The sequence below is a fragment of the Mastigoproctus giganteus genome, chromosome 1, assembly GCF_048544385.1.
Source record: "Mastigoproctus giganteus isolate SK-2022 chromosome 1, ASM4854438v1, whole genome shotgun sequence".
NCBI lineage: Eukaryota > Metazoa > Arthropoda > Arachnida > Uropygi > Thelyphonidae > Mastigoproctus > Mastigoproctus giganteus.
The window spans coordinates 8603520-8747698 of record NC_143575.1 but is presented as its reverse complement, the minus strand read 5'-3'; the positions used below and the strand labels follow the sequence as shown (position 1 = coordinate 8747698).

At 39.2% G+C, this 144179-nt stretch overlaps 1 protein-coding gene and 1 non-coding gene across 2 annotated transcripts; one reads left to right on the top strand and one right to left on the bottom strand.

Annotated features, from left to right (window-relative positions):
* Nucleotides 1–41888: 41888 nt before the first annotated feature.
* Nucleotides 41889–126054, top strand: LOC150090533 (carbonic anhydrase-related protein 10-like). Its single transcript, XM_090378352.1, has 10 exons — nt 41889–42295; nt 86293–86340; nt 100506–100642; nt 101614–101808; nt 107509–107604; nt 108080–108146; nt 111309–111463; nt 116561–116692; nt 116806–116848; nt 125729–126054. The coding sequence occupies exons 1-10, from the start codon at nt 42232–42234 to the stop codon at nt 126052–126054; spliced, it is 1263 nt and encodes a 420-aa protein (XP_090234478.1). The 5' UTR covers nt 41889–42231.
* Nucleotides 60737–60844, bottom strand: LOC150090534 (U6 spliceosomal RNA). Its single transcript, XR_016547737.1, has one exon. It is a non-coding gene; the product is annotated as a U6 spliceosomal RNA (small nuclear RNA).
* Nucleotides 126055–144179: the final 18125 nt, after the last annotated feature.

The following is a 144179-nucleotide window of genomic DNA, read 5'->3' as shown; positions in this document are numbered from 1 at the left end:
AAGTTAAAAATACGTTAGCGAGAATAACCTTGCATCTGTACTGTAATTTTTTAGGACGGCTTTCCCCTAAATCTTCCTTTAATCCGTGTTACGTATTTCAGCTGAGTTTCAACTTCCATATTCAGCTTTTTTTAATACTGTACAATGACCATAAGTCTCGATTCAACCGTAGAAAGTGCTCTGCCTTATCTCCTTAGATGGTTCAGCAAAACTGTTAAGAAACAGAGGGAAGCTTAAATGGTTACCGATCCGTAAGAGGTGGGTATTCTATTATGTGTTTCTTCTCCACTTACGAAAGCCGTTAATAAAATCATACCCAACTCCCTTAACTATATTAGATGCAGGTGGATAACATCCCTATATTTTTTCTATCCTGTCATAGTGTGTATGAGTCGCATACTGTCATAGTGTGTATGAGTCGCAGTTATTTTCCTAAGGTGGGCTCTTCTTCTCCAACCCTATTTGTATGTGAGAGGAATCGATGACAAGTCTTCTTTGGAGTACATTAATTACGCAATCTCTTGAGAGGAAGCTAACATGTTAACTGAATTCATTAGTGAGCGACAGAATGAGAAATCCGGTAGAGGTCTCTGCGGACTGTGTATAATTAGGCTCAACACTTGCCTGGTTGTTCTTTACACTGGAGACGAGAACGGTTATTTCATTAGCATTATTTCTAAATTAATGTCGTATGCCATCTTGGTTAATTAATCACACTCTGGTCCTCAGTGTGCAGGTATATTGGCGTTGATGAATACCCCTCTCACGAAAAGTGGCTTCCTATTACTACGTACACTGTAAATGCCTGAAGAATAACCCATCCGTTCGTACAAAATTTCTGGATTTGTCCTCCTTTGTATTACGACAAGCAGAAGATGTAGAGATTTTTGGTTCAGAACTCAGAATATAATATTTGGAAAAAATGATTGAAACAACGCTAAAAAGAATTATGAAAGAATTTAAATTGAAAGTTTTCCACCAGATAGTATGTCTCATAATTTACGTATTCAACAGTTGTGGTATACATGGTGTGGTGTTATTGATATGCAAACATAATAATCTGTGAATATTTTCACAGTGGGCACGTTCCTTTATAAATAAGGAAAAACTAAAAGTTACATTGGTTCAAAGATTCGGCGAAGAAAAGAGTTGAAAAAGTTCATCCTATAACCATAGGTATCGGTAAATTTGTCCTTTAACAAGGACATGTTTACCGATGTGCGATAAATTTGGGTGTGACGATGTAAATTGAAATTGAAACTTGCATGTTCTCTAGAGGCTGACCTATAACCATGTTTGACGGGAAAGTTCTTAAGGGCTACACGGGAATTTTCTTTCGTGTACTTTGAATCAGTGGTCCCTCCAAATGAAGACGATCCTTGTGTTTTGGAAAGCTGTTGAAGCCTATACCATTTCCTTCCCATGATTTACAAATCTTAAACCAAACTGTTTAGTAACAGCTTGAATACGTTTCACAAAATTAAACAGATAAAATATATACAGGGTGTCTCAAAAATACACGGCATAACTTCAGGAATGAGTTCCTCATATGTAGACCGTAAAAATATTTTATATCAACATAGTTCCGAAAATGCTTTGTTCCCGAGTTATTAACCGGAATGTTTTATTTCCCGCAAGTGATTTCCTTCATCACAAGGTACTGACAGAATCTGGTGGTTTTCCATTCCGACCATGTACTCAAATCAGGAGCAAGCGGATATGCACTTTATGTACGGTTTGGAGGACGGCAATGCCTGGAGGGGCGTCCTTTGTACCATGATTTCTTGGACGACACACCACTGATCATTCGTCAATAAGCACACTTCATGCACGATGGCGCTCCCGCACATTTCAGTCACCTAGCCCGCAATTACCTGAATCGAAGGTTACCTGGTCGGTGGATAGGTAGAGGTGGAAACTCCTGGCCTCCACGCTCATCTCGTCCTCGCTGATGCCCACTGACTGGGAAACCTCTGCTGAATCTACCACGCTTCATCAAACCATCTGCAAGTTCCGCCTCGTACTTGTCTCCTATCTGAATAATGACACCAACCGGATTACCAAAACGGCTAGCACTTATGTACAGGAATTGTGGACTAAATTGGAATTGATAGCGACAGAATTAATAATAGATAACGAGAAACTCCGAGCAGTAAATGATGAGTTGAAGACAAGAACAACTATTTTCGAGAAGGTGGTGGATACCCTTTCCAAGCTCTCGCCTTCTCCTGACCAGACTTCCCCTCTTGGAATGAATGACCTGACTATGGCTACACCTGATCCCACTCCATTCTCTTATGCGGGAGCAGTGAAAGCTAGGAAAGTGACCCATGCTGAGGCTGCAAGGCAGCAACTACAACCCCCATCAACTTCTGATAGGAAGATGCAGCATGTGCTACTACTCCGTGCTAGTGAAGACTCGAACCTCAAGACCAGTACTGAGGTGCAGGAGATGGTTGCTAACACGCTAAAGAGTGATTATCGAAATGTCAAAGTCAAATCGCTTAGACCCATCAGGAACAGGGGAGTCATACTCGAAACTACCACTGAAGAGGACCTGAAAAGCATCTCCTCCAGCGGTTCCCTCTCATCTGTTGGTGTCCAGGCAGCACCACCAAAGAAAGCTAATCCATCGTTACTCATTTACGATACTCCCAAGGATTGGTCTAATGAAGAAATTTTAGACGACCTCTACTACAAAAATCTGGCCGACTATGGGTACACTAAAGAAGAAGTCAAAAGAGAAATTACATTCAGATTTCAAACAAAAACAAATTCCAATTCAACGGCGCACAGGGTCATTAGCCTTTCACCCAAAATCTACAAGAGAGTTCTCTCAGCTGATAGAATTTTCTTGGGTTGCAGCGCATACAGATTTCGACCTTTCACAATCGTCACAAAGTGCTTCTTGTGCCTAGGATATGGCCACACCTCCCAACACTGTACACATAACTCCCCCACGTGTGGCCACTGTGCACGTAGCGGGCATGTACATGTGGAGTGTCCCCATCAAGATGAGCAGCCTTGCTGTGCCAACTGCAAATGACGGAAGCGAGAGCATTCCCACTCAGTCCGTGATGTTACTTGCCCTGAGTACCAACGTGCACTAGAAATGGTACGACTGAGAACCTCTAATGAATAGTCCAAATACAGTCAAACCAAGCCGAGTCACTGCAAAAAACTTTGATTCTACTCCACAGGCTTCCACCAACTCAGTGTGGTCTAGGGCAAAGCTAAGAATTATGCAAATAAATGGACAGAGATCACGATCCGTCTCTGACGAAATTCGTGTCTCTGCTGAGGACCATGAGATCGATGTTATCGCCATCCAGGAACCCTACACCGCTAGAATACAATCTGGACCATCAACGAGGATTATGGGCTTTCCCATCACCACCAGAGTCATTCAGCCTGTCCCAGAGGACCCAAAATCCTGCATTGTCGTCTTCAACCATGAACTGGACATCTTGGTCGTGCATGGGCTCTGTAACAAATTTGCTACCTGTGTTCAAATCATTAGCCCAATACTGACCTTTTATCTTATTTCACTGTACTGCCCACCATCTGCAGACTTCAATGACTCACTGAATTACCTAGAATTTGCACTCAATTTCCTTGAAAACAAGTCAGTCCTTCTTGTCTCGGATGTCAATGCCAAATCCCATTTCTGGCATAGCAATACCACGGACCTTCGAGGAATAATGCTAGAGGATTTCATTGTCTCCCACAAACTCATAGTCCATAATCAGCCAAACCAGCACACCACCTACAGCAGTTCCACAGGCGAATCTAATATTGATGTCACTGTCACCACCAATAATTTAGGCCCGTGTATCCATGACTGGCAGACTATACCAGATTGGACCCTTAGCGATCATAGAGTTATCACATTCGATCTAACCCCAAATGCAACTAACACATCTAGGATGCCCAGACCACCTGCATTAGTGCAGTTCTCCATCAAGAGCATCGACTGGTCTTCGTTTGATGACTCCGTAGTCAAAGACTTTATTCCACATGAACCAAACTACCTGAACTCCTGCACAGCCACTGAAATAGCAGACATGATGCAGCAAGCATTGTTGAAGGCCTCCTACAGGTCGGCTAGGAAAAAATCTATCCGTCCCACAGCCTGCTCTTGGTGGTGTCAAGAGCTTACTGCACTCCGCAGAGAGGTCCATCGTGCCCGTCGACTTTATCAACGCCATCGCGACTGGCCTCCCTGTGAAGTAGCTAGATTCCACGGCAATTATATCGCTAAAAAGAACGAATATACCAAAGCTATAGCTGCCCAGAAGAAAACCACCTGGTCGGAGTTTGTCCGAGACTCAGGGAATTCCAACCCCTGGGGACTTCTATACAAAATAGCGAGGGAAAAGACTTTCAGGCCTGAAATCTTTGGCACTGTAACTACTGGGAACACCGAGACTTCTAACTGGACCGACTCCATCAACTCCACACTTGACAGACTGTTTCCTGAAGATAATCCAGCAGACGATCTACCTGAGCACAGAGCAATACGATTAGCTAATCACACCTATGCTTCTGAGGCTTCTGAGGAGGAAACAAATCCCTTTACAATGGAAGAGCTCACAGCCGTCCTTAACAGGATCAATCCCCAAAAATGTCCAGGAATGGACCTCATTGAGTACGTCTTTGTCCTTCGTTTGTTCAAGCTTAGACCCCTATATCTCCAATTGCTCTACAACAAATGTCTTCAAGAGGGAGTTTTTCCCAAGGCGTGGAAAGTGGCCCTGCTGCGACTCATAAGGAAGCCTGGAAAACCCCCAGGAGATCCGCGCTCCCTTAGACCAATTGCACTCTTGGCAAATCTAGGCAAAGTTCTAGAAAGGCTCATGGCTCTCCGAATCACCCAACTGTTCCAGGAAAAGAACCTATTCTCCCCAGCTCAGTATGGCTTCACACCAGGGCGATCTACAGAAGAGGCGCTATTTGACTTCATCCTCCATATTGAAAACTCCACATCTAAATATGAACTGGCCATCTTGGTGGATTTTGAAGGTGCCTTTGACACTGTCTGGTGGGACAGTGCATTGGCATGCCTCCGCCTAGCTAACTGTACCTCCCATCTCTACAAGCTCTTCCAGAACTATTTCACAGAGCGCACTATCGTGGTTAAATCCAATCTTCTGCAGATAACTAGACCAACCTCTCGGGGGTGCCCACAGGGTTCTGTCTTGGGGCCCTTTGTGTGGAACATGGTCCTGCACAGCTGGCTTTCTAAAACTTTTGAAGGATGCAAAATTGTGGCGTTTGCAGATGACCTGACTATGGTTGTTTCTGGAAAATCACGCTCCGACCTTGAAAACAAAGCAAATCTTGTCCTGGCAGATCTCTACTCCTGGACAGTTCTCAACAAGCTTCAAATCAGTACCAGCAAAACAAAAATGATGCTTTTTAAATCAAAGCTTGACCTACGTCGCCCACCACAAATCAAGATCTCCGGAAAACAGCTTCCTATTGTGACACAGGCTAAAGTCCTAGGGGTGATCATTGACCATAAGCTGAGCTTCCTTCCACATCTACAATACCTAGGGGTCAAAACGAAAAGATTTTCAGCTGCAATCATGAGGATCTCCAAGAGCAACTGGGGACTCTCCAACAAAACACTCTCTCTGTATTATAAAGCTGTTTTCATCCCCATTGTGACCTACGCAGCAGGAGCGTGGTTTCACCGGGTTCAACGAGTACATATGAAAGTCAAGGTCAACTCCATCCAACGTGCTATGCTCTTGGCCACGCACAGATTATGCCGAACAGTGTCTACAGCTGCCATCCAGGTGATAGCTGGCACTCTGCCGCTTGATCTATTTGTTATCTTCAGAGGGCTTAACTTCAGAATTAAAAAGAAAATACCAACGAAGATACAGGGCCTAGAACTAAATCTCAATACTGACCCCAAAGCAGAAAGAGCTCGCTGTTACAAGGAACTCATCAACATTTGGCAGTCTAGATGGAACACCTCACACACAGGCTCCGTTACCAGAAAATTCCTCCCTGATGTTACTTTCACAACCCTGAAAACGGTAAAGACCTGGCTTTCTCTCACCTTGGAATCCTCCTACTTGGTTACCGGACACGGGTCCCTCAACGAAAAGTTACATCAACTGGGTTTGCTACCAACAGATCGCTGTTTCTGCGGCAGTTCAGAGAATTGGAAACATCTTCTTTTCGAATGCAGGTTGTACGATGACTTAAGAAGGACCCTGCTGCAGGCTGTGCCAGGTATCTCAGAACAGCAACCAGAGCCTCTACTCCAAACACCTGACAATCTAAAGGCATTACAATCCTATGCATCCGAAGTCTTTAAGCGCAGGAAGCAGAGCTACATAGTTGTTACTGCACCTAACAATACCTCTTCAGTGACTTAAAGAGTTCTATATTCGCATGCCACCATCTTCTTCATTTTTTTTTTTTTTTTTCTTTTCCACGTGCTGTCTGGAGTTCACACTCTAGTGCAGCCAGTTTATTTATTCATTCATTTCATTTCATTTCATTTCATTCAATTATTTATTTATTTCATTTTATTTATTTTTCTCTTCTTTATTTTCTAAATCAAACTAGTCTTTTCTTTATTCTTATTAAATTATTATTTTTCTTATTTATTTAATTTGTTCTTCACGCGCTCTGCCTTGAGATCCCACTCTAGCGCAGCCAATTTATTTACTTATTTTATATCTATTTTTATTATTATTTATTTTTTTTTTTTCACGCGCTCTGCTTCGAGTTCCCACTCTAGTGCAGCCAATTTATTTATTTATTTTATTTTATTATTTTTATTTCTATTTTTATTTTTTATTTTATTATTTTTATTCCTTTTTTTATTATTATATTTATATATCTTTTTTTTTTTTTTTTTTTTAATTAATTTTTTTTTTCACGCGCTCTGCCTTGAGGTCTCACTCTAGTGCAGCCAATTTAATTAAATTGCTTTTTTTCTTCTTCTTCTTTTTATTTCTCTATTTTTATTATTGTTTTTTTTATCATTATTATTTAATATATATATTTTTTATTAATTAATTTATTATTATTATTTTACTCTTTTTTTTTCCCCTAACTGCACCACGGGTGGTTTTTTTTTTTTTTTTTATTATTATTTTTTTTTATTTATTTATTTTTTTTTTTTTTTGGGCTCTTCTGTCTTTATCTCCTCCCTCTGGAATGGGCCCCCAGAGGAATCTGTTCCACCTTCTGGCAACACTAGGTGGGTCAGAGTCTCTCTTGAGGCAGTACGTGTTTTTCTGGGACTGGCCCACCTTCCCGTGGTGTGGACGAGTACCCAGAATCATCTGTCCAGGCGACTGATGCTTCTGGGTAGCCAAGTGGCCAGAACATAACAACAGAACACACACATAATACACACAAATGTACGTCACACACATATCTGGCCCATTTGTAGTGATACTGTTCTTCACAGAGATACGAGGCGGAGTTGAACGAACGTTCTAGGTGCCGCCCTTACATATACACATGTCCACATGGCCTCCACGCTCAACTGATTTAAACCCACTAGATTTCTTCTTGTGGGCTATTTAAAGTCATTGGTATATTCGACTCCTGTAGGTGATGTGGAAACTCTCCGCAATTGTGGCAGGTTGTGAGACAATACGAAACATGCCAGGAATTTGGCATCGTCTTCGCGAGTCCATGAGACGTCGATGTGAGACCTGTATTCGGGCAGAAGGTAGACATTTTGAACAATTACTATAAGGTGATGTGAACAGTTAAGTGTCATAGACAGACCTTCAAAACTCGGAAACCAAGCATTTCTGGAACTATGTTGATATAAAATATTTTTACTGTCTACATATGAGGAACTCATTCCTGAAGTTATGCCGTGTATTTTTGAGACACCCTGTGTATATATATATATATTCTTGTCTTTCCCCTTTCCTTTCTCTGTTTCTGGTATTTATGATGCAAGTTGCTTTTAGTTTTCCAAACTTTTATCTTCCTTTCTGGTTTCTCTGTCAACACGTTTCTAAACAAGAAATTCTGTAGTAGACGTATCGATTCTGTAGTGGCCGATTCTGTAGTAGACGTATCGAAGGCAGCTCAACTTTATTTTGACTATCCAGTATGTTTCACCACCTCATGCTGACCCGTGCTATTCCTCTTAGTGGCATGCAGCACAGGCGTGATTTGCTGACAATGGCTGCAGCTGGTCTGGCCAGTGTGAGAATTTCCAAACAAACAAAAAAAAAAAGAAATCATGTGGTTAAAAGACCCCATGGTTTCTGATTTATTATAAATAGAAATAGAAATTTACTAGAAACAGAACTCTTAATACGAGTACTAATGTCTTTGGAATGGTTATTAGCAATACAGAGGAAACAACTGATTGGAATGACACAGTGAATCATATTTTGGACAAATTATTTCTCATAGATGAACCTGGCGCCTCCGTAGCCAGGTGGGCAGGATGTTTGTTATGTTTGTTTGTTATTTGGTTTTTAGGAGCATTAGCAACTAAGGCCATATTGCTCCGGGGATATGCGGTGGACATTCCCTGACCTTTCCGCATCATCCGTATTTGATGGTGACGGGCTCGAACCCCGGTCTAAATCAAGAAGCGTATGCTACGCACTGCTGCTCCTTCCCACCTGGCTACGGAGGCGCCAGGTGGGCAGGAGCAGCAGTGCGTATTAGACCGGGGTTCAATCCCGTGACTACCAAATACGGAGGATGTGGAAGGTCAAGGAATGACCACCGTAAATCCCCAGCCTGGATAAAGGGTGAGGGTTGGCGTCAGGAAGGGCATCCGGCCGTAAAAATTTCATGCCAAATCAATAAAAATGCTGACCCCATATATATATAATGGGGGAAAGGCGAGGGGAAAAAATTTCCCATAGATGATCCTGTAACTGACTCTGAGAAACATTCTACAATTCGGAATGCCAATTCGCAACGCATTTCTCATTCTTCGGATCGACCTTTCCCTCCTGATGAATTAAGTAATGTTGCAAGGAAAATTACCGTTAAGAAGAGTCTGATGGAGAATATTTTCATATTAAGATTAATGCATGTTCTCATGTTGTTGTACAACAAATGCTTAATGGAGGGTATTTTCCTGGTTGTTTGGAAAATGGGCTTATTAAAATTGATTCGTAAACCTAACAAATCAATAACAGAGCCCAGGTCATTTAAGCCGATCGCTTTATTAGCTAATCTTGGGAAACTATTGGAAATGGCACTTCGACTTTTAGAACTTTTACAGATTCAAAATTCTTCTTCATACTAATTTGGGTGTCTTCTTACTAATTTGGGTTTCGTAATGGCAAGTCCTGTGAGGACGCTTTGGTGGAATTCGTTTCTTATATTGAAATTCAGCATTCAAGTATACGTTAGCAATTTTTGTTGACTTTGAGGGCCATTTGACTGTCTATGGTGGGAGGCGCCCTCGAACATGTTGGTGCAGCTCATTTCCCGCAACAAATGTATTGCCTTTTTAGGAGCTATTTTTCCAATAGATCTGCTGTGGTCAAAACGAAGCAATTGCAGGTTACGCGGGAGATTTCTCGAGGCTGCCCTAGGCCCATTCATATGGATCTGGTTTTGAAGGATTGGATTTCAAGAAATTTTGATTATACTAAAATAATTGCATACGCAGATGACCTTACCGTATTAATAACTCGCCAACCTTTGGAAAGCACTGCAAATTTTCTTCTAGCTGATATCTTAGCATGGTCTGAGGATAATAAATCAACGATCAGTCCTCATAACACGAAAATTTTGGTTTTTTGGTTCTAAACGTGATATTATTCGGCCACCACAAATAAAAATTAATAATAAACAACTCCCTATAGTTACAGAATTAAAATGTTTAGGCAATATAATTGACTAAGCTTAATTTTCAGTCTCATTTATATAATATAGCTACGAAAATTTAAAAAAAAAAAAATTAAAAAAGCCATATTGCTTCCTGTATATTGTGTGTATTTTGCGTGTGTTCTGAGGTCGATTTCTGTTTGCTTGGAAAAAAAAAAAGTTTCCGGAAGAAAAACCATGCTACCCTCGCTGAAACCGGCTAATTGAGCCACGTTGTGAAAAAGGCTCATAAAAATTCCTCCAGTCATCGACGGGACTCGAACTCAGGTTTTCCACCCGGTGTGAGGAAGACGACGATCCTACCTAAGTGCTACCCCACGAAGGTGTAAGGTGGATACTTGTCAGGCTTAGTTTAAAACTGAATTCCATTCAGCAAACTATGCTTCTTGTTACATTGAAGGTATGCAGAACCGTATCTACATCTGCATTATCGGTTCTTGCTGGAACATTGCCTTTGATGTAACGTTTACATGATTATGCTGTTGTATTCGTAAAGAGACTAGCTGAAATTTTTGTGATAACTATTAACACCGAAGCTGACAAGGAAAAAAACCATATGTTTTAATGAATTGATTAATATCTGGGACACAACTGACAAAGGTCTGGTTACTACAGTCTTTTTCCCAGATGTCACTTTACTTTTGATTAACAAGAATCAGAGATGGGTTGGAATATATTGATCTTATATACTTACTGGACATGGTTCTTCAAACGAGAAGCTTTTACAATTTCGACTGTCATATACGGATCTCTGTCGATGTGGACTTCTAGAAGATTGGAAACACATTCTCTATGACTGTATACTTTATAGGAATATTAGTCCAGGACAGAAATCGAGGTTTGTTCAAGATAGACAAACTCTGAATGCAGTACAAGTATTTGCGAATGAAGGCTTTACGAGAAGAGCTTCAAATAGGTTGATTCCTTCTCTTAGAGATTAGTGGTAACTGCCTCTCTGACTGACTCGAAGATGTTGGTGGATTTTACTACTTGGTTTATATACAGATATGGTTTGGGTCTTTTGTATTTGTTTTACGTATTGGATATTTATGTTTTTGGTTGAAAGGCGGTCCAACACGCTATTAGGTAGGTGTTCAATGTGTTGACTCCTGAGTGTACGCAGTTGTGGCCCGCCTCCTCGGCATGGGAGGCAGCAGTCACCTTCTTGACGATTGCTGCCACTCAATAGCTAAGTGGCCAGAAATAACTGAACAACACAAACAGCAGAAACAACACTACACTACACTCATTCCACAGAGCTCTTTATCATATGATAAGTTGGTATAATCACGGTCCTCCTCACACCGGGTATAAATGGCTTGAATTCAAATCCGTCAATGACGCGAGGTATTTTTATACGTCTTTTTCGCAACGTGGCGGAGTTAGCCGGTCTCAGGAAAAGATAGAATGGTTTCTCCCTCGGGGAAACACGGGTTTTTCGTTCAGCAAATAGAAAATCGACCACAGAACACACGCAATTTACAGACATAATATATACGGCGCAATATGGCCTAAGCTGCTGATGCATCTAAAACCATACAACAACCAGCCAACGAGAGAACACAGCAGCATTGAACTAATGTCCAGAAGTTGCTTTTTCTTTTTTCTGTTAGTTGTTGGCGCATCGGCTTCTGTGGCCATATTGCACCTCCCAAAGTTTTTGTATTTTCAACTGTGATCCAAGCCCGAGGCGGGATTCGAACCCGCGACCTTTGGGTTGCCAGGCATTCACTTTACCCACCCGGCTAGCTCGGTCCGCCCAGAAGTTGCCCAGCATAAGCTACAATAAGTGTCCATACCTCATGCGAACATCTGCAATTTATAGGGACAGTTTCATTTCGCCGGAGTTTTGAAATCACGGTTCGTTCAGTGAGTTCAAATTACAAAGTTCATTTATAGTCTCTTAAAATTGTTCTTCTAGACAACACCCCAAATATTAAATGAGCAGACAGAGAAACGGCTTCTGGTTGTCTAGGGCTAGTAGGTTCTGTTGTATATTGGTGTTTGTTTGACAAGCATCTTGACTACCAGAAAGCCAGGGTCATTTGGAAGGCAGCCTCCTGGTACTCGATCCTGGCACATGCAACTAGGAATTTCTGTAAAATGAGGTCAATTTCAAAACAAGCTTCATTTTAATTTTTGGTATCATAACTGTTTCACAAAAACACATGTCCCGGTACTCAGCCAGGAATTTTAAACATCGATTCTCATGGAGGTTTCTATCTAGCAAGCAAAGGTTCAAAATTTCGAATATAGAAGAACTCTTTATTATATACAGAATATCTAGGATAAATCACTAGTTGCACTCGACATCTGTATGACACTCTTAGAAACCACATACGTTACCCTACCAACAGTATAGGTGTACACAAGTTTTACAAGTAAAGCCTAGTATACATATATTTTGGCATGGGAGTGTATAATTAGTTTAAGAATTAAAGTTTGATAATTTGTTTTTCAATAAGTACCTTAACTGATGCCAACCATCATAAAATGATGTGGGATTCCATTAATCAAAACTCTCGAAGATAATTATTAGTTATTAATTGAGAAAACTTTTGTTAATTATTGATAAATACTTTTGGGGTGATTATTTATTCGAAGTTATGCGTAAAAAAGTAGAGTTGTAAAGTACGCCCTCTAGTGTAAGTTTCGTCGTTAACTCTTGATCACAGTCTTCGAAGTCAACCCATTTTGCTGCGAAAAAAGAAAAGTAGCCATGAAGCTAAACATGCCCGGCTTAGTAAAAAGAATGTCGGCAAATATAAACTTTCCGAAAATTATCTTTCACGGGCGCTGTGAGAAATGAGAAAGTGAGCATTTTTTTACTTTCAAAAGTGTTCATAATTACTTTCGCTGTGACGCAAGGCACGAGAAATGGTTGCGTGCTTTGCTATTCTAACGAGAGAAGCTTTGACAGTGTTCTAGCGGAGGTGAGCAGAGCATCGAGGCATTTAATGCCCCGGATTCACGCGAAGGATGGGGCACACCACCTTCCTCTGTTGTTCATTACATTAAAGTGTATTTCTAGGAAAATATTTACCAAATAGAGTCATCATGTGATTGTTTTTCTCTTTTCCCAACAACACAAAAGAATTATTTATCCTCGAGATTCTTTGTTGGAGCAGGACGTAATGTATAATGCACGTTCAAGTCAAAAATAACTTGGAAGGTAACTTTCTTTTAGAAAAGAACAAATAACCAGGAAGAGGAAGATTTTCTAGTATACAATGAAACAAGTTCTGTTTGTTTCAATTTCTAATGGAACTTAATGAAACAGAAACATAACAAAAAGAGTTTTGAAATATGTTTTCCCTATTGATTTTTTTAAAAGATTTATTTTGTGGACACGTCCAGCTAGATTTTCGGTGGTCTCACACATTTAGTGTCTGTCGTGATAAATATGTCTTGAGCGGAATGCCTAGGTTTGCAATTCGTTGTTTAATCCCTTTGAATTTTTGGCATAATAAATTTTGTTTGAAGTTATGGATGGTGCATGCGCGATAGTCTGGATAGCAACGTGATCCCCAAAGTGGTTGGAGATGCCAAAGAGTGATGCCTTCCTCCTATGGGGCGAGGTTTGCGCAGGATCGCAGGGAAGATTAGACTAGTGAAAATGCAACTGAAGCATTTGAAGTTGGATCTCGATTCAATCAGACGAGGTTCGTCACCACGCGCCATCTGTCCAGTATCAATTTTCACGATCGTCCTAAGATCGATATAATTACGGGCACGTGTATAGTATATGTGTGCCAATCTTCTTCCTCACCACATACACAAACCAATGAAAGAGCAAGCCCCAGGCCAAACAACATTTTGTTGAAACTGCCATGTCCAGTAAGGAGGCAAGTGAAGCGCGGAAATAAATTTACAAGTCACTCATTTAAGAGAAGTATTAATCCACCAGGACTACGATATGCGTGAAAATTAACTGTCTAGTCTGACTTTTCATGAATTACAGGAGCGGGCAGGTCAAGTTCAAGATCATGTATTCTAGCTGCTAGATCTTACGATGGCTTGCAAGGCTGCGGTGGAATGAAGATACCTTTTCATCCAAGACAACACTGAAGTATTTGCAGTTTGACGTACACCTAATAGGTTTTTTTCATTATCATCAGGTGGTGTCAAACTTCCCTTTAGAGAGCATCTTGCAAGTCTTGTCAGTGGATAGCTTAAGTTTATGAGTGGAATACCACGACTGCTAGGAGAGCACTGGTGGCTACTTAGAATTAGCAACCAGTGCCCTTAGAGTTGGCGCTTAGCAACCAGGACCAGCATTCGCTGGTCTTTGTTGCTAGCAATCTAGTGATTTACGGTGATCTAACACCACACAGTACAGGTTTTCTATTCAAGATTACTAAATCATCGAAACGATCATTAAATCAAAACCTGCATTTGCCGTATGTGGTGTCCTTCCATCTTGCAGCAATTACAGACTGCAGTGCCTTGAAAACATTTGAAATAAAGTGGTCTTGAAGGAAACGTAGTAACGGTTGGCATTCACTGCACAATGCCTCTATGATTAGATGGGGATTTTTATGGCTTAGATATTATGCATATTCTGTTTACTGATGTACTTGTTCAGATGGAAGTATGCTTTTGCTTTAACTGCAATTCAATGTGATAAATAACTATTGGCTCTTCCAAAAATGATCGAAATGACCAAAAAATTCCACTCGGACACTTTTTTGATCATGACACAAAAGAGGCTCGTAACTACACTACTTTCATCATCCGCCAAAAAATGGTTTTCACCCTCACTGTTTACCTCCTACATACTAACTGAAAATGGTTCACTCAACGCAAAACTTTACCAATTTCGACTTTCTAATATGGCCTTCTGTCGATGTGCCCTACCGGAAGCCTCTTCTCACGCCCTTTTTGAATGCTCTATTTACAAGGACTTAAGATCGGCTCGTAAGGCAACAGTTCCAAAGTTGTCTCCAGGATGTGAGGAGCCACTCATATCTATCGATAATTTCCAGGCCTTTCAAACTTTCTACAATGCTGCTTTTAATCGTAGGAAGCTTTTCAACCTCAATGTTAATGCAAGCAACCAAATTGAAAACACATGATAAATGAAAATACAACCTGATGCCTCGTCTGTCGTCCTGATGATGTCATGTTCAGCATTTTGTTAGTTTTTCAAGAACTCCTGAAGAAAGTTTTAACAGATATTACATTTCTCTGGCTCATCCCTTATTAAGACTCTCCGTAAATCAATCCTTCCTCTGCACAGTGATACTGTCATCAACAAGTGACATGATATCACTCAAGATTAACAGATTTGCATCTAGAGATGCAGCACTGGATAAAGACATGGTTGAGCAGTATCCCTTGTCATACTATACTTTTTTTTTTTTTTCGTCCTTTATGCTATTTTCTTTATTTCTTCTTCAGCTGTCCTGTCCTGTCTCCTGTGTATGCGTGCGTGCTGATGCAGGCACGGGGTTCTTTTGAATGGTTCCAAACTCGCGTTGGACATTCAGTGCGTGACTGTTGAGGTTGGACAAGGTACATGCGCAGTTGTGGCCTTCCTCCCCGTGGTGTAGACGGACACTTCACAGGCCTTCTAGGGTATCGCCTTCCTGGTGACAAAATCGCCAGAAACAATTAAGCAACACACACACACACACACACACACACACACACACACACACACACACACACACACACACACACACACACACACACGGCGCCTGCGTAGCCAGGTGGGAAGGAGCAGCAGCAGTGCATAGCACACGCTTCTTGATTAGACCGGGGTTCGAGCCCGTCACCACCAAATACGGAGGATGCGGAAAGGTCAGGGAATGACCACCGCATATCCCGGAGCAATATGGCCTTAGTTGCTAATGCTCCTTAAAAAAAAACCAAACAAAAACCAAACACACACACACACACACACACACATATTGCATAACTGGAATACGACACATTTCAGGACTTTTACAGAATTCTGTATTCATCACAGTGCATCAAGGTCGAGTTGAACTGACGTTCAGGTGCCGTCCTACATAAGATACTATACATGTCTATATCAGACAGAGGCTGCTGTAACTGAATTTTGTAGGGAAACTTTTTTCCCCACATTGTAAAGCAGTGGTGACAACCTTCCCTATAGAGGGCGTCGTTTGTTGTAAAAGTGGTCGCTTGTTTTAAAGGTCTTCAAGCGTAGAGAGCATTTCACTAATTTCCCAATACGATTTAATTTCTTTCTGTAATGTTTTCAGGTATCCTTATAAACTTCATCCTTCACAACAAAAAAAAGAAATAAAAAGAAAACTTTCTTATTATCATACCCAGCAAAAATTTTCGACTTTTTAGACAACCTATTAATTGCCGATTTGCTTAGATACTCCCTGCTGTCTTATTTCTTTATCGTATGATGTGAGCAATACACGAAGGAACCAGTTTTTGCTTACTTCCTCCGTGTATCGTGGCCGAGGTCCAACCGGAGAGTACGGCACCATCATAATATCCAAGCCTAAGGCGGGATTCGTGCCCGCGACCTGTGGGTTGCCAGGCTGCCTCTTTGCCCACCCTGCTAGCCCGGTCGGCTCTGCTGTCAAATCACACTGAAATCTTGCACAGTACCTCATTCTTCATCAGTGCCAATCTGATAAAAAACATATTTCACGCAAAATACATGCTATTCAATAAGTACGCCTTTATTATTATTATTGTTTAATTAATACTTACAGAATTTCCCGTCGGGGTATCACGGACCAGTAATAAACTCCAAAATTTTCACACAGTGGCGCATCGTAGGGAAGTTCATAACCGGCTAGGTGTCCACTTTCTCTTCGTGAATCCTGATCTCACACTGTGCGATTGCTGTTTGGGAAGTATGCGGATACAAAAATGTATCCTACTCATTTGGACGAATAATTAACATCCTGTGAACGCTCCCAAGAGGTTTTCGGTCTCTCGAAACATAGACCTCAAAATCATAATCTAATACACACCTTGTAAAGTATCTGATGCGCTTACTGGTGTAAATTCACTGTGTAAGTTATATGCTGTAAATGAAATATACTTCAGGGTCGCCCAAAACCGGCTAGCTCCAACTAGCTTGGAAACCTCATATGCCCCCGCCCATGAATAAGAAAAGAATGAGCTCTTCCCAGTCCTGATTTAACTTTTTAATTTAAGAGATGTGACTCATTGAAATTTTGTTTAGTACACAAAATAATTTCAGTACTGACAAAACTATTAATCTTCGAATGTTACAGAACGTGTTCATCCATTTCCTCCACGACGGAGTGCTCATTTACATCCCATTTCACTTACATTTACAAGCTCCCCCCCCCCACTTACACTCACATAAAGCAAAATTTACTATTAAGTTTAATCAGGCTAGCTTAATTAAAGACATAGCCTTGGTCTGAAGATATGTTTAGCTCTGCTCTAGGCGAAGTCCCTACAAGTGCTGTACTGCCTTCATGATTTACAAACTGTAATTAAAAATGCTTCTTTTTATTTTCATATTTTCACCTAAAGATTAATTTGCAGACATAGAACGGAATTAATTTTTGAGTTTATAATGGAATTTTTAATACTTTTCTTTGCAGATTATGAAAGTAGGCTTGATTCTCTCATTGAAATATTAACATAATTTTGCTATGAATCACTGAAGGCCATTTTGTTCAAAGACAAAAAAAAAAAAAAAAAAAAAAAAACTTTGTGAATAATTTTTAAATTAAGGTTTATCAGTTCTTTCAATTACTCTTGGGGAATATGGCTGTAACGTACAGTAGAGATGAGATTTATGTGCCTCTCCGATTGCAAGGATTATGATGGATATCGCTGTGATAGAGGATTTTACAACTGTCACGTGCTATCCCCTCTCTATTTTTAAGCAGCCCACACGTAATCCGGAGAATTCAGTGCTATTTCCGAGGTGCAGGGATTACTAACTGCTTATCGAAGAATGTTAAATTTATTGATTAGATGCTGCTACTAGCGCCATCTAATTACAGCCTATACAACAATGGGAGGATTTTGGGCATAACTGTAAGGCCTATATACACCAAGTATCCGTTTTATTAGGTGCACATTCCTAATAGCGAGTAGGTCTTCCTTTAGCCTTCAAAATAAGCTGGATTCATCGTGGCATGGGCTCAACAAGGTGTTGAAAGGTGCCAGTGATGCCAGTCCATGCTGACCCAATTGCTTCCCACAATTGTTACAAATTCGATGGTTGCGCATCTCTACTCCGAAGAGCTTGTTTAACCTCATCCCACAGGTCTCAACTGGATTTAGTGACTGGGAAGGCCACCTAAACAGGCTGGATTTACTCTCTCATTCTGGAAACCAGTTCTGTACAATTCTAGCGTTGTGACATGGCGCATTATCCTGATGGAAGGACCTATTCGCAGATGGTTATACTGCATCCACAAAGATATGCGTCTGGTCGGAAATAATTTGAAAATAACCTGTGGCATCCAAATGGTATTAGACTGGTAACAAAGGGCCCAATATGCACGACGAAAACGCTCCCCATAACTGCCTTCAATGCTGCCACATGGCAGAATGAGTCCACGGACTTCTTTTGTTTGGCCACATTCTAGTCCTTCCATTAGCATGAATCAGAAGGGTTCCTGAGCCCGTTCCATTACTGTCAGCAGAAACAGGACGATACCGTTGTAACGGTATCGTCCTGTTTCTGCTGACAGTAATGGAATCCGGCTCTGATCTACGAGATCAGAGCCGGATTCGTAGAATGCAATACCCAACCTATGACAAGTATGACGAGTTGTGCATTCTAAAATGCCTCTTCGGTTACCGCTGTGGTACTGGGTAAAAATGTAGCCTTTCTAATGTAGAAAGGCTACATTTTTATATTAATGTAGCCTTTCTGTTATCCTCCACAACTTTTGTCAACCTCCTAACGGAGGCTGACAAGACGTACAGGATAACAGTACGGCTACATCATCGAGCTGTTTCCGACCAGAAGATCGCAGATGGCTGGATGTTATTTGGTTACTGGACCAATCTCGATATACCCGAGACACAGTCGTACGTGAAAACCCCAGGAGAGTTGCAGTTTCCAAGATACTTATACCGACACTTCTGGCGCCGATGAGCCATACTCAGTCACTCTAATCATCTTACTCATTGTACGCATACTGCCATAACAAAAGCCATAACATAATACATAAAAATCCCTACGTACATTCCCGCCTAAAAGTTTGGAATAAAGTTTCGTTTTTCTTAATTTTTAAGTTTTTATTAAAATCGGACCAATTTGTTTACCAATACAGTATTTCTTAAAATATTTTCAATTATATATAAAAATCAAAAAAACTGAAATTCAATTTTAGTTGTTTTGATTAAAATTTCTTAAAAATAATTAAGAATATTTTTTAATAAATATTTAATAAATTTCCAGAATATTCGAGAATATTCCAGAAAGCTGTAGAAGATTGAAAGTTGTGAAAAAACGTTACGGATGATCCCAGAATATTTTTTAGAAAGTGGGAGTATTGTTTCAACATTATAGAAGATTGTAGATTATTCTAGAGATTAATTTTGCAATAATATAAACTGAGGAGCTGTAACTTATAAAATCGAATACACGTCACTCAGAAAGAGTGTTTGTTGTAAATTTTGTGTATGTATTTCGTTATAAACATGGCAAGAAATAATGAAGTGAGTGTTGAAAAAAGAAGTGCTATTATAACTCTGTATAAAGAAAGTTAATCCATGAGAAGTATTAGCAAAATAACTTAAGTGTTTCATTTAAAGGAGTACAAACCACCATTCGATGATTCAAGGAGACTGGCAGTGTAACCGACAAACTATGATCAGAACGACTGCACGTAACAAGATAAGACCATAACACTAATTTTTAAAAGCTATCAATGACTTATTGCACCCAAAATCCGAGACGAGTTCAATAGGAAAAAAGAAAGTCCCATTTAGTATAATTCACTGTAAATAAGCAGGACTTCATATCATATAGCGTTCCGAAAACTTTATCGGAATTGGAACATCGAAATAAAAGGTTGTATTAGAGTAAGAGTAAGAGCCAGATGGATTGCAAAGTAGCAACACATACAACATACCCGATATTCTTCCTGATGAGGTAGAACATGCATTGAAGAAAATGAAGAATCGGAAAGCCCCGGGGGAAGATGAAGTTACTGTAGAGTTGTTAAAATTGGGAGGAAGAGACATAACACAAATACTGGCAAGGCTCTTCACAAAGTGCATTAGAAAAGGTGCGATGCCTAAGCAGTGGAATAATGCAATCATAGTTTTGCTGCATAAGAAAGGAGATAAATCAGAAATTGGAAATTATAGACCAATTAGCTTGTTATCCCATATCTACAAGTTGTTCACAAGGGTCATTACTAACAGATTAGAAAGAATACTTGATGAGAATCAACCGAAAGAGCAAGCTGGCTTTAGGACAGGATTCTCAACTATGGATCACCTTCACGTAATATCACAGCTAATGGAGAAAGCAAATGAATATAAAACACCATTATGCCTGGCATTTGTGGATTATGAAAAGGCATTTGACTCCATACAGCATAAGGCAATGTTTCGGGCACTGGAAAGACAAGGCATAGATACTCCATATATTATGATTTTGAAGAAAATATATGAGAGTGCTACATCCTTTATTAGACTAGACAAAGACAGTAGCAAATTTAAAATCGAGAAAGGAGTTCGACAAGGAGACACAATATCTCCGAAGCTGTTTACTGCTGCCCTTGAGGAAGCTTTCAGAAGATTAGACTGGTCGCAGAAAGGAGTCAATGTGAACGGAGAGTACCTAAACCATTTACGATTTGCAGATGACATTGTGGTCATAAGCCATGATCCCAAAGAATTAGAGGAAAATCTTAATCAGGTATGCACAGTTAGTAAGGATTTTGGACTAAAGATGAATATGGCTAAAACAAAAGTAATGATGAACAAGTATGCCACGGAAAGGGAAATAATGATTGAAGGAGCAGTAATTGAAAAGGTGGAGTCATATACTTATCTGGGACAAGTTATTAGCTGTAATAATGATAAATGGCTGGAAGTCAAGAGAAGAATAAATTTTGGATGGATAGCATTCAGGAAATATAGTCACATACTGAAGAGCAATATCCCAGTTTGTCTGAAACGTAAAATAATGAATCAATGTATACTCCCCACCATGACTTATGGAAGTGAAACTTGGGCACTCACCAAAAGAATGGAAGAGAAGCTAAGAACTACACAGCGAAGAATGGAACGAATTATATTGGGAATCAGACTGTTAGATAAGAAGAGAAACACATGGATTAGGCAGCAAACTCAAGTAAAGGACATTCTTATCAAAACTAAAGAACTAAAATGGTCTTGGGCAGGACACATAGCTCGAAGACATGATCACAGATGGACTAAGAAAATAACAGAATGGTACCCAAGAGGAGCTAGAAGAAAACCTGGAAGACAAAGGCGGAGATGGATAGATGAAATTCATGAGTTTTTGAGTAGTAAATGGATGACCAGTGCTCAAAACAGAAGGAACTGGAAAGTTGCTGGAGAGGCCTTCATCCTGCAGTGGATTGAAAATGGCTGATGATGATGATGATGATGAAGAGCCATCAACACTAAACAACTGAAGAGCAGAAAAACGTAGTGTACGGATGATTGATTTTGGATCCAAGCATAGAGATTATGTGAAGCGATCAACTGAAGAAAAAAGTGGTGCCACATTGTTTAGTGCCTACAGTGAAGCGCGGTGTCTACAGTGATATCAAGATCTGAGATTGCTTATGTTCTTCTGGAGTGAGTGACATGGTCAAAATTGAAAAAAAAAAAAAATTAAGAAAAGAAAGCAATAAAACATTCTTGAATGTAATGCAATATCCTCTGGACTTCGACTTTGTGGAAGAAATTGTATATTACAACAAAACAATGACCTAAAGCACAGCTCCAGGCTGTGCTGGGATCCCGCCTGTTGGTTAGTCAAAATACAGAGACTAACCAACAGGCGGGGGTATTACAAATTATGGTGCGGCCATCCCAATCGCTGAGTTAATCCCAATGGAGCTTTTATGGGATCATCTAGACCAGTGCTTCTCAAACTATCTGTGGTAAAGGACCAGTTTCTTTTATTTCCAATCCGTCGAGAACCGATACTCATAAAAGAAAATACAATAAAAATGAATTACTCTCAATTTCTGTACTTATCTCGTCGCGTACCGGTAACAAACAGTTCGCGGACCGGCACAGGCCACACTTTGGGTGGCACTGATCTAGATCGTCAAGTTCGTGAAGTCTGCCCTTCTTCAAAACATTTATGGGAGAACCTTGCAGACCCTTAAAATGGTCTGCGCGGTAACACAGTGGTATCGTCACCGGCCTCCCAACACTGGGTGGAAAAGGCCCGGGTTCGAATCCCGTCGATGACGCGAGGAACTTTAATGAGCTTTTTTCATTAAGTGGCTGAGTTAGTCAGTCTCAGACTTAGATAGCAAGGAGTTCCTCCCCAGAAAGTGGGATTTTTCGTCCAGCAAAACAGGCAAATCGACCAGAGAACACACGCAATTTACAGACAAAAAAAACAAAAAAAAACATGGGTAGATGTAATTATTTACGGGTGACCCTAAAATAATAATAAAATAGAACCTTGGAATAATCTTAGTCAAAACACTATCATAAAATTAATTTCCAGAATGCCACGTCTGTGAAAGGCAGTGATAAAACGTCGTGGAGGGTATTTTGATAAAAAATTAGTACAGTATAGTTGTTAATATTAATCATTTAAATATTTTTGTTGTAAATTTTTCAATGCTGATAACAAATCTTAAAATACTTTGTAGTGTGTTGTTTTTATATTAAACCCTATATTGTCATAGCTAATTTCAAAAAAATTTAGAAAACTGTTGTCATACGTTGTGATTTCAAACTTTTAGGCGGGAGTTTATATTGCTGTTACTGAAGGAGCGTTCCATTTCATAAGAAAGCCAGGCCAATCTAGCAAAATGGCCTCTCAGCGTATAATGGAGAAAAAAAAAAAAAAAAAAAATTCAATATCTAACGAAAGATTAAATGTAATTACAAACTTTATATAAATTTCTTTTGTAGCACCGTTTTATCGATGAACATAACGGTGTTGCATATTCAGAACGCTGCGCAGTCATAAAATGCTGATACTTTAATCCCGACCAACCTTATGCAAATGAATATTTCGTGTTATACTTTGTTATAGTTTCAGACTGTTTGCTATTCGTTGTCGGTGCAGAAACTAGTGCGTAATGTGTGCAAATTTTAATGTTATTCTGGTATTACCAAAACCGGACCGATAGGTGAGCTGGAGATGTGAGGGCCTCTGGTCACCACTTGCGAAAGGCATACAGGCCCTTAAGAGAACCAAAACACGACGCTTGTCGAAAAGTTTTGGTCTGCTTAAGGAGAGGAAATTACAGTGGATTTTAATAGTAAATTTTATTGCTCTTAAGCGGACCAAAACACGACGCTTGTTGAAAAGTTTTGCTCCGCTTAAGCGGAGGAAATTGCAGTGGATTTTAATAGTAAATTTTATCGCTCTTATGAATATTTTACTTCTATTTAGATTTGCGATTTTGATGGTTACATGGGGGTTTGATATTCCTGGGATCAAGTTAGGGTGTGCCGCGCCGATCCTGAGGGTGTTGGATTACTCGTGGACTGATAGTATGGAACATTATGTTATGAGTTTTTAATTATTTTTAGATTAATTTAACGACAATTTGTTTTATTATTTTATAATTCACAAAAAGGAGAGTTGATCAAGAAGAATTCCATCCGACGGAATAAAAGGTAACTCCTTGTTTATTCTTAAATATTTAATTATAAATAATATATATGTGGCACCACAAGAAACACCTCTCATAGTGCATCCTGCCTAAGAAGACAGAAAGACTACGCTAGGCCCTGGTCTGAGCCAGTGTTGCCATTTTAGCGGTTTTCCCGCTAGATTTAGCGGAATTGCTTCAGGTTTAGCGGATAAAAATATGAAATAGCGGATTGCGGATTTTTTAGCGGGAAGAGTATAAATATTTAGCATTTTATGTATTTTGGCAATGTAACATTTATATTAAGAAATATTAAATTAATTGTTCAATTATTTTTTAATTAACAATAAAAATAATTCATAATTGAAATAGTAGGGATATCATATTTCATAGTTTTTTTTTATAAAGCGAAGAATCGGTTTTATATTATTCTGGATTTCCCTGAGGAGAACCCCAACAATTTTACGTAGTTACGCTCGCGGTCAAACGACCTGATCATTGGGTCATAGCTTTAAATTGTTGAATCAAATCTAAAAATGTGGAAAAAATTCTAATGACGCTTTTTTTGAAACAGGGAAGGAATGGCATTGGATAATTTTTCTTCGTCGTATTTGTTTGGCTTCCAAGAAATGCGATCCGAATTACCGACATCTCTTTCAACGTTTCTAATAAACACAGAGCAATAAGTAATAAGTAATAATTATTTCTAATAACCACAGTGTAATAATATCTTAGTATAGTCAGTCCTCGTATAGCACGATAGTTGTATTCCTAGAACCCTCGTGCAATGCAAAATCGTGCGTTTAGTAAATCCACCAGCCGACAAAATCAATTCAAATATTTATACAGTGCCATAAACGATTGTGCAGATACGAAAAAGATAGTTCATTCGTGTCAAACAAGGTGGTTATCCATTGAAGTTGCTATAACAAGAATTTTAGAACAGCATATTGAATTAAAAGCCCATTTCGAAATAACTCGTTTGACTGACAAATGTTATACTGCAGAACTTCTTTATTCAATGTTCAAAGATGAAAGTAATTTAGCATATATTTTATTTTAAAACCTATCTTATCTAAAGTACAAAGAGTAAACAAATCTTTTGAATCAAATACTGCCGATCCTACATTATTACTACATGATTTAAACACGCTATTGTCGATGATTGCCAATAAAATGTTTTTACCAAATACACATATTATTATTAGCCATATGGTACAAGGAAGCCTGAGGCTTATGCTGCACCAGCCAAAAAAAAAAAAAAATTCCCGAGTTACCCCCTGTGTGTGTGAGAGAGAGAGAGAGAGAGAGAGAGAGAAGTGGAAAGACATCACCAAGAAAGAGAAGAATGATGATATCCAGCTCAGGACCCTGGGTTTGCCAAGCCCATACTCACCAGATGTGAGCCCCCGGGGTTACTGAAAGGATAGAAGAGGACATTAATAATTATTTAGACCCTAAGCCATATTTAGGTTACCAATTTGAAAGAAAAATAAATGAATTAATAATAAATAAACTTATCACAACAACAGATGAAATTTCAATAAGAGAGAGAGATGCCGTAATTTCTTGATTGATTTGTATCAATAATTAAAACAACGCCTTCCGGACAACATAAAAGAATTAGAAAAAATGTCATTAATCTCAGTTAACAATATATTAAAGCAACAAAAAGAACCACTGATAAATTTATTACAAAATTTAAAATTGTCTGAAGTAGAAATTGAAAAAATTGAGCAACAGTATATAAACATTACTCTCGTTAAATGGGAAAACATCAACAATACAATGAAGAGGTCAGAAGTTTCGAAATATCGAGATGCAAGCGGTAAAAATCCATTTAAAGAAATTAGCGATTTGCATTGGGTATTTTAATTTTGCCATTATCCAATGCAGATGTGGAAAGAATATTCAGCAACTTAAATCTAGTAAAAAACAAAACACGCAACAGAATGAGTGTTGGCACGGTTAATGCAATCTTATCAGTACGATACGGGCTCAAAAGAGTTGAAAAGTGTTGTAAAAATTATGTTTTACTTGAAGAAGTGCTTCGCAAAATAGGTACACATGAAGCATATGATGAGGAGGTATTGAATTTCGAAATTAATTTAGATTTTTAGATATTGATTTTATATTAAAAACAGAAAAATAAATAACTATTTATATATACTATTTGTTTGTTTGTTTTTATTCACTACAAAGTACAAACAAATGAAAATTTAAAAAATTTGGCGGGTCAAGTGCTAAAAATAGCGGATTTTGAGTATGCGGCTAGCGGGAAATATTATTAAGAGTTGGCAACACTGGTCTGAGCTCATGAAGGATGTTTCGTGCCCCATTTCATTTTCCATCATATCTTCTACAGAACGAAGGTTTGTTGAAAAAAAAGACATCTTCAGAAAAATATGAATATACACCGATGAATCAAAACATTATGACCACCTGCCTAATATGATGTTGGTCCTCCACGTACAGCCAAAACAATCTGTACCCGAAGAGGCATGGATGCTACACGATTTCTAAATGTGTCTTGTGGTATCTGGTACCAACACGTAACCAGTTCAGCCTTTAACTCCTGTAAGGTCCGTGCTTGAGACGCCGCAGATCGGAGCTGCTGTTCCAAAACAAACCACAGATGCTCGATGGGATTGATGTATGGCGAATTTGGAGTGCAGGGTAATACCTGGAAGTCTTCCTCATGTTCCGCGAACCATCCGGGCGGTGTGGCATCGCGCATTATCCTGCTGAAAGACGGCACCGCTAGATCGGGAAGACCGTTGCCATGAAAGGGTGTACCTGGTCAGCAATGATGTTTAGGTAAAGTGTAAAGTGTGTTTAGGGTCAAACGGCACCAGGGGGTTCCCCCATCTCCGCGTAGTTTACATTGTCGTGTGATACAGTTCGCTGTACAGGCCAGAGATTTAAAAGTATATGGATCTTGAGGTGTGTGATGTCATGTACCGTTGTTCCTATGGCCATTTAGCTGCCAGACCCCTGCTGAGGCCCGACGTTTTTTTTTTTCTTTTTTATGAAAACCCCAAACACGAAAGGTATCAAAACCTATAGTACTTAGTACCGTGCATGGGTTGAAGGAGACGTATGGGGGGGGGAGGGGGATACCGGAAACTTTGCTTTAGAGACTAAACATGGGTTTCACCACTTCAAGCCTCCAATAAGCAAAGTGGTGGTATTTCACCGGTTGATGAAAGTCATCTACCACCTAGTTGCCCACACTTCTCCCCGTGGAGGCAGACCAGGTACCCAGTAGTTTTAGTTTATTCTGTCAGGTCCTGCCACCTAGTTTCCTGAGGTTTCAGTGGTTAGGACCTTTAAAAAAAAAAAAAAAGTTTACGTTTGCGTGGGTTAAACGCTAGATTGAAAGACCGAAATGTGGGCGAATTTAATTTGGATGATATTAAATTTTTACATGGGGGGTACACGCTGGCGGGCAGATAGAGAGGGAAAGAAGACTGAAGACTGGGGGAAGAAAGACAGAAGAAATGGGGTCAATAGAGGAGACGACCCCATTATAAGTCATAGTGTGCATAGCGTTAGGGTCGGGCGCCATCTGTGGTTTCCCACATCTGTGCCACATGTACACTGTGAAGTAATACAGAACACTGTAAATGCCAGAAAAGTGTTGTGTGTTGAATGCGTAGTATTATGTTGGGTTCTGTTGTGTGTCCTGGCATTTGGCCGCAGGACCCCTGATGGGACCCCAGGTTGCCCGCACACACCACTAGGAGGTAGCCAGGCTGCCCATTATTCTCTGGCAGGTCTCCGTTCAGGAAGCTCAGGTGACCAATTAAAAAAATTATATATAATGAAATAAATAAATAAAAGTAAAAATAAAAAATAAATAAAAAATAAGGCAGAGTGCGGCAGTACATGGTGTACGAAAGAAGATGGGGGGGGTGAAAGTATAAGTAAGGGGATGTAGGTGAAGGCATGCTCTAAATTGACAGCGGAGCGTATGCCCCACCAGGAGAAAAGGGGGAGGAGATAACTCCAGAAAAGATACTCAGCTGCAGAGTGGTCAAGACCACTGGAGCCTACCCAACCATGTGGTGAGTTAGCAGGTAATCATCCTACCCTGGATGTTCCAGGGTTAGCAAGTCGATGCTGGTGAAACTGTCAAGTAGAGATTTTTTATTTCCGATTTCAGCAAGTCCCTCACAGGTTTGTATCCCTAATTTGAGTTGGTTGTAGAGTCCTGCGCCTAGCAAAGAGGTTCTGTGCGTACTCCGTTAGTAATTGTAGTGTTTTTCGTCAGAAATGAACAGGTGCTCCTGTCCTTGAGGTATGTGTTGGAGTCTGGTGTACAGTATTCCTCGAAGAGCGTCATAAATTGGGCAGTTATAAAGAAGATGGTCCCAATCTTCAATTTCTCCACATGTACAGTAGGAATTATTGATGATTCCCAAGGTGATCAACTTATGATTTATAGAGTCGTGTCTAGTTATAATATATGTTATAATATATGTATAATATACGAGGCCAGGAGAGAACCAACGCGGCGACTTTGGATAAAAAGTTTGACATCCGGGATGAATTTCTTAGTTATTAGGCCCTTGTCCGTCTCTTCCCATCTTGTCTGCCAGATTTGTAGTAATGGCATGGCAGCTAGTTTCTTCTTTTCTTGCTTACAGTCAGTGTGGTGTTGTAGTGGGTGTAATTCCACTAAAGGCATTTAGAATTCAACCTTCGTAACATCATCAGTTGATCCCACTGTACAGAATTTCAAAACTGTCTTATACCCCTGTATCACCTAATTTTGTATGTGCGAGGAGACGCTTGCACTTTGTGGTCGGTTTCAGGTTCCACGGTGAAAGTTCAGGTGGTTAGTCTCCCGTCCCTTGGAGAGTTGATATGTTAAGCAGCGGATGATGTTTAGGTATAGGTATATTTGGGTCTAATGGCTCCTGTGATTTCTCCCATCTCCGCGTATGTACACTGTATCGGACAAGCCAGGGATTTAAAAGTATATGGGTCATGTGGTATGTAGCATGTCGTGCCCTTGTTCATCTGGCCTATTAGCCGCCGGGCCCCCTAATGGGACCGAACGTTACCTTACAGTGCCACGTGTAGGCCGGCCGGGTGTTACCTGCAATATATAGTACTCTAGCGGGTCCTGCCACCTACTTTCCTGGGATTTCAGAGGTAGGACCTTAAAAAAAAAAAAAAAAAAAAAAAAAAAAATTGTCACGGTTTGTCATTAGCGTTCGTTAGAATAATTTAGAAGAAGCTTGCGGGGGCTATACGCTGAAATAATATTTTCTATATACCTAATGAGTTGGGCAAGAAATTCTGATGTAGTTAAATTTGAATGCGTAGGGCTGAAAATGCTGTGAAAGATGTTTAATTAAGACGTTAATGAGATTAGGAGTCCAAAAGAGTGATGCACAGCTAAGCAGTTTAATTTTGAATTTAAATTTTGGTTGTGTGGAGCATATGCTGTGGTGTTTAGAAGTAGTGGGGAGAGAGACTGAAGGCTGGGGAAAAAAACAGAAATATGAGGTCGATAGAGAACAAGAACCCAGGTATGTCAGTGGAGAATGCCGATGCCCCACCAGAAGGAAAATAGGGGGGAAGCGGAGAGGGGAGGAGAGGAGACGGATGGCTATACCCAGGGTATCCCAGCAGAACATCGCCCAAAGCATGACACCACCTCACATGAACCCGGCCGTCCACATGGTGCAACAGGAAACGTGATTCATCGGACCAGACGACCTTCTTCCAATCACTCAAGGTCCACTTTCCATGCTCGCGTGCCAATTGTAGGCGCTGTAGCCGGTGAAAACCATGGTTAGTGTGGGCACTCGGAGCGGCCTGCGGCTACGCAGCCCCATTTTCAGCAGAGTTCGATGTACTGCGTGTTGTGATACTCTCGTCACCAGCATTCCAATTACCGGCTAGTGTTTTTTTTTTTTTTTTTTTTTTTTAATGAAAACCCCAAACACGAAAGGTATCAAAACTTATAGTACTTAGTACCGTGCATGGGTTGAAGGAGAAGTATGGGGGGAGGGGGATGCCGGAAACTTTGCTCTAGAGACTAAACATTGGTTTCACCACTTCAAGCCTCCAATAAGCAAAGTGGTGGTATTTCACCGGTTGATGAAAGTCATCTACCACCTACTTGCGCCACAGTCGCTCTTCTCTTGCCACGTACCATCCGTGAGAGCCTTCGCTCACCTCGAGCATTGATGAGCCATGGTCGTCCAACACCTCGCCGGCGGTTCGTGGGTTTCCTTTCTTCGGAACAATTTTGGTAGGTACTAACCACGGCTGACCATGAGCATCCCACCAGCCGTGCCGTTTCGGATACGCTCTGACCCAGTCGTGTGGCCATTACAATTTGTCCTTTGTCAAACTCACTGAAGTCCGCTGCTTTTCCCATCTGAAGAAGAAGAGTAACACTGATTAACGCAGCTCAATATCAGGTGTTTTTTATACCGCGTCCCGACCCGCGCACGCGCCGTAGTTCAACTGCAGTTGCTTCGATTTGCATAACGACTCGCTGGTCATAATGTTTTGGCTCATTGGTGTATCTTTTAATTTTTTTCTTATTTCTTATATTTTGACTGAAAATATTATTTAACGTAAATGAACTTATATGAAACAAATACTGTACTGTAGATTTTTAATTATTTTTATTTAGACTTTTATTCTAATTTCAGGTGCAAATTTTGTAGCTTCAAATGAACAAATCAAAAAAACCTGTCCTCCTTTTGAGATTCATACATCCTTTTAAACTACTAACATCTAATAACCCAAGCACGAATGCAGTTTCAGATAGATTTAACTTTTGGACACCGTTGTATTCAAAGTGGTGTCCAAAAGCAATCGGTTGTGATATTCAAGCAAACAAATTGTTACTATTTTGATTTTTATCATGACTTGTACCGATATGATCAACTATTCTGATTTTTTTCTGAATAACTGCAGCATTATTACTTTATTTTAAAGATTTTGGTCATTTGTGCACTGTTGTATATTCTGATTAATGAAGATAATACCACTATTTATAAACCTTAACTAACCAAAACTATATACCGATATGTATTATAAGTAAGAACAAAATCAGAGTGACTTTTGAGAACATGTTTGCACACGAGACCAGTCTGCATTTTTTCAGACGCCATTATTTGTCACCACTTTAAGCATCCATCAGTCTTGGGGATATTACAGGGCACGCCTATTATTAGCAATTACATCATTACCATGACTAAGAAATCAGAGTTGGAGCGGTCGATTAAACTTCCCCCCCCCCTCCACCCGCTGCCGTCTAGATGAACTCTGTCCAAATGCTCTTCCATGCCTACCACCGATTAGTGATCAATCTCCTCCCCCAAACTCCGCCCTACACCCCTGCTGGTATAAGAAGCTAATAAATCTCCGCAGATAGCAGGGGATTATAAGGGGGTGTGATTTTTCTATCGCAGCTTAGTCCATTACTGGCGGGTGGGGCTAACTAAGCTAGGGTCAACAATCATAAGCTTGCTTTGGAAAGCATACGTACGTTAGGTCGGCACTGAAGGGGAGTCTCCCGGGTGCACCAAAGGATGCGCGCAATTTCCAAATACGACGTACTGATGCTTCACGGCCTCAACCTATCCCATTAAGAAAAAACATAAACGAAATCCAAATAATGTAAAGATGTTCCTGTTCAGACCAGTCAACGTGTGTCAGTTAAAAGAAAATTATTAAATTCATGAGAAAAGTGCCACCTACCAGAAATAATTGATTATTTTAATTAAATCTGTTTTTCAGGATAATTACCAATAGCCTTTTAAACTCCTCTAGCCTTTTGACAAATGGAATATGATGGAACGAAAAATTATTTTATAGATCAACAAAAAAGCACTGTAGAAAATCAATGCATTCAGAAACGTTATATTGATCAAGGTTATTTGATCAATCAACTTGGATTCCTAGCATACTACGATCTCTGCTAAATAGAAACAATCGAATTTTTCGTTTTATGCCGAGCGTAACACAATTGTTCAACTATAAGAAATAACTTATTTTAGAAAAATAAACTTTGGCAGAAGTAATCTAAAAATCTTACTGGTGCAGAAGTAGCGGAAAAAACAACTTACGATTTCATTGATTATATTACAGAAAATTACCGCCGAATAACGGTCATGTAAGGAGGAATAAAAGAAAACTGTCCAGAAGAAAACAATGTAGGAAACAGCTGCTGAACAAATGATGCAGTGAACAAAACTTCGCACAACTGTATATTTGTAACACAGAATAACTGCCTGATGATTATATTAAACAGTTTTTAAATAATTGCGAAAGGGGGATAGAGTTTTAAATGTTTATTGAAGTGATTTACATCAATTTACACTTTGGCGACGTTTCGAGGCTCAACCGAACCTCATCATTAGACCAACAGAGGAATTAAAAAAAAAAAAAATCAAATTAGTATAACAGGATTACATTACCAAGTTACATTAATGAATTTTAATCAATCTTGTGACTCTACAATTGCTAATTTGATTTCTTTCATGTTTTAACTTCCCCTATGGGCATGGTGGGATTCAGTTCAGCCTCGAAACATTGCCAAAGAATTAAGTGTAAATTAATTTAATCCACTTCAATAAAGATTTAAAACTCTATCACGTGGTGTAACTGTTTTTAATTTCGACTAAATAATAGTTTTTAAATGGTTATGTTACACACAAAATTCCTGTGCAGTGAAAGTCCTTATTGAAAATCCTTACTGTAATAATACTATAATGAACACCGATCAACAGGGGGTCATGCAATATACCACTGGCGACCAATAACTATCTAACAACGAACCCTCATGGATAGCACAATTGACAGGATTACCGTAATCCCCACACGAGTGGAAAAAAAACCGGAGTTCGAGTCCCGTCGATGACGGGAGGAATTTTTCTGGGGCTTTTTTTACAACGTGGCTGAGTTAGTCGGTCTCGAGTGAAGGTAGCATGATTTTTTCTCCTGGAAACTATAGGGTTTTTGTTCTGCAAACAGAAAATCGATCTCAGAACAATAAATATACACGGAGCAATATGCTTTAGTTGCTGATGCTCCTAAAACCAACATCAAATAATGATTATAATTATATTATTGCTTTCTACAATTTTGACATTGTGATTAGTCACCCAAAAGCTTCTACCCCTACCACCTTGCCGTGGTAATATAGATAACAATGTGGACAGTTTTACAACAACGTGGTTCGTCTAGCTTTCTTCGCTGTTATTTTAATTTTTATTTTAAGCGTTTCCAAGTAAGAACGTATTGAGCAACCTTTACAACTTCAGTGTTTCAATAAGATCATGGCTGGATATAATGATCTTGTGAACAAGTTAAAAAAAAAAAAAAAATCGGAATTAGAAACAAAAAACAGTGTGTTTGAGCAAAGTCCTTAACTGTAATAACACTACAATGAACACTGATCAACAGGGGGCCACGCAAATTTGAAAAACATCATGAAGATATAATTTTTGCATTTTATTTATGTGATATATAGTTCGCGTGTTGCCACAATGCTTTGTTACCTCCAGAACACGGAACTGGGAAGCAAGTAATACGAACGACTAATACTCTATTCATTCTAATAATTAAACAAACACTGTACTGTTGTGTATATTGTTAACTTCATTATCTAAAAATACATCCACGCAAACAGAGTCATGTGATATGTAATTTTTATCGAACTCGTATCACGTTATATAGTATATCAACGTGTTTTCGGTTAAATTCTCTTTCTAGGTGCGTTAGCATATATGAGCCTATTGTGTTCACCATGTCCGCAGGTAATAACTTTGCTTCTAATGGATGGAATTTCATGAAATTTTATATTTCGCTACAATGATTTGTCGACCCTTCTGAAATTTCATTAAAATAGGACCAATGAAAATCCGGCTTTGTGTGTGGGTTTGTTTGTTGTTTTTTTTTTTTAAATACATATCTCATCACATCGGATATCCATATATTGTACTTTATACTATAGCTCAAGCACCGAATATTGTTAGTCGACGTTCACTGGTTGTAAGAATTAATGAGCAATATGGGATGCTTAAAAGCGAAATGTTTTATGTTCGCGCATAAAAGTTAATTTGTCCTAATTTTTTGTTATACATCATGAATTGTTACTATTGCTAATGTATTAACTAAGTTAGTAAATATATCAACTAACTTGCTTTAAAGTGCCATGAGCAAATGAATCGCCCACGTTGTTGTTGTTGTTGTTTTTTTTTTTTTTTTTTGTTTTTTTCCCCACATACACTGGTGTGCAAAACATAAGGACCAACGCTATTTCTAAAGGTTACAACAACAAAATCAAACGAAATAGCCTGTGGCGATTTGCATAACTGTGGCCATTCAATAGAAAGCTGGTGCACATGCAAAAATTTGAATCGTATGACAGGGCTCACATAAACAAATAAAAGCAGCAGTTCAGCAGTTATGTGCAAATTACCGAAATGGGGAGCACGATTGTTACAGAGTTCGATTGGTTTCACATAGTGGTACAGACAACGAAATGCCCAGTAGACAGCATCTGGATGACTTTACCCGGGGTGAGTCGAATAATTGGGAAGCTCGAAGTGATAGGAGTATGGCTGCAGATTCGGTATTGCCCATGGCATCGTCTCACCTGCGTGGTCGGCCTTAAAAAAAGACAGGTACAGCTGTTCGAAAGACCAGTGGTGGTAATCCACGAAAACCAACGCCTAATGATGACCGCTATACTCCTACAGACCAAGAGGGACCGACACCAGACAGCGGGATCCATTGCAAACTAGCTGCACAGAACGCAGGATGTTGTGGTTTATTGTGGCCAGGCGACTCCACAAAAGTGGACTGTTTGCCCGACGGCCAGTACGCTGTGTCCCTTTAACACCTGCCCATCGAACACCGTTTACAGTGATGCATCGAACACAAGGACTGGACAGCAGCGCAATGGGGTAAGGTACTCTTTACCGATGAGAGTAGATTCAATCTCAGCAGCGATTCTGAACGTCAGCTAATCTGGCGAGAGGTTGGCACACGGTATCACCCCGCAAACATCACTGAAAGGGATCGATATGGCGGTCGAGGTGTTCTCGTCTGGGGAGGTGTTATCTCGGATGGACGTACACAACTCCATATACTGAAAGGCGGTACTGTAGTTTCTTGCATTCTCTCTACCTTGTGAACTCCTCTGACCGTGTGGTCGTCCCGGAGTATAAACAGAAAATTTATTTATTTATTTTAATCGGTGCATGCTACTGTACTGAGGTAATCCTTCCCCATGTGCATCTGTTCCGAGGTGCCATTGGCCCCGAGTACGTGTTTATGGATGATAATAACGCCACACCCCATCGCACTGCAGATGTTGATATGCTTTTGGAAAGTGAGGACATTGTTCGTATGGATTGGCCTGCCCGTTTCCTCCGTCGATCTAAATCCTATCGAACACATATGAAATGCTCTGGGGAGACGCCTAGCAGCACGTCCACACCCACCAGAAAATGTTCACCAGCTGAAGATGGCGCTGACAGAGGAATGGACTATATTACCGCAAAAACTTATCAACAAAGTTGTTCTAAGTATGGACAGGCGGTGCAAACTCTGCATCGACATTAGGGGTGGCCATATCTCCTACTGAGGATCACCTCTTCCCTTTGTTCCATCTTTGGCAGTGATGCATCTGTATCATGGCAGCTAGTGTTATGTTGCCATTTTTGAATAAAGTCCCTCTGTACCGTTTTGTTTCCGTTGTTGTTTCCTTCGTCATTTTCCTTCGTAATTGTCCAGAATAAGTTCTAATTTTGTCAAGTACTCTAGCTACTTCACATTGGGAAGTCAGTGGAATATACGACTCGTTCAACTGATATACCTGTGGTTATTTATTTTTAGAATCAGTTTATTGCTATAAATATTCACAAAATGTATGTACAACAGATACAAATTTAGCGATTTGTATCTGTTACGAAGTTAAATTGCTAAATATCCATCTGTCATTTCTTGTAAAACACCTGACCTCTTGGCCTTCACAGCCAAAAAACCAGAGATTTTACAAGAAATGACAAATGCATTAGTAAAGTGGAGCCTAATTATTGATGTATGATACATAATATAGGATAATAAATTTTATCCTAAACTAAAAATATGCTTGCAGAAAAACAATGAACTAAAACTTAAATTCTTCAATATTTTACGGAAGCCAAAAATCATCAAACTTTACCTATTTTACGGGAGATATCAAATTCTAAAACACTGGATTTTTTTTTTTTTTTTAATAACCGAGTTCGCCAATTTCGGGGGGGGGGGGTCGGAACGAACCCAGGGTTTCTTATAACTGATTCTGTCGAACCTCTGCGAACCCTGTAACTCAGAACTGATTTGATGTTGAAGAATTTAACATTTGCAATAATTAATAGTAGACGAATTCTGACTTTACTTAATGTCTTTTGTAAACAGTAATTAACAGAAGACATTTGCAATAACAGCAAACGAACTCAAAAGTACAATGAAAGACATTTATTTAGAAGTAGCAAAAGTCTAAAATCGCAGTGACATCTTTAAGAACTAATGAGTTTGAATTACTGCAAAAGATAGTTATATTAATAGCAGACGAACTCCAAAATTGGTGCAAGAAACGTTTATTTCTTGCAGTAACTCAAAACTATTGCAAAAAAAAAAAAAAAATTCTTTTTTGTTAAGTATCACATACATTTTGAGACAACACTTCTTTTCGATTTTTTTTTTTTTTTTTTTTCCCCTATAAGAATAAACTTTTTCAGTAATTCAGGACGTTGTCTAGCACCAATGATATCTATTATATCCTTTACGGACTTATAACTTTTATCTGTCGTTCTAATGACAATCGGCCGGTCAATGATCTTCAGACGAGGTATCTTTTGTCCAGAACCTGTACGAGATAAACCCATGATAAATAGAAAGGGCTCACACATTAAACATTGTGTAGTAGCCAAGACACGAAATGAATGAGCTGTCCTTATCCAAGTACTAGCCAACAATCGGGAACAATGAGGTGAGACCAATCAAAAATTGTACATCATGTCTCGCGACGGTTGGCGAACGCGCAACACTGTGACAGAACATTGCGCGCAAGAAGAAAAAATAAATAAATAAAAAATTTGTTTGGAAGAGCGCTTTTCCATTTCACGTGTTCCATAAAATAAGATAAAAGAGGTAGCGGATTGCAAAGAGGGCGCCCCCTAGAGAGATAATTAAAGCAATCTACAGATGAGGTGAAATGATATAACGAAGTAGTCTAAAAATAGATTCTAACTTACGGAGTGAAAAATTAAATAATTCATAAAGCTGTGCTCAAATGTCTTCTCGCAAATCCTCCAGAAATGCGAATAATTCTACACATTACTAGTAGAGGAAAGATAGCGCCACCTATTCGGCAGACTGGGGAATAACGGCGTTTAAATGGTGAGGAAAAAAAAGGTAAGAAAAGTATGGCGCAATCCTACCGTTAAGTTCTGGCTACGGGAACCAAAAATTCCAGCTATTTCTTCTTACACAGAGAAGTCAAAGGAATGCACTGAGACACACTCCAATGGCTAACCATTAATCACACAAAGGGTTGCTGGGATTGACCAGCCGGGAGAGAGAAAGAGAGAGATGCGCTACAGGAGATCTGAAAGGAGAATTTATCAACGCAACGAAGTTGCTTCCCTAGGATATTGCTATTGTGTCCTGCTGCCCTGTACGGAGAGAGTATACAAGTCAAGAGTGTCGGTATTGTCAAAGTATTTAGGGGGTCGTCAATTGCAGTAAGAGTACTTTAACCGTCTTTTCCCTCCTAATTGGATTTATCCTGCTGAAATAGCGGCATGTGATGTTGTTCGCAGATCAAAGCAGCTGGTTAAGATGTAATTACATTCACGTTGTCTGCATGCCTTCTGCTGCACAACACCGATATTCTACACAGAAAGTTGACAGCTATTAAACTATGGACTAACGCAAAGAGGTTACTGAAAAAAACGCTAATTTTGAACTATTCGAAACGCTAATTAACATCTGCTAATTCGAAATCTGTTTTATTTTTAAAATAAATTAAATCTTATCAGTTTATAAATTCGGTGTAGCAATATATCTTTGCAATTAACTTCCACTAATAGACAGTGAATATCTCTAACGCAGATGCTCATCAAAAATTGGAATAAAAGAAAACAGATTATTCCAATTGCCATTGATCATTTCAGATAATCAATGTTTCTAATAATTGGTGTTCGAATAAACGAAATGCCACTGTATTTTCTGTAATGAATCCACCATCCCGCAGTTTTCGGGACAACAGATTCATACATTCCAATGGCTAACCACTGGCGTGCGTGACCACATCATCGTACTATATAAATATCATGTATAAATTGTGCACGTGTCGCAAATATTTGAAAGGTGTCTGGAGAACGTAGTTTTAATTTCGGCAAAAAAACCCCAATAATCACGAAATATGATAAAGGTCAGAAAAAAACTGATGCGACAAAAGAATACGAAACTCAGCCCAGCTCCTTATCAACAATAATTAAAAACAAAGTTCAAACCTTAAGTAGGCAAGTCTAAATCTTCTTTCTCCACAAAGGGAAAGAAGATTCCCCCTCCCAGACTTGTATCATTATGTCGAGGAGGCTCTTACAGTGGTTCTTGGAAATTAGAAGTCAAACCTACAAATGAGAGGACAAATTGTTAGCCCCAGAACGTGAACACTTCGAACCAGAAACCAACTGGTTCCAGTGATTCAAAGGTCGCAACGCACACACATTGTAAAGCTAGGAGTGAGAGTCGTGGGGATTCACCATTGCTGCAGCTACTAATTAAGTAGATTTGGAACTGCGATCGAATCGTAAATAGACATCCTTTAACGGACAACACGGGAAAAAAGGTCTTCTTTTTATCACATTATCTTCCGAGACCGTTTCCTACGTAAGAGGGGTGAATGGGAGTAAAATAAAAACAACGCATTACAGTTCTTTTTAGGCGCTTTAGTATATATGCATAAAGCGCCTGTTATCTTCTCCATCCATTAATTGGTACTCATGTAACAAATCGACTCCTAATGGATGGATTTTCATGTTATTTTATGTTTTTATTTTATTTAATTTTTATTTTGCAATTAAGTTCCACTAATAGACAATGAATATTTCTACCGCAGACACTCATCGAAAATTTATCCAAATCCTAAATTTCATCAAAATTAAACCAACAGAAATCCAGCAATTATTATTTATTTTTCCATTCTTCCGTATGTAATAACTCGAATGTCAGCTGATGGATTTCATGAAATTTTATATTTCACTCTTTGGAAAGATTTTTCGAACCATCCCGAATTTAACTGAAATTGTACTAATAGAGATCTGCAATTATTATTTCTTTGTCCGTATTATTTCTTAACAACACAACTCCAAGCGGAAGGATTGTCGCGAAACCTACCGGTAGGAGGACGAGAGGCAGACCACGGAAAAGATGGATGGATGACGTAGAAGAGGACTTAAAGATCATGAGAATAAGAAGTTGGAGAAGTTTCACTTCTGGGAGAGCTTACTGGTGGAACATCGTTGAGAAGGCTAATTTCCAAACTGGGTTATAACGCCAGAAGAAGAAAAAGAATGATTTCTCGAGATGTACCATTAAGATTAGACTGGAAGAAATCTGGCAATTATTTATATATACAGTACATATATTTTTTCATACATAGTACATACGCTGTCCATATACACATCATCCATATTGTAGATGATGTAATAGGGTTTTAGGAGCATCGGCATATTGCTCCGTATACTGTATACTGTCTGTAGCGTGTGTTCTGTAGTCGATTTTCTGTTGTTCTGGCTGAAAAACCCAAGTTTCCGAAAGAAAAACCAATCTACCCTCGCCTGAGATCGACTAAAACTAAGGATAGACAGTTCTAGAATAGATGTGTGGAAATTTTCCTTTAGCCAGTGGGTAGTTGATTGCTGTAACAGACTTCCATCTCTTGTTGTGGAAGCTGAAGAGCTTAAATAAATTTAAGGCTCAGCTGGACAAGCATATGGAGTGAATAGATGAGTGAAATGGGAGGTGTTTTTTTTTTTTTTTTTTTTTTTTTGGCTGATGCTGCATAAACTTGCTTCCTTGCATCGTATGCCTCTGCTAATGCTAACTCAGCCACACTGTGAAACAGGCCCATAAAAATTCCTCAAGTCACGACGAGACTCGAACCCAGGTCTTTTCCAACCGGTGTGCGAAGGGCGGCGATTTTCCAACTGATATTGTAGGTGAAGCACTGGATATTACTAAGAAGGGCTTGGATATACCAAGAAAAGCTTAAGTTCTGAAAATTACAGCAATGGAGAGTATGCACTTGCGAGGTGATCTGATTGAGGTTTATACACCTCAATCAGATCAACTGGCCTTGAATGGGTTGAGCAAGCTGAATGCTGATGGGATTCTTCCTCTTGCTCAGATTAAGAACCTGAGGGGGCATAGATTCAAATTGAGGAAAGACAGTTGTAGAATGGATGTGCAGAAATTTGTCTTTAGCCACCGGGTGGTTGATTGTTGGAACAGACTTCCATCTTTTGTTGTGGAAGTTGATAGCCTAAATAAATTTAAGGCTGAGCTGGACGGACATTTGGAATGAATGGAGGGGTGAAATGGGAGGGCTTTTTTCGTTTTTTATTTTTGGCTGATGCTGCATAAGCTTGCATCGTATGCTTCTACTAATGCTATTGTTTGTTGCTGTGCGCTGGTTGGAGAAATGAATGAGCAAAATGGTGCGTGCGTGCGCGCGCGCATTTACAATAGTTGTGAATTTGTCTGCTACAGAAGATAAGCGTCGACACTGAATGAAAAACAACTGAAAGAACGACGCATGCGCCTTAGAATTACGTTTTTTTTTTTTTTTTTTTTATGAAGAAAGAATTCAATTACATATATTTGAAAATTCTGCTGCTCTTTAATTTTGTTAATAACAAGCATATTAACTGCTAGCAATGTGTAATGTTTATTAATAATAATTAACTGTTCTCTAAAATGAATTATAAATGGGCCATTTATCGTTTTAATTTTCGCGTAGTATTTTCATATTCTGTCCGGTTTATTTTTACCACACATTTTTCATAATGTTAAGATGAAAGGTTAAAAAAACACCTAACGAACAGTAAATACTAACAAGAAAGACCGAGTTCTCATTAAACAGTATCTCATAAGGGAGCCCACTGTCTCTCTAAGTAAAATCCCACATTTTTATACGCTGTTACCAAAACGCATTACTAATTGGTAAGTTCCCACCACGCTGAAATATTCATACATTTTTTCCTTCTTTGCTCAAAGCTAAAAAGATAATTTTTTCCCGAGAGAGGGAGCTGCAGCCGTAAATCTTATTTGATCTTGTTAAGCACTGCGTTAAGAAGGATGTTCCCTGATTTGGTAAAATAAGATTTTCTTTAGTAGAAACTCCAGAGAAGGGAAGTGGACAGAGAGAAAAATTAGAGGTTAAAAAATTATACTTAAAAATATATAGTTTGTAAAGGTTATTGAGATAGACAAGAATGTTGTGTCGAACGTTCTACTAAAATATTATTGATCCGCTTGCTTAAATACAGGGCATATGTTTGTCCGGAACTTGACCCTGTTAGGTATGCCTCTTTAATAAATACCAAATAACAGAGAGTAAATTACAATCCAAAAGTCAATTTAAAATGATATTATCTAATAGTTCTAGAATAACAGACCGTGACAAGTTTGGGTTACTGTTGTTAAACTGCAAATTCAACACGAAATACCAAAAGTGCCTGATATTTCGGAACATTTTTTTTTTTTTTTGCAAGCCTTAACAATCCAGAGGTCGCCGAGAGTAAATGAAGAAGTAATTGATAGTCATTAGAGTCACTCTTTCAATGGTAATTAATAGCTAACTGGGACATAATAGGTAGCTACAACACGCGACTGCAGAAAGCCAATCGATCGCTAAAGAAACCAAAAGATTCTGAATCAAATTCATTAACGGGGAAAGGACCCGAGCTTTGTTGTTAGGAGTGCGATGAGTGCAGAGCGTAGAAACCTTTGCACTCTTACCAGGCACGTGCCAACAAACGCTAAAGAGTTGACCACACACAAAACCTAATCTGCTATTTGTGCTTGTCCGGGCCGAGTAAGGTGATTACCTGTCTGTCCGGCTCGAGTGCTGTATATCTCCGGTAGAGGGCACCACGGCCCCATGGAAATCGATCCTGAGAGAACGAACAAAAGCGGGTTGCCAACTTCCTATCTTATGTGACGGTATTCGGTGCAGTCCTTCGGGTGGACCGCGTGCGAATCTAAGTGGAGTGCATTACCTCCTACTACGCAACCCCCTTCCCTGAACTCGAAGTAACGCGCCGCTTACGGGGTTTTCTTTAATTAAGCTGGGTTCCACATGTAGTCGGTGTCGTAATTAGTGTCGCATCGTCTCCGGAAGGTCAAAGTTCGCCAGAAGTCTCGGAAAAACTGCGTCTCACCTCCCCGGAACATTTGCCGTCAATGCCATCTTTTGGAGCACCTTGTCGGATCGCTTTACGTCAAGGAATGACTCGTCACTGGGCGATGACATCATAGTCTTTGTCGTCTTTTAGGAACTGTCACAGCTCCCACCTTCCCTGATATGCAGGGGTGCATGCTGGACTTGGTGTGGCTGCTGACTGTCTCTACCCTTGTCATCACGCCAGGTAAGTGTACGTATTCAAATTGCTTTCCTGTTATTATTATTATTTTTATTATTTTTTATTTTTTGCCTTCTCTTGATAACTCATGTGACACAACCCAATATATCACTCCAAACCAGCCTTAAGTCGTGAAGTCTAATATTTACTGGTGAAATGCCGCATCCTGGGGGAAGAAATGACATTTAAAAAAATTAGTGATGAGTAGTCAATTGAAACTGTCAAGGTGGACGGCTAACACTGGGGATGGGGTGGTACTTAAAACACTAATTCATTGGAAACATTACTCAAACGTAAGTGAGGTAAATGCTCTAAGACAGCCAAGAAATGATTCATGTGAAATTGCAACTGTACTAAGCATAATTAGGTTTCATTATAAAACTATATTAATTATGTGCGTTGTTTGTACGCGCGCTATTCGGTACCATTAATGATTAATCTGTAACGTTAGTGAAACAGTTCCTCATTATGTGACAAAGTGCATTCGGCTTGGTGGGACGAGTTGTAGGGGGATTTAATTAGCTTCCAACTGTCATCCACACACAGGGTCGTTTCATTGTTCATTCGAAATTATAGATGACGATCTAATGAAGACAGATTAGCTTTCGATGGACCAATCAATAATGATAGATTCACTTAATGCCATCTCTGACGATGGCTGGTATTGTTAGTCATTAAAACTCCGACAGAAGGCAAATGTTGCATCAATCACAGGCTAATAGCCATCACAACGCGCGCGCACACATACGCACAGACAGTGTCATCGCACCCCAAATCAACGTCCCGTATTTGATTATTGCTCCATTATATTCGCATATTTCGCTGAGCGATGACAGATTGACTTCCCCAACAGGGAACCCGCTCACTGTATGGTCCTGGAATTAGAATACCAATCTGCTGTGGCGTCCAAGTCGCTGCGGATACTTGTGCCAAATAGTGTTCTAAACTCTACATATGACCCCGTAGGCTATGTGCGTCTTATATTAGCTGTGTGCGTCGGGGTATATTAGCTGCATGTCTCCAGTTGTGTTGTAAATAGTTGAGAAAGCGTGTGAAAATAAATGAGTTGGCTTCGTTCCAAATCATAGCCTTTGTCAAGTTATCTAAAATTTATGGTATTGGCAAAAGCAACACAAAGTTTACCAACCTTCCTTACTGTCATCCTGTTCCATTTCTCTCTTTGCTCACTCACTTTATTAAGATGTCTTTGTGCGTTCATCTCCAGTTTCTCGTGCTATTTTATATGCAAATTACATCTTCGTGCCCACCTAGATATTCATTCTTTAGGTCTAAAGCTGAATTGACCCACATTCCACACGTCTCGCTATCCATCTATGTACCCACCTATTTTGCTGTCTTATAAATCTCACTGATTATTTCATTCACCTCGCTATCTGTGAATTTGAAATTTCTAATTTTATCTGCCTGTCTTCTCTTGGTCCACTTTATCCTTCCACTTCTTTCTTCTTCTTATTATTTTTTATCAGTTATTCTTTCTTTTACTGGTATCGAGGATGGATTAGGGATTGTGAAATCGGAAGGTACTTTGTACAGATTGAAATTTGCAGGAAAATGAAAAGTTGTAAAGCAGGGTAAGTGTGTTTTTATCTCATCAGTTTTACACGGAATTTCTGCATAATTTAAATGGAAGTGGTGGAATTACAGGAATCAGTTCTGAACAGTCCATGGAAATGCACGTACTGGCCAAAAATTAGAAACCTTTATTTAATATCTATTAGGGCCACCTTTTGTCCGAATTACAGCCCTTACACGTCACGGCATGCTTTCCTCTGCTTGTCTGAGGGAATCTAGCTCCAAATTTGACCATTCTTCCGTAATTGGTCGGCAGAAAACTACAAAGCCGAACAGCCCTTTCAAACTTATCCTAGACATCCTCATTTGGATTCAGATCTGAAGAATTTGGCAACCAGAGTAGATGTTGGAAATCTTGGGAATGTTCCTCGATCTATTTAGATACGAGATATATTTTTTCAGGATGGATAGTTGCGTTGTCATCCCGTGGTGTGACGAGTACCCAGAGTCATCGATGCTTCTGGGTAGCCAAGTGGCCAGAACATAACAACAGAATACACACATAATATACACAAACCTATACTACCCACATTTCTGGCCTTCTTATAGTGGTACAGTCCTTCACAGAGATAAGAGGCGGAGATCAACTCACGTTCTAGGAGCCGTCCCCATACAAAAACACATATCCACATGTCATCTTGAAAACTCATCGTAATCCGGGTAAATATGAAGCATTCCAAGGTGAAGATATTCCATCATATTGGATATAACACGACCCTCTAACGATAAGAGCGGACCAAGTCCCTACGAATGGAACATACCCCACACCATGATACCACCTCCAACCATTTGAGTGGTGGACACGAAAAAGTCTAGATACAGTACTTGGCTTCACCAGGTTCACGCTACACTTTCACCCTATCGTTTGGTGCAAAAAAAAGTGTAAATTGAAATTTGTCAGACCACACGATATTTTTCCACTATTCCACAGCCTAGTATTGGCGTTATCAATCCAGTAGAATATTTCAACTTTTTTTACAGAAGGAAGTGGCTTTCGTATAAGCACACAACTGCTACATCCCAGATCCTTCAACTACCGCCGCATAGTTCATTCAGAAGTGGTTCTTTCTTTACCTACATTGAATTTTTCAGTCATTTCCTGTACACTGGATCTTCTCTTTTGACCCACAATTTAATTTAATTTCTTGCGACCTCGTTCTTTGAGTTCCGACATTCTGCTGCATTTCTTCCTTTTAGAGCTGCATTCTCTTTTCGTCTTCTGCTCATTCTATACTTTGAGATAGTTACTTCCGACATGTGATTTCTTTTGTTTTCTCAATTGCGTCTCCTACTAAACATGATCCAATAATAACACCTTTCTGAAAATCAGATAGAACACCTGTCTTTCTCAGGAACATATCAACCTAGAATACCCAGGAAAGAATACAGTATTTATGTAATACCAAGGAAATTATCATACCACGTGTCAATTTACATTCGCACGTTTATCTGTTAACGTCAATTGCAAAAGGTTTTTAATTTTTGCGTCAGTGAGTGTATATGGAAATGGCATCGAGAACCTATTTTTTATAGGGAGTGGACTGAGTTAACGAGAGAGAGAGAGAGATATTAGACTTCTAGGTCTCTCGAATGACTTGCAGATCGGCATTTAAGAACATGTTGATCGATTCTTGAGTAATTGTGGCTGCTGCACAGAATAAGACTAGTCAAACTAAAACGTGAAATGTAGAGTACCTTTATTAGCAAAAGACAGAAATTCCAATAATTAATATAGAGAAGAAAAAGACAATCTTAATGAGCAAAACCATGAGATATCCTGTGTTGGTTTAGAAGCCATGCCAGTGCTGCGTATGGTTCTGCGTTCAGAAAAATAATATCTAGTGTGGACATGTGTGTATATGTAAAGTAGCACCTGTAACATGAAAGGCTGTTCAACTTCGTCTCATGTCTCTGTGAAGAACAGAATTACTGTAAAAAGGGCCTGAAATGTGGTGCGTATGAGTAGTGTGCATATTCTATCGTTGTGTTCTGGCCACTTAACTACCCAGAAGCATCAGTCGCCTGGAGGATGATTCCTGGTCCACATCCCGTCCACACGACGGGAATGTGGACCAGTTCCGGTAGAGCACGTATCTCAAAAGAGACTCTAACACACCTGGTGTTGCCAGAAGAAACCCACGTTTCCGGGAGAAAAAAATACGCTACCCTCGCCTGACACCGACTAACTGTGAAAAAGTCCCATAAAAATTCCTCCCGTCATTGACGGGACTCGAACTCAGGTCTTTTCCACCCGGTGTGGGAAGGACGGTGATCCTACCAACTGTGCTACCTACGAGGGCAGTCATGCTTTAACTAAGTTCAATTTTTACCCAACACTCCAAAGATGTCCCTGGTAGTCTTTAATAAGTAATTGTTTTGCTATCCAGGATACCTGAGAGGAGGTCATACTGATGTCTTTTAAGTTCAGTCCAATGAGAAGTTTTGCATATACGAATCACATAAATAAATATAGTTGTTATTTTTGATACTGTAATGCTTAAACAAATTTATGAGCAACCTAACACCACATAGAAATCCCTGGGAGTCCCCTGAAATTACACGTTTTGCCATCCAAGATAACTGAGAGGAAAACTGATGTTCCACTCAAACATGTGCGTTTGGTGGACTAATTTGATTCGCCACTTCGGCGTTGATTCTCTTTCTGCAAGCAGAGACCTCGGAGGCAAAGTTCTGAACAGCTGAAAGATGGTTTTTATTCTGTAGGAGCAACTCCTCGCGCCCAGGATAGAGAAATGGAACGACAGTTTGGAGCTTCACCTAAAATCGTCGTAGATTGCGCAGTTAAACAGCAGGTGATTCCAATTTTCTGTATTTTCCCAGTTGCAGAGATCGGTATGATGCAAGCCAAGCTGATGAAATTCTTCACTGAACGAGCCATGTTTAGTTACCAGAAAGGAAATTTCCATAGTTAATGAGCATGAGATTTTGCGCGTTTTAGAACTGCAGGTGATAGTGGACCCAGACCAGCACATTAGGCTGACACACGAGCGCCAACCCTTCTTCGGGCATGCACCACCACAAATGAACAAGATGGAGATGGGCAAATGCCTAGAAACCACCAGCTATAACACACACACACACAGTTAACGAGCACCATCTGCGCGATAGCACAGTGATATCGTCACCGTCCTTCCCACATCACATCGCAACACACACACACACACACACACACAGTTAATGAGCACCGTCTGCACGGTAGCACAGTGGCATCGTGACCATTCTTCCCACACCGAGTAGAAAAGTCCCGTGTTCGAATCCCGTCGATGACGCCAGGGCACCCTTCTGGCACAGAGCCGTCCCGGGGTGATCCAAGGTTTTGGGAAATAAACTGATTTAATAACTTTAATGGGTTTTTTTCACTCTGTGGCTGAGTTAGAGGGTCTCAGGATACATAGCAAAGTTCCCCCCTCCCCCCAGAAACTGGGGTTTTTTTCTTCCAGAAAAACAGGCAAATCTACCAGAGATTACACGTAATTTACAGACACAAAACCGGGTATATGTAAGAAATTACCGGGTTACCCTAATATAACAGTTTGGTTTTAGTTTAATGAGCACAAGTCTGCACAGTGGTATTGTCATTGTCCTCCTCTTACCGGATGGAAAAGACCCGGGTTCGAATCCCGTCGATGAGCCGAGGAAATTTTACGGACTTTTTTTCACTCCGTGGCTGAGTCAGTCGGTCTCAGGCGTAGAGATAGCAAGGTTTTTCCTCCCGGAAACTCAGGTTTTTCATCAAGCAAAACAGACAAATCGACGAGAGAACATGCAATTGACAAACACAATACACATGGGTAGATGAAATAACTTTCCGGGTGATCCTAATGGAAAACAGTTAGTTAATGAGCATCAGGTTTAATTTATATTTAAAGTAAGGTCATATCAGACAAGAATTTTCTTGTGGCAGCTCCAAGTGTGCCATTTGGTGTGCCAGATACTAATCAGCTCGTTAATGAATCTAGATTTCTCTTTTTTAAGAGCATTTAAATTTAACTGGATACTAAGTAATTCTGAAGGTATTTGTTTTTGTGTCGAAAGCAGAGGACACGATACATGACAAAGAGATCCAAAGGGAGGGACCCCCCCGCAATAACTTGCACTGCTGCGGTGGAAATTGTTCTACACATTCTGAGAATAAGAGGAGCTCTTATTCTCAGAATGTGTAGAACAATTCCATCCAGCGGAGCAAATAGACACTTGCTCCGCTGAATTCCATCTAGCAGAACAAGTTATGGAGTGGATGGAATTCAGTTTTAACCTCACTTTTGATTGGCGGTCCGATGAACCTAAGCTCCTGTTGAATAGGTGACTATGAGTAGGAAAATAGCATTATAACAGAGAGTGACTTCCTAGAGATAATCCCTCCCCGGAAATTCTAATAATTGACCATGTGATTTTTTTTGATTTAAGTACTTATATGGATCAGATAAGGACAGATGGAAAGCTTATGGTCAATAATCACCCCAAGGAGATTAGCCTGAGTGACTATATATACATATATTAGGCCTGACGTAGCCGAGTGGTGAGAGAGAGAGAGTGCATAGCACGCGTTCCTTGAGTGGACCGGGCTTCAAGTCCGTGACTACTAAATACGATAAATATTTGTATTGGCGATTTATTGTAAACTCTACTGACTTGGTTGTCGTGCCGGAGTATAAACAGAAAATTAATTTTATAGGAAGCCGATTGCAAAACATTTTGACTTGTGAAGGCCGCCTGACATCCAGCTGGATTTAAAAAGCATCACTTTTGTTTTCACTGGATTAATTTTAAGTTTGTTAGCCAATGACAAGGCGGAAAGGTCAGATAAAATCCGGTTTGCATTCACCTCCAACACCGCATGAGAACTACCCGAAACCACAATTATCAGATCATCGGCAAAAGCAATAATTTTACAATTCTGTTGAGAGCGGCCCAGCCAGTCTTGAAGCACAATATTCCAGATAAGGAAGCCCAGGACTGAACCCTGTGGGCACTGCGAAAGACCTTCCCAGAGACTTCAAGAAATCTCTACATACGAAAGGAGCATCGGGCAGACCGGAGGCGTTCAACGAAGCTGCCCTACAAAGACCGTCCAAGAGACTTGAAAAAATTTTGATTTGACAATTATTGAGCGGTCAAACAAGTCAAACTTTGAAATAATTTGTACATATGAAAGCAGCATCTGGCAGACAGGGGACGTTCACGGGCTCTATCCCGCCGAATAGTGTCGAAGGCGCCCTCGAAGTCGTTCATAATAATTAGTTCAAATTTGGACTTAGAATTTTCAATGTGCCAGATGAAGACAGACAAGATCTCCTCACAAGAATGACATGGAGTGAAGGTCATTCAACTCTGTTTCAGCAGATTTTGCTGTTGAAACAAGGTTGTTAGTCGAAGAGCCATAAGAAGCTCCAAGATCTTCCCAAGGTTGGCTAGCAGTGCAATTGTTCTGTAGGAACGCGGATTTGAGGCATGTTTATCCAGCTTTTTGATAAGACGGAGCAAAGCAACCTACAAAACAGAGGAAAAGAGCCCTCAAGGAGACATTTATTAAAGGGCAAAGTAGAGAGGTCTTAATTTTAACAGCCAGAGAATGAACACATATTCAATCATGTCCATACCCGGATACTTCTTCACGTTAATGTTCTTGACCACCAAGGTCAGTTCTTCTAAAGTAAATGGCTTGGTACGTTCTTCAGTAGTATAATTGTTATTTGCCTCCTGAATTGCTGTATGCTCTGGATAATCATCAGAAGGATTGTCCATGGGGAATAAGTTGACAAGAAGTTTCATGGGTCTCAGTGGTAACAGTGCCGAGGACATCAGAGGTGAATGTTCTCTACAGAGCTACCTTGTACATGAGGCCCCATGGCTTTTTGCAGTTGGACTCTTTTACAAAGACAGTCCCGGTTTCTCTTTCTCATTGAAATTGCTTTTTTAAAGGTGTTCTTTTTGACAATGTAGTCATTATATAGTCGCGCAACGTCAGCTGCAGGCCAGTCACGGTGTTGCTGATATAAACATCGAGCACAATGAACTGATTTGCAAAAGAACAGTGAGGTCGTACCATCAAGAGCAGACTTTAGAACGGTTGGTCTTCTTTTTTGCTGATTTATAACAGACACTTGAATAAGCTAGGCTAGATTTTTGCAGAAGTTAAACTGAAGCTGTTCGGGGTAGTTTAGTGGATAGCCGTTAGCGATGGAGGTACCATTGAGTCCCGGTCAACAGTTTTTATCAGAACCGGAAGAAGAAATCTAGTGTTCCAGGTGAATTGCAGTTGGTAAGTGCATCGACAGAGACATGCACCAACCAACTGCATGGAACACAATGGCTCTATGGATGCTGAATGTCCAATCCAGGATGCGTATCAGTAGCTGTTAACCCAGCCACTGATGTGCGAATTCACTGGTGGTGAGCATATCGTCAACGCTCGACTCGCCAGTTGAGTGCAATAGTTGGAGAGTTGGCCTGGTCGATTTTGATCTACAAGATTATGATTTAAAATAAAGTCTTCGAGAAGAAGGCCTCGGACGTCAGAAACAGCACTAAACAACAAATGGAACTTTGCATGGCAACAAAACCGAAACTAAACTATTATATTAAGGTCACCCGGTGAGTTATTACATACACCGATGTGTATTGTGTCTGTAAATTGCGTGTGTTCTCTGATCGATTTGCCTGTTTTGCTGGACAAAAAAACCCGGTTTCTGAGGGAAAAACCTTGCTATCTACGCCTGAGACCGACTAAAACTCAGCCACGGAGTGAAAAAAGCCCATAAAAGTTCCTCGCGTCATCAACAGGATTCGAATCAGGGCTTTTCCCACCCCGTGTGGGGAGGATGGTGACGATACCAGTGTGCTGCCCGCGCAGACTTTGCATGGAAACAAAAAAAAAAAAAAAAAAAAAAAAACAACAGGATTTAAAACGAGAGCTTACTCAGATGGCAACTATTTCGAAGCCAACGCAGGTTTGAAATATGAGCGTCGCTAGCAATAGAAAGATAACCAGATGGCAAAGACATACCCCACCCCTTTCTCGAAGAGGCTAGATACAGAGAAATTTCCATGCAAAGAGAAATACACAGTGGAATAAGAAAGTGTAAAAATGGGAAAAAAAACAGGAAACAACAAAAAAACTCCGAAGCACAGGTTTTTTTAAGAAATGGAGAAATGCCATCAGGATCTGAAGCCCTCTTGGCTGCGAGATTTCTGAGGATTCTTCTAATATCCTGCTGTTGGAAAACCATTAGGTATTAGTGTGTGGGAGAAAAATGTGCCAAGATGATAGATGTAAGAGTTAAAAGTAAGATGTGAATATTTCCTTTAGATGAAAATTCAACAGACCAGCGAAAACTGTTACATTTTTAAACAAAATATTATATATAAGAATTTTCGCGTGTCATAAAACAAAAAGAGTAAAATAAGTAGTCTTCATTGATATTATGAAAAGGTAACAGTTATTGAAATTTGTCTTTGTTACTGCATAATTTTGTGAACATTTATTTACGGTTTAAACTCCTGAATGTAGATGATCGACCATAAAATAAATTTGCCTTCAAATAAAAAATTATTTTTTGTTTAGCATAAACTGTTATGAGTGGCCAAATGTTCAGTATATTTTGGTCGGTTTGCTGTTTGTTGGACGAAAAAATCCAAGCCTCCACGGAGGGGGGTAAAATATGCAACCTGCGTCTGAAACCGAACTCAGCTACGTTGTGAGAAAAATCTATAAAAATTACCCGAATCTTAACGGGATTTGAACTCAAACCTTTTCCATCTAACGTGCGAAGGACGGTTTGTTGTTGTTTGGTTTTTTAGGAGTATTAGCAACTAAGGCCTTATTGCTCCGGGAATATGCGGTGGTCATTCCCTTGACCTTTCCGCATCCGGTGGTGACCGGCTCGAACCCCGGTCTAATCAAGAAGCGTGTGCTACGCACTGCTGCTCCTTCCCACCTGGCTACGGAGACGCCTGCGAAGGACGGTGATTATAACCACTGTACATACCACTCGCGAGGGAAGTTGCCTACTCTTAACCTTTTTAAAAATCGAGTTTCAGTTTATTAATAACTTGTTTACAGCTCATGAGAGTTTTAACGTAAGCAGAAAATGAAGCTGGAAATCGCTAATCACGACCTTCAAAGAGTCGTTTCCTGGATTTTACATTCTGATCATACTTATTTGTAATGTAATACAAAATAGGTAACACCCACTATAAATGTATGGTGAACAATTAGTAAAAATTTATACAAAAAAGGTAATTATTCTGTTTCTTCAGTGAACAGGCACTGATCACTGATAAGTATAAAACTAACTGTTGTTGAATTCGACTTCGCTGTCGACCTTAAGTGAGGATTTCAATACTTTTAAGGATTAAGTGAAGTAAGTTGAGATTAATGTTAATTTTGGGATACCACGCAGGTATGCTGAAATTGAGAATACAAAGAACTGGGGTTTTAAAAATATGAAGGAGAAAGTGACGAATGCAAAATGAATAACTCATATGTCGAATAAAACCAAGTTACAAGGGCGGTTCAATAAGTAATGCGCACTTTTATTTTGTTTGGACCTATCACCAAAAAGATCTAGCATGTAGAGATGACTGAAAAAATGGTCTTGCCATCATTGGCATATAGCAGAAAACAGGAATTAGGGAATTCTACGAAAGGAAGAAGATCGTTACATAAAGCATGAAATGAACTCCAAGAGAGATCTTTAAGGGATTCCACTGAAAGCTACGTAGGAGTGAGGAATTATTTCCCTTACTAATAATATCACTATATTTGGAAAAACAAACTAACACAGGGCCATAAACACTATAGTCACAAGTCACAATTTACTGGTCAGCAGTTTGTGATGAATAAAGTCAAGGGCCCTGAAAATATTGGTGCAAATAATATCCAGCTTGATGTGGCTGATCGAAAGAGGAGGAAAATTTGCAGAGGACAACAGCTGATCAAGTGCCATGCCAAAGCAAACACGTGCTGTTTAGTAAAACTGCATTTTATGATGAATAATAAAAACAAAAAGTTTGGCTAACGAATTCAAAAGCTGTACACAGAGAATCTGGATTGACTACTTTAAAATTACTGCGATAACGACCAAACATTTCAGGTATTTTTAGTAAGTAAATGAACAAGCTGGTAAGATCCCTGGTATAACAAAAGCGTCAGCATATCTATCAAGCTTCATTTCCATCCTGGACAGCCATTGCACATTTGTTGGAAAATATCGTTTTAGATAAAACTCGAAAGTTTGCTGTTTATTAACTTTTATTACTCAATGGTTAATCCTTTAAGAAGAACAAAGGATTTCGTCCCTACAAAACGCGTCAGCATATCTTTTCAGGAGAAAAAACCATGCTGCCCTCATCTGAGACCGGTAACTCAGCCACATTCTGAAAAAGATCCATAAAAATTTCTTGCGTCATTGACGGGATTCGAACTCAGATCATTTCTACCCGGTGTTGGGAGGATGGTAATTATACCAAATTTGCTACCCACGAGGGCGATCCTGAGAGCACAATTGGCATTAAACGTACATTTTCATGGACAGGCTTCGCTGCTGACAGTGTAGCTAGGATTCTGTTTTTTTCACGCCATGTGGATAAAATCTGGATTAGATTCCCGTTGAGATGGAAGGAAGTTTTATGAACTTTTTCGCATTACGACCGTTAGCCAATCTCGGAAAGTGTTCTAAGGGTCATTCTTCCTGGGAACTCTGGATTTTCATGCCGAAACATGCAATTAACAGACGACACGCTGATATTTAATGGTCTCAGCAGGTGAACGAATTATGTAACGGCATTAGTAATAGCAAAGCCTCGACATCTCTATCAGCTAGGGCCATACAACTGTAAAATTGATGCAAGCAAACTGTAGTCATGAACATTAAAATTATCAAGAAAAATTACCTCACTTATAAAAGGTAGACAGAGAAACTTGAGCTTCAAAGAAGTCGAAAATTTCTAAGCCATTCGGAGAGTTGGGTTGACGACAGAGTCAACAAATGAATTTGAGAGCATGAGGTAAAGATATCTTAGCCAAGGAGAACACAAAAATGGGAAACGCCAGATTAGGAAGTCTCTGACAAGGAATATCAGAACGGAATTATGTATATCAGTTTTTAAGTAGCAGGAATCAAAAACGATATGCCTGTGGTTATTACTAGACAATTCTTGATTCTCCTTCAGCAATATCATCTAATACTTATGATTGTCTTTATCAACAGCAATCTCACTGAAGGTTTCCGAAAGAGATGTACCAGAGTAGAAATACTAAGAGAATTATCAACGGTAACATCCATTTATGTTTGTTTGGTGGTTTTTTTCTCGAAAACCCATGAGACAAGGGTTAAACTGCCAGGAACCGATAAGTGAATTTGAAGGTGGTTGCAGCTAGAGCATCTTAGTCGAGATAAACAAAAGTGTTCTCAAGTACCTTAAGATGGCAGAAATCGGATGAGATCTGTTTAAATTGGCTGAGTGGCAAAAGAGAATTTTAGGAAGGAATCTTATGAGGTACACACATATATACTATTTTACCAAAAGTCATGGAACATTTATAGATATCAACAACATGTATTTTTTCAAAGAAACAAATAGTGTGTTTTCCCACTCATGGCCATAGGCTCTGTATAGTTGGTTGACAGACATCTGGTCCAAGGCCAATTGGTCAACAACGTTATGCGTGTCGGAAAAGTGAAAAGTGAATTTAAGCTCTAAACCAACTAAAATAACAAGGCGTTATTATAGTGTGTCAATTGGATGCATTCTTTAGTCGGTTTGCATGTTTGCTGGACGAAAAACGCGAAATTTCTGGCTTATAAAACCATTCCACCTTTCGCCCTACTTCAGTCATTCTCCAATGACAACCAAAAACTGGAATTTCTGTCCCCCACTAGAAACTGGACCTGCTGACCAGGGCATTTCAAGTTGGGGTCGCAAACGTTGACATCATCTTGATAGGATATGCATATACTGCTAGCACAGGATACGATAATATGCTAACACCTTTGTCCAACCTGCTAACTCAGCCACTTGACTGGGTAAGATTCCTAAGACCAATGCTACCAGAGAATATTCAGGATAGGATCATCATTTTGCTTGTGTTGAAGTATTTCCGTGGACTGACCTTCTTCTACGTTTACCCACATGGACTGCTAAACCTGGAACATCCAGGTTAGGAACACCCTTGCTAACCCAGCCACTTTACGGGGTAGAATTTCACCTGACCATGCTAACCTGGGTCTACCCTGGGCAGGATGCTGCTAATCCAGTCCTGTAATCGGGTAGGATCCAGTGGTTTAAGACTACACCCAGCACTCTTGCTGGGTTGCTTTTCTTCCCTCTCCCTGAGGTTACCCCTCCCGCCTTTTGCCTAGTGGACCCAATGTTCCACTGAAAACTAAGGGGATGCCATCAACTACGTCCGCTCACTCTTACTTTCACCCTTCCCTCCCTTTTTTTTTTTTTTTTTTTTTTTGAGTACACCCTCTACTCGCCCAGGGCTCTGTTCTTGTTGTTGTGGTAGAGTTTTAGGAGCATTAGCGGCCATATTGCTCCGTATATACTATCTGTAAATTGAGTGTGTTCTATGGTTGATTTTCTGTTTGCTGGGCGAAAAACCCGATTTTCCGGGAGAAAAAAAACCATGCTGCCCTCGCCTGAGACCGACTAATTCATCCAGGTTGTGATAAAGGCCCATAACCTGTCGAACCTGAATTTGACAGGTCATGACGGAGACCCAAGAATAACGGGCAGCCTGGTTTATCTCTTAACGGCGTGTACGGGTAACGCGGTAAAACCACCGGTGGCGCCCCCCTCCCCAAGCACTATGAACACTATGCACTCATGTAAAGTATTTACAAATTGAGTATCTTAAAAGTTTTCTGTTCAGCGTTCATGATAAACTGAATACAACGTGGCTTATAATGATGCAAAAGTTTTAAGTCGAGTAAAATCATTAATTTATTAATTCTTTTAGTATTAAGGCTATGTATATATCATGACATTATTTTTCATAACTAATTCACTGAATGTGTTAATCATCCGTTCGGACCAATTATTCGTGTACACAGACAGTCCTATCGACCAGCCCATGACCACAATGGCCGCAATGGCTGTTTCAATGCGTTAGAAGACGTCCTACTAATATCTGATACAAAGCTGATGGTTTTCTGCTTCACTCTTCCTTTAAGGCACTGCTGAAGAGCTTTCCAAACGAAGAGTCTTGGTCTTGCTATAAATTTGCATTCCAGTTCATCCCAAAGACCTACACTGGGCTGCGGTCGGCTATCTGTTGGCCATTACAATTTTAATTTTCAGATGTTCTTTTCATCAAACCAGCCATTCATAATCCAGGTTTTGTGACCCAGAGTGTTGTCGTGTTGGATAGTGAAAGGGACGCGTCCAAAAAAATTGCCACACGGAACTATTCGGTTGTTTGTTTGTTTATTTTGTTTTCAGGAGCATTAGCAACTAAGGCCATATTGCTCCGGGGATATGCGGTGGTCATTCTCCCTGACCTTTCCGCATCCTCCGTATTTGGTGATCACGGGCTCGAACCCCGGTCTAATCAAGAAGAGTGTGTTACGCACTGCTGCTCTTGCCCACCTGGCTACGGAGGCGCCAGAACTATTCGGGATATCAGCGTAACACGCAGAATTTATAGTTTCCTGCACTGCGACCAGCAGACTAGTCCATACTAAAAGAAACATCCCCAGACCGTGAATGTGGGGTGTGTTAAGTGCCAAAGCGACTACGGCTATGAGGCATCAGTATATTGTAACTGCTCTGTAACTGCGTGAATTTTATGTTTTCGATTCGAACTCAAGCCTATTCCACCTAGTGCGGGAAAACGATCATTATAACAAGCTACGTCAGTGCGCCTAGGTCGCATTCAGTATCTTATGCCGCTCGTTTCTTGTGCTAAATATCACCTAAGGAATTCTACGTATTCAGCACGTTGCCAACTGTCGACTTGGGAGGACTTTGGAACGGTTAATTCCTGAGAAGTAGCACGTAAAGACATTTTCTCTACCTGACATCCAGTCATCTTTCCGCTCTGAAACGCTGTTAGCTTTTTCCGTATTCTGTCTGCTCGGCAAATACGTCTGAAATGAATTCCAGACCAACGACTGATCACCTTCAGAGGCAAAAGATATTTATATTTCGTACTCACACAATTTTCTGCATTCGGAGGAGTGCCCCATTGAAGAGGAACTGGATGGTTAGACATTAAAGGAAACCCAAAATCCTTACAATTTTTTATCTTATTTTCATTTACTTCACTTTTTATCTAATCTGTCTTTCTTTCTGATATTTTTCTTTCTATATAAAAAAAAAACTATCAAAAGAAAAAATAAAGCCGCGGCTTTTTCCATAACGAGTGGGAAAAAAGCCAATGCTATCCAGTGTACTATCTGCTAGAGAATGATTAAATTCATAATTCGGCCCCGGCATCCTTAACCATGAAATAAATATTAATCTCTTTACACCTTTTTAAGACAGTCAATGCCATGGCAACTTCGATCATACAAGTGTGGGCCAATGAATAAGATGAATTTCAAACAGGTGCAAACTAGTTTATGCTGGGAATATAGCAATTCGCTTTTTTTAATCACGGCCATAACCTACAAATACATTCCAGAGACAAACAGGCTTTTTACATCAGAGATGAAAGGATACAGGCAGCTATACACAGCATTCTGAAAATCCCCACCATCCGGCTGGTGTCCAGAAGTGACATAAATATGCCAAAATCAGAGTATGCAAGATCAGAAGGATATGACAAAAGTGGCAGAGTTTAAAATTTCATCTTGATGCATTTCAGTTCGTTCGGTAGGATCATTGTCCTGCTGTAATATACCTGCTTGTAAAAGAACCATACCTTTTCAATTGAATTGCTAACTAACATTCAATTTATTCGAAACATCCTATTTACCAGGCTGATGTCATCTTGTGCGTATACTCTGTGATGGATTTCGCTTCATTTAGCTCCTTGAGACAAAAATCTAATTACATTTTGTTGTTCAATAACGATGAAACTAATAATCTCGGCTACCGTTTTAAAAAAGCGACTGTCCCGTCAATACTGCCAACTTTACACCGCAGAAAGGTACAAGATCATGTTAAGACAAGAATTAATAAGGGTATGATGGTACTTACACCCACCAAAAAAAATGAAAATTCCCTTTATTTATTTGACTAGTTGACTATAATATTTGTTCAAGCTAATAGCTGATCTTAAAAATCGAAGCGCGTATTTTTATGTTTTGGTCCCAATGGACATTTCCAGACACCACAACGTCGAATGACATGCGTGGTTGTATTTAAAAGTGAGTGTAGAGTTCGTGCGGGTGTGTGTGCTCGGTAAACACCGATGAGATGCAGATAAGGCAGGAGAAATGTGTCAACTAAATAATGCACAAACGTAATAGCTTTTTCCTGCTAGCACGAGTACGTAATCTCTCCCTCTCCCTCCGCCCGACCTTTGCTGGTACAAGTACGTTAATTAATATAATTAATTTTGTTGGCGGTAGGATCTGGTAATTATGCACGGAACGCTGACAGCCTTTACTCGTCTATTTAAAATTAACACGTAGTTTAGCAGTGAACGAGTGGTATTAATAGCCAGAGGTCGCCACGTGCGGAGACAAATGGAACCTCTGATGCATCAATGACTAGGATTAACTTTAAACGAATCAATTTTTTCCCCTTTTTTTTCTTAACACTGGAGAATTAGGATGAAAACCACATGCCATTCTACCGACATCTGATGGGAAGATCAAAGCAGGGTGATTTAATATTTCGTTAACTGGAGGCAGAGAACTTAATCCAACTAAATTTCCTTCTCAACTAACACAGCTATGTCTCCAATTTTTTCACGCCATCTGGAAAAAGGCGAGCTTTTATAAGCGCCAAGGAAAACAAGGTCATGGGCGTCAGTATACTGTGGGTGTTGTAGGTTGCAAGTATTCCTCAGTCAGTTTGCCTGCTTGCTCGACAAAAAACGCGAGATTTCCGGAGATAAAATCATGCAACTCTCGTTAAAGACCGACTAAGTAGACCATAGTATGAGAAGGAGGAAAAAACATAAAAATTCCTCTCGCATCTAGATGGGATTCGAACCTAGGGTGTTTCCATACAGCGTGTAAAAACAGCAATCATAACCAGTTTAGCAGGGTTTTTTTTTTTTTGTTTGTTTGTTTGTTCGCTGCTCGACAAAAAACACAAAAGCTCCTGCGGCCGTAAAGGGAATTGAATCTGGGCCTTTTCACCAGAGGTGGAAGGACAGATCATGCATACTGTGTTAGCCGCCTCAAAGAAGAGGGAAAAACATGCAGTTTACTGACGTAATACACTTTACGCCTCGTGCCCTTAGCTGCCTGCTGTAATCAATCAGATTACAGCAGATTACAGATTACAGTCAAGGGTGCGAAGTATTAGAGCCTAATCCTTAGATGATCAAGTCACCGTGGCAACTTTATCAGTTGTCATGACACTCTAACATCTTTGAATTCAACTTCTTATCCAACTTATGATTAAGCTACAGCGAGATAATTCCAGTTATCTGACGATTTTGTAGATGCATAAATCCCGTTAAGTTAAAGCGATAACAGTATGTTTAGTCCTCTGAGGAGTTAATAAATCCTGTAACCCATCTTTAAACCTCTTTAACCACATATGGACAAAATCTTCAGACCAACACACGTAACCTAATTGGTCTTTATTTTTCAATGGGTGTCCACTGGTACGTCAACTTCGGCTAGTTAAAATCGTAAACAAATGAAAGAATCGTACAGAATCTTGTTGTAGGGTTTTAGGAGCATTAGCAACTTAGACTATATATATGATATCTAAATAACGCTAATAAAACTTTCTTAAAGTCTAAATATCCATTAGAAAATTAGAACTTTCACAGCTCTTTGTTGAGTATTCCGAATCTCTTAAGAAAAATATAAGAAATAATTGTATTTCATATTTTCATGTGGGCTATATGAACAATATAATTACTGACTACTCAAGACTTAGGTAAAGCTATTAATCGCCTCCAATGATTTTGCTATGGAACTTGATAATATCTGATTAATTTTCTGGACGAGTTGCTTAGATTAACTTTACCACTCTTACATATTTTCAATAAATCGATTAAGGAATGCATTTATCCTATTAACTTTAAATCGCCCATATAACTCTTTTACCAATCTACAAAGTAAGCATCATGTACAAAATTGCAGGCCAATTGAACAGTGCAATGATCTTGCCAAAAAAATTCTTAATTCCAATAATATCATTTTGGTGTTTATCTGCACGGATTTTAATCTGGTCTCGTTCTGACAATTCGCATCATTTTAAATGCATGCAGGAGATCAAATCGATGTCATTTATACGGACTTATTCAGAACCTTAGGTTTAGGACACCATTCTTCACTAAGAACCAAAAGCAACCAAGTTGGCATACAACTGCCTCTTCTAAATGGTATGCATGATTATTTTTTTATCTGAACTCTCCTACAGAACAGTTTTAATGGTTTATTTTATTGAAAGATATTTCTTTCAACACTAGTAGTTATTTAATACTTATATTATGTTTTAGCTCCGACTCCTGATACAAATAAAGTTACGATGCATTTTATACGCCGATGATGCCACCTTTCTTGCACTGAGTTAAAATTAATGACTGATCGATTAAAGAATTGGATTTATAAATAAATAAATTTTCTGTTTATACTCCGGGACTGTTTATAGACCGTATTCAGCAGTCACGGGCTTGAACCCCGGTCACTCAAGGCACGTGTACTTATGCACCCGCGCTCCTGACCACTAGGCTACGGCGGCCTTTAAAAAAAAAAAAATGTGGAACGCTTCACGATTTTGCGTGTCATCCTTGCGCAGGGGCCATGCTAATCTTCTCTGTATCGTTCCAATTTTAGTATATGTACTGCCGTGACGGACTACAGCTTCAATATTGATAAATGCACCGTTAACTTTTAAAGTTGCCAAGAAAAATGCTGTACACTTCCTGCTTATACGTTTCACTTTCAGACCATCAAAAAAGTTAACTTCATAAGAGATTTAGGAACTACCTTCAATCATCATTTTACTTCCACTTTACACGCCGATGCCATTATACAGACTGCCTTTAAAAACTTGGTTTATTTAAACCACTGGCGTCTCAGTTTCGAAATAATCTTTTGGATAAAACTCGTTCTTCTATACAGATACAAATATTAAAATACATTCAAAAAAGAATAATAATTGTTGCGTTTTTCAGGCAACGATGTTTATTGCATATTAAATTACAATACTTGACCTTCCATCAGTTTCAGTCACAATACCTGGCGTCCCACTGATGAGGTGCCAATTAGTCCCAAACGGCGGCATGGGAAGTTTCCACAATTGGTTAATAGTTATTTTCCGACAGCCTAGATAACCAATTATTTTTACTATCGAATAGTTCAATATAGCATTATACAGAAATTCAGTTCAGTTCAATAAAGAACAGTTCAATACATCATTGTGTCCTCTACCAATATGTTCGTCTAGAAATATCAATGTTAACACACGATTTCTCTCCTGGAAATGAACATGCTCTTAATCGAACAAAGTTTCATTATATTTGATATCTTTGCCAAGAAATTGTTTGAAAGATGCCACCACAAAATCGTTGGCCCAATCCTTCTTGAACTGCGAATTCTGGAGCTTTGACTATTTAACCAGACCAACAATTCCACCCAACAAAATCACCATAACCTACTGAGTCTATATTCCTTCAAAGTCTTTGATCCTCTTCTGATAAACTGAAGATCCATCACTCTGATACTCTTCAAGCATATAACTAAGGAGCATATCGTCAAAACTTTATGGTAGAATGCTTTTAGACAACATATGCACCTGCTAGTACCACATCGGTGCAATACTGCTGGCACCAAACATCAATTTGGCGTGTGTTCATTTATATTGTATTGTCCCTCTTTACACTTTTATTTCTTATTTTTTCAATTTCTTCTCTATTTGTATTTATGAAGGAGTGTGATTCTGTGTGTGCATAAATTTACTGCCAAACTCCGATGAGGTGGGACGCTCGCATCTCTGGACTAAGCCCTTCTTTGCTCCTAGTGATGTGGAATTTGCTGGAACCCGTAGGATTTGCACTAACTGCCCGTGGATGCGATATTTTTTTCTATTTTAAAGAGTACGTGTATAGTTGTGGCCCACTTCACCGTGGTGTGGACGGGCACTGAGCAGGCTTTCCAACACACACACACACACACACACTGCACAAACATAGCACTACACGAATTTCTGGCCATTTTCACAGAGTTTCTGTATCTTGACAGGATGCCATGGCGGAGTGGAACTGGCGTTCAGAAGCCGCCCTACATAAGATACATCACATGTCCATATAGCATATATTAATAAACAATACAGGGATTACCTTGGTCTCTTTATAGGAAGGCTTCTTTTCTAACTCTCCTAGTCCATCACGTAAAACAATTAAAATACAATAAAATAAAATAAGGAGGAAGAAATCTGTCTTCACGTATTTCTTGTTGGTTTTCAAACTATTTGTAATTTTGACATAATGTTTTCCTATGCTGATAGTTGCGTCACGGTTGATATTTTTTGGAGTCGGGGTGAATCTCAACGGTGATTCCAGGTTATTAAATCGCTGTCGTACTGTCGGTATGGAACACATTAAAATGAAGTATTTGAATTGTTTTACGTGATGGACTAGGAGAGCTGGAAGTATTACGTAACCCCTGTATTATTTATTGATGGTTACAAAGAATATAGGAGATATTGAGCATATAATAGCTCTTATTACACTAAATATAGCATATATAAACACTCATCAGTCCTATCTATTTTAAGCACGCGTCGTAACTGACTTTTTATAATACTGAAGAAAACAATAAACAATTATAGTTTGCAGTTAAACAGTACTTTCATTTAATTCAACCTCGTGTCTTCATATTTAAGCTTTCCTTAACTAGAAGCGTCCAGGATAGGCATATTTCGTTTACAATGTAACCCCCCCCCCTCTCTCTGTCTCTCTCTTTTTTTTGCACCACCGAACCAACACACAACAAGGAGATGGATCGTTGATATTAACAACTGGCGAGTGTAGAAACTAGGTTAAATCAGAAAATACTAATCATATTATAATATGACTAGTATTTACTGATTAGATCCTGTCTTAGGCACTAATAATTACAGAGTAGACAGAAATCGTGGGATACCAACCTAGTAACGGGTAGGCCCACCTTTCGTCCGGATAAGGGCAGTCACGCGGCGAGACATTGAGTCTACTAGTTCACCAAAGCTTTCCACAAATATTTCCATCCATGCTTGCTGCACCGTTGTCCATAATTCCGTCGCATTCCTAGGTGGAGAATCCAAAGCTCGAACGGACCTTTCCACAGCATCCCAAAGATGCTCCACAGGGTTCACGTCCGGTGAACGGAGAGGCCTGTAAGACACAAAGTCTTACAAGTTAAATTTAAATATAATTTAAGAAAGAACGCTAGATAGTGATATTGTAAACCACAAAAGAAACACTTAAAGTCACTAATATTGTTTAAGATAATGGGTCTCGCGCTAATGGAATTAATTTAAGAGAAGGTTAAATTTAATGTACAAGCAAATATACCTTGAAGAAAAACATTAGAAACAGATATACGATCAGTGCCCACACCGGAAACAGCAAGCAAAGATAGCAAGACGGAACAGTGGGGGGTCAACTGATAGTACGCAAGGGACGGTTTGGTCCAGAGATGACAATAGGGGTACCAGCGGGGGCGCTCTTGTTTACTGCAAACAGAGCAGGTGTGGTCATTTTATAATAAGGCGAGACGAATCAAGAAAATGGATGCAGATGATTTCCGGATGGAGTCTGAGCTCCGAAATTCTGGTCTTTTCCAGAATATTCGAGAATTCTATAGAAACGGAAGTTCTCTCTACACCGGAAGGGGACGATGATGGTCAGATAGAAATGATTGGTCGAGGAAAGGAGGGGCGTTACTAGGTTTTGGGAAATAAAAGGGGTAGAGCGCGTGCAAAAGGGGGAAAATGTGATAAGATGTTTTAGATATGTGATGAAGTTTTTCGGAGATGATTTTTCGAGATGTGATAAAGTTTTTTTGGAGATAATAAAGTTTTTCAGAAGATGATAAAGTTTTCTTCGAGAGTGATTTTTTGGAAAGATAGGCCCAGGAAACAGTCCCCGGAAGCGATCCACCAGTAGAACCAGTTATGGTGAGTTCACTAAATTCTGATAGTTTTAATGAAGTATAGATGAGTTACAGAAAGGGGAACTTTCTCGAGATGAAACATAGAAGTCCGAAAGCGTCCACCGAGAGATATATTTGAAAGGAGGGCAGCGAGAAGAACACCGTACCGTCCTGTGGAAATAAAGCGATGGGAAGCGACCCCTACTGAATGATCCGGCACAGCAAAGAAAGATACGAGACCAGGATGATCGGCAAAGCGAAAAGTGTTCCTGGCAGAGTTTAGCGCATTCCAGATGAACGTTCCCAAACCAATGGAGGACCCGATGCAGAGCAGAAAGTCACAGGCCATACGTTGTATCAGCGGTAAGATCCAAATCCCCAGAAGTAAGTGGTTAAACAACGAATTTACCTCTATGTAATTGCAAAGGACTGCAGGGAAGATAGATAAATATTAAGTGAGATTTGGGGAAGCATACAGTTAAGAGTTAAGTTAAGGTATAGATAAGTAAGGAAATATCATAGAAATAGTTAATGAAGGATGGTTTACAGTTATGATTTATTTACTGATTAATCAATGGAGTAAAAGTAATAATTTTGGACGGGTTAGCCTATAGAGCAGGTACAGTTGTATGTTATTTATATAATGTTACTGAAGTAGAGAAGTTAGTCGCTATATGCTGAAGTTTACCTGAGGGAATGAAGAAATAAATAATCCCATGTACATTTCATTAACATGTAACTTTAAAGTGCTGGGGAGAGAATAGAATAGAATAGAATAGAATAGAATAGAATAGTTTGTAGAGTGGACATAATTCCAGAAGAAGAATTGTATCAAACATGAAGAAGAATGTAGGATTGTGCTAGATAGGTATGAAAAAGAAAGATATAAATAGACAAATAATAAATGTCAATTGTAATTAAGAAAGAGTTAAATTACACTGATTGTACGAGATGTTAGTGGGCCTATAGTAAGAAGAAGATGATGGATGGGGGAGCCTAATGACCAGGAACGTGATCCATGCCCTGTACCTATATATGAAGTGAATAATGTGTAATGATTTGTCTTATCTTTTGTTTGTAAGTATGTATAATAAACTGATTGTATTTCACTTAATGAAAATGGAGTTTGGTCATTTCTGAACACACAGCAAAACCCAAAGGAGGAGTGCTCTAATATAGAAACTCCCTCAGAACCGGAATTCTTCTGTGAGATAACAAGTCAGATGCAAAGTGGGGAATATAAATAATAAATATAAATAACAAAATAAAAAGTAATATAAATATATATAGCATAGACAACCCCACCCCCACAGGCCATTCCATAGTGGTAAAATCTGCAGAACGCTCTTCTAACCATGTTCTAGTCACCACGACTCTGTGATGAGGAGCACTGTCCTGCTGGAAGAGTCTATTGCCTTGTGGGGGCACGATAACCATGAAGGGATGCAGATGGTCTACAAGGATGGACACGTAACCTGTACCGTTCAGATATGTGTCTAGACGTACCAGTGGTCTCAACGTATAACAGCTGAACACGCCCCCCAGACCATTACGGAGCATAGCTTTGTGCAGTTTCCGCTAAATACGCACTCTCCCGTCCGCTCGAAATAACTGGAAACGGGACTCATCGGACCAGGAGACCAGTCTCCAATCATCCAAGGTCCAGTGCCGATGTTCTTTCGTCCAGCTGAATCGTAGAGTCCTGTGTCGTGGTGTTAACAATGGGACTCTGGTGTGTCGGCAGCTCACATAACCTACTGCGGCTAATGATCGCCTGATGGTCTTGGTGGAGTCGTTTCAGGCACCTCCCTCGTTGAAGTCGGCGGTAATTTGTGCCACTGTCGCCCTCCGGTTGGCTGAAACAATGCGAGACAGACGTCGACGGCCACGTTTATCTACCACAGCGCTGCCCACAATGAGATGTTATTCCGAAAATGGCATAGTTCATATTCCCGATACACTCTTGATACTGTCGAACGGGGATAGCGCAATTTCTGTACCACCTCCGTGATAGAGCGACCCATGCGTCGGGCACCCACTATCATTCCTCTTTCAAAGTCTGTTAACTCACGACGTTTATAATCGACTACATGAATGAAGTGACAGAGTGTACCTATATACCTGAAATGCGGTGATTCGTCCACTAGAGAGAGTGGGTGACAGAGTTGCGTTGCCCAGGAACCAGGTATCCCATGAATTCTGTACTTTCAGTGTATTAGTGCCTAAGACCGACGAACTCAGTTCCTGTAATGTACAATGTTCCTGTAAGACCAGTACTGGAATGGAGCTACGATTACTGTTTCCCCAGAAATTACAACCTTTATCGAACCAATATAATAAGGGTTGTAGTTTCTACAACCCTTATTATATTGGTTGGGTCAGTTTGTTCTTATCCACCACGTGACGATAGAAATCACGCGAAGAAGGTGATGTACCCTGTCAGGCAGTTAAAAAGTGAAACCATCTACCTGCTGTGACTGTGGCATGTCTGCTGTCAAGGAAACGCATGCAATAGGTGTCAGTGCGCTGCACGCGGACTTAACGCCCTTACAAGCTGTTCATCCTGCACGCAGATGGACACCGCTATATATATAGTTCAGCGAATGTATTTTTATTCAGCGTACGGTATATTCGACTGGGAAGTCTTAATTCGACATGCTCAGCTCCACCTTTTACGACGACATCCTTTGTATGCGAAATATACTACCAAAATAGCAGAGAATGCAATTAACAGTTTAGTTTTCCTGCTATGACAAACAGCAATTCTTTTTGACTCTGTTCCTACACTATGTGTACAGATACTCCTGGTCTCGTTCTTGAACTAGTTCTTTTAAGAATTCTTCAGATTTGGCATAGATAAATAACATATTACACGACATCGACCCACTCTCCAACGACCACTGTCGTACCCACTGCTTTTATTCATGGCATGTTCTACTATTTTCAAACTGACAATTCAGTATACGAATTCACATCAATCATGCCAAGGCCTGTTAGTTGACATGGGTACTCTGGTTCAGCACTGAAGGTGGTCGTGAGCTTTCGAAGTGTTGCTTTCCGATTTTTGTGTGTATCACATAAAAGGTCTTCAATCCTGATTATGGAGTATATTTACTTCATGCTTTATGGTTTTCGCTACGGGATTTTCTACTCCATAGGATTATGCTTTTCACACAGCCCACAAAAAACAAGAAAAACAGATGCTTGGGCATGAAAAATACAGCCCCACCGTAAGAATCGTGTCATTCTATTCTTCGGTTCGAAGAAACTGACAAACCAAAATACCCAACTCTGGATGATAGACATGCCAATGGCTCCTTCGTCAGTCAAGTGAACAATTGAGGAACAGTGCGTAAAATAAATCCACTCTCTACCTAACAAGTTCACCACGAGTGTAGATCACTCCAGTTTAAAAATTGCGTCTTAGTCAGTTGTTCACAGACAACTAATGGGCTCGCACCGTTCATCAGAAAGTGGAATCTCCAGCTGGGTTGGTATCACCGTTGTTCTAACAGCCAAATTCTTCAGGATAAGAAGTGACGTTTTCGCTTTTCTGCACTCGCTCCTCTGGAATAGAACACTGTACCTCACTCATCGCAACCTCTCCTATACCCAATCCATCAATGCAGGTGTGCCGCAAGGTGGCGTTTTATCGGGGCTACTTTTTACCGTCCTCCTTATTCCGTTTATGTGTAACAGAGACGATGTTATTACCTACGCCGACGGTATAAAGTTCCTAACCGAAATACCACCATCAGCCGACAGAGGATGATCACATCGGAAATCTGTAACAAGATCATAGCTCTTTCTAAGCATCTCAACCAGTTCGGTCTTAAACTGAACCCCCAAAAATCCGTTATTATGGTTTTCTCTCTGAAGAAGTGTCCCACATTCATACAACCCTCACTGGAGGGCGCAATTATTCCAAGTGTAACTAAACACAAAGACCTCGGTGTAACCTTCGACCCAAACCTTAGGTTCAACGGTCAAATCGAATGTGTTCTACGCAAGATCAGCCGAATGCGCTGGATTGCCTGTCAACATCTTCTTCATAACACAGATGCAAGAACTACAATCAGTTATCTGCAAACCGTTGTATAACCTACCTTTCTATATGCCTCTGATATATGGGCCTCCACGGTGCCGTCTCTCATGAAGCCCATCCTCGCCAGTGAATACTGGATACTGAAGTGGGCAACCCACAAACATCGACTTACCCCCCCCCCCCAACAGAGGACCACCAGCATGGCCGACCAACTTCGAATCCCACGGCTGTCTCAAATAATCCACATGAGGAGAACGGTGACCGGTATCAAAATGCTGGTTGGCAAGATCAACTCCCCTGACTTCTGGGATATATGCCAGTGGCATGTTCCACTTCCTTCCCTAAGAGCCACCCGTCTTCTTCCGCTACAGTGGAACAGGCTGAAGATAAGTGACAGATTTCTACCTGGGCAAGTATTTCCTGCAATACAAGCTCTGCTAATGATCGGAGTAGACCTCCAAAAATTCGCTTCGGATAGCAGTTACAGGCGCTCGTTGGCCGAACTTGTTTCGTTTTTGTTTGGCCCCTGATGTCGACTCATACCGATATCTCCACCTGCTATCTGCTATGAGGCGCAGAATGGCACGTCGCAGGTACACCGACGAATTGTTTTACAAGAAAATGCGAAACCGTATACCGAACAACTTAATGCACGCCTGTGAAATATTCTGACTTCTGTGAATATTCTGAAATAGGTGCTTTGTACATATGAACGTGTACATACCTTGGTGTACTGTCTGCCTCACAACTATGTATATACTCATATCTATAGCATGGTTAATGCCACGTTTTTAAGTTAATTTCATGTTATGTTATCTTTTTGTTATACTGTACATGTTTTTATATTACCTCATAACTTTTTTAAGCCCCTGGCCTCCTGGCTGTGGCGGGAAAATTATTGTATCTTTACTGTACAGTAAAGATTTCTTCTTCTTCAAAGTGCCCTCTCCGAAGTCGGTATCCTCTGTGGTAGCTAAGTCGGCAACACACATCGCCTTCTGCCACTCGGAGAGGACCGAGTTCGATTCCCGTCACTGACCGGAGGAATTTCTAAAATTATCTTCAATCGAGGGTGTAGTTAATCGAGCTCGGGCACAGTGAATAACGTTTTCTTAAACTAAACCCCCAAAAATCCGTTATTATGAAGAAGTGTCCCGCATTCATATAACCCTCACTGGAGAGCCCTGAGTTATTCTGTATTTTTCAGCCCACATAACATGAAAATCGGCCTTTGAACACACACTCCTACAGGCAAAATAAAATAAAAAAATTGAAAAAACACAAAAAATTCACAAAAAAAAAAATAATAATAACTATGTTATAATTATTTGATTAATTATATCTTAATTGCATCGCCATTACGCAAATACTTTGAAAAATCTATCAAATCCATAAAGAACGCAATGGAAAAAACAGGTTTATAATCACGTGTCTAACCTTACCGACTCGAAAAATCTCACACTTCTGGAACTGCAACCAAGCTTTGCACATAGTGGCCGCAGACCTCACTTCCTTTGATTCCGTAGAAATGGAATCCCTTTCGCAGCTACTACAAAAACGGTTTGGTACCTCGAGATCATATATCAGCTTCCCATCATAAATGCTCATCAGTTACGTCCTGCTTTGACACTGTTCTATTACATGCTGAAGAATTTTGAACAGATGAACAACACAGCTCTCTCAAAAAATTATGGGACTGCAATTTTCGTGCGCTCAAGTGAGCCAACCGATGTGTGTACCTGCCACATGCTACTTCCAAAACATCACGATCAAAGTCTTACCCTGTCCCACGGGACACTGTCGGTTCGAAAATACGAACAGGAGATCTCAAGAAGCCGCCGTCGCTTTGCTCAAGCCTTAACAAGGTTAGATTATTCAACAGCAATTTCTATTGTCCATCTTAGAAACTTACCAAATGAACCTCAATCTCTGGGTCACGATTACCGTCTTGCCTCTCTGAATAAACTTAATTGCAAAGGCGCGCAGCATCTGCAGAACCAATTCAATGCCATCAATAACCACCTATCGAAGCTGAAGTTGTAATTTGGTTATGTACTTCGTTCAATAACATCTTTGTGCCCATTTTTACAGTTTGTAAAATTACACTGATACGAGATGGATTTGAACTAACACTCTAGGAGCCTCCCTTAATAATAACAAATGTCCACATGCCATCTTTTTTTTTTTTCATGGATCTTTTCGAGCAGTTTCAATTTAAAAAAGGTTAAAATAATTTAAATTTTTATTTTCTGAGCGCTACTCACTGATACAAAGAAATTACTCAATTTTTCTGAAATGTGTTTTTACGACGATAGTTGTTATAAAGTGGGTCACTACAGCGAACAAATTGGGGAATATCTTTATTGGTACTAAAACAATGTTAGCTGCATTAAAACATAATAAATACCACAGTTGTGCTTAAGATTTATGTCATTTCTCTGCTCGTACAATAAATATGAGTGGCCAGACATTTAAACCAATTAAAATTTATTTATGTGCCCGCATACTTTGCACCAACTATTTTTCGGGTTCGTAGGGAGACTACGTGCAATATTTCTTCTGGGTTACGGAGGTAAAAATCTGGATTTAATATACCATTACCTCTGGCATATTACGGGGACACCAGAAAAGACTCTGCAGTGGGAAAGAGAGGGATTGGATGTGCATATTTGTAACCATGACAACATCCATGTCCTTTATGACTAATAAGAGATAAAGCGAATTAAGGGGACACACACACTACATAATAGATGTCTTTTTGGCTAATGGATTATTCATAAATGTCATAAATAAACAACGGAAATAAACAGATATATGAGACGCGAAAATTAAATTCCAGATGAGTAATTGGTACCTCATAGAAAATTTTCAACAGCACATTCAAGTACATCAACCATCATTGGCAAAGGCTTTTGATATTGTAGAGCACATCCCTCAAACCACTGTACACTTCTGATAAAAAGCTATGGAACAAACAAAAAAAGGTAAAAAATCAAAAAACTTTTTATTTGATTACGACAAACACTACTGAATCGTTTGCTTTAAGGTCGTACTAATGACGAAGATGGGACACATTTCGATCTGAAATAACAAAACTGTGCACATGAGTTCATGACGGCCAAAATGGTGTTCTGATAATCCACGGAAACATATTCTGATAATGCATGCGATCTCCATGGGTAGCATTACAGGAGGGATATCGATTCCTCGTGCTGAGAATGCAACTTTTAAACACGAAATACACAAAAGCCCCTATTTGTGCAATAAATTCCCTCTCGTGCAGTCTTCTACAAACGGCAAGTCTGGATACGAGCTCGCCCACAGATTCAACAAGTTGTAGTGCTATGGAGGCTGACGCTTGGAGTGTCTTCCTGCATTAATGACAGATAATAATCGTCTTGCATGGAGGTAACAAGAGGATGACCTCCAACTGGTCTCGAAAGATACACTGTTTTCATGTTCTCATTAATGCTTCTTAAAGCAATCATTCAAACTGTATTCCATTTCCTAATGAATGCTCGATAGTACGAGCGATAAATTTATCTGGTTACTCGTATTGCATGTCGTAACAGGTTTGTTTCATAAATGCTGAAAAATGGTTTATGTTTGTTCCTTACCTTTTGGGTATTAGTGTATTTTAGAGTCATCTGTCCCCAAACTTAGTCAAGATGTTCTTTAGTGCGTGAGTGACGTTACTGTAGATACAGCAACCTGGTCACTAATGAAGTGGTACAGCATACGAAACGTCTAAGCAATTATAAAAATAAGTAAATAATAAAAAAAAAACGTTCAGTGGAGTTTACAATAAATTATCAATACAAACATTAGTCGTATTTAGCAGTCACGGGCTTCAACCCCAGTACACTCAAAGAGCGCGTGCTCCTGCACTCTTTCTATTGACCACTCGGCTACGTTATATGTAACTAATCCTAGAAAAACATAAAAAGAGATTTTGATTCAAAGTAGGGTTCAGTAATCCAATTCCTCATAAATTTCCAGTCAATGACTATAAGCCTGACCATCATCTGGTATAATTCTAATCAATGAATAAAGGAGATGGGGGTTAGGTGAATATCTGTGCAAACGTAGTCACACAGGCATCATCCAGAGGTTGGATACGGACCTCATAGAAGATAGTGTTGTGAACTAAGACAGTAAGGAGTGGGTGATTCGCCAGCGTTCTTGGTTGTAAATTCTGTATATCGTTACTTAGCAATCGACAGGCAGCGCCTCTAGTGGCGTATAGTGGAAAAACGCAGTAATGCAATTGGCCCGGATACAACCTTTTCCTTTTTTCACCTTTTCACCTTTTCCTTTTTTCTTATGGGGAAATATTTTTCATTCATACGGTAATTTTGAGGAAAGCATGCATCGCATAACACAGCGACTCACTTTACACTTAACTAACCTGCCATCTAATTACCTTGGCATTATGTTATTCTTCAAGACGCTGATGGATATGCATATTATTATTATTATTTTAAATTACCTTTGCCCTGGACACAGCCTGACTAGCTAGCACGATTACGAATATATTTGACTGAAACTAATACATTTCATTTAATCCATATAAAGGCATATTATACACATTCTGCAAACTCTGAAAATAAAAATATAGCTGAACCTCCAAAATATGGCAGTCTCGGGACCTGATCCTTGCTGGGTCTTGCAATTTTCTGGATTTCGGATGGTCATATCATACTTATTAAAAGAAGGCTACAAAAAAAGATTGCATTTCTTGCAACTTTTGTGCAGAGTATTGTAATAATGTAGCCTTTTCTTTTATTTTATTCGAGGTAGAAAAAGAAAGAGATTATCCAGTAATTATACAGTGGAGTAATCCGAAATAAACTTTCCATAGTACGGTATATTTTGGAAGGAGAAAGGTGAAAGGTCGCTTTACCGATGTCCCACTATCGCACATCTTTGACAATTAAACCTTTATGACCATAAATATGAATCTGCATATGCGCTTTGAAAGGCCACAATCCTCTGGGCTATTTAATTTTCATGCAGACAGCATTTGTACATACACAACTGAATGAAATATTGCTGCGCTGTTGTTGTTTACAACGAGGAAAGCATGCATGTTTACTAACGATAATCTAAAATTTCTAAAACCATTGATTATACAGTAAACATGTTTAATGAATCATTAGTCTAATGCTTCATATAAGAATCATGAATTTCCGAAACTGTAATCCAACGCCTGTTATATGAGTCGCTCATCTTGTTCACGAACAGCGATTATTAAGACAATTTCATGACTTTAACAAATTTATGGAGGTGGCTAAGTTCACACACGCAAAGCTGAAGTGGAGTTTAATCCAAAACAGCGTTGGAGCATATTTGTACAGGACTAAAGGGGCCCAACGACTAATAGGCCAGATGAACAACGGTACAAAACATTACACATCACAATATCCATACACTTTTATATCTCGGACCTTTACAGTGTACTGTATCACACGACAATGCATACTACGCGGAGATGGGAAAAACCCCTGGTGCCGTTTGATCCGAAAATATTTTACACTAACCCGCTATTAAGGTTAATTTATAATAAATCCTAGCAAACCCAGCCTACTACTTAGGTGGAAAGTTCGGTTTCCTTCTATACGATTCCTAGAGCATTGATTCAGAGCATGATATAGAAAAGGACTGCCCACCCACGCAATTTGATATCTGTAAATACTGTTTTGCATATACTGCTTATAAATGTTCTTTTTTATCACGGTGGGTATCCCATGATCCCTACCTATGGGAAATAAACAGTAATAATAAAAAAAAACTACCTGTTTCACCAACATTTTGACATCACCATTGATAAACACACTAACATCATCCCAATGTTTCTTACTCGGGGAAGGTCACTTGCTATCTCCGGTAGTTCACGTCTAAACGATTTGAACTGAGTGTTTCCGTCCGAAGTGGATGTCTGCTGTACTCCACCATCATTTATTTCGGAGATAGGTACGGATTTCCAACTCAAAAAAAAAACCTTTGCATCATCAGGCAAAGTTTTTTTTTTTTTTTTTCCCATTGAGTTGGGGAAATAATGCTTGTTCCTAAGTGTTCACTCTCAAAAATGCAGCATAGTCACTTATACTAAACCAAGAAAAAAATTCCGCCCAGGGAAGGGGATTTTCTTTCAGCGCATACGTTTCACTGACGTCAAGTAATACTCTCACCGTAATTTTTATTATATATAACTCACTACGTAAGAGGAAACTTAAGGTTTATATTTAAGTTACTAAATATGGACAAGTCTCATGTAGCGACTGCAATAAGCATCGTCTTTCCGTGATTATAAAAACTGAGGTACACTTCATGAATGTTCATCGTATAATGAAAGCCGCAAAGAATTACCTGCGCGCAAATTATGTAAACTACTTATATTACGCACTGACGAGATTTTAAAAAAAGTTTGTATTGTTTAAGTTAATTGTAAGCAGTGATATGCCAAATTATTTTCTTAGTTTTAATAGTTATTAACCTCATTTTGTCCAGACACCTTTTTTTTTTTTTTTCTAAGTTATTCTAAGGTGTAACTGCAAGCCGTTCTGTAATTAACTTAGGTTGGTCAGTTTTACTCTAATTTACATTCCCGAATTTTATCAAAAATAAACAGGGTTGTTAAAATTAAAGTATCCCTATGTAGCGGGCTCTGGGGCGAGTTCTAAGGCTCGTACTGAAGAGAAATTTGTACAACAGGTACAATAAAAAATGCGCTCGCCATTTATTGGGGGAAAAAAATTAGTTGCAAAATTTGTCACTGTATGGCGCGTAACTATCTTAGTTGCGATTATGCAAATAACTTACGTTATTTGCATAATCGTAAGTTATTGCCACAGCGCCACTACTCAGCTCTACTGTAGTGTGAACCTCATCAGTCCCTCTGTGAATCTCATCAGTCCAAAGCCTCCTCCCTGGTACTCACCAGGCCTCCATACTACATTTCTATTTACAGGCCACGGACCCTTTAAAGCGAAGCTAACATCCCTAGGCATAGAAGAAGATCCGCTGTGTCACTGCGGGGCTGAAGAAACGTGGGATCACGTGATGTATGATTGCCATGAATATGACGAGTTCCGGCTAAGGTTTACCACTAAAATGCAAGAAAATCCCCGGAATTGTGAGCACCTGATTATAATGGACGAGCAGCGCTATGCCGCCTTTACAGAGTTTGCGCAGTCTGTCTTCACTGCTAGACGGGTTAGGCACCCAAACACCACCCATTGAAGATCAAAGTAAGAAACTTCCTGGATATGACAGTCCTCTCAGGAGAAGGGGGGAAAAAACCACTCCTTCCTTCCTTCCTTCGTCCCAGGAGTGACAGACCCACACCAGCACAGCTCAGCTGCTGCCTTTAGGCCTCCCTAGCCACGCTCCCTTGCGTGGTCCTTTGCCTCCACTCCCTGGCGGGAGGGGGGAGTTCATCCCTGGTGTCCCCCCTCGCCACCCCTCTTTTTCACTCTGGTGGGGCATGGGCCTGCTCCACTGACTCGGGGTCATCTTCCCTATGGACCCAGTATCTCTGTCTTTTCCCCCCAGTCTTCAGTCTCCCTCCCCTTCTCTAACTTACAACTAGTGTCTGAATCAACTCCAAATTGTTTGAGCCCTACATCCAAAAACTTAACAACATCAAATCGCCCAACTAGTACTCCCTTTGTTTTTGGATTAGGGGCCCAGAGGCTAAATGACCAGATGAACAACGGTACACGGCACTACTCAAATACAAAATCCATATACTTTTAAACCTCTGGCATTGACAGTGTTCTGTTTCACACCCACAATGTATAGCACGCGGAGATGGGGGAAACCCCTGGTGCCGTTTGACACTAAACACACTCTACACTCTACTGTACTGTACAAAAGAAAGCAGTCTCTTCAAAATCATACAGTAGATGTTTGCCTGCACTACAGCAGCAATGCCAACAACGTTACAAGAAAAAGCGCTATTAATGAAGCTGTACTATCAGAACAGCAACAGTGCAGGTGTACTATCAGAACAGCAACAGTGCAGCTGCGACTACCAGACCGGCGTCAGAAGCGCATAAGGCCCACGTGGGCCTATGACTGTTTGTGCTGTCCGCAAAATGATTGCGAAATTTGAAGCGACAGGACATCTTGGTGTTCAACCAGGTAGAGGTCGAAAACGAGTGGACTTCTCTCGTGTTGAAGATGTGGCTATGGCTGTTGTGGATTTATCAGGTCAATCTCCATGCGGTGGCGCAAGTGTTTCTCGTGAAGTGGACAAGTCGTATTCCACTGTAAGGTTATTAATGCGTCAGGTGTTGCGGTACTATCCTTACAAGATGCACATGCTACAGCAGCTAAAGCATGGTGATGCAGATATTCGTTTCACATACGCACTTCAGTTTCTGGCGCGAATGGCAGTGGATATCACTTGGCCATGGAACATCCTTTGGAGCGATGAAGCCCACTTCTGCTTAAATGGACAAGTGAATACGCATAACTGTCGCATTTGGGCAACAGAAAACCCTCGAGTTATCCAAGAGGTCCTGTTCATTGCATTCTCCAAAAGTGATAGTGTGCTGGGGATTTACGTCACCTGGGCCAATTTTTTTGAACAGGACACCGACTGGACCCCGCACCTGCTCCGTCACTGGACAGCGATATTATGAAATGTTGGCAAATTTCGCAATATCAGAAACAACGTCAAGATACCATATTTATGCAAGATGGTGCGCCACCCCACATGCACCGTTGTGTCCAAAGATTGCTAGGGCAACACTTTACAGACGAACGGGTCATCAGCCGTTGTTTCCAGACATCTTGGCCACCCCGATCACCGGACCTCACACCATGCAACTTCTGGTTGTGGGTTTTTTTAAGAACCAGGTGTATCGGGAAGGATGTCAAACTCTGGCAGATCTGAAGGACAGCATTAGACGTCATGTGCTGGCTATTCCAGTTGACATGTTACGTTCTGCTGTAGAAAATGCTGTTCTTCAAATGGAAACTGTTGTTGACTAAAATGGAGGACACATTGAACAATTGTAGCGCTGTTCAAGTGATTTGTATTGCCACAGCGCCATATAGTGACAAATTTCGTAACCAATTTTTTCCCAATAAATGGCGAGCGCATTCTTTATTGTACCTGTTGTCCAAATTTCTCTCCAGTACGAGCTTTAGAACTCGCTCCAGAGCCCTCTACATAGGGATACTTTGATTTTAACAACCCTGTATGTATAAATAACATGGCGCGAAGAAGCTTTATAAATATTATCATAATCTTGCATGCACTGTAATTGGAATTTGACCGCGGTATATGATTTAACATATATTTTTGCCCTTGTAATAACGGCTCTCCAGATTGAAACTACTAAGATTCCTGTGTGACGTCACGCGTTAGCTTTCCTCAGAAAAATGGCCATGACGTCGTCTTTCTCCCACCAATACATAAAAACAACATTGGAAGTTTGAACTTTCCCACCGTGCGCTCTTAAGCGAGCTGAATTATTAAAAACACCATCCAAGGGTAGGCATCGTAGATGAGAGAATCTGATAAGCGCTGCCGTACATCGGAATTCGGTTGTATCGACTAATATACGAAAGTTGCAACTGCTGACCGATATTGGAGATTATTACATTTCTAGAAAGATAATAGCTACAGGTGAGGGCATCTGCGGGTAGTGGCCAGCTTCCATCTATTCTCGATCAGCGTTTATTCTATCTATAACGTTACGCAAATACTTGAAGAGGTCACATTATCCATAACAGTATTCATCTCGTAAAGATTAAAATGCAATCTGGTACTTCAGATCCAATATTTAAAATCAAACATTTTAAAACAATACGAATAACCTTAATACAATCTGTGAAGATCACCTTCAGAGAACTCGTCCATACGTAGTCGCATACCATTAATACATAAACGAAATCGCTACGCATAAGCGAACAAAAACAAGCTACTATTTGGAAAATGACGAAGATTAGAAGCCCTGACTGTGAATGCGCACACGTAGCCAGTTGAGCTTTCTCTACTGAACAGTAAACATGGGAGGAGGCAACAAACAGAAACGTATTATCGTCGGTGATCTGCATAAAATTGTGAAGAGAGTTTTAAAACGTCACAGAAGTTCAGTATTTGTCACCAGTTTGTTCCACTATTACTAAAAATACGGTCATAGGTTTTTATGGAAAGATTAGGCACATGAACACAAAATGATAGTTGTCAAAGACAACACCAGCGAACAGAAGCCCAAGATCTACAAGGACCGTACTTGCAATTACAGGAGATAATTGGAAGCACGGTACGTGACATTTTAGAGAAAAGCAGTTGGAGACATGATATCAGTTCAATCTTAGACGGACGATATTTGACGATCATGGTGTTGATAACGCTTTTCCACAAAAAACTTTCAACTTATAACCTACGTTGTTAAATGAGTATAACCTAACATAATAATTAGATATTCTAGTTTCTTAAATAGTGGCACAACTATTTCAATCATGCCGTAGACTAGAATGGAGTGAAACTCAAAATTGATGAATTATAAAATAATGTTTACTGCACTGTATTGCACACATGGGATGCGGAAGCTACATATACACTGAGTAGTCGCTTTATTAGGCACACCTACCCTTTTCATAAAATTACACGCTCCTTCAGTAAAAGCAACACATGTTCGCACCATGCCATATATACGAGCAAAGTAGGTGGGCAGATACGTACGCAGACTAGATTTGCGCAATTCAGTGCTGTAATGGGCAATACGAAAGATTTAAGTTTGAATGTGGAATGGTAGTCGTTGCCAAAAGCCTGGTCTGAGTATCTTGGAAATTAAACCCCTGCTGAGATTTTCAAATACAACTGTATCTCAGGTGTACCCAGATTGGTCCAATAGTCAAATAACAGCAGCCAACCGCAATCCTGTGGTCATAAAGCTCGTTGACTCCAGAAGCCAACGAAGGCTGATAGGACTCCAGCAGGATAAGAGAAAGGCTGCAGTCAGCCATATAACAACCCAGTACTACAGTGGTAACCGAAGAGACATTCAGAACGCACAATTCGTTGTAATTTGTTAAGGATGGGACACTGAAGCCAACAACCGAGGTGAGTTACACTTCTGTCAGCAAAAAACACGAAGGTAGGGTTAAAACGGGCTCATGAACACCAACTGCACAATGTAAGATTGGAAAAACGTTGCCTGTTCTGACGAATCCAGGCTTCTGCTGTTTTACGCTGTGGAATGATCTGAATATAGCGAAAACAAACAGTATGAGTCCATGGATCTATCCTACCAGGTGTCAACAATGCAGGCTGGAGGTGGCGGTGTAATGATGTAGAGTGTTTTCAAGGTGTGCACTGGCCCCTTAATACCAGTGGAACAACATTTGGTCGTCAAGTTTTCTGGAAATCGTTTCCGACCAGATGCATCCCTTCATGGCTAGAGAATATCAATCTGGTTTTTTCCAACAGGATCGTGCACCATATAAAGGCTCGAAGGCAAAACTGTAAAGAACTAGTTAGTGGAACATGGAAATGAATTCAGTCTACTGCGGTGGCCCTTCCCAGTCGCCATATGTCAATACAATTGAGAGTCTGTAAGATGAGGTGGAACAAGCGCTTCGGGGCAGAAATCTGTAACCATCCAATTTGTAACAACTTTGGGAAGCAATTGCGTCGAAAGCACATCGAGTCCGTACCACGACGAATGCAGCTGTTATGCGACTAAAGGAGGGTGGGGCTACTCGCTATAGTGGCATAGTGTTTATGGTAAGGCGCCACCTGTGGTATTAGGCAGAGGAACCTTTATTTGTAAACACATTATTGTTGATGTTGTTGTAGCGTTTTAGGCACATCAGCAACTTGGTCATACTGTGCCGTATATAATATGTGGATAAATGTGTGCGTGTTCTGTGCTCGATTTGCTGTTTGGTGGAAGAAAAATCCAAGTTTCCGGGAGGAAAAACCAGCTACCCTCGCCTGAGACCGACTAATTCAGCCACACTGAAAAATATTCATAAAAATTCCTCCCATCATTTACAGGATTCGAACGTAGCTCTTTTCCACCCGCTGTGGGGAGGACGGCGATTCTGCCAACTTTGCTACACACGAGGGTTACAGGTGGCAGATGAAGACATCATTTGGCGTGCTGACATCAAGAGCAACACAAGAGAAGAATTAGCTCAGCCAGCGAATGCCTGTACGTTTTAATTTTTGAGGTCTATTACGAGAATTTGTAGGGACTCACATTATAGGAAGTGCATAGGCTGAAGAAATCTGTCTTAAGCTCTTCAAGTGTGTTTTTAGCTAAATATGTGATTTAACAAACAAAACATTGAAAGAAGAAAAACACAGCTATTCACAGATCGGATTTTAATACAGTGTGGCACCTTCTTTGAGCCCTAATAGAATGGCTGCACATTAAGGATCATTACGTTCTTGCGCCATAAACTTGCATATACTGGGAAGAACGTCGTCAACTTTGCCCTCCGCAAAGTACCATTGACAAAAACCATCACCAAGTACAAAGGACTAAACCGTTCCAAATGCACAGCATTTGGAACGGTGGAGTCCTTTTTAAAAGTGTTTTCCAGGTTGAAACCACATTGAAGCTGTTCAATCTAGAGAATGCTGCGTATATCAACATTCGTCACTCCAGAGAACAGTTCCTCAGAGGATGATATCATTGTGCAGGTGGTGCATAACTTTCACAATGAAAGGTTTATTGTTAGCAGCTAGCCTCTCGAGCCTCTACAGATGTAACTGTCTGCATAAAGTATGTACACTGCAACTACAACTGCACGTTCCCAGACAGCTCGAATAATCCTCTTGTAAAGTAGGGCAGTTTTTCCCTTACAGCACGGCCAACTCTTCAGAGACCTCTTGTAAAAAGATACGATCTGGCTGCTCAACGTTCAACTTTGGCATGACCACGTGCCTCCATTTGCATTCGACATTCCAGACGGTCGAAAGAATCGTGAAAACTTTTGAATTCCATCGCGCTTAAGCTCTACCCACTGCCATCCTACACCTTTCATAAATCAGCTCCTTTACATTTTGCAAGCCGATTTACCTTTCACATTCATTCACTAAAAGGAATACACCAAATTCTAAATAGCAAAAACTCTCTGCAACGCCGAAACAGATATTATGTAAAGCTAATTCTCGAGGTGACCTATAGACTTGCCGCCCATTGCTATAAATGATTCTCAAAAACTTATTCACCGGACACGAGCCCTTGTGATGGATTTGTCCTCCAAAATGAAGGAACCACTCAGAGGTAAACGCTTTCTGCCAACACAAGACATACTGCAAACAGGATTATTCCCTCGTCACTCCAAAACTAAACCAGACTATTGATGATATCAGATGCCTCCCCCATATTTAAGGTGGAATTGTAAAGAGACCAGAAGCTACGTTGAGAGAATTTATCCAACAAATACTTTTAAAAAAATCTCTAATCATTTGGAAGGGGGGGGGGTGAATCTACAATTAATTAACATAAAAAACATCACTTTTTTCAAATCCTGTTGACGTTTTTTGCAACAGTCCTGTTTCCTACAATCCTGTTGATCGTAGGCACGAGACTTTGCCTGCAATCATTGCAGTAAAAAGTTCCAACGTTTTAAGGCAGATAAATATTCATTGCCCTCGCCGGTAGCACAGTGGATATAACCACTATCCATCCCATCCCGAGTGGAAGACGTCCCAGTTCGAATCCCATCAACGACGAGAAGAATTTAAGGTTTTCTTCACAACATGGATGAGTCAGTCGGTTTCAAGTGTGGGTTGCATGACTTTTTCTCCCGGAAACGTTTTCGTCCAGAAACAGCAAACCGACATACAAATACACACAATATACTGACGGTCTCTTATCCTTAGTTACTTTGGCGTATAACACATACCTAACTTAACCTAACAAATATTTACTAATATATATTAACTGGTTTAATTCTATATAGTTCATAAATTATTCTGTAAACTAGGTCAATGATTATACACACGAGCCAAAACATTATGAGCATCCCACACCTAGAAGTGAAATGACCGACCGGCGCAGCGTATATAGCGATAGCATGGATAGTGCCTGTCACTTCATCAGCACAAAACCCGTGGAATGGAGAAAAGGAATGGCCTGACGGAATCTGAACAGGGAATGATTTGGGTACTAGAAGGCGGGCCATCACCTCAGCAATCACAGGCATTGTTGGTTTTCGAGGGCCGCTGTAGTGAAGGTATGGCGGAATGGTCCAAAGAAGGACACACACAACAACTTAACGTGCTGGGACGGGGAGACCACCATTGGTTCACAGTAAAGTTGGAACAGTCCGGGGAAACAGACGGCTCACGATCCCTCAATTAACGGCAGATTACAACCGGGACGCACAGAAAAACGATTCTGAGTACATTACTCAACGAACGCTCTTGCGGATAGGCTGACGGAATAGACGAGCTGTTCATGTGCTCATTATAAGACTGACTTCCCTCCCAAAGAACTAGGAACATCCTCTCCTGGATAGTAACAAAGAATATAAAGTCTTCACGCACTTTGCCTAAGAGTTATTCAAGAGGATAAGATCTTTCCTCAAGACCATTGACTTCTTCATAAGGATTTCTAATCACATCATCCTAATGATGTGATTAGAAATTGGTAAAAGAAATTAGAAATTGCTCGACTGGTAAAAGGAAAGAGTCTCCTGGTCTGATGAATCAAGATTTGAGCTCCAATATACTGATGGACAGGTGAGTATTCGACAGCGAGCAGATGAACAGCTGCAAACAAGCGGCACGGTTGAACGAAAACAGACCGGCAGCGGTGGATCATGGTTTAGGAAACGTTTTCACAGACATCACTGGATTCCCTCGATCACACTGAACATATCCTCACCGCCAGATCTACCAAGAGACTGCATCTACAAACACGAAAAGCCCTACCAACCTCACTCCTTGGAACAGACTGCAATCCTGCTGCAAATATCAAATAGGAAAAAATAAACCTATGGAATAAACTCCTCTCTTTGGCAGGTTAGATGGGATGAAAGTCCGACTGGAGAGGTCACCAGACTTTTTATACCAGATGCCACCTTTGCCATGAATAAGCCGCATTTTAATGGGTTCTTCCCATCCATGAACACGTCCTACATCCTAACAGGACATGGTGCTCTTAAAATGAAACTGTTCCAATTCGGACTGGCGACAAATCCTCATTGCTCCTGTGGAGAAGAGGAATCCTGGAACCACATCATATTGTCCTGTCCCAACTACGAAGAACAACGGACAACACTTAAAAATAAATTTATAAACAGAGGTTGCCCACAGGGGTCAGTGTTAGGACCACTCCTTTGGAACTCCGTACTTGACCAGTGGCTCACCAGAAGCTTTGACAACTGCGTCAATTTCGCCTATGCAGACGACTTGGTTATTTGCATTGCACGAAGATCCAGGAGAACCCTTGAGGACCGTGCAAAGATTGTCCTGGATGACCTGGTAAACTGGACCCTCACATATAAATTAAAAATATCAAACACAAAAACAAAGCTAATGATCTTCAAAAACAGGTTGGATTACCGCAGACCCCCTAAAGTGCTTATTCACGGGAAGCAAATTCCATATGTTGCACAAACTAAACACCTTGGCATAATATTGGACGACAGGCTCAGATTCCAACCACACGTTTTTAAGCTTTCGCTATTCTTTTCTAGTCTATTAATTTTTTAATATTATTTTATTATTATTATTTATTTATTATTATTCCCCCCCCCTGCTGGTACTCAGGACTGGGCATCCTGAGTAAGGGATTGCTGGCATCCATTGGTATTGCACTACCTCCAGTGGATGCCGGATTTTAGCGCACTATCGAAGTGCAGATAGTTGATTATGTCCGGCTCCACGTGCCTTGGAACGGGCATCAGGCAGCAGTTGCTCAGGTGTTGGCTGCTCACATTTCATGCTCTGATTACACAATTCTGTAGTCAAAATAGAGACAATTTGCGGAGATGGACCCAGGTCCTAGAGCCGCTACAAACAGGCCACATACATACATACACTAATACATAAATGTCATTGAGTGTGCACACATGCATTTCTTTTACTTTTGAGTCTTGAGTTTTGTTATGTTTTACAATTTTGTAAGAGAAGCTCCACTTTCTGCTGGAGTTTCTTACACAGGTTCAAATGATTGTAAATAGAGAGTGTTATGTATTTATGTAATTAACACTTAAAAATAAGGTTCAGAACATCTCAGAAGTCAATCTTAAAGCCTTAATTGAAAATGAGACTAACTTTCAAGCCCTTCAAATCTTCACCAACGACGTCTTCAGCAAAAGAATGCAGATGCTTCACCACACTGGATAATTTAACAAGCTCTTGCTGAGCTGTTCCCTGTGTCACCTGCCAGTCATCCCTGACTTGAATCCTTTTGATCTCTGAGGTTGTTCAGAGATGTCAACCACTGGTGTTTTTTTATTATTATTATTAATTTATATATTTTATTTATTTATTATTATTAATTTATATATTTTATTTTAATTTTTATTTATTATTATTAATTTATATATTTTATTTATTTATTATTATTAATTTATATATTTTATTTATTTATTATTATTAATTTATATATTTTATTTATTTATTATTATTAATTTATATATTTTATTTTAATTTTTATTTATTTATTATTTATTTATTTATTTATTATTATTTTATTTTTTTTTTTTTTCTGCTGGTACTCAGGACTGGGCATCCTGCGGGATTTTGGCGCACTACTGAGGCGCAGATTATGCCCGGCTCCACGTGCCTTGGGACGGGCATCAGGCAGCAGTTTCTCAGGTGTTGGCTGCTCACATTTCAGCCCCTGTTTACACAGATTCTGTAGTCAAAGTACTCTCTGCAGACAGAGACAATTTGAGGAGATGGACCTAGGTCCTGGAACCCCTGCAGACAGGCCACATACATACACATACCAAGGTATTGTTTCGAATCAAGTTTCGCCCTACATGGTGACCATGTATCTAGATAGCACTGGACTCTTTCATCAAGACAACGCCCGTGTCACAAGGCCGCAGTGTGCAGGAATGGTTCGAGAATTATGCCCAAGCATTTCCTGTGCTCCCCTCGCCACCAAATTCTTCCGGCATCAATCCCATGCAACATTTGTGGGATACGGTGGAACGCAGCATTTGCCAATCCACGCCAGTGCCTCACTCCGTGACGTGTTCTGTCCAGTTGGCCGAGGATACCTTCCGGTCCCGTGGAGTGGATACCACGCTGGGTGCAAGCGATTAAAGCGGCCCAACGAGCTAGTAAGTAGGTGGTCCTAATGTTTTGGCTCATGAGTGTAAATAATAGTAAACGACATGTATTAATTGTACTAAAATGTAACAACAACTATCATTCTGGCCAGGTAGCGGGATCATGATGATATGTTCGTAAATAAACAGATAAGAGTAGAATACAGTTATCCGAAATTTCGATTATCTGAAAATCGTTTTCAAAGTTTTTTCTGCTTTATTTTCCCCCAAATTTCACTCAGCGAAATTAACGTATTTAACATTCAATTCAACTATGGGAAACCAAACTAGGCCATGTATATAATAAAATCACAATTCGGCTTATAAAAAGCATTATGAATTAAGCAAAGAAATAATTTCATCCACGTCACTTTAGTATAATACCAACCACATTAATATGACATATAAAAATTTCCCTGTAAAAAAAAACAGCTACATACTCGCCATCATATAAATAACCGCAAATAAAAATGTATGTAAATGTCAATTTGCAGACATTTTGTTTTATTTTTATCAATATTTTAAGCACCTGTTTGGAGTGGTCGGTGTATGGAGAAATGGCATAGAAATCTACCTATCCTGCTTTGCTTTATTCTACAAACACATCGATCACACTTCTTAGCTTTTTAAATACGCCTTGCTCTTTAAATTTTATGAGCATAAGGATGCTACTGCATTTCAGTTATTTATATCTGTTATTCCACTGCCCTCCACAATATTCGCTTAACCAACAGTTTGCAGAAAGAGTTTATATTCGTGACCCAATACTTCTGGCAATAGTGTATTATGTGATATGTAATGTGAACTTGATATTTTGCTCTGTTGTGAAATGAGCAGAAGCTTGAGCAGTTTTTATTTTTCAGGTGTCCGTGGCAGCTGGGAAGAATGGTGGACATACGAAGGCATATCAGGTAAGCGCAAAGGTCAATTTTATTTTTGGTAATGTTGAATCACCACATCCGTAGTGTGACGTAGGTGTTCCTGCGAACCACACTGGGTCTCTGTTCGCTCAGCCATACACACTGACAATTTCCGTCCCTGCGAAATTTCGCGTAGCACGTCTCGACGGACGACGGTCGCCGTCCGTGATCTACATCATAATTACTCTCGGTGCAAGTAGGCGTAGGAGGCTTACAGGGCAGGAAACTCCTTCGCCTTCTATCTGCCTTGAAACACTGATCTCACTACATTAGTCACCTGTGGGAGGAGGGAAGCGATATCGTGGCGATCCACTTGTGTGGGGAGATGACCAGTGTCGTGTCATTTCGCTATGCGTCGGTTTCATCAACTCACACTCTAGCAATAACCTTTAATGTCCACCCAGGCAAACACACGCTAACTGGTGACTGATGGACACCGCCACGCCTTCTGCTAGTCCATTAGGCCCACACACAAACTGCGCCAGATAATTTTATCTGCGAAGCTATCCTAACACATCATTAGAAGCACTAGCTTATTTATTTGGTTAAAGTGACTGACTCCGCTGGAGTACATATTAAAAACTGCTAACGAAACGGCGTTTCTGATTTCAGATACCTCAAATATTGGTTACTGCTCATTAGTACCTTTGGAGCTTCAATTGCGTGCACCTGTCTCTCTTCCGGGTGACTGTAGTACTGTAAAATACTATGAGAGCTAGGAGGAGTTGGTGGAGACATCTAGTGGAGAATTTCGAAGCTATTAAATATTCCAGGAAAAATATGCATATAATATATAAGGGGACCATAATTAAAATTATCATATACTGAGGCCTCTGTCGATTTACTAAATGGGTAGACGTCTTCAAATGTGAAATCTGCACGTTTCAAAGCTGGCACAAGAAGCTAAGGAAAAATATTTCCAAACCTCACCGCAAGAGGTCAATGGTGTTTCAATATTTTTTGAGAGATTTACAGTAATAAACGGTGAGTGCTCTCTTCATTCGGTTAGAATTATCGCTGACGACGCCATGTTTTCGAGCTGCTGTAAGACCGTGTTCGTTACAACACGAATGAAAGCCCAGAATGTATCGCCAGAATATCGCAGTGACACCAAATAGCAAAACTTAAAGAAATGAACGCTATGAACAATGGCTGCATCTTTTCTGAAGCCCTGGCACATAAAATATTACAAAAATATTAGGGAAAACTGTTTAATTTAATTACATATACATATCTTTTACGAAAAAGCACTGTCCCGACTTGGACAGCAGTTATCATTTAGTATGTAAAAAGTAAACTGACCAAATTTCGATCCAAAATTTTCTCTGTAAATAAGGTTAGTGATATGTTTTTGCCGGTTGATCCCAAAATTTAATAAGTCAAAACCTTGACTACCCATCATAAGTAAACAGTGTGCGTAACCACCAACAATCTGACAGGGGCATAAATTTGGGAAAGATTTTCGCGATTCTTATTTGTGGACAAGAAATTGATGCTAATACTGAACCCCTCCCCTCCACAAATACTGTGCGACTTATCCACCCACCAATTCTAATAAAATTTCTGGTCAGCATATGCCCCTTGTCCCTGGGATCTGAGCAACTATCCATCACTGAAAATATTAACTCCCCAAGCTCTCATGAAAAATTGTTCTGGAAACAGGAAAAAACAAGCAGCAGAGTAAGGTGATAGACAAAAGGGCCATTGTTTCAACTGAAGCTAATTTTTCTCTCGTTACCAGAAACTTCGGGACTGTCATTGAAAATTAAAATAATGTCTCACTTCTCAAGAGAAAATAACGCACAAGTCATTTGGCAAATGAGAAAAAACATCTTAGCTGAAAATCTTTTTGTAAACTCTCCGAGATGCCCAAAATACTTTTCATGAAGAGCAAAGTGAAAAAACATGCATCGCTAACGAAACGGCCATTAGAAAGTGAAATGACCTGGATAAAAGTAGATAAACGCAAGCAGTGCACTTTGCGGGAGGGGAGGGATCTGGGACTGAACCTCTAGATGTACGAAGAAAATGTATGCGAGTATTATAGAAAAATGTTTAATAGGATTCTGTGCCAGATCAAATAACGTACATGTGGGGTCTGTTGGAAATACGCAATGCCTCAAAACAGTGAACAGCGCTATGCTCAGGCTCGTCTATCACCACTTCAACGCGTATTTGTAGAGGAACAGTTTGTAGCCTACCAAACAGACAGCTTTATGTCGATAAAGAGGTTTAACTGATTTTCACTTCCATTTGAGGGCTCGACATCTCATTTGAACGTGTCAGAGCTGAAGTCATGCGTATTACTTTCACTGTTCCCTCACTGAACGCAGTTAATGTTATGTAAATAGCAATTTAAAGTGTTTGCATCGTGTCTGCCTCATTTAGACGGATTTCCGCTCTCTTTCGATATTCGACTTCTCCACCGCCTCTCCCATCATGGTCCATAAACTTCTTAATAAATCTTTCTATCCGGCCCGGCACGCTAAAAGTACCGCTAATCGAAGTTGTTTGTTCTCTCGCTGCTATCGATCGAATGGGGGAGGTATGGTTACAGGGCAGGCTGAAACTCTTACCCCCCAGGGGCTGTTGCTGCTTAGTATTCATCAATGCAACTTCTGTTTCCTTCCATCGGAGTTTGGACCTCTTATCGACCTCATACAGTTGGCACAATCCAACCAGGAAGGGATACTTGAGTACCCAGATGCACTTTTGCCGAGAAGAAAGATGCGGGGACTGAAAGAGGGGTCAGAGTTCAACTGAGAAAAAAAACAGAACCAAGCAGAATACGAGAAAGAAAAAAAGAGATCATAAACTGAGCCAGCGGTACCTAAGCCGGTAAATTGATTTGTATATCGCAAGACGTTTAGAAAATATTTCAGTGGCTTGAAATTTATTGCAAAGTCCTCCATAACTAAACAACTTCCGGTATATGTTATTTTCATAACTTTTGAAAGAATATGTCCACTTTATTTATTAAAAGAAAACACTAACGTTCGTTTTTATATGAAATGTGTGCAGATTAGACTACTGTAAAATAAACAAGTATTGCGTCTGATGAATATAAGCAATATGACTGATGCTGCCGAACATCCGGGACATCTGACAACAGAGCGCTGACGCCACGGTTTGAGTGAAAATAAAATGGCATCGATTGACACACGGACTTACAGAGATACATTACTGGGTGCGCACTTAACCTCGGATGGGGTAACAATTAATGCACGAGCACCGCGTCCTGAATGTTTATGGCACGGATAGCTGTGTGATTCATGCCCCTGGCACAACGCCGTATTGAGCCATAATAGCAGCCCACTAATATCTGTAATTATGCCGTAATTGCTGCCGAGTGAAATATGTTTTGTGCACTCCGAGAATGAGAGCGACCCGGGAAGACAGCGTCAATAGAAAATCTCATTATATTTCGCCATTAAATATTTATTGTTCAATAAAGGACTGTTTAGAATATTACACACACAAACTAAATATTAATTGTACGGACTGTCCATTAACTGCTCTGTTCGCTCGACTGATAGTTGTTATAGATTGGCACAAATTCTATTTACCCGTGTTTGCTCCTATTTCATGGTGGTTTCTCTCTTGATTCCTTCAACAAATATTGAGGCTAAGAACTCGGGTTGGGAAAAAAGTCTCTTAAATGATGTGAACAGATTTTAATCCACGAAGTGATCTGGTGGCAATTGGTGTCGCATTTTGCTGACAATACCAATGATGTATTACTGGATGCGCACAAGGAAAGAAATAGGCAGGAAAAGACTGAGATAGAAAAATAAAAATTGATGGGAAAAATACTTCTGATAATGCAATCAAGAAACAGAGACAGAGTGAGATAGACAAACAGAGAGAGAGAGAGAGAGAGAGAGAGAGAGACAAGAGTGAAATAGACAGAGAGAGAGAGAGGGGGGGTTTGAAAGAAAATTAGAAAAATATATAGGGCTTGAATGTGGCGAAGAAAGAGATAGAAAGGAGAAATAATAAAATAGTGAGTGGTGGAGACGAGAGAGAGAGAGAGGGGGGGGGGGAAATATAGGCAGATAAAAAAAAGATAGTGAGAAAAACAGAGGTAAAGAAAAAATATGCGCTGCCAGTGCAGGAAAACAGTTGTTGTCCGAAGGCTTCGTAGATAGCACAGTGGAAGAGAATATGGGTGGGGTCTTTACATGCTCCACAGAGACAGAGTTCAGTTATAAAGAGGTTGAAGTACACTGCTCGATAAAATTAGCAGAACATGTAGAAAACATGGTGTAACTCGTTCAATTTGCGAAAAAGCGGGACAAAATTGGGTACAATTCTGTTCTCTGATGAGTCCCATTTTAGCTTACAAACAGTTCCTAGACGTTATTTCATCTGGAGACAACGAGAAATGCGGTACCATCCCTCCACCATAAGAGAAAGGAGCACTTACGGTGGAGGCAGTATTCTCGTGTGGGGCGGAATTATGATCAACGATCGCATCCCTCCCTTTTCATGTTTTCGATATGGGTACCGTAACTGCGCAGAAGTACCGAAAACAGATCCCCGAACCCTATGTGCGACTTTTTTAAGATGCGATTGGTCCACATTTTCTTTTCATGCGTTCCAACACCTCTGCACACTGAGCTCAAGTGTTGGGGGAATATCTTGAAACTGAAGATATCTAACGACTGCCGTGGCCAGGACGATCATCGGGCTTAAATCTGATCGAACATGGGTGGGACGCCCTTGTGCGTCTCATTGCACGCCGACAGCCAACTCCTCGGTCATTTGGTGAGCGTATACACTGGTGGAAAAATGGGATTTGTTGCCACAGAATCTTATAGACACCCTTATATCGAGCACGGTTCACCGCTGTCAGGCCAGTTTAACCGTTGTAGGGGATCTTCCGCCGTACTCATGTCACATGTGACCATATTTTAGAGCATCTTCTATCGACTTCTCTAATGTGACCTTTTAGGTAATTCTTATACAGCCCCTATAAATGTCTCTTATACTTGTCCGAAGTTTCTCGCTGTCTCCTCATTTCATCGTTATTCTACGGTACACCATCACACCAAAATTTGTCCAGCTTCATCGCAAGCTATATCGCAAGTTAATTATGTCGAGCAGTGTATTAGGAGGTCCCCTGTAATCTTACTTGCTCTTAAAAACCATCAGTTTGTTTTTATGGGGGATATTTGTAATTTATTTATACTAGACCATTTGATTAACTCAGAAAGAGTTATACTGCCAGATTGTTCTAGTTGAAGACGTGATCGACCTGGAACCAAATCAAGGCCGAGATACTGTCAGGTCTTTTGCAAAAGCCAGCTATCCAAAACTATGTTACAGAAGAGGGGTCCCAGAACTGATCCCTGGGGACATCCTCTTAAGATGGTCCTTGAGAGAGAGACTGCTGTTTCGAGATTACTTGGATGAATCTATTTTGAAAATAGCTTCTGATAACTTGGAACAGCTGCCGAGAACACTTGACTTTGATAAGAAAATTGAGAGCGCTCTCCCACCAGAAGGAATCAAAAGCTCCCTCGAAGTCAATAAATATGGCCAGTTCGTATACAGCACTGCAAAGTGACATGGTTAACTAAAGAAACCAAGGCGTCCTCACAGGAATTTTCCTTCTTGAATCCAAATTGGGATGGGGACATTAAGTTTTGGTCTTCAATTAAATCTGTTATTCTGGGTGCTAACAGGCTTTCAAATAGTTTACTAAGTTTAGCCAAAAGAGAGATGGGTCTGTATGCTTTGGGATCAGATTTTTTTTGTCAGGCTTGTGAATAATTTTGATCAATGCTACCTTCCAGAGATTATGAAAAATTCCCTAAATATGACATTCGTTGTACATTGTTAAAAGTATTTCTGGAAAGATTTCAGCAAATTTGAGAATTACAGAGTCTTCCACAAGATCTAAACCTCTGCATTTATAGATATTTATTTTGATTAGAGCCAGCTTTAACTCAGGAAGAGTGAAGAGGTCCGTTTCATATGAGGAGTAAAAGAGACAGGAAGATGAACACAAAACTAGCGTCAGAAACAGGCAATATGGGTAGAAAATGAGAATGAAAATAGAAAGAAGAGGGTATTGTAGTGGAAAAAAAAGAAAAGGAAATCAGAAAAATAAAGAGGAAAAAAGAAACATGAAAAACGAACAGAGGAACAGAGGGAAAAAGAGAATAGAGGACAGAAAAAGAGAAAAACTGGGGAAATACAAAGCGAGAGAATAAATATGGATAGAAAGAAAGAAAGATAGAAGAACATGGTAGACAGAGAGAGAGAGAGGAGGGATGTAGAACGAGAGAGAAAGTGAGAATGATGAGCAGATGAAGAAATGAATACGGAGGTGGCAGATTGAGGGGGTTGAGATAAATACGAAGATGCAAACGAGGTGGAAGAGCAGGCACGTGCAAACAGAGCGATGTGCTATCAAAGAAATAAACGAAAATGATGCCGCCTCTCCTAACTCCGGACGGCAGTCATGAATGCTGTTGTTTGTGTTTCCGTAATATCTTCGCTTTCGATGTGTGTCGGAATGAAAGCGCAGATTAGAAAGGTTGCCGACTCCCGTCTGTTTGCAGGCCAGTGATTTTCTGGGCAAAAATCCATATTTCTGCGTTAAACTCGTTACGCAGCGTGTTATTTGCACATCCCACATCCATGCAAATTAGACTTCCTTATTTCAACTCCGAATGTTCATTTGAGATCGGAAGTTTGTCGTCGAAATATGCAAACGGATCCCTTTGGTATGTCTTTATCGACTACGAGCAGCTGCCAATGAATCTGGTCTGTGATATCTGAATAGAGCTGCGTTTTCTGTCCTCTGCGCTCTTTCTGCCTTCTTATTACTCGGTCGATGACCCTCCTGAGGGAACAACTGACTCAAGGCTTTGATTAGAATAAGAAACTTCTGGATATATTATGGGGCAACTTCCCCGAAAACTCCTATTTGTATGAGCTGCACAATATCTTTATTACGACTCTGAGTCGAACAACGGCTCTGCAGGAGCAAGCGATATTCGTCTACTGGACAGCATAAAGAGGACGATGTTGTTTTGGCATTCAGTTTGCCCGTCAACGAAGGCTCATCACCATTATATCATTCGAGGCATTCACGACGCATTTCCACGTATTGTAACGCGTCACCGTTTATTTTAAACATCTTCTTCCAAACACGTTTTGTTCGAAGTGCACAAAATTTCCACAAGACACGTTGAAGAAAAATATTCCGGCATTAGAAACCACGTGACTTGTTGCAGGCAAATATCTCAGAGAAAGATAAAGTGCCAAGTGTCTTCCGGTTGTTTCTTGGAGGTGGTAAATCTAAATTAAATTAAAGGGATGACATGACATACACCGAAGTGGTAATGCCGTTTCGCGGTAACTTTCAATACTCATGAGGTTTTTAATCAATTTATGTGTCACTTAGTCATTTCGAGAATACACGTTGGAGATGACGTTTTATTCTAAACAATATCTCAAGAGATGCGAGCAATGTTGAATAGCAGTAAAAAGTAAATAAAGAGTTAAAAGAGAAAAACAGAGGCAAAAAAAAAAAAAACCTAGCTGACAATAGCAGACACTCACAACATCAGTACTGTACAGCCTTCATTTTATTTGAGAGAGAAAGAGATGGAGAGAGAAAAAAAGGCGTAAAAGGGTAATCTTTTAATTTCAATACATAAGTCTTTTCCCAATTTAAAATATCTGTAAGTTTAAAATTATAGACCCCTATACTGAATATCCTTTTTTGCATTTTATTAGAACACAGGAATTTTTTTAGGCAAAAATAGTTTGAAAAAAAGCGAATAGGTGGCTATGAATAATGGGGATATTATTTCGTACAAGTCATTGCTACCATTAACTGTCAGTAAGCTGCTACCGAAAGATAAAGCCCTGTTAATCAAAATTTATCACAGAAATAAATGTAGGGTTCTGAAGCTCTGAGAGTATTTCGAACGCAAAGAATTGTAAGATTGTTATTCGTTTTGGGAGGGCTGAGTTCAAATCCCGTTGAAGACAGATGAATTCGATTTTTAACTTAGGAAGAAGGAAAAACCCGAAGGGTAAAAATCTTCCAGGTTTTCTAATTAAGAAGTTTTTTCATCGTGCAACTGATATTATGCAAATTGACTGACGAAAACACATACAGGCATAATACAAAACAAACCGTTCGAACAGGGTGGGGGATATCATGGTCTGAGTGATTTATAAGCCAAAAACTTTTTGGAAGGAGACGTAGATGGAGAAATAACTGTTAATAATGTATTGTATCTTTTTTGTAAAATGTCGTGTTATTAAACTGTTAAGAAACATTGTATATTCAGTGCCCTCTTTTTTTTTTGTTGCTCTTTTTTAGAGTTACTCCATTAGCCATTTTTGATTTTTTTTTTTTAAATAGTAAGTAGTAAAAGTATAACACATATAGCTATCCAATGTAAGCAATGCTGTAATGAATTCAGATTCTTTAGAACAAACTACAACACAAAAATAATAGCAGAGTAGATGTAAATATTTCTGGCAGTTGTACTCTTATTTATGCAATAAATAAGTACTTTATTTCGAGCCTATTGGGAGAAAATTGGTAAGGGCGTGCCCTAGATGAAAAAATAAGTATAAAATACAGATACTAACATCTTTTAAAACACATTGCGTAATATTTTAATGAATAAAGATTATTGTATCAAATTTATGTACTTTTTTTAGGCACGTTAGCATATATATACATAAAGTGGCTCACCATGTCCGTCCGTCCCCGCGCATGCGCAATAACTCACTCCTAGTGGATGGACTTTCAAGAAATTTTACATTTGGTTATTGTAGAAAGATTTGTCCAACCAACCCAAATTGCATTAAAATCAGATAAATAAAAATTCGACAATTATTTTCTGCTTTTTTCATACATTTCAAATATCTTGTGTATTGTAGCTGAAGCAGTGGATATTGTTTGTTACAGTAAACTCACTGGAGAAATGAATGGGCAACATGGAGGATGCGCAGAAAAAAAATGTTCTCGTTTCGTGCATATGAAAATAAACTTGAAGACCTTGCTTTTTTTGTTATCAGTTTATGAAATATATAAATCAAGAATTATTACTATTTTCTTATATTAATTACAGCAGAAATGAGTGTTATCTTTCAATTATTATTAAAATTCAGAATTAAATAAGTGAAGTATATTACAAAACTGTTGAATTCATACTATGATCTCATGTACGTGTCGCTATTTATTTGCTTTATTAAATCAAAGAGGATCCATTTCAATTTTTATTTAAAAAATCAAGGAGAAAATAAGTGTTACAGAACATTAAGTGAATTTATTACGTAGTGAAGTACGTACGGTGAAATGAAAAAAATTACTTTAATATATTATTAGTTAATTAATTAGTAATTAACTGATAAAGAAAATTTGTTATTTACTTTTTATTTCTATTAAAACAGAAAACGAAAAAATTCAATTAATTTTAGAAACAAAAATCAAACGCGCCTGAAATACAAAGCTACATTACTATAACTGGTTTTTATTCAGATACAATATATACAATAGAGTACTTAACATCAGATAGTGAACCCAAATGTAAAGTGTTTTAATCTCTACTAACTACATGGTCTTAAAACAATGATGCCTTAATTGAAAGGTCACGTGGATGTTATTTTTAAAACAAGTTAGTATCTGTTTTTGAAATATATTACGGAGGAAGTTGTGTTTACAATTTCCCTTGCTCCACTGTAACTTATTTATGGCGCTGCAAAGTGCTGATTACATCGGAAAATGCAGAGAAATTTTAAAGCATTTACTACGATCTGTTTTCGCTTTAAATACACTAACACTATTAAGTAGTACAATTGCACTTAACAAACAGCCCGTTTATTAAAAAAAATTAAATCAAACTCTATTCATATATAATAATAATTTATTTTGCTATTTTGTATCATTCCAATTTACGGGTAATATTTGTTTCCACATCGCACTAATTAGAAACCAGTTAAGAATCTTAAAACTGTGTACGTCATCAATATATATATATTGATGACGTACGTAATTCAATTTTTAAAAAGTAATTTTATATTAATCTGCCGGGATACATTGTTAATTATTCGTGTATATACACAGCCTGGAAAAATAAAAATGTACACTCTTAAATGGATAATACCCAATATTCTTAATTCTTTATATATATATAATTATTTATATAAAATTTATATTTTAAGTTATCAAAATAAAATTAAAATATATTTGTGATTAAATAAGCTTAAACATAATACTTTTATACGATAGACGCTAAAATGATACGATAGACATTTCTATCGGTGCTACGACCTGGCAAGAGTCGGTGTTGATTTATAAGGATAATCACTCATGTCCTATCTTTGGGAATATCACGGGTCACTGGTTTTGCACAGCCCCAGACATTCCATTTCCATAATGGGCTCTAAACAGATAATGATAATTCTGTGACCCTTACGAAAGATGTCAGACGCACTTGATAGCATCCGGGAGTAATTTCGCCTCTCATCAGAATCCATTATCGATGTAATTCCCCACTTGAGTTGAGTCTGCGCCATCATATTCCCCACTTTCGACCTGTGCGATCATTTAGGGCGCCGTATCTCCTACCAAATGGTAAATTTGTCGCCCAGAAGGCTTGTCACGTGGCCGACTGTCGAACATGATAATTTAGTGGGGGTGGAGAGAGACAATGATATTTCCATATCAATTAGCCCGCAGGTATTTAGAGGTTACACGGAACGACAGAAACATCGCCAAATAACTGTAAATAATCACTTTAATTTCCGAGGGCCGCTTGCAATTCGTTCTTTGGCCAGTGATTGCTTCAACTCATTGGCAGTTAAAAAGGATGAAACACTTGAATGAGTACGTGCAGTCTCCTTGGGAACCGAACACGTGCTGGTTGTAAGCAGCGGCGAGAAAGCATATTGTTTTTGCATTCTCAAGCTCCTCCATCACCGTGTGGAATAAATAGAGACACGGTAAGGTCGGCACAGTTTTGGCCAAAGCACGGTTTAACCAAGGTGAATATATATTGATGAATAATTTCGTACCTGAGGGGTTTGCACGCTCTGCAGCACTGAAATCGCGTGTACAAGAGGATTTTGCATACACTGCAGCCTCTTCGGTCACTCATATGCACATAATTTCTTCTCCATCTTCTAACTCCAAGCTAAATTTCCTCCCATTAAGAGAATACAAAAGATAAAGGGAAAAAAAAAAACATGGCGGCTTGAGTGCGCCTTAAAGGAACTATTTAAAACAAATCACATTTTTTCAGTGTTCTGTAAAAGAAAACACTTGATGACTGCATGTCTGGAAGTGATGCACAAAAGGCTACGCAGACGGAGAATTCCTATTTAAAAATTTTCATTAAAAAATTAATCTTTAATTTTCCGGAGGGCTTTTTCGAATGTACACAGCCACAACTATTTTTATTAATTCACTCAGTAAGAAGCAGTTGCATGGAAATGTAAGGTAGTGAGAGAGAGCGCGCAGAAAAGTCTTTAAAAATAAAAGAATCTAAAAATTATCCCGAATTCAACTAGAATGTTTTCCCAATTTTTCGTTGGCTTACATCAAAGAGAAGCGATCTGTCCACTCTACCTTAATTCATCACCAGAGATAACATTCATCAGTTTCTGGTCATTTGAAAAATTGAAAGGATTGAATGCGATAGTTGCGATGATAAAGTTTGAAAAACTAAGTAAATATGAGTTTCAATTTTATTGGTAATTCATCAGGAACTTTAACAGAACTTTTGTCAGTTTAAAATAGGATGATTAAACGAATTTTCCAAGGTATAATAGAAGTCGACTCTCCATGCATGACGCTGTTGCAGTGCAGGGATGCTACCTCTACAGGATGTATATAACAATATTTTACAACGGCAAGTCGCGAATCCCTAATGCAGGCATATGAAACTTAGAAGTGTTCGTGGGCCGCAGAGCAATTCTCAGGGGGGGGATTCAAGGGTCACTAAATATGCCCACAACACGCGGGTGTCGCTAGTAAAAGAAATACTGCGGAAAGGGAAAAATATTAAATATTTTTCCCTTTCCGCAAAAATATGCGATCTTATGATATTTATGAAGGTTCATGTTAAGGTATGGATTTTATTTAAATTTTATATTCGTGTATCTCGTTTAAACTTTAACCATTTATAGTTATTCTTGATAAAAGTTTAATAATGCTAACCCGTGAAAGTTTTCGACACTTGAGGAGGCGCACCACAAATGCCAAACGGTCCCGTTTGATATGCCAACCGTAAAGGGGTTGGAGGAAAAATTTGGGACTGACGATTTTTCCACTTTCTTATTTCTACAGTTCTTGATATTACCTTAGTTTACTTTTAATTTATTAAAACATTTAAAAGAATATTATACATATTTCGGCTGATTATGGGTTGAATACTTTGTTCTAGATGAATTTCTAATGAGCTTCTTTCAATTAAATTTATTTTTTGTTCTTCAACTACATGTGCGAGAAGGAATTTAACTTTCGCCTTAAAGTCAAATTCCCACCACACTTGACTGAAGAGAGATTAAATATATACAAGGTATGGCAATATAGGTACGGGCTGTTGCGGTCATCTTCGATGAGTGGAAATAATCGGAAGTGGTATGTTGTAGTTGAAACTTTCTCCAACAGATTATGATACAGAGGTTGTCCTGTAGGCTGGCAGCTTGTAAGTAACAACCAGTTTTGTTAGCATTAACTTCCCATGTCACGATTTTGCAATGGAATAACGAACGAATATCAAATTTTGCTTTAAACTGGGAAAATTTACAACAGAAACGTATGAAATGTTAAAACTGTTTATGGTGATGGCACATTAAGTCGTACCAGTGTGTGAATGGTATGAGCGGTTCAAACACGGACGTTAAGATGTTCGCAATGACCCAAAAAAGTGGGAGTCCGTCAACTCTCAAAATGAGGATATAGTTGCAAATGTTCGAGAAATTTTTGCAAGAGATCGTCGTTTGAACTTCAGAATGAGTCTTATGAGTTGGATATGAATAAGAAAACAATTCGTCAAATTCTGTATGAAGATTTAGGGGAAGATAACGAAAGGTCTGTGCAAAATTTGTGCCACACAGCCTCACGGATGAACAGAAGCAACGAAGAATGTCATCATGCAAACACTTCACTTCAACCAGACTTGTCAGAATCCTAATTTCCTCGACTGTATTGTCACTGGAGCTGGAGATGTGTGTTGGTGTTTCACTAGGTTCCAGAGATAAAGCATTAGCGAATGCAATGGACTTCAAAATCACCAACGGCCGAAAAATTTCTTTTACAGAAGCCCAAGATCAACTCGACGCTGGTCGATCATGTTTTTCGACAAACAGAGTGTGATTCACAAGGAAATTGTACTTGAAGGGGAAAGAGTCAATGCTGTGTTCTACTTACAAAGCCTACTGAAGTGCATTTTCCGACTAAGGCCGCAATTTCGAGAGATAGGAATCTGGTTCTTATTGCATGACAATGTTCACGCCCATTCTTCACTTTTGAAGCTATTTCGGACGAAACATGGCATTTTACAGATCAGCCATCCACCTTAATCTCCCGATCTGGCACTATCGGACTTCTGCTTTCCGAAGGTGAAAACTGCTCTCAAAGGAAAGAGATTTCAGGATGTAACTGCCGAACTGAACATAATATCTTTGGGCGCCTTCGTTGGCTCTTTTCAGAACTTTAAGAATGGTGTCATAAGTATATTCAGTCAGGTGGTGATTACTTTGAATAAAAATAAAACCATTGTTGAGCTCCTTCACTTTGTGTTCTTTTTATTGCACCAGTCCGGGAACTGTATTGATACACCTCGGTTTTTTTATTATTTTTTTTATTTTTGTAGTGCCGCACTTTAAATATATGTATATATATATAAAGTGCCGCACTTTAAATATATGTTTTTCAAAACAAATTCAGAAAAAAATGAGTTTTTTTTTCCAAAACAGACTAGTTTTAAAGTAGTTTGAGTTAAATGATTCTGTTTTTCATTTTATTATTTTTCTATTTTAAAATTACCCTCTTCCTACTAACTACAAGCAGAATTCAAATTTTGATGACAAAACAGAATCCAGAGTCGGAATCCCTAATACACGGCTATGAGTTCACATATTGTATAGAGCTTAGTGGTTATTTAATTTTTTAGGTCCCGACTTCTGGGGTTTGCTGAATCCAGAGTGGAAAATGTGTAGTAAAGGACGTCGTCAGTCTCCAGTGGATGTAGATCCAACTACACTGTTGTTTGATCCAAATCTAAGGTCGATGCATGTAGATAAGCAGCGGGTAAGATTTGTTTGTTTTTTTCCTTTAAATTAAAACAATCACAAAAATATCAGTTAATGAACATAACAAAGTAATGTCTTTTAAATAAATGGAGATTCTTCAATAAATTTCCGTGAGACGTCAGTCGAGTACGTTAATAATGAATTATTCAACTCAATCTTGTGAATGAATCATGTTGATGAGTAAATAAAGAATGAAAATTAATCCAAGCGTGTTCCTAATAGTCATGAGTTGCGAATAGCCACCATCTTACACAGCCACGGAATTTCCAGAGTTATGTTCAAAGTTTTCGTTCGAAGTAGTGGAAAACTAAAAATTTCTTTTAGTACAAATTACGTCCAGAATTAAATGGCATAATTTTAAACTGTATCCCGGTGTGATGTTTCCCAGCATTCCCGGTGAACCCAAGCAAACCTTTAAACACGCAACTGTGAGCTAATGCGAGAAATGAAGTTGAATTTAATTGGAATAATTCTCCAACAGCTTGCAGATGCTTTCCTCGGAAACTTTGGCTCGCTCCCGCAAAGAGGCCGTGACAGTTTCCACAAGACTACACAATGAAGCAGTCACACAATGGCTCAAGTTCAAAGAGAGCGTGCAGCTACAAGTATGGAATGCCAGGCCAGTTGTTTTCAGTTAACTTACGTACAATCGAGTGTGCATTCAAACTTCACCGACGTTTAAATTGGCTTTCATTCAACTTTACAAAATAAACGCGTGATTACAATTGGCTGATGCTTGCGTAGCAATAGGAACACTGAAAAGCTTTTTATTTCTTCATCTGTGTCTTTGTTGCGAAACTATGAAATTTCCAATTCTAATTAAAGTAGCTAATAATTTCGAATATCATTTTTCGTTGTATTCAGCTCTCTATTGCGAATTGTAACAGAACGGAAATTGCTTTGTAATTTGTCAAACAATTATTGCCTATTAATCGGTTTTATACAATTTCATTCATTTCTCAATTTCAGGTGAACGGAATCATCTATAACACGGGTCATAGTGTTGTATTCCGTGTTGACACAGAACCCACTACAGGGTACGTGAATATCAGTGGGGGTCCTCTGTCCTATACATATCGCTTCCATGAAATTCATCTGCATTACGGAAGGAAGGATTCGTACGGATCAGAACACACGGTAGCTGGCCATGCATTTCCGGCTGAGGTAAGATAATCTGTTTAAAAATGTGTCGATGTCTTGCTTACAACAGATGAGGATGGCTGATAGCGATATCCTCTGACTTTATTTATTTAATCAGTTTTTCACTCATAAGTTCACGCCCTGCGAAGCTCACAGGCTAGAAGGCTGTACATGCTACACTGAAGGTTACGGATTACAAAAGTATGATTAGAGGATTACTTACAATTCGGCTGTCACCAATATGCTATCGTAACATTTTATACATCGCAATATATTGCATATATTAGGGAAATTAGACATAATGTGGGGGTTGTTTCACTTAATACCCATTGAGGTCCATCTCGCTTAATTTTAAATTTAAGCTGTTTGTCGTCTGGGCTTTTTTTTTTTTTGTCGTATTTCGGCTGAAATTTTTGAATTTGATGTTAAAATCAGACTAAATACCACCGTTCGAGTTTTAAATTTAAAATTTGAATAAAAATCAGATGATTATAGTCAACCGATTTTTCCTTAATGGGAAAGGTGTTCCTCGTTCTTAGTTTAGTCTAAAAACGATCGTAAGCCGATGTTACTTGAAGAAAATAATAATAATACAATGGTTGCATCGTTAGGAGATATCACACAAACTAATCTCGTACAGATAAGCGCGTGTGTACTGAAGAGTAAACATCACATACAACCATTGTGGTCTATCTTTTTTTTTTTTTTTTTTTAAATCGGTTTACGTTGGTTCAGAAGTACCTCGATACTAACAACTTTCCCATTGAGTGAAGTAAACCCAGAAACAACTTTCCTATTGAGGAAAAAAAAAAAAAAAAAAAAGCAGTTGATTAGTGTATCTCCATTTTCACACACAGGTTTATTAATCCTGCTTAAGTGTGAAAGTTTAACACTCGGGGGGGGGGGGGGGGGTTGCACACAACAAACGTCAAAGGTTTTCGCCAATTTAGATATACCTGCCCTAAGGAGAATTTATGATTTAATTATAAATTCAGTATAATATTAATTTAATCATAAATTAAATATAATATTAATTTAATCATAAATTCAGTATAATATTAATTTAATTATAAATTCAAATAGTTATTAATTTAATCATAAATTCAGTATAATATTAATTTAATTATAAATTCAAATAATTATTAATTTAATCATAAATTCATATAAATCAATTTAACTTTATAAATCTTAAAATCTAAACGATACTATAGGTACTACAATTGAAAGCAGTCCAATTTTAGCATCAAATTCAAATACGACGAAATAGTTAAGAGACAAATAGCCCGAGAACAAAAATAAGCGAGATAAACTCTAGTGCCTTTTTAATTCAAACATCCAAATAGCATAATCATAAAACATGCTTAAGTCTGTGGTGCCACGCAATTCACCGGCACATAGGCATACTATGACCATTGAAATAAAATTCAGTTCCTCACGACTAATGATGAGTGGTCCACAAAACATACTACAGTTATAGTCCAAGTGACTATAAAAGTCAGATGTTCGCTAACTGATATTCATATCGAACCAGCAATCACTGAGCTTGATGCTATTAAAGACTTATAAGGGGATGCATGCCATCCAAAATTTATTCCTTGTAAGCATTATACTCTCATAGCACTTTTCGAAATCTACTTCCATTTTATTGAAGTACTTCTGTAAGTTTGCTGAGAAAATAGGGCCAAGAACGGTTTGGATTAGTCAAGGACTCCCACGCAAAATGGGAGTTTTGGATACATGGCTTCTCCCTGCAATCGTGGGGCCTGCAATTATGTCCGCTACCCGTGCAGCGGATCACAAGATGCTTCCAGGTAGTGCCAACGTTTGCACGGAAAAATGATTTGGAGATGGTGAGTGGGATTACCGAGATCCTATTGAAGCTTCTCATGATCCAGTATCCAATTTCGAAGAATTTATTGTGGTGAATGAATGAATAAATTCACTGGCCCGATTACCATATCTTAAGGGTGTAAAGGGGTATGGGAGTGAGATACTTTTGCACATACTGTGTTATTCATATAAATCACGCATGAACCAAACGAGTTACGGCTGATCTAGTAACGTGCTGTTACTCCCAGAGCATTATTGGGGGATGTTTAATAGATATGAGTAGCAGTCGTAGGGATGTTTTTACACCTGTTGCCACCGCACACATCCCCTACTATCCGGGTATCTCGGAACCCATCGCTCCTATATTGCGCTCGTGTCAGATACGCTGTGTGCAGCTTCAGGGCCGGAGACGACTGCGCACGGTAATGTCCGCAATTAAAGATCCTATTGCGACTAATGACACTAGTGGGGTTATATACGAAATTGAGTGTCCGGATTGTGTGGTATGTTATGTGGAGGAGACGAAACGTAGGCTGCGTGATTGCCTGGGGGAGCATGATAGGGCCCTCAAGACGGATAATTATGTAAGTTCTGCCGTAGATGAACATGCCTGGGAAACTGGGCATGGTATTACGACTAAAGAAGCCGTGATTGTGGATAAAGCGCATGGTTTTTGGAACCAGAAATGGTTAGAGTCTAAGAATATGTTCGTCTGGACACTATAGTCTTAATATGGATAAGGGCTGTCGTATTCATCCACTCTTTGAAGCCTAGGGAGAGACGAAGCTACGGTTTTAGTGGTTTTTAGTAATTTTAAACATCTTTTTAGCGCTTTTATTTTTCAGTCTTGTTATAATAACATCTTATTTTAATATACAGTTTATACAGTCAGTATATTTATTTAATAAAGGTATTTTATTGATTTTAGTCAGTGTTTTAGTAGCATTATACATGAATCACAGTATTTCTGACTCCAGAGGCCATTTCAATGAACATAATGTGTTATCAATGCGGAGTTGCGAATTCACACTGTGGTCACCAGTGTATGTATTAGTGGTCACCGAATTTCGAACTTAAACAAGTAATCACGCTGATTCTACTTAGGATAGTTCCCAATCTTTCAGAAGGCAGTGTATGTTTCGTTTTCCACTATATCTTACCAACATCATCATCTGAAAGGGCGTTAATGTATTCTCCTGCGTTCTCACACAGAGTGGGGATCTTTTGAGAGAGAGAGAGAGAGAGAGAGAGAGAGAAGAGAGAGAGAGAGAGAGAGAGAGAGAGAGAGAGTCGGGCTTCTCTATCACACGTGCATGTTCTGAGTCAATGGAAAACATCGGAGTGCGTCAAATAGGTTTCTATTGAAAGAGGGTTAAGGAGGCAGAAAGTCATCGGCGAAACAGCTACCCGGAAGATATTTATGGCTTCTGTGTACCTGTTTTCCATCTTTGGCGTATACTTTGTAGTCATCTCGTTACCTGGATATAGAGGTGTAATGTAAGCCTTTGGGGATGGACTGACACAAACAAAATCCTATCTGTTGCAAAAAAGATGACACCAAAAGTGGATGCGAACATGAAGGATATTAACTCGCTTGAATATCGTATGACTCTACAAGGGTGGGAAAATCCACGCTCGCGACATAAGACTAGAAGAGTGGTGGAGATCGCTTGTAACAGCATTCACTGTGCAGTACATCACCGAAAGAGAGATCGGACTTTTCTACTTCCTGCAGGCTTTCTTAACATCCATGACAAACACCTTTCTTGCAATAAAATTATAGAAACAGATTTCGTTTGTTCTCCAGGAAAAGCCTTTCTTGTTTCATGTTCTTCATGAGTGAAAGTACAGGAATCGATACATTTTAAATGAAACACATGCACGAAAAAAAAAAAAAAAAAAAAAAAAGAACAGTAAGACAGAGAGGCAGCAAAACAATGTGGATGGGGAAAAAAGGATACTTGGAGAGACATTTCACAAGCAAAATATAAAAATCAGCCACCAGTTTGTCTGTTGTTGCCCGAAGTTTCAGATTTGGCCAAGAATGCATCTGAATGTCGCGTAAGAGGTGCCATTTTTTTTCTTTTCTCTGGTCCATCTCTATCCGCAGCCAGGTAACTAGAAGACACCAAACGCTAACCTAATAGCGTTCGGCGCTTCAGTTTTGGCCCGCATGCTTCTCGCCTATCGAATAAGTACATCTTGGAGCGACATCCAGTGGGAGAGAGAGAGAGAGATGTACGAAGTTTTATGAATCTCAGTCCCGTGTGGTTATAAAGTAATAAACTTTTATTCTGCTCCCGGAACAGCAAGTGGGAAGTCTCGGCCGTAATTCCGTTAAACACTGTCTTTCGGGGTGGCCGCCACTTCGATTGCATTTTTATCTGAATACGTGTTGGAAGTACCCAACGAACGCGCGCTTCTGAGACATCATAAAACCAATAATATTCTAAGTAGGAAATTGACTGCCTGCTCTTCGTTTACGCTGGCTGTAATCCAGTTTCAACAGAAACATGATCATGTGAAACCGGATTACAACAGAAGCCCTATTGTAATTATCAACAGATTACAGCCTGTTTAAATAATTACAGCACAGAATTTCAAGAGATTACGGACTATTATAATCTGGTTTCAACACCAACCTTATCGTATTTCTCTGTACACCGGTCAGTGTGTTCATCATCACACTTATCATGAACGAAAATGTCAAGAAAAGCATTCCGTGTAACCTTTTTCCCTTGTGGGCATTTTGAACCCAGATTCTCTGAGTTTCATTGTTGGTGAGAGTTTAGTGTGAGTATAAACCAGCGGCAGTTATAAAGTGCCATTCGACTCGTTATCAGCCCTTCCATTTTACAGTAAACACTTGCTCCACGAAAGTATGTACACTGCCCTACTAAAAATATTCGAATACCGTAACGTTTGGCAAAAATACCAATTTTAATTAGCAAACTACTAACGTGTACATTCACCTTTTTGCTTCAATGAAAGCAACGATCCACCATGAAATATTCTCAGCTAGTTCCTTGTAGGAATCTATGGCCATTCCTCTTTCAGTGTAGTTCATCTTTCACCTAAAGAGAAATTACTGGTCACGCTCTGATCGTTCAAGTTTATCGTAAAAATGTTCGGTCAGATTCAAATCTGGACTCTAAATTGTCCGAGCAAGTAGATGGACTTCGTTTTACTCAAAGCAAGTTTTTTTCTTTTTGCTGCTCACTGTGTACGATGGAGCATTATCGTGCTGGAGCACACAGGTTCATTTTCATAGAACTGTCAGAGTGTGAGTATAGGAATTGTCCAAGATGTCCACGTACGACTCAGGTTTGGTTTTTGGTACTTCAACCGATGTCTGCTTGTATGGAAGTAGTCTCCATATCTGTTGTAGAAAAACTGAGAATGATTTTTATAAATTATATTTTATAAGCTGAAATTGGATCATGACATCTTGTTCACTCATCCATTTTTCAATCAGTTTTCTTAATTCATCGGTAAATCTTCGCGCACAACGTCTGCCGTGTTTATCATGGATAAATACTGAGTGGGTGTGCCTTGTAGGTGAGAAGTTTGTATATAAATAAATAAATAAGTCTTTTGAAATATTTTAACAGCATAGAGAACCACAGACCCTGTAGGTTTGTGTCTGAGTCCACCAAAACGATTCTAGGAAGCAATTTTAAAACAGGATTATTTCATGACTACGTCTGTACATGCACATACACAAGAACAGACTGCTGCTAACACTTTTCCTTGAGAGGAAAAAAATCTCAATGTATCCTGAAAAAATTTTCCCCTTATTGATTTTTAGCCTATTTTCTAAAAATTTTAACGAACAATAACAAACTCTTAATCTTTTATCCAATTAGTTTCTTTAAACGTTTTATGTCATTCCAGATCCAGATCCTATGCTACAATGCAGACTTATACAACAACATGTCCGAAGCAGTGAAGAAATCCCAAGGGCTCATTGCCATTTCCTTACTGATACAGGTTAGTACTATTTTGCAGCCCAACAGAGCACTACACATCCCTAACAATAATAGTTATTTAGGTAAAGATGGGCTGCAGAGGCGACCTCCAGTGGATCCACTGCTTAATTAGGTCTCAGAAGTCTAAATATACCTGGCGGAAGTAATCGATCAACATGGACATTGCTTGTTATCCCGTCTTACACTGGAATTAGTGGATCAATACCTATCAGACGTCATCATACCGTAACGGTACAATTGGGCCCGTTTATCGTATGACTGCACCATCCATCATCGGAACTTCCCGTACTCATGTCGTATATAAACACCACTCCACTTTAAGATGGATGACGTGTTCGCACATCTTGCTATATTGCAATCAGCTGTATAGTGCCTTGCAGCCCTGTCTTGCCAGTGTGACTCTATTCATTGCTATGATAAGTAGACCGTGTAGTGGTAGTACCACTCTGCATCCTCTCTTTTTACGTCTTTTTCAGGTAGGGGAGATGACCAACATAGAACTTCGCTTGCTCACCAGCCAATTACATCAAATCATGTTTAAAGGTAAGTTAAAGCAAACTTTTTCATCAATAGTATAGCTTTTGTAGACCTAAGTGCAACAAAATTAACCTTATATGGATTATTGCACATATTAAGAGACTAATGTGGTTAGGCAGTACTATGCTGGTCTGCTATCAATGAAGAATTTCGTATTAGATTTACCATAGTACTTCAGGTCACTTCTGAGTTAGTGAATGTCTTCAAAAGGCAATTATATGCTAAGCTTGTTTCAAAAAAGTGTTCGATTCGTCCGCAGTCAACACAGACAGTCGCCCATTAAAAATGCCAGTCATAACATGTTATGACTGTGGCAACATTAATGCCACATACATAACATGTTACCGCCGTGGTACCAAAAAAATAAATAAAGAATAAACATTGCAAAAGCAATTTAGACTATTTAAAAAAAACCGAATATCTGTTTATAAAATAAATAGAAATGCTGATTCTTTGGCGATATAAATCGCAAAATCATTACTGTATAAAAAACAGACATATACATACTATAAAAATTATAATGGCTAATCATTTTTACTGATAATAAGCAAATTAAAGTTGGAGTTTTATACGCCTCTGGGTCTTTGTCCTGTACACAATAGTACTGTGTGAAACAAAGACGTAAATGTTTTGACATAAACATTTTATTCTACATAAAGAAAACATAATAACCAAGTTTAACTGCGGGGAACCAAAGTAGATAAATGCAAATAAGGGACAACATGATCACTTTATGCAAATTAACTTGTACATAAATGACTAAAAACACTTCGTCAAAGGTAAACATCCTATCCCATTATTCTTGTATAAAGCAATGAAAGATATAGAGTGCCGTAATTCGTACAAATCAAAGTGGTGCTCTCTTTGGAAAATGTATTTCTCTTGTCAGCTGTTATCAAAACTCAAATGACCTCCTCAAAGCTTATAGAAGAGAATAAAAAAATATTAAGAAAAGTTCTTGATCAATGCAATATTTGAAGACATTTGTAATGAAGTGGAATAATAGACTGAATTGGCTACTTATAACAACGAAAAGTGATTTGTTCACTTTTTGCGGCCAATTTGGATATACTGCTTGTTGGCTAAAAACTTCGGAACAACTTATGGAGGAAACCTACTACTTCGGCCTGAGATCGGCGAACTACAGCCTCAACTGAAGAGGATTTTAGAAATTCTTCCAAATGTCGATGGGAATCGAATCCATACCTCTCCAAAGAGTGATAAGTAGCGAAACTTTACAGGGGACACCGTTTTACAGATGCTTCATAACTTTAATGCTTAACATACACCTAAAAACCTAACTCTGACCTCAACTGCAATCTGAGCAGAGTGCAGTACAAAGGAAATATCCAGACGTTTACAAATAGTTGAGACATCTCTATTCAAAACAAAATCCGGAAACTGCACTCTTATAAGCGCAAAATAGTTAAGGAATTGTCGTCCTCCAATCCGAACATCTATCCCGTTTGAATTTCGTATACTCGTGTGTCACCCAACTTGAATACCACCAACAACGCAAAATTGCGTTCTATGGTTCGACGAAGCACACTTTAATCTTCGTGGTCTGCAGGCTGAAGAAATCCGACACTCAAAATTGGCCAACCATTACATAATGAGAATTAAACAGTAACGTGAGTAGAAGTTGGAGCGGCTGATCTTTCAACGGGATGAAGTGTTTCTACATATTCACCGGAAAGTTACTGCATTACTAAGAGAATATTTTGATGAAACGTTGGCAAAGTTTTTGAAGCAAATTGGCTGGACACTTTGGAATACAGATTTAAACCCTGCTGTTCGCTAGTTGTTTGGTTATCTAAAAAGATGTTTCACAACTAAAGAGAACGATCCAAATAAAAATAATGAATGAGTCCCAACATCAGCTTGTTTCAGTTGTTTATAATTCCGTTACTATAATTCAGCTGTTATTATTAACAGGGACGACATTTTCAGCAATATTTGTAGCCATATGAATTGACGGCATCTAACCCATAATGAAATTGTTTCGTTGCGTAGGAACAGGGAGTGAAATTTCACCCGCCCGTAAAATTCAATCCTATCGGAATGGGATCCCAACCCAGGCCTTTTGCAAACGGTATTGAAGGAAAACAGCAATTGCAGCAACTGTTGTCAACCGAGGTTCCACGTGCAGTCACACATACAGAGATTTTCCACAAACAGTCACACACATTGATACAAAAAATAATAATTTGATCCATTTCATCAGAAATAACCAGCAATTAACGCATTCACCTACAAAAAGGCAGTAGCTGAAACTCGGTTAAGGCCCGTCTCTTCTCATATTCCACTTTTTAAAATTATTCCTTAGTAAACATTGTGCTAAATTTTTCTGAACTGTTACGAATTACTCCATTCGTAATTCTACAAAATGGAGATTTAATCCACCTAGTGAATTAATTTCAATCGGAAAATTATATCAAACTACATCTAAAATTCTAACAAGAACAACTTTTCTCCTCTGGTCCACTTCATCCCTTCTATTTCACCAATTTTCAACGCTTGAAAAACTTAATAAGAAAAATTTATTTTAATGTAAAAAAAAATGGTCAAACATTTGGCACAATATTACCCGGAATACAACGGTTAATCCAGACATGACAATCCTGCCCTGGTCTGTTCAGTGACCAAGTGATCGCATTCCTGTTGGTGGAATACAACTGCGGATTCAAAAATTATCCGGATATGCTGCAGGAATTCTTCTATGCAGAACTTTTAATTCTTGATACTTAATTTATGTTAAATAAATTATATGAAATTTTATTTAAGTAATAAATCAAACTGAAAAGGGTTAAAATAAATTTGTCACAATGTCTTATAAATTAATTCAATTACATCTGAATTAATTTTCGAGAAAATGAAATAAATAGCAATTTAATAAGTTGGAAAAAAATATAATAGGCTGTCCAATCTACTAATCATTTCCCACTTTCCAAGCGGGTAAACGTAATAGCGAGGAACTTAAAAGCGAGACTCGTAATAGCGCGGAAGATAATAAGCGAGACTCGTAATAGCGAGGAAGATAATAAGCGAGAAAACGTAATGAGAGGGAGGGTACATACTAAAAGTGTTCTGCGATATTTAATAACTAGTTAAAATACAGATCACCTCAAATGATTCTGATATTTCCGCGCTGTTTTAATTCCTTTTTAGGTCAAAGGGCCTCGCTGAAATCTCTTTCCATCCGGGAGCTTCTACCTGATACGGATTACTTCCTGACGTATGAAGGCTCCACCACCACTCCGGGATGCCACGAGACGGTTACATGGATTATTATCAACAAACCTTTGTACATCACGCGACAGCAGGTACTCATTCTGTTACAGGTTTACTTAGTTGTTATATATGTGTTTAATAAGCTGCGGAATTAGCATTCTGTGCAGAAAGAGCGAATCGCTGCGGTGGCCCGAAGTGGAGATAAACTTCTGCGAAGTATTGTTAAGGCTCATTACTAGTAACGGTAGCCACAGATTCAGTGTTTCGCTTCCGATCCCTCTGGACTTTGCAGGATGTTGATGCGCGAAAAGCAATCGTAAAATTACAGTTAACTGTTCCAAGTGTAGATAATTGGTATGAGATTTTCACTTCTCTTCGGTGGGGAAACCAATGTGGATGTCTAGGAAACTGCGCAATGTTTTATGAAGCTCTGAAATTTGCATTAATAGACAATGCCAGGCTAATGAAAACGTAAAAGATATATCTCGCTGTCTCTCTGGATGTTCAAAACCATTAACTGTACTATATTCACAAGGAATTTTATTCTGTATAGGTCTAACTTAGCCATTCAAAAATATGGAGGATCTGTCAGGAACGTGGAAGATTATTAAAACTGTACAAAATGCCTTGTTGTTACTTGGATGTAAATATGTCCGCTTTTAATATGTTATCAACTAGATGACCGTGCCCTCTTCCTCAGTCAATATGAGCCTGAGTTTACAATTGCCTTCTATACTCGGATATGGAATTATCAGGACCACCTGAATGAGGCCTTGCGGGAGAGCGCCTCTCTCCTGAATGAAAACCTGAGTTTGAAAGAGAGAAAGGAACTTCAGCCTCAGTTTCTCTCACGATCTTCGATGTCCGCCTTTTTTTTTTTTTTTTTTTTTTTTTTTTTTTGGGTCAACTGCACTAACTGTGATTCCTAAAGCAAAAATGTATTCCCATTAAGAACATCGAATGTGAATTTCTTAAGACACGCTCTTCGCATTTTTGTGGGCCACGGGATAATACACCATTTTCAATAATCTATTTATTCCAAGATTATAAATGTTTTTTTAGAAAACTCCCGGTATTTTAATTTTTCTAAATCTACACTAAGCAGCCACTTTATTAGACACACTTGCCTAATAGGAGTAGATTCCCCGTTTAGTCCTTGGAGCAGATTAGATTCGTCGTGGCATGGGCTCAATAATACGGTGTCAAAAACGTGCTACAGGAATGCTAGTCTATGCTGATTCAATTGCTTCTCACATTGTTGCAAACTGAATGGCATCAACTCCGAAGAGCTCGTTCCACCTCAACCCACAGATACTCAATTGGCCTGAGATCTGATAACTCGGAAGGCCACTGTAGCAGATTGAATCCACTCTCGCGTTCATGGAACCAGTTTTCTACAATTCTGGTCTTGCAACGTGACGCATTATCCTGTTGGAAGAATTCATTCGCAAATAAATGCACTGCAGCCATGAAGGGTTGCGCCCGGTCGGAAACAAATTTCCTGATAACCTGTGATATCCAAATGTTGTCCTCTTGCAGTACAACGTGCCCGCGAAAACACTCTGCACACCATTACACCGCCATCACCAGCCAGCATTGTTGACACCTGGCAGAATAAGTCTATGGACTCATGCTATTTTTGCCATATGCTTGCCGTTCCATCAGTGTGAAACAGTATGATCCAGGATTCATCAGAGGAGGCAACATTCTTCTAATCCTACCATCTCCAGTGGCTGAAATTTTTGTGTAACAATATCGTCAAATCAAATCACTAAAGGCTGTGCAGTATAATATGGCACAATGACATCCTGAATTAGACAGTCTTCTCCATATTGCTGCCACAATGTGGTATAGGAAGAATGGAGTTGTCCAGAATGTCAATGTACAGCATGCCATTCATTGTTATAGGAACGATGACCAATGGTATGAGTCCAACCCACGAGAAATCAATTCCTGTGACCTCTCTGAACTCCTAACTTGCAATAATTCGATGAAGACTTATGGGGATCTACGTACTGCTCTTATCAATGCCTTCCGTTCTCTTTCCTTGTTTTTGCGGTGCTGCAGTTTTACTGTAATAATACGACCAAATTTACTGCTAATATGGCATCCTACGATGACTCCGCGTTGGAAGTCACTAAGCACCACACCTCGACCCATCTACTACATTTTACAGATCTGCTTACTTGTAGCGTGAACGCAGCTACCTGACATGAGGACGGGGGCAGACGAAACTCATTTTTCCAAAATTACAGTGGTGTTAGAATAATCCTGGCAATCTGGTACATATTTTATACACTGTATTGCCAAGATTATTTGTCGGTTTCCTTGTTTGCGAGAGGGATGTGAACGCCCCATACTAACTAACTAGACCTCATGTTATTCAAATTCAGAACTCCTCCGCACAGTGTGAAGGACAGCGTAACACTGTTCCAACAGCGAAGGCTTTAATCCCTCAATCATTCTATTTGAGTAACATCGGGGTTCTAGAGACTGTCCAATTTTGTATTCTCCCCAGAACAAGCCGTCATAAGCCGAGATCTGCAACAGTGGCTGGCCATGTCCTGTTGAAAGCGTAAGATCTTCAGAATAAAGTTGTATATCAGTAATGGAATAATGGCGTCATGAAAGATGTCACAATATCGCTCTTCCTGCAAGGTGTCCATAAACACAGACGGTTCAACACCCAGATACCTGCATTCAGCACTTCCAGTCTTATGTAGTCGAAGTTCCTATACATTCAACTATTTTAACATCTGCTCCCGGTACTTATGTTCAGTACTTCATTAATCTTGAACATTGGCTGGTGAGGTGGATGAACAGGGTTACAAGGAAAGCAATAACAATATAAGGGAGTTTGAAAAGTCCGCGTCCTAAGGTATGAAGGGCTACTGGTAGTGTTAAAATTTTCTGCCCTTAATATAAACACTTCAAATAGTAACCCACCAAGTTTCAAGCAGTTCCAATGACGTCCTTTTTTAAATTACAAATTGAAGGTTCTGAAGTCAACAAAGTTGTGTGATTGAGGAAAAACGGACAAAATCAGTCACCGTGTAGTCAACCAATATTTGGGAAAAAAGAGACTAATGTCAAAAGCAATTCATAAGGATAAGGTTACAACATTGGGGAGGATGTCCTTTCCTATTCCATAGTTAAGAAGTAGCCAACAGAATTTAAACAAGAGTCGGAAGCCTGGAATATGAACCGCTGCGGAAGACCTGCAACATCCATCACTCCAGAAGTTGTTGACAGTATGCACAATCTGGTGATGAGCGATCGACGAATGACAGTTCAGTACATTTCCAGCGTCTTGGCCATCTCAAATGAACGTGTGTACCACATAATAACAGAGATTCTCGTTATGAAAAAAGGTGTCAGCAGGATGGGTCCCAAAGTTGTTGAGAGCAGATCAAAAACGCACAACAATTATCAAGTCAAGTGAGCATCTGCATCATTTTCAAGCAGATGCAGCAAATTTCCTTGCAAGGTTTGTGACCATGGAAGAAACGTGGTTCCATCACTTTCAGTAGTCCAAACAGTGGAAATACATCTCTCTCTCTCTCTCTCTCTCTCTCTCTCTCTCTCTCTCTCTCTCTCTCTCTCTCTCTCTCTCTCTCTCTCTCTCTCTCTCTCTCTCTCTCTGCAAAAGAAAGCCGTCGATTCCTTGTGCTGCAGAGTGATGGCATCGATTTTTTGGAAGGCTAACGGGATGGTGCTAGTTGATTGTCTTCAGAAAGGCCGGACAGTCACATGGGCATATTACGTAGACCCTGTGAGACATTTGCGTGAAAAAATCAAAGACAAAACGCCAAAAGACACTGAGCAAAGAAGTCTGGTTCCACCAGGACAAAGCGCCTGTTCACAAGTCTGTCACTATTATGGCTGTATTGCATGAGTGGGGCTTTGAAATCTTGGACCATCCCTCATATTCAAGAGATCTAGCTCCATTGGACTTTCACCTATTTCTGAATTTGAAAATTACCTGGATGGCATCCATTTTCCACCAACAGTGACATCATTGTTGCAGTGGACAAATTTCTGGAGGCTGTTATTGTAATAGGATTTTAGGAGCATCAGCGACTAAATCCATATTGCTCCTTACATACTGTCTGTAAATTTCATGTGTTCTGAGATTGATTTTCTGTTTGCTGGACGAAAAACCCGAGTTTCCGGGAGAAAAAACCTCGCTACTCTCACTTGAATTCGTGGAGGCACAAGAGAAAACTTTCTTCGCAGCTCTAACCAATGCATTGCAGCATCGGTGGCAAAAGTGTATTAACTCCAAAGGGGACTATGTTAAAAGCAACATGTTACCAGCCTCTTCACATACCCTTCATACAAGCCAAGGATTTTTCAAATGCCTCTCGTAGGGCCGTCCTGTTCTCCAATCATAATCTTATCCCTTGGAGAGTGATACCATTTATATTATCTCAAATGATCACAAAGAGTATATATGCTCTAAGTCTGAACAACGAAATTCAATGTCCACGGAAAGGAATGAGAAAAAAAAGTTGAAAAGAAAAGGTTGCTTTGGAGGAGTTCCTTGACAAACATGGAATGCATCAACAGGACATTTCTGCTTAACACAATAGATAAGTTTAATAAGTTAATTATAATTCCAAAGAAATTCTGTAATGACAGCCTACAAGAAACAAATCATAGTGCACACTTGCCAGCTCATTCGCTATGATATCAACCACGAAGGAAAAATCGACTAATGACAAAATATCTGGTACGAAGTTTAGGCGCAGCCACGAATAGAAATGAATTTTTTGATGAAAGATAGGTGGGAAGATCATATGTGTCCACCCCCCAAGTTGATGCAACAAACCTAAAAAAAAGATCCCGTTGCCTTTTAATTGAAACGACCGTGTATAAGGACTGTGAGCAGATATTTAAGATAACGTCTAGAAACAAAATAGTGTAATGTGACTTAACTGGTTTGGAATGCCCGTCGAGTTTTTAAGATATGCACTAATGTAGCCTATGCCACGAGGTGTCCATATGTCCTCCCTGTAACTAGCGTAGCTAATAAATATTTCCCTGTCTATATACGTAAGCCACCATAATACAGTACATACATACGACACAGTACCGTGATCAAATAAAATATATTATATGTGTGTACGTTCTCTTTATTATACACTAGATTATATAAAAAAAACCGCCTTTTCTGTTATTATTTTCAGCTGTATGCACTACGAAAACTGATGCAGGGAGATCCCACAAGTCCAAAAGCTCCTCTAGCTAATAACTTCCGGCCTGTCCAGCCGAGGCATAGAAGAGTCATTCGTACAAATATTGACTTCTTCCGAAAAACGGCAAGTATTAGTCATTTCTTTCTTGCCGGTGTAGAGCTACATGCGAAAAATTCGATTTCAATTCGAAGAATCGATTAATTAATCAATTTATATGCTTTATTGTTTTTTAACAGGGTCGAAACTGTCCAACTATGAAAAGAAATATTTTATATGAAGGTAAATATATTTTTCAATGGTTTAATACAATCTAATGTGAACAGAAATATATGGTTAAACATCATAACATTGAGCTGGGGTTAAAAAATGAATAATATTTTTATACAAAGAAATAAGAACGGAATACGTGATGTGACCATATCAAACCATTTTTAATGAACATATCTTTATTCGCACACAATGAGCTTTCTCTTTCCAAATCGTGTCACTTTTATCAAAGATATTACTACTACTTCAAAAGTTGCACATTAACGTCATCAGTAACAAGGAGCTAAATATAATGAATAAAGGCAGGTCGCCAAACTACATAATCTCCTTTTATTTTTTGCTCAAAAACTGCCTTAAAGAAAGTGAGTTATGAGCAGGCGAACTGTCACAGAAGACGCCATTCAGTTAGCCTACAATCTTTCGTTTTGCCTGGAACAAAAATCCTTAATCGTTTCCAAATTTTGAAGCGCTGAGCTTGAGTAACTACTTCGATGATCACGCTATCTCACGACGCAGATAGCATACTCTCGGCTGACAACCAATATCAACAGTCTGCAGATGAATAAACGGAATCCCTGGCATAGGTGACATAAGTAGCCCATACTAAACTCTAATGACGAGAATATATCTACGTCATCTTCAGTGCTGTTCCTGAAATCAGCACGGTTGACAGTTCAGTTTGCCTGATACCACCATATCTCCATTGGCAATTAAAGTAGTTAACGATATCAACAAAAAGAGTACATAATTTTCGCAATAACAACTTGATATAGTGAATAGTGTTCGTGTCAACTCAGGTGATATTTCTTCCTTCCAACCGTAAGCAGACGCTCTCAAAACATGATTAAATGGTTACAATCTGAACCTTCCACATCAGGTTGCCTGGGGATGGCCTCAATATCAAATTAGCTGTGATACTATCAAATTTAAACCCCACAGGATAATACTACTCCTCGACATTCTATGAAATATAAGAGTGCGCTATCTTCCCTTCCAAAGATGATGAGTGGCACCAGACAGGCTTTCTTGCTGCAAGTGGCAGTTCGCAGACAGATCAGAATGAAATTATATAAAGCATTCTACTCAGCCCTTTTTAGGAATCTGAAAGTAATGACGACAATCTGAGAATTAGTCCTCCAATCCAGTCACAAGCCAAACCAACCAGTTGAATAATATTTTGGTGGTACTGCTGTGAACAGTAACGAACCCAAGTTGCTGCTAATTTTTACAGCGCATCAGCAACTTGACTATATTTAAATCGTAGGTTTTTCTCCTGTAATAACTCACAGGAGAAAACCATACGCCCTCAGTCGACTAACACAACCCCACACATGTACAAAATCCATACACTTTTAAATTTCTGGCATTGACAGTGTTCTGTTTCACACCCACAATGTATAGCACGCGGAGATGGGGGGAACCCCTGGTGCCGTTTGACACTAAACACATTCTACACTCTAACACAACCCCAACTGAAGATGTGTTTAATTATTCTTCACGCTTCCGTCAATGGGATTCGAATCAAGCCTTCTCCAAACGAGTGACAAATGGCAAAATCACTATACTGTCATAGAAATGACTAGTCGTTAAATAAAATGATGATGATCTTGATTGATCGAGATCTCGTCGAAATCATTTTCTGTTAGTGAATTCTTAGTCATACCATTATCCGCCTAGAGAGGAATTTAAGTAGTGGTAGGATAATCATTATTTACAGAGAGAAGCTGGAGTCTATAATAATTCAAACAGAGTAGCTACTGTAAGCCACTCATTGATACAAAAAAGAAACAGAATCCAAATGGTGCGATAGTCTTTTGGATCTCATTGACATTCCGATTTTTGAGCGGCCACTAGTTAGTTAGTTAATGTGTGTATTTGTGTATTTGTTGTAGGGTCTTCGGTGCATCAACTACTTAGACCATATATTTTATGTCTGTAAACTGCGTGTGTTCTGTGGTGGATTTGTCTGTTTTCTGGAAGAAAAACTCGAGGTTTTCGGGATAAAAAAAAAACGTGCTACTCTCTCATCTGAGACTAATTACCTCAGCTACGCTGTAAAAAAGACTTCAAAATTCCTCACGTTATCGATGGAATTCTATAACGTGAGGAATTTTGAGGAATTTTCCTACACAGTGTTGGAGAGGACGGCATTCGACTGTGTTACACGCGAGGGCAAGTTGTTGTGTGTGTGGGCACACTCGTGCGTGCGCTAACCACCAAAGTGAGTATGATCGTGAGGAGAAAAAGTTTCTGGCAACTAAGTTTTAATGCAGCCAAATGCAAGGTCTGGCATGGCAACCAGGCATTTCAGAGGTGACCTGATTAGTAAAATGAATGAAGGTGGAATTTTCACTGTTATAAATAATCCCAAAACTAGGATTATAGACAGCATCTCCATTGAAAACATGCTCTACTATAAATTCAAATTACAGTGAAAAGGTTCAGACTACATTGTAGTAAATTTTCTTTTAGCCAGCGAGTCATTGATTGTTGGAACAAGTTGCCCTCGCAAGTAGTGGAGGCTGACAGTTTGAATAAATTCAAAGGTCGACTGAATAGTTACCTGTGTGAGGAGGGAAACAAAATTTTTTCTTATCTACTTCGTGTTTTTTTTTATTTTCTAGTGCAGCAAAAGCCTATGGCTTCCTTGCAATATATGACGAATACTATAACTGAAAACCATGCAACCCTTGCCTGATACTGGCTAACTCGACCATGCTGTGAAAAATCTCATAAAATATCTCGCATCATTGACGGAATTCAAACTCAGGCCTTTTCCATCCGCTGTGGGAGGATAGCGAATACAACCACTGTCCCATTCGCGAGGACTCCTGCAGCCATTACTAGACAGCATCTCTATTGCCAGTGATTTCCAAAATGCCCTGTGTATCTCATGCCACTGGAGCTGAGGAAGATACTAGGGTTATTCAGTTATACTGCTCGGTACTTGATGAATTTAATGCCTGGACATAGCCTTCTCTAAAACATGTCCACCTTCTGTCGTGGATTGACCGTTTCATGTTGTTTTTACTGATCTGCCAATACACATAACTCATGCCGCACTGATTACGGACTGTACCGACAACACTAGCATATTCCCGAGAATTCCCACATTAATGATAACTCGTCATCCCATCTTAAAAAGGATGTTAATATATGCACATTATGATATTATCAAACTATTTTTAAAGGAAATGACTAATCAAAGATAATGAATAGCAATTATGCCCATGTTGCTGCTGCACAATACTTTAAATGTATGATATCTGCTGTAAAATATTACATTCCTTCATTGCCTAACTTTCCACCTTGGTTTAATAAAGAAACTACATTATATCATTAGCAAAAAGAAAACATGCTCTATTTTAAGTTAATGAGTCTGAATTGTTTACTGTCATACTGAATTGATGTGGATCGTTCTCCGCGTCCTGCAGAAACTGTAAACTTCTTATCCGTTCACTTTATGCAGCTATGTCAACTCAGTTCAATATAAATTGTTGCAAGATTGCATAGTTAAACCTTTCTGGAATCTTCTCAATAACAAGAAAGCCACACCGTTAATACCTGTTGTTCTATTAGGATTTTCTGAACAGCTGACTTTAAAACTAGCTGCCTTTCAAAACTATCATTTAAAAATAAATGAACATCATCTCACACAGTGAGTACACTAACTCCAGCCCTCGTGGGTAGCACAGTTCGTATTATTATTATTACTAGTAATAGTAACAGTGGCATATGATCTGAGTAGTCTGAGCAAGAAGTAGAATGCCATCAGCACTGAGCTTGCTCAATCCATTCAAAGCCTTAATACTTCAATCAGATCACCTCGCAGGTACCTAGTCTCCAGATGCACGCAGCAATTTGCAGAACTGAAGCCTTTCCTGGTAAGACCACCCATTCATTCTCTTCTCCAAAATCTTTGCCCTTCTCTGCACCTGTTCCAGCAGATCCACGTCCTTCCAAAAATGAGGCCTCCAGACTTGTATGCAATAAACAAGATGTGGCCTGTCCATTTCATTGTACAGTGGGACAATCACTTCCTTATCCCTGCTATCAAAGTTCCTATATATCATTGATAAACCCACATGAGCTGTCCTGGCAACCTGTCTGCATTGCTCAGAGAACCTCATATCTGACTGCACAATTACCTCCATGTTTTTTTCATTTTCCACTACCCTGGGTATAATCACCGTCCTTCCCACACCAGGTGGAAAAGACTCGATTTCGAATTACGTCGATGACACGAGGAATTTTATAGGCCTTTTTCACAAGCGGCTAAGCAATTTGGCTTAAGTTGCTAATGTGCGTTAAAAAAAATCACCCTATAACAACAACTCCACGCTGAATCATATTCTTGCCTCAAAATTTAACATAAAAATGGTAATCACACACTTAGAAACTAACTTCTCTTCTGGACTCCTCGATGCCATCACTCCTTAATTTTTAAGAAATGCTGGAATGAACTCTTACGGCCCCTTCAATTGCTTCAGCTTCAATTGCTTAAAGATTAAAAATTTCTTTATATAAAAAAAAACAACTGTACCACTCTAAAGGTGACATCCGGCGATACTCATAACTACTGACCGATCTCCATATTAAGTGTTTATACAAAAATACGTTTATGCATAAAAAATTATTCAATCATGGGCACTGAACAGAATGGGCTCGTTTGTGGACACATTACCACAATTAGATGGTTTTGTTGAAGTATATTTCTACAGCACCGGAAAAATTACTGAACATTGACGTCAACCATATAGACTTTCCCAAAGCCTTTGACTCTGTGATCATGTTGCATATAAATTAGGATCAAATAGTAGATGGATCTCAATTTTGCAGATTGCCTATTTTAAGGACAGACCACAAATATGTCAGTAGTTGTTGGGTTCTGACGCATCAACGACTTAGAACATATTGCGCTGCATATATTATGTCTGTAAATTGTGTGCGGTCGATTTTTTCTTTTTCTTCCGAGTTTCCGGGAAAAAAAAACCCTGTTACCCTCGCCTAAGACCGACTAATTCAGCAATGTTATGAAAATAGTTCATAAAAAATTCCTCATGTCATCGACGGGATTCGAACTCAGGTTTTTTTTCCACCTGGTGTGGGGAGAGCGCCCATTCAATCAACTGTGCTACCTACAAGGGTTATGTGGTAGTTAAAAATCAGCTAGTATGTCCATATATATCGCATTCTTGGGTCCCTTGGGGAACTAAACTGGTATTCCATTTTTCCCAGTTTACATTAATGATATTCCACTGACATATAATGAGAGGACGTGATTTTTGCTGTAAGCTAACAACACAAAACCGCAGTTAACACTGAACGTCGCCTCGATCTATAATTTACTATAAAATCCAACAAAGGTATGTAACCAGTGGATCCTCTAAAATGATGTGTCGATATCTATGCGGACAAGCATAAAAAACAAGTATATAAGTACAAGCTTGAACACTTTTCCATTTCCAAAACTGACAGTGACAAGGAACGTGGGATTGAATTATTCCATAAACATATCTACGGCATGACCATACAGTACATAGCATGAAAAACTATAAGTCATATTCGAACTCTCATATCAGATCATATATCCGAATTCATATCAGAAGGGCATCTATATTGGTCATCACTGGTAATGCCCACTCTAAATTACGCATCAGCTGACTGAACTCTTGAGCTCTCTACACTTAGTACTAGTAGTAGTTAGTAAGAAAAGATAAAAAGTCTTAAAGAAGATTCATCAAGCATCGTTGTTACAGGCGCAAGATCCTATACCACACCAGAAACTAGGCCGACAGGTGACGTCATTAAGCTTAACTCCTACAAAGACAGAAGTATTGTATATTTTTTGTATACCCCTCAACATTTCTTCACCCCTGTGAATATTTCTTATTATATTGCTACACACACATTACGTGCTTATCAATGTTATCTGCATTTTATTTACATGCAATTTGAAAATGAAACAACTTGTAAACATATGAAGTGCGGAAGTAATCAATTACCAGTATCTGACATAAGACAGTTCGCATTTTTTTACATGTTTAATTAGCATTTATAACTCAGGCAATCCGGCTTCCCCTCATGCTATCTTATACCCTACCTAACGAGAGACATGGACATTAAATTATGATCATGGGTGTCAATATCTATAAATTGGGTGAGGCACATAGGAAAATACCAATTTCAGAATCGCATTACATAATTCAAATCACCAATGTTCAGCACTGTTCTTATCTTTTATCCTCTCTCATCCAATAGATGCGTGGTTAATTAAAGAAACCATCTTACTGTGACGCGAATTAAGTATGAAATACAATAGTAATGTAAGAGAGCAGCTCCATCACTTACTATATAGATTAAATTATGGGGGGAGAGATGAAGAAGATGCCTCTCAAAGATGGAGAGTTTATCCAGAAAGGTATTCACGGCGTCTAGTCTAAGATTTATGCAGGTAAACAATCTTTTGTGTTATCTGCACGACATGCCAAACAATACCTCAGCCCTTCTATCAGTGCACTTACTTAAGCGTGTGAGTCGAACCAGCGCCCGCGCACACACGCACACACTTAAAATCTGACACGCACTATTGCATGAGGCAGCATGGAGAGCTCTCCAAGACACACAATAAGAGTAACGGAGGAAGCCTTCAAATTCATGAAACAGAGAACGCTCGGTCTGTAAACTGACACGTTATACACACTACCCTACCAAAATATTAAATAATGCAATTCATATGCCATAATAATACGTTATTAACATCTCTTGAAGTATGATCGTCCTCAAATAAAAACAGAATGTTTAGAGGTTAATAAAGCAGAAAAAATATTGTATTTCTGAGTATAAATAATATATGTAGTCTATATTAATTTTATTTTATCTAGAGAGGGGGTAAAAATAGAAATTGGTATCTAACAACTGAAACTGTTTCTAGAAGACAAGGAATTTATTATTATTTCTCCCCTTTTCTTGCAAGCGTTTCTTATACAAGGGGTTTCAAAAGTAGGTGAAAATAATTCTTCAACGTATTATAGTCCAAAATAAGAAAAAAGAAGTGATATAAACATATGTCCGATTCCGAATGTTTTTGAATTAAAAAAAAAAAGAATTAGCTATAGAGTTTTTAGTGGTAGTATATAGTAAATAAGAATAAGTAGACTGTTTAGGAATATGATCTGAATATTAAAAATATTGCTAAGAGAAATTATGGTTTAAAATAACGTAAAAATAATTATTTAAATATATATGCGGAATAACTGAGCATTACTACTATAACATAAATCAAGATAATCAAGATTCAAAACACTTATATTTTGTTTTGCAAATGTTTATTGAATTTCTTCCTGCTCTAAATATATTTTGATCATCTTAGAAAAATATTTACACGTTAAATTTATATTAAATTTACATCCAGACGGTTTCGTTCATCAGAATATTTCATTTCATTGACTGAACCAACGAGCATTTATTTCTGAGAATATTCTTCCGGAAGGGCAAACAAAATGCCAGATTTTTTTTTTTTCCAATTTCTGAGGTCTGCGATTGAAATACAAACTTCGAGAAAAAAATGACCATTGACTGTAACAAGATATATTAAATTAAGTCAGTCGTCATTCCACTCTTTCATCGTGAAATTACGCGCCTAAGCGGTTTTTTCCAACCCTAGAAATACAAATGTCTTTCATTAAGTCATGTTTGGTAGATCCGTCCTCCGTGACAGGTTTCGTCACTTGTTTGGAGAGATCTGGGTTTGAGTCCCGTTGAATACTGGAGAAATTCTAAAGGCTTCTTCAATCGGAGCTGTATTTAGCTGACCTCAGGTGAAGATATTAGGATTTTCCCTTGAGTTATTCCAAGTTTTTCACTCTGCAAAACATGCAAATTGGACCGTGAACACAACACACCTATGCATGTGTATTATGCCTGTACTTGTACAGCCATAATACTGTACACAATGGCGCAACATGGTCTAAGTCGCTGATGCGCTTAAAATCCAACAACAATGAAATACTGGTAGATCCGGTATGAGATTGAAATTGAATTCTTGCAAATGGAAAACCACTAGTGGAAGAATGGAGTACATAAAGATTAAAATCACGGAAAACTGCAACATCTATGTATCCGAAAAGAAAAAAAAATTTTGAGACACCACGATCTGTGGTCACCCTGTACAAGTTTACATAAACAAGAATAAACAGACACTTTAGCATGTGGCTGTTTATTTTTATTTATCATTTTATTACTTTTTACCATTCAAATCCCTATGGCTATTTTTTTAAAATTCAAACAGACACAACTCCATAATAGTTGAGAATCGGACAATGCTGATTTATTTATTTTCTTCATTTTGGACGTTACAATAAGTCTCTGAATTTTTGGCCAATGTACTTTGGACACACCCTGTATATTCAAACAACGAAAATCTGCCTATATGGATACATTTTCTTTCCATAATTTTGTTTCTTTTCCAGCCAATGTGGGACGCTGGAGATTTTAATCGCTACAGTAAATACCCTCTCACCACCCTTCCATTTATCTGGTGCCTTATGTAACAATGGTGTGACTAGAGACCTCTATCGGGAGGTTTAGTTTTTAATCCAAGTCAGCAGACGACCAACAGTCAGCAATTTTCTACTGAAATTGTAAGGTAAAAGTTGGTAAAAAAACTATGTTTAACTGATTTTGGTAAATTAAATTTAAAAATCTGTATGAATAATATATTTTACCTTATAGAATTAATCTAATTCTAAAATTAATGTAATTCTAAAAAGAATGGTTTTAATTGTAAGCATTATCTAATTAATACTATTAAGTATAAAATTAAATACTTGTTCCAATTCTATATTTTACTATTTTTGTTGCTGGGATTTAGTAGAATTTATGATATTTCAGGTGGAAGAAATGGCTACCATCTTCAGCGAAGGCACCAGCGGGTCAATGCATATCTTGCTCGGACTAGCAATTTATTTGTCCGTGACAATCTGCTCACTTCATGGGACTGTGTGAACAACACCCTCGTTTTCCGGATCATTTTATACGTAGACATTTCTTCATCCACAACAGTAGTGCCACCTAAGGACGATATGGGGGGAAAAGTTTTGTACTTTTTACCAAAGAGATTGCGGGACAGTTCGTTGCAATTTTTCCACGCTCTCGTACGAAGTCCAGTGCAAAAATCAACTGTTCTGAATTATGATAAACTGTTCATATGGAATTAAAATCTAGAAATTACTGCAAGCATGGTGTCTGTGTCTTTTTATTTCGAAATCAATGTAGAAGGAAATAAATCGCTTATGTCGCGTGCAATATGAAAAATACTGAATAAATTAAACTTACACGATTTTGTACTTCTGATAAATAGTGTTCAAATAAAGCATGCGCAGAAATTGAAGCAGTATTGGTATTATAGCTCGGTCAGCGCGGAATGATTCAGATGTTCTATGTAAAAAAATAACACAGATACGTTAGGCATGACGTGAATTCATGCATACTAAAATAATCAATACAAAACCTGGTGGAATTTCTAATAAATCTGTACTTAATAAAAAATAAAAATGTATAAATTCATTTTATTCACTTAATAAAAAATGAATATATAAAACTACTACTACAAAAATAAATTAATTTTTGTAGTAGTGCATAGAGAATCGAGGGCAGGTGCAAAAATATACAAAGCACATTTTAAGTTTATTAAGCAATTCGAACAGTGGATAAAAATAATGTATAAATAATCTCTTGCAACAGCCTAAATACTTCACGGTAAACTCCCATTATACCAGTTACGCTTGTAGCGCTATCTCCTATTTCAGGGGTGGCCAACAAGTCGATCGCGGCTTTAATTTCGGTCGATCACGACGAATTCTAAATATATATAAAAAATAAATTAGTCAAAATCTAAATGTTATTATTATTATGCGCCCCACTGCATAAGCGTATTACAAATCAGTCGAACCACGTGACTACTCTTGTCGCCGCGCAGCCTCTAGGGTTGTCTAGTGAAAATTCATTCAGTTACGTTTGGAGAGCACATTGTATGTATCGAATTATTATTTAACTTACTTAATAGTAATAACTGGACAGTTAGTTAGTTAGTTATTTTGGTTTTTAGGAGCATTAGCAACTAAGGCCATATTGCTCCGGGATATGCGGTGGTAATTCCCTGACCTTTCCACATCTTCCGTATTTGGTGGTGACGGGCTCGAACCCCGGTCTAATCAAGAAGCGTGTGCTATGAACTGCTGCTCCTTCCCACCTGGCTACGGAGGCGCCTAACTGGACAGTACTTATAGGTTAATTTAATACCCTTTGATTTAAAATGAATACTACGGAAAAGAGTAAAACGTATCATTTTCATCAAGAGTGGGAACTAGAATACTTTTTTGTAATGAGAAAAGAAAAATGTTTGATTTGCAATGCTTCCGTGGCTATACCCAAAAAAGGAAATTTAGAAAAGCACTTCAACGTACTCGTGGTAAATACCACTCGGATTTTCCACCTAATAGTGATCTTAGAAAAAATAAATTAAAATAACTTAAATCCAGATTATTCAAACAACAAAATTTCATCATGACACCTAATTTACAATCCAAAACAGTAACTGTAGCATCATTTAAAGTGAGTCATCTCCTTGCAAAAAAATGCAAACCATTTTCTGATGGTCAATTCATCAAAGACGCATTTTTAGAAATAACAGATTCTCTTTTTGAAAATTTTAAGATCAAAAATTAAATTAAAAGTGCTCTTCAAGGTCTGCAATTATCTCGAAATACTGTGATGCGACGCATCGAAAAAATGAGTAAAAATGTGAGCGAACAATTGCGTGCTCATATTGCTAATTGTTTGTCCTTTTCTTTACAACTGGATGAATCTACAGATGTCAGTGATACAGCTCAACTGCTCATTTATATTCGTATGGTTTTCGATGATTCTGCCACTAGAGAAGAACTGCTGGTTTCGTTAAAAAAACAGAACTAGAGGTCTTGAAATATTTAACGCATTCAAAAATTTTATCGAAAAAATTAAATTACTACTATTTAAGCTCGTATCGATAACAACAGATGGAGCTAAAACAATGACGGGCATCTTAACAGATTCCTCGCATCGTGCCAAAAGGATGATGAATTCCCATATTTTTTGAGTTACCACTGTATCATCCACCAACAAGTGTTATCCAGAAAAGATTAAATACTAAAAGTGTTATGGGCATAGTTTTCAAAATCGTGAATTCCATCAGAGGAAAATCTCTTCAAAGGAGACCTTTTCAAAATGCAACTCGATAAAAATGAACCAGATCGCATATTACACACAGATGTGAGGTGGCTGAGTCGGAGTAAGTTTCTATAGAGAATTCGAAGTTTGCTGAATGAAATTAAAAAATTTGTTGATCAAAGGGGAGATGATTATCAGCAGCTACAAGATACGGAGTGGCCTCCGTAGCCGAGTGGGCAGGAGCGGGAGTGCAGTAGCACACGCTCTTTGAGTAGACCGGGGTTCAAGCCCCTGACTGCTGAATACGGTCGATCTGCCAACCCGCACTGGACCAGCGTGGCAGATTATGGTCCATTTCCCTCAGCATGAATTGCTGAGGAGGCTTCCATCCTGCAGTGGGTTGATAATGGCTGCACTTTACTTTACTTTGTGTGATCTGGCTTTTTTGGCAGATTTTACCAGTAAATTAAGTTATCTGAATTTGAAATTACAAGAAAAAAATAAAAATATGGGTGACATGATTAGTAGAATTTCTGCATATAAATATCAATTTTTGGCAAAGGCTAAGGATCTCAAAGGGAAAAAAATTATCATGTTTCAAATATGCAGGGTCATTTGTAAAAATATCCTGATTTTGAATTTAATAGTGAGAAATATCTTTCTGAAATTGAGAAAGTAGTGGATGATTTTGAAAGAATTGAGGACATTGTTCAATATATTTCTTATCCATTTAATGTCGACTTAGATACGAAACAAATTGCATGCAGAAAAAATCGCTGAGATTTTTCACATGGAGAAAATTACTTGAAAATGAAATTATTACATTGCGAAACGATATCTTCCTAAAAGCTAGAAAAAGACTTTTGGAAATATGTTTGCCGAGAAAAATACCCAAAAGTAAAAAAATGCAATGAACTTTTCAATTCCTATTTTGGTTCCACATATCTATGTGAATCGGCCTTTTCGTATTTGAAAAAAACAAAGACGAAGAATCGCTCTACTCTTACGGACTTGCATACAGAAGACTCTTTACGGTTGGCCTTATCACAATATATCCCCGATTTTGAAAGCTTGGCAGTTGACACGAAGACACAAACTTCATATAAATTAAAAATTTAAATACGTATGAGTGTAAAATAAGAATTCTGAATTGTATTTAATTTTAAAATTTATAAACATTTTTCAATATGTGTTGATTAACTTTTTTAATTATGTGCAATGAAATTCTTGAGATGGTTGATCGCAGCATATTTGGAAGGAAAAAAGTAGATCGCATCACAAATTAAGTTAACCACCCCTGCCCTATTTCAATTCCCCTTTCAAATAGGTTTTAAGTAGTTCAAGAACAAGTACGTCTGTATTAAAAAAAAATTGTTATCGAAAAATGTGACTGAATTGAATCATTCATCCCAACAGAGGCATGTTGTGGTTTTTATATTTACAGTTTCTAGATAGTTTACGGATCGCACATGAGCCTCTTGAAAGGTATACTATTCTGCTCCCTGGGGGGAACTGAATGTCTTTTCTTATTGGAAGCGCATTTTTTTTTCTTGATAAGTATTTAAAAAACGAGAAACGTCAGATATCTGTACTGGCCCTCGGGCCTTACTTCTTTACAGTAGTGATTTGCGCCTGCTGAGATATAGCTGAATGGTTTAGTTACTTACTTACTTTATGGATTTTTGGTCCGGTTATACCAATTTTACAGAAATAGAGGGTGTATTTTGGCATTCTTTTGTCAGTGGGAACTACCTGAGTGAGCTGTCATGTCACGACTGACGCTAGTATAAGAAAATCTTTTCAGTTAGGAAATCACCAACCATCCGTTGGTTATTTCCTTGATAAAATCAAGTTTGCGAATTTGACATTTCTAGAAATTGCGAATTTTATTCGCCTAAGGAGGCCCAAAAACGTTTATTTAGTTCTCGAAGATCACCAGTTGACACCCTGTGCATTTGCTATTTATGGACACAGAAACTGAGATACACTGAACACAATCTGAAGTGATCGCTTCATAAGATCTTAAAAGGTAAGTTCTCCAACTTGTAATTTACAGTACTCCATAGTACACAATGTCCATATCAATTTGAACGCAGTAATAAATAAATAAAAATAAAATAGAAGCCCGTCATTCGCAAAGTTTACGCTCCAAATGTCTGCAAACTGAGGATAACATTATTCAATAAGTAAAAAGTGTACTCTAAGGGTGGTTTGTCTGATTGAGTGAAGAATAATTCCACGTGAGACCAAAAAACAGCCTCACGTGTAAAGGCAACAGAAAGTTCTCCGTCAGCGACGAAATTCAATGATGCAGAATTATGACGCCTTTGTCGAGTCTGCTGAAGGCTGGCATCATCTGCTTTGGCAAAAACCTATCGGATGCGGTTATTCCGTGATACTGCAACGAAGGAGGTCAGGTAACTAGATCTCAGCGACGATTGGAAGACTCCCACAGGATCATCTCGCAACCAGTTTTTTTCAGTAAATATCAATGTTCTTTCGGCAACGTAAAAGTACAGCCTGTACAGTTTCGCCAAATTCTCTAGTACGTATATTTGTTATTTTTATTTAATGATCAATTTTACACCACTGCAGGTTCCACCCCTGCACAGCCTTCTAGCTAGATGTGTACATTTGAGAAGGCCGAGATCAACCTAGCATGTGATTGCATGCCAATTGTTTGAATATTTTGATATACATATACAGGGTGATTCACTACCAGTGCGACAAACTTGCAGGAGGTGTAGGGGGCACAAAGACGAATCGGAATCACATAGCATTGCAGGGTCCGAAATGCCTTCGTCATGCGGTAGAGGACGTTGAATGGGAGGTCGCGTGAACAGTGATCCCGTTGGAAGTCAGCATTTACGAACCGGTTCCCGAGGCAGTAGGATGGACGCGTATTCAAACGTTGAACTGGCCAACATGCACCTCGCGTATGGAGCTGCGGACTGTAACGGGCGCGCCGCTCTGCGCTTGTACCAGGAACGTTTCACACACAGGCGTGCTCCTCATCATACGATTTTCGCACGTGTGCACAGAAGGTTACGTGAGACTGGTTATTTCACGAGAGGTACCATGAATCGAGAGCGAACGACGAGGACGCCAGATAATGAGAAGAATGTCCTACGTCTTGCAGAAGACAATCCGAGTACGAGTACTCGAGCGATAGGCCAACGATTGGGTATTTCCCAATCCACTGTATGGAGGATACTGTCAAGAAACCAAATGAGTTCATACCATCTGCAACGCGTCCAATCATTGGAGCCTGCGGATTATCCACTCCGGAGGACTTTTGCTACTTGGTTTCTTCAACAGAAACGGTTCGCAAAAATGACTTCCAGCGGGATCGCTGTTCACGCGACCTCCCGTTCAACGTCCTCTACCGCATGACGAAGGCATTTCGGACCCTGCAATGCTATGTGATTCCTATTCGTCTTTGTGTCCCCCCCCCTACACCTCCTGCAAGTTTGTCGCACTGGTAGTGAATCACCCTGTATATCCACACACTTCCCCTCCCTCCCCGTTAAGGGGAAAAGGTTCTTTTAGCCATATGAGAAGTTTCAAACGTGTGTTAAAAGAACGATTTCTGAAAATGCCAGTGTTAGTGGTAAATTCTTTGTGTTTTATGTAAAAGCCCTGTAAGGTAATAACAACAGCATAAGAGGTGCGAAATTTTACTAATTCTCTATATGTTATAAAGGTATACTATATTTCACAATGGCATTCCCTAATGTAGAATGTTATTTTAAAAGATGTCTTCCAAGTATAAGGTCAAGGGAAGCTTTACAATGTCTGTTAACACCATATAACATCTTGGGCACTCTTTTCGTCGATGTTTCCATAATTTGGGGTTTTCGTAAAAAAAAAAAAATTATTTTAACTCCAATATTCCCTTCGATATCGCACAGCTTCTCAAGCTCATTCCAAGATTTCTCTTCCAGGAGCTCCTAATTCTCGCAGCTAGTGTTTTTTTACCGCACAGAGTTGGCAAAGCTGTAGATTCCTCAAACTATATGGAGTCTTCGTTTAAATGGTACACTCAAGATAGCGTCGTTGACTATCTTCACTTGATGAATACTTTTTAAAGCTTGATTATGGCGTAAATGCGGTGGATCTGTACCCTTAGTTCCTCACTGTTTAGCTTCACAATGCCAATAGTTGATTGTTAAATAGCTCCGTGAGTTAAATGCATGTATTAGTAATTAGTATTAGTATTAGTAATGGCCGCATGGTGCAAGGACGCCTATGGCTTATGCTGCAAGAGCCAAAAAAAAAATAATAATAATAATAATTAATAAAAGAAAAGGAAATTAAACCTATCATCCTATGCGCTTCTCTGACCCGAATGACCTTTGAATTTCCCCAAACTGTCAGCCTCTACCACCCATGTAGGAATTTGTTCCAGTAATTTATAACTCACTGGCTAAAATAAAACTTCCTGCAGTCCAATCTAAACATTTCCCCCCGTAACTTGAATTTATGTCCCCTAGTTCTAGCATCATTTATAATCTTGAAAATTTCGTCCTCATTCATTTTACTGATGCCTCTCAGAGCCTTAAACACCTCAATCAAATCTCCTCTAAGGTGTCTAGTTTCCAAACTCTGCAACCCACATATTCGAAGTCTTTCTTCATAAGGACGCCCTTTTGCCGATTTCACCAGTCGAGTTACCCGTCTTTGCACTCTTTCAAGAAGCTCAATGTCTTTCTTTAGGTGCGGTCTCCATACTTGAACACAGTATTCCAAGTGTGGTCTAACAAAAGCCTTATATAATGGGATTATCACGTCCCTATCTCTACTTGCAAAAGTTCGATAGATCATCGATGGGACACTATGGGCCTTCCTTGCAACCTGTTTACAATGCTCAGAGAATTTCATGTCTGACCGTATCGAAACACCCAAATCCCTTTCCTCCAGTACTGGGTTTAGTTGAACTTCACCAAGTGAATAAGTTATTTTTGGATTACTGTTTCCCAGGTGTAATACCTTACACTTTCTTGGATTAAAGCATAGCTGCCATTTTTCTAACCATTCCTGAAGTCTATCTAGGTCTCTCTGAAGAAGCTCAGCTTGACAGTGATCATTAACTACTGTACCAATTTTAACATCATCTGCAAATTTAGACATCACGCCCTCTATCCCTCCATCGATGTCGTTTATGAAAATTAAAAACAACTGTGGTCCTAATACTGATCCTTGGGGAACCCCACTTCTTACATCAACCCAATCTGAGGAATAGCCATTTATCACAACCCTCTGCCTCCTGCCCTGAAGCCATCCTGCTATCCATCTAAGGATTTTCCCAGTGATTGCAACCTATTCCAGCTTATGTTGTTGTTTTGATTTTTAGGAGCATTAGCAACTAAGGCCATATTGCTCCGGGATATGCGGTGGTCAGTCCCTGACCTTTCCGCATCCTTCGTATTTGGTGGTGACGGGCTCGAACCCCGGTCTAATCAAGAAGCGTGTTCCAGCTTATAAAGCAACCGCTCAAGTGGGACTGAGTCAAAAGTTTTGCTGAAATCTAAATAAACAATGCGCAAATTATTCCCTAAATCCAGCTCGTGAATGACCCTTTCAAAATAGCGAACGAGATTTGTTAAACATGATTTTCCCTTTACAAAACCATGCTGAGTATCCTTGAGAATTTTAATTCGATCCAAATGATCCTGAATTCCACCCTTGATCATTGCCTTGATCATTCCACCCTTGCCTCCATGATTTTCTCTACCACTAAAGTCAGACTGACAGGTCGATAATTTCCCACTTCACTCTTAGAGCCACCCTTATGTATGGGAGATACATTGGCACTTTTCCAATCCAAGGGAATCTCCCCAGAGTCAAGTGATGCTCGCATAATTAGCCCCAATGGACCAATGCACTCACTTGCCGCCTCCCCTTAGATTATAGGGTATATTCCATCAACTCCAGGAGCCTTACTGGCATGTAGGCTCGAAAGTTTTTTCATTAAATAATCTTGCGAAATTTCAATATCATCAATTACATATTTTTCAACTTCAATCCCACAATTTCCCATTGCCACAAAAGGTTTTTCATTTGTAAATATCGATGCAAAATAACTGTTGAGTACATCTGCAACGGCAGCTGGAGTATTTAATACTATCCCCTTTCCCTTACGTAAAGTTTCGATCTGGTTTATCCTACTCTTCTTGGCATTAAATGGCTGGGTGAATTGTTAAAATGAATTGTTAAATCAGTGGCTGTGTGGTACTGCGGGGGCGATTATAGTTATTTCATTTTAAAATTGGTATTATCCAGCTCATCTGCCATTAGATGAGGCCCAAATATCGGATCCACTGGGGATCCGAAATGTGGCCTGCTGGGTATTAATGACATCAACTCTATGGATGCTAGTTTCTCCAAATTTATGGCATGTGAAGGTTGGAAATTTGTTGTGGCAAGTTCTCTGCTTGAATTACGGCGTCTTGTTCTGGCTCTCTTTGTGAACTCTCAACTGTGTCCTAGGCACACCTGGGAGTTGACAGAGAGTGGCTCCCCTGTCCCCCATAGCTGTATGCTTCAGCCGGTAGCAACAGTGTGAAGCGGGATTTCTCGATCCACCTCACACGTATCCATTGCTCCAACAAACGCTGATGCCTTTCATGATACTACCACAAACGGATCAGGCCTGTTCCACTCAGAAACAAGAAATTCCGTGTTTCGTGATTAAGTTATGTAGTAGTAATAGTGGCATGTGAAACAAGAAAGCAAGCATATGAGCTTAAGTAGCATCACAAAAAAAAAAAAAATTCACTCAACATTTCCCTCTAAAGCAGGGGTGGGCAACTTTTTTCGTCAGCGGGCCGAATGAAATTTTCGTATCATGATGCGGGGGCCGAATGAAATTTTTCGCATCATGATGCGGGCCGGAATAGATTGAACGATTTAATAAAAAAAATCAGAACCTAAAAAATGTTATATTACTTGAATTACCAAATTATTAATGTATTTTTTAAAAAAAATCTGAATGTCCAGTTATCATTGAAAATGCGGCATTCGGCATCAATTTTTCTCTTTTTTTTAATTGGCTCATTTTATGGGCTATAAATTAAATTAAATTAAAAATTGTAATAATTAGAAAAGGCATAAAACATAAAATATCTCGCACCAATATTATTTTTTTCAATAAGAAGTCAAACCCAAAGGAACTTCGTTCGATCGATGCTACAATAATAATTAGGAAATAACTCTTTGACGCTGCGTAGAATCACTTGGTTACTGTTGTACTGGCCGCGAATCCCAATTGAACCGAATTAAACCGAACGTTTCCGGCGAGTGTAGTCAGGTGTGGATTTTCTATAAAAATTTATGCATTTACCGAGGGGGCCGGATTCAACATCGTCGCGGGCCGGATGTGGCCAGCGGGCCGGCTGTTGCCCACCCCTGCTCTAAAGGTTTGTCCAGTTCCTCCTTAAATTTATTTAAGCTATCAACTTCCACAACAACAGATGGAAGTTTGTTCCAGCGATTAACCACTCGCTGGCTAAAGGCAAATTTCAGCACATCTATTCTACAACTGTATTTCCTCAATTTGAATTTATGCTCCCTTAGGTTCGTAATCTAAACAAGTGGAAGAATTCCATCAACCCATTCAAGGCCTTGCACACCTCAATCAGATCACCTCGCAGGAGCCTAGTCTTCAGCCGCTACGATTTGCAGAACTTAAGCCTCTCTTAGTAAAATGATCCCTTCATTCTCCTCACCAATCTTGTTGCCCTTCTCTGTACATGCTCAAGCAAATCTATATCCTTCCTAAAATGAAGCCTCCAGACCTGTACGCAGTACTCAAGGAGTGGCTGATCACTACCTTATACAAAGGGATAATCGCCTCCTTTACTCTGCTAGCAAAATTTCTGTATATCATTGACAAAACCCCATGACCTGCCCTGGCTGCCTGTCTGCATTGCTCAGAAAACTTCATATCTGACTGCACAATTACTCTCAGGTTTTTTTCCTTTTCTACCGCCTTAAGTGTAGCACCACACAGTTGGTACGTTTCTCTGGGGTTACTTCTACCCATATGCAGTACTCTGCATTTGACAAGGTTAAACTTCAGTTCTCAGTCCTTCTGCCCAAATTTTCTAGGTCCTGTTGCAGTAGCACACTGCCATTACTGTCATTAACAACCCTGCCAACCTTTGTATCATCTGCAAACTTCGACACTAAGCCTGATGTATTTTATCAATATCACTGACAAATATACAAAACAATAGTGGACCCAACACCGAACCCTGCGGGACTCAACTAATAATATTAGTCCACGAAGAGCAGCGTCCATTGATTGCCACCCTCTGTCTTCTTCCACTCAACCACCCTTTTATCCATTATGGCAACTTACGCTTAATACCATTCTGCTCCAATTTGTACAGTAGTCTTCCAAGCGCAACAGTGTCAAAAGCTTTCCTGAAATCCAAGTATATGATATCAAAATTATTGTTTGCATCCAGTTCCTTTGTAAGCACATCATAGTATCCAATCAAATTTGTCAGACAAGACTTTCTCTTAACAAATCCATGCTGTGTCTGAATTATTGCTGTAGCTTTGTCTAGATGATCCTGCAATGCATCCTTAACCAGTGACTACATTATTTTTACCACGAACAGAAGTTAAACTAACTGGTCTGTAATTACCCGTGTCACCCTTCGATCCCCCTTTGTGAATTGGAGATACATTTGCACATCTCCAGTCCGTGGGTACTTCCCCTGAGTCCAAGGATGCTTTCATAATTATGGCTAAGGGTTTGCTTATTTCCTTTGCCGCCTACTTTAATATAACTGGATAGATTCCATCCACCCCAGGTGCTTTTCTTACGTTTAACTTCAACAATTTCTCCTCCACTTTGCTCTCAGTTATTACAAAATTAAGCACCCTGTTAGAATTTGATAAACTTCTTGCATTTTCCTTCCTTAATAACTCATGTGTGAATGTAGATGCAAAATACTCATTCAGTTTGTTTGCTATCTGAGCAGGATCATCAACAGTCGAACCATCGGTATCACGTGGACCAATCTGAATCATCTCCTTTCTTTCAGAGTTTATATAAGTAAAGAAATCCTTGGTGTTTTTCTTACCATTCTTTGCCAAAGATTTCTCGTAATCTGCCTTTGCTTGCCTAATCTCCTTTGTGACTTGATTACAAACTGGCTTATATCTGCCATAGGCTTCGGTGTCGCCTGATAATTTTTATGCATCCCATGTATTTTTCTCGTTCGTTCATTTGATAACCATTTAGGCTTAAACCTTGAACAATATTTCTTAATAGGTATGAAAAGTCTAGTATCTTCCACGATTAATTCCTTGATTAACATCTCCGCTAGGGGGATGATTGTGTCCGGCTGTCTGTATGATATGCTCCGTAAACTTTTCTTGTTTTGTGTGTTTTTTATTTAAAGTATTAAGTTCCTATTAGTGCCACCACATAAGGATAGGCCCTTGGACTGCCAGGTGCAAGTACTGTATTATTTGAACGGACAACAGATAAGTATTAAATGAATTTCTGCCTGTTCATTCCGCTACTCCATACAAGCGCTTTCAGCCATTATCTTGTAGTTCAACTTATACATGTGTCCAACAGACACTTGACCTTGACCAGGCATTAGAGCTTTGCCTAGCCGCTCTGTTCTTCCCTCCCTACTTAGTCCCCTGCTCCCTGTGGATTTCACTGCAGGGCAACTAAGGCGACCGGCTGGTCACAGTGCCTATTGCTTGCTAAACCACAACTGTGGTGATATTAAATTATCTAGTAAAACTACAGTAACTGAATTCAATATGACAAATACTACCTCCTGTCAAAATTCTAACGTCTGCACCATCTGTGGGACCAGCTCTGACCCCATTGTCCAATGTATTGAGTGCAAACAATTAATATGCAATGACTGTACACATTCTGACCTGAAAAAATTAAATAAAAGTCGGCGGAAATCATTCTGTTGTGATAGATGTCGACTCAGAAATTCTCAGAAAAGCCCTATAACTGTTGCAACGCCAAACAGCACGGAACCTGAGTCACTTTCCTCCTCTTCGGCTAACAAAGTTGAAATGCCGTACTCTAGTACATTTGAGACAAATATCATGCCAATAACTAGAAATACCGACTCTGATCGTACATGGATGAAGCCTCTAATCCTTCTTTGTTGTCGCATCAAATCTCAGATGCATCAACTCAAACATCTGTGCTGTCAGAAGATCTCAGCGCTAACGCCTTCCCTACGGAAACTCTGAATCCAACCTTTGGTATTCTGCAATCAACTGAATTCCAGGAACTACTCTTTAACACTATGCAGAAAATCCTCATTCAAACTCATCTAATCAGTGCACCTCATACTGCAAACTCTGAAATTCTCCTGGATTCTAATACACTCAATGAAGGAAACAGCGAGCTATACACGGAGATTTGTGGTATAAAAACAATATTAGCTAATCAACAGGCTGAAATTTCTGACATTAACGCCCAAATTAAAAATCTCACATCAGTTATGTCTTGCCACTTAAGGGAAGCTAGGAAGAATTCTGAACCTACTCTCGACACCAATGGGCTCAAAGTGAATACGAATTCTTCATTAACTGACGATGCCCTCAGTACTGAGACCAGATCTTCACCTTCCACCGGCCTCAATAGTTCTACTGCTGCAAATATTAACTTGCCCAAGCCTGCTAACATTCATGATTCAAGTCATTCAACTGAGCAATTTATTGCCAAACAGACTCTGTTAGATGATTCTTCTGATGTAAATAGAACCACTCCTCCCACCTACTCTCCTCTGCGGAACAGTTCTGTCTGTACTTCTATTTCACAAGCTCAGAGTCACCAAGCGGAATCCTCTTCAAGATCAGTTAAGGCAACATATGCAAAAATAACTGCTGCCACATCTAATGAGGTCTGCAAACCTGTCTGTAGATCTGCCGCCACAGTGAGTAAACCTGTTTCTAATTGCCAGTCTCAAATATCGCACCAAAGATCAAAACAGAACAAACCGTCAGAAAATATTAAAGCATCTATATCTCAAGGTACTTTCTCCAAGCTTCCAGCCATAACTCATCAAACACAGAATGTAACTACTGCAGAAAAATCTCAGTTACTCAAACACAAGTATAATATCACAATTATTCCCACAAAAGACCGAATTTTTCTTTCTAGACTTGGACCCTCCACTAAATCTGAAGATCTTATCAACCTAATTAAAGAAGAATATGGTTTCGGAGTAGATGTCCGTTCTCTGAAGACACGATGTCCCGCCTACTCATCTTTTATAATAACATGCCTTCCATCACAAACAGAAAAAGTGTTGAATCTAAGATCCCTTTTATCAGGGGCTCTAGTAAAACGCTTCACGGACAGACCATCAAGGGAGTCCAAAATCTCCTCTCCACCGGCATAGCAATCAGATACCCTGCTATCTACACATACTACGTTCTCCTCTCGTCATAGAATCCCCAGATCCCAACTGTTCAGTGTTTACCTTCAGAATTGCAGGAGTATAATTAGCAACCTAAACCACTTCAGAGCAATCCAAGGCTCACATATTTACGATATTTACCTGCTCACTGAAACCTGGCTCTCCATAAATATTGATGATCAGGAGATTATAGATGGACAATATACAATCCATAGAAAGGACAGAGGATCTCGTGGAGGCGGAGTAGCTATTATACATTCTAACCATATACTCTGTGAAACTGCATCAAATTTCACAAATATTGAATCAGTATACTGCCTTCTTCATCTTGGCAAGTTAAAGGTTTTAATAGTATTGCTTTATTTTCCACCTCCTTTAACTAATATAGACCTCCAGTACTTAGAAAGCTCGCTGGAATCAATCTTCCCACTAATTCAATCTGCCGACATAGCAATGGTTTTGGGTGACTTTAACTGTCAAATGGCCAATTTAGAATCTTCTTCTCCATCACTGCAGACTAGGGCTCTCTTTAATATGCTTCACAGCTATGGTCTGGAACAAATTTGCAACTTTCCAACCAGAGAAAATGCCTACCTCGACCTAATATTTTCCTCTACTCATATAGATGTTCACACCGACAACCCCATATTTCACTCGGATCATTCACCAATTACTTTTGACATCACAGTGACTTCTCATAACTTCAAATGCAGCTCCCGTACTCCTCGATTCAATTTCAGAAAGGCTGACTGGCCTCTGCTCAACCTAGCTCTAAGAAACGTAGACAAGCAGCTCGCTGACGCTATGGATGACATCGATGTGCTCACCAACAACCTGATTAACTGTGTCCATTCAGTTATATCTGACATTGTTCCTCAATCCCATCTTACCGCACGCTCTACCTACCCGCACTGGTATAATAGTGAACTAATACGTAAAATTAAATCCAAAGAATTCTACAGAAACAAATATAAGCAAACAGGTGACAGTCAATACTATGAAATATTCAGCCAACTCCGCAAAGAAGTGAAAACTCTCATATTAAACTCCTACAACATGTATACAGAGTCAGTTCAGGATAGTCTGCTTACTCACAGAGATATCAAACCATTCTGGAATTTCATGAAGCATAAGAACATAACCAGTAGAAAGTTACAACTCCGAAACGCAGATGGAATTCTCTTATCTGACGAATTCAGTATTGCTCAAGAGTTTGCCAAACACTTTTCTAGAATTCAAACAAATGATACATTGAGACCTGCCTCATTTCCTGACTTCACACCTGTTAAAGATGATATCCTCATTAATCTCTTTATCACTGATGAAGATTTAAACTCGGCATTAAAAAGCATGAAAAATGACTATACTAGAGGCCCAGATGACATTCCAGGCCTATTTTGGAAAAGGACTGTCACTACATTGAAACCCCTCATACTGCGGATCTTCAACCTGTCTCTCAGGCTGGGGAAGTATCCTAATCACTTTAAGCAGGTCAATATAGTTCCTATTTTCAAAAAAGGTGATAAAAATGACGTATGCGATTACAGACCCATAACCTTGCAAAACAGCCTGGCTAAACTCTTCGACACAGCAGTGCACAAACATCTCTTCGAATTCTTCAAGCCTTTTATCGATCAGAATCAACATGGTTTCTGCAGTGGCAAGTCAGTAGTCACAAATTTACTTCCTTTCTGGCAATACACCTCTGAAGCTCTTGATAACCACCTACAAGTTGATGCAGTCTACACAGACATATCTAAGGCATTTGATAAAGTCCCGCACGAACAACTTCTGGAAAAACTTAAGCTGTATGGCATCCGTGACCCTTTGCTCTCATGGCTACGCAGCTATATTACGCATCGTTCCTTGAGCGTTATCATCGATCAAGTGAACTCAGACTGTTTTATACCACTAAGCGGAGTACCACAAGGCTCTCCCTTAGGTCCTCTTCTCTTCATTGTTTTCGTAAATGATCTTCCTTCGTTCATCTACACCTCCAATGTTCAAGTTGCTCTCTATGCAGATGATCTTAAGATCTACTCAGCAGTGAAGGAGACTACCGATTCTCAACAACTTCAATGTGCTCTCAATAAATTCTCTCTGTGGCTATCTCTGAATGGCTTGTCTGCTAACCCCTCGAAGTGCAAAGTTATCTCTTTCTCATCTTGCAGATCTCCACAACTAATGAATACGGAGTATAGTATTAACTCTGTGATCATCGAAAGGTGTGACCAAGTTAACGACTTAGGGATTCTCTTTTCCAGCAGTGCTAAATTCGATGCCCATGTCCTTAAAATCACCAGCAAAGCATTCAAAACACTGGGATTCATCAAACGGAACACATACAAATTCAAAAACTACAGATATGCGGTTATCCTTTATAAAACTATTGTACTGCCAATCCTTGAATTCAGTTCACCCATCTGGAATCCTCACACAAAGACTTTAACTAACAAAATTGAAGCAGTCCAAAAAAACTTTATCCGTTACCTTACGTACCGCAATCCTCTATTCTATCACTCAGTGTATTATGAATCGCTGTGTGATTACTTTCATCTGAGGCCTCTGTGCACTAGAAGAGTTACTGCTGACATCGCCCTCCTAGCCAAAGTAATCACTGGAATTTATGAAGCATCTGATATCCTGAGTAAAATAAACTTCAATGCTCCCTGTAGACAAGTCAGGAACCTTACACCGTTTCGCCTTGACTCTGCCAACACGGACTTAATGAAGTTCAGTCCACTGAACAGAATCAGCAAATCAGCAAATGACTCTCGCATTGACTTCTTTGACAACTCCCAATCACTGATGAACTCCATCCACAAGTTTGCCTCTTCACTTAAACTGCAAAGTGACTAGCTCACATCTAATTATTGTAGCTTATTATTTGTTATATTATTTTTCTATTCTCTAACGGATTAATTATTACTTGTTTTACCGGTAACTTAACTTAATACAATCCTCTTTTGTACATATGCTTTATTGTTTGAATTTGTATCAATGTTTATCGTCCTGTAGGATTTCACATTATTGTTATTATGTTTATTGATCTGATCTCAGATACACTGTTAATGGTTACCTGTTGTGTATCTTTTTCTTAATAAAATAAAATAAAATAAAAATAAAATAAAATTAATTTCCACTGTATTGTGCAGCTAGATTTCCTCATGTATACCAGTCAGTAACAGCAACGCACAAACTCATTTACCCACCACACCACACCAAGCAACTGACGACAATTTCGGCGATGGTGGTTTTACAACCCATCAGTATTTTAGGTTTGCAGTCAGGTCAATATGGGAGTTAGGTAAGCTAAGGCAGATTATGTGAAGAGGGAAATTCTTATAGAAATTTTTAGTATAGAGATCAATATTCGCTCTGACTGTAGAGGCGAAAAGAAAAGATGTTTGAATGAAGTAATCAATTTATGGCAGACAAGTTGGGATACCTACTGGAAGAGTAGGTATCCCAACCTATTGAACCTACCTACTGGAAGAGTAACCAACTTATTTATCCAGAACGTGACTTTCCTTAATGATAAAAAAGTTCGCAATTAGATTACACCTAGTTTCAGTTGTCATTTTTGTTAACAGGGCACGGGTTAATGAATGAGAAATTATATGCATTAGGACTAAGTAACAGGGACCTGTGTTTTTGTGGGGCCAGGGAAGGCTGGCAGCACATACTATATGATTGTCGAATATATGACAATGCCAGGACAGCGATACGTGAAATCCTCGACAGTATACTTCCAGGACAAGAAGCTGTATTTTTACAGACTGTAGTAAGTTTTAAATGTTTCAGGTATTTGCTAAAGAAGTGTTTGAACTAAAGAAAAGTATGATTCCAGTGATACGTGGTTGATAAAATTCATCTGGCTGGAGGCATTGATGTGTTTTAATGCTGGTGTTTTTAATGGTTGCACAATTAAGAAGATCTACTCTTCCTTTCTTTTGATTCTCTCTCTCTCTCTCTTCTTTCTTCTCCTCTGCATTCCCCCCCCCCTTTGGAGTAGATCCCAGAGAGGGTTTTTTTTTTTTTTTTTTTTGTCTCACTCTGAGACCATTGGTGTCCCATCTACTGGAACTGGCCCACCTTCCCGTGGTGTGAACTAATACCCTGAATCATCTCTCCAGGTGACTGATGCTTCTGGGTAGCCAAGCGGCCAAAACATATCAACAGAACAAACACACATAATACACAGAATTAAAATGAGATAAAAGTACGATAAAACAATGAATTTAAAATCCACTAAGAGAATTGGTAAAAAAGAAATCCTACTGACTGAATAAAAGGTAACTCCTTGTTTATTTCTAAAAAGTAATCAATTACGGGTAACCCTAATATAATAATTTAATTTGTTCGGGTTGCTGACAAACTGAATAAATATTTTGCAACTACATCCACGCGTGAAAAGAGTTCTCTAGAGATGGGATGCCAAAAGCATATCAAATTCTAACCGGGGCTAAATGATTTTATAACTGAGAGGAAATTGGATGAGAAAATAATGAGATTAAAAGTAAATAGGACATCTGGGGTTGATGGAATCTATCCAAATTAGTATGAAATCTACACGGATGGAACCTAACAGATTTATTAAGGGGAAAATCTTGTTGAGAAGCGCGTGCGCGAGTTGTGGCATACGATGTCCGTTTATGCTCCTGATATTAATTTATTTTTAGATAGTTATACTTAACTTCATATAATGATTCGCC

What these genes read in the sequence shown, in the direction of transcription:
- LOC150090533 (XM_090378352.1), top strand. Translation starts at nt 42,232, where the DNA reads ATGCAGGGGTGCATGCTGGACTTGGTGTGGCTGCTGACTGTCTCTACC. An exon ending in GCCATGCATTTCCGGCTGAG is followed by an intron (nt 101,809 to 107,508) that starts GTAAGATAATCT and finishes ATGTCATTCCAG; the next exon opens with ATCCAGATCCTATGCTACAA. An exon ending in AAGAAATATTTTATATGAAG is followed by an intron (nt 116,849 to 125,728) that starts GTAAATATATTT and finishes ATGATATTTCAG; the next exon opens with GTGGAAGAAATGGCTACCAT.